Raw genomic sequence first — 134429 nt, 5'->3', positions numbered from 1 at the left:
AACAAATTTCAAGAATACTTACATTATAACTTTCGATAAATAGTGTATATTGCTCCTTCAAATATTTTTACAAACAATTTGAACGTTTCTTTCAATAATTAAAAATATTTGAACATGTACTTTCGTACTGTAAATATATGTAATTGCCAAAATTAGAGACAATAATAATTTTTTTTAATTACCAAGTCATTAATTACTGTAATACTTTGATCGGGTACAAACGCTGTACAAACGAGTATTACACCAGTTATTTCCCTTATCCGTAAAAAAGCCGTAAAAAAGGCTTATTTTGTGTGAAAAATTTCAATAAATGATTACTGATTAAATTTTATTGATATAACAAATATTATGAAAGTATAAAGGAAATATTCCACAACTACTCCACATCAAAATCAATAGATTGATAAATCAGTCGGCAATCTATTATGACACATCGATAGACGATCACTAAAGTTTTTAAATAATAAGAAGCGTTCGTTCTTTATAATAAAATTTTGATAAGACTCATTTGATTAAGGATAACCATTATTCTTCTATTAACAATCGCTCGAAAAAACTGTCATTAGATCATCCAGCGTTAATATATATATTGAAAATTTTCGATCATTTCGAACGTTTTAAACATTGAACGTGTTCACATGGAAAAACATATTTCCAAATTGGATATGCAAGCCCATCACTGCAAAGCCCCTAAAGCCCTAATAAAATAAATTATTGTTTTGATCACCAGATATTAGTATTACCGTATTTTGCGGTAAGTAAGCACCCCCGAAAGTAAGCACCCCTGGCCAGAATTATGGCGATTTTGGCCAAAATTATGAGGATCTTGGCCGGCATCAAGTGCAAAAAGGGGTGCTTATATACCGCAAAATACGGTATTTATTTCATGGGGAGTTGGAAATAAATGGGTAATCCCCTGGAGCGTGTTACTCATTAAATATTAAGTATTTTAACTATTTTAAACTAAAATTAGTAATTTCCCGGCTATCTATATGAGACCGGGAAATAACTAAACGAAGATTCCTGGTCATTTATAAACTCAGCTAATCACTCGCAATTTTAAAAATTAGTATGAAGGTGATCATGAGTGACACTTAGTGCGACAGGGGATTACAGTATAAACTAAATCCATTTTAAAGTTATTTCTTTTTTATTTTTTACATTTTATTTTTGTTTTAGGAACGTTACCAATGAACGTTACTAACATCATGTCATTTTTTTTAGGAACAGCCTCTTAAACTTTGAAATCGGGTGAAATGGAGGTATTTTCTTTATTTTTTTACATTTTATTTTTGTTTTAGAAACATTTCTAATGTTATTTTTTCTTTGTTTTTTAACGACCTCTATTTCGCCCATTAAAGTTCAAAAGGCTGTTTCTAATAAAATAAAGAAAAAGGAATATTCACCTAAAACGAAAAAATAAAAAAATAAAAAAAGAACATGACCACGTAAAACTTCAGATGTGCGTCAAGTTCACGTAAATTTTCATAAGAAAATTACAAAAATTTACACAAGGTTATGTATATTTACACATATTTACGTAAGTTTACACTCCCGTCGCCTAAAAAATTTCCTGACGTTCATCAGTGCTAGCTTTATTTCCTTTTTTATAAGATTTTTAATTATACTAATTTATTTTTTATTAAAAGATTCCTTCACCAAATCCCCTCCAATAAATAATGATTACTCTGATTGCTAAATTACATTTTAAAGTTTATTATATAAATTAATTCACAGCTTGAGCGAGCTACATCATCTATCATTAGTACGTTCTATTGTTGAGTTTTAATTACAGCAATAAATACTTTTAAGGTCGACTTAATTGCCCAAAATTACCAAGATTAACCATAGGTATTGGTTCTTATATTTTTATTATGCACAATCATGACTGTAAAGCTCCGCATGAGCCGAGCCAAAATTCGACTTAGCTCGATTATAATGGCCGAGCTTGGCTCGTATCAAGCCAACTCCAAGCCGAGCTGAGTCGAGCCTTAAAGTAACTTTGCTCGAGCCTACCTGCTCGAACCGGATGATTTTTTAGAGAATTTGCGAAATGGTTAGCTGATAATCACATGCGCAAGTATCATTTTTGCTTAGTTTCAGAGCTTGCGAGCTGGCTCATAGTAGCTCGTGAGCCAGCTCTAACGAGCTGCATTGAAGCTCGGCTCAATATACCTGGCTCGCGAGCTGGCACGAGCTGGCACGGCTCGTGCAGAGCACTAGTCGTTACCGATATATATTAATATATTTCCATGTAATCTGACCATAATTGTGACCCTACCAGTTAATTATTTTTTTTTTATTATTTGCCGCAAAACTTATAAGTAGCATTGATAATTTCACTTATTTCCTTAATATATATGTACTATACAATATATTCAGTTTACAAGAACAGCCACATTAGTAGAAACATGTCTGATTTATGTTTTATAATAAATATTTTATTTATATGTAACTAAAATTTACTTGCAACTAAGAAAAAAAAAATTTAACAAATTTTTGAATCGAAAAATACAATCGGCTCGCGTTATAATGAATTTCGATATAACGAATTATTTAGTATTACGGATTTTCATTGTGGTACTACTATACCGTATACCGTTTAACGAAGTAAAGTGTATAAACAGCATATACAAGATGACTCACATTGTAACAAATTTTATATATAATGACACACTATTTATAAAAATTTCAAAAATTTCATAAATTAAATGAATTTTAAATGCTACTAGTACTTGGGCCACGCAAACTAATATTTTCGGTTCACTTCACCCGGCCGGGTCACTTTTTCAAAATTTGACCAAAAAATTTTTATATGTAAAATTTTTTTTCACGTGATTTCAAGTGATTTTATTGGTTAAATCTTAATTATTATGAATAGTACTTTAAAATCTGCTTCCCAGAAATTAGATGACAAACATGAAATTGATATATCATTAGAAAAATCCTTCATTTTTGTCTCTTTTTCAACTGGTAAACCTTCCCAATCTTTTAAAGTTACAGAGTTGTAACTTATTCGTACATGTATGAATGTATGATAGGCATTTTTTATTTATTTTTAAAATCCACGTGAACAATGTATGATAGGCATTTATAGTAACGAAATTCATCTAATTATAAACTAGTAAGTCACGTGACTTACAATAAAAATTTTTTATTAATAAAAAATAAAACCCGGGTCCCCGGGTCAATTTTAAATTTTAATGTTACGTGAACCGAAAATATTAGTTTGCGTGGCCTTGTAGAAAAGTAACTATTTTAAGTTATATGTAATTTTCACCATGTGACATCATTCACGTTATATTGTAATGCGATATATAAATAATTATTGCTCGGTTCCATTCATCAGTCATCAGGAATTGTACTTTATATCTATAATACTATATATATCCAATGTAAATTTATTATATAAATATTTATAAATCTGTAATACATGAATAATTTATTTATTTTTTATATAATCGTAGAAATATTATAAATATTATTCTGTATAAAATTATAAAATTAGCATATATATATAATTATTTAAATATAAATTTATGAATAATTTATAGTTAAATAAGTTTTATATAAATATTTCATATAAAATTGCAATTAGTTAAATATGTAATTTACAGTTAAATATATATTATATGGATATTTTATATGTCATTTAATATATAAATTTTCATAATATTTATATTTTATTTAATAAAAATTTTTTACATTTGCTACTAGTTAAAAATATCTGTCCTCAAGAAGCTGGAGGTCAAGTACATTTTCTTTTTGCCTGTCTTGTCGCCTCTTTCTGGCATACCAAAAATTTTTCATGTCTCTTTTGGAACGTAGTATACCGAATTCGTTTACCATTTCCGACTGTAATTTCTTCCATGAGATGTTTTTATCATTTTCAGCGAGAAACTTCATAACCCAATTAATTATATAATTTTTCTCGTTATAATTGAAAGAAGTTTTACAAACTAAAGCAGATAAAAAGTTATTTCAATGATATTTTTATCAAAAGAATTAAAAAATATCATAATATACTTACGCTTAGGGTCTAATTTATCACACCAACTAAATTTTGTAGTTAAATTAAAATTATTATTATTATTATTATTATTTTTTAAAAAAAAATAAAATAAAAAATCGTTTATTAAACTTACTGCTGAAGTATTTGATTGGGACTGTAAGGAATCTTTCTACTTAACATTGCAAACGGACAGCTTTTTCTATTACTTCCTTTCAACTTCGTCATATAATTTATAATAATATTATCAACCTTAAAAATTGATTATAAAAAGAAATTAATATCTGAGTTTTTTAATACAAATTACTTTATTAACATACATCTTTGTTAAAGTTAATTTGTGGCATGTTAAAAAATTAACTTAAATATTTTGAAAATATAAACATTTTATTCTCGTTCTATTTATACTGATATCATAATCCGATAAAGTTACAAATTCTTTCGCAGATATCAATCAAACAATCATACAATATTTGTAATACTATAAAATACACAGATGGTTGCGCATGATAGAACTCAAATCAGGTATAGAAGTTAAAAAGCTTGTGTATGTGAAAATTTTTTGTGAATGATGGATAAAAGTCATATTTTGGAACTTACTTTGTATGAGATCTAGATTGTATATTAAAACTGTAAGAAAATATGTAGTTCAATTTAAATGTTATCATCTGTATATTCGAAATTTAGAATTGTTTGCTTCATATTTTGATATAATTTTCCGGAATGATCCGTTGTTTGAAATAATTCAACATAAAAGGGTTATCAATAACTTGTTTATAACTACATCATCTATCATGCACAACGAATCAGTTGATCAATTGAATAGAACATAAAATGAATTCTTTCCTATATATTATGTTTGCAGATGTAGAGATTTAGATCCGATATGCCCCTAAATCCGAATTATTGTTTATGTCCAAATTATCATACCGTTCTTTATTGTGATAAAATGGATAAAATGCTAATCATTAAAAAATAAAATAGGATAGCCGATATTTACATTCTACAGTGCATGTATCCTTTTAGATATTTTAACAATATTATTATTTAAAAAAAAAAAGAAGGACCAATTATTGAATTATTTATCATTCAGAAAAATACAAACTTATCTGATATAACCAAATTGATCGTAAATAAATGTCTTGATCGTCATCAAATGTACTTGGGAGAATAAATACAGTAAATACTTATAAATTACATTTATTTTATTCTGTACATATCATTTATTCATATATACAGTTTATTAGATATTTATTTATTCTGCACGACGATATCACGATAAGCCAAAATTGTAACACGTTGTAACACCAGAAATGCTTGTGGTAAATAAACCAAGCAATTTCTTTGTTTCTTTTTCTTTTTTTTTTTAAAAAAAAATAAATAAAAGTGCCCATGATTTATTGATTGTGATGTAAATATTTTTACTCATTTCATTAATTGTTCTCTTTTAAGTAAAATTGTTGTTAAAAGCTGGTACTATTTTATATTAACGATTGACAATCAATGATTTTATGGCTTTTTTTTTTAAAAAAAAAAGTCATATGGTACAAATAAACAAGAATAACAGCAAATTTCAGTCCATTTTAAGCAATAAAATGATTAAAGTATATTATTGATTAAATATAATTCTTAAATATTAAAATATTGTCTCTTCTTTTCGTTTTAAACTTAAAGACAAAGATAAAGAGTCCATTTAATATCTTGTGCGCACTTTAAAAATCACAATACATTTATTATGAAACTAAGAAACTAATATATTGATTACAATACAGTTATAATTATATTACTCTTTCAAACCAAAATATGTGGATGATCAATAAACAGATGGAACAAAACATTAGATTATTGGAATTATACAAATTCCTAGGAAATTTTATTTTAGTTGAAATAAATAAAACCTGATTCGTGTAATATAAATTTTTGTTGTCAATGGTACCACGAACTGAACGTAGGCCAACTTTATATATTTATAATGTACTACTGTATGTAAAAACAGCCGGTTAATCTGTGGCACTTTATCATATATCATATGATTCATAATTTCATATGATTTCTTGTTGGAAACAAGTTATTTGAAATTATCAATACTAGGCAATATCAGACATTAAAATTTACGCGAAATTAATTGTTATGTCTTAAATTATATATCATCCATTTATAATACATCAAATCTATCGATATCACGAACAGCTGTCGCTTGAATCACAGTCTTTAGGACCGGAAACATATTTGTTCATTTTTTTTTTTCATCGTTTTATATTAGTTATTATCTCATTCGTTATCGTATAATCTTATTATATAATGATTAGCTTATATTTACTTAACTAAATTTGATTAATTAAAATTTTAAGTTGAGGGTGTTTCAAAGTATGGCTGCAAATTTTGTGAATTCTGTTATCCAAATTAATACTCTTTTTAACCAAATTCTATGCAATTAAACAACGAAAACACAAAGCTTTATAGAGTTCACATATTTAAATTATGCAAAAATAGTGATACACAACACCAATAAATATTTATCGGGATGAGAAAGTCATTTATAAAAAAGTTAAGCAGGTTTTCTTTGGCGTTTTGAAAGTGGTCCCTATTTTCAAAACTTTTTACACCAAAGTTGAAATTTTGTAATCTCAAAATCTAAAACATTCATTCATGTTATCGATTTGGTGTTACAACGATATATCAACGAGATAAAATAATGCATATACTGTATACAGTATGATGCGTAATCTTTATTTATTATATTACGTATGCTCTTATTACTATATATTTTTTGAGCATAAATCTTGGAAAAATTAACGCGCTTATGTTAATCATGCCATTATTAGATGGAAATTTCCTAATAAATTTTTTTTTTTTTTGTATTCTTCTCCTTTATTGACGCGAAAATGGTTGACATCGATCATTGCCATTATCGCCATTACGAAATTGATTCAGATGCACAGCTCATTTACCTTTCTTAAAGAGATCATGCAACTTATAATCTCATATGAAAGAGAAGAAAAAAACCCGTTAAATTCGCTAAAATTTATTTCAATCATTTCGAACGTTTGATTTATATTTAACTAATCGTGAATTTATCACAATTATATATGATTTTAAAATCACAAAAATTTCAAATCGAAATTTTTTTCAATATTGTTAATTAAATATTGTTATTTTTAAGATGAAAAATGCTGTCAATTAATTAATGAATGAAATTGGAATGAATGGAAATTCTCGCCAGAGAACCACAATAAACAACAATAAACATAATAAATTTAATTTAATTATAACAAGAATAGAAAGATAAAAATAAAAAAATTCTATTGTTTTTTTTTATTTTTATGCTGCGTAAATTTCTTTTTGTTTTAAAACATTAAAGAACAATGGACTTAAATTATTATTACCTCATACTATAAGGGTGGTTTGTTTACAAATGTTTGTGTTATATGAAACTATTTTTGTCAATCCATTTTAAAAATCTATGCTGTGTGACATTTCTTTGTCAAAGAATTTGATGCGATCTACCGTAATTGCGCCATCTTAGATTTACGGATTTTGATTAAAGTTAATAAAATTAGCTCAACTAGTAGAAACTTAACACAATTCCTATTTTGTTAAATTAATTTTCATTATTGTTTTCTATATTTAGGCAACACGAAGAAAGTGATTAATAATTATATTACCAAAACATTAAGAGTTATTAATATTATTTTATATAAAATCCAACTAGTAGGTTTAACATATTAACCTAATTTATTAATTGATATGCTATTAAATTTTTTAATCTTAATCTTTTCATAGAATTTCTATTACGGAAAAGAATTTTTATCTTTTTTTTCGATAAAACTATTATATTTAGAAAGTTCATATAATATTTTTTTTTTCAATAAATCTTAACTTTTTCCTTAACTTTTATAAGTGTCAAACGAAAAAAAAGAAAATGTTCTGACATAGCTCAGATAATATTCTTATCGTTGCTTATTAATTATTCATAAAAACTTGAACTTTTTTCTTTAAATTTTATAAGCGTCAAACGAAAAAAAGTAAATGTTCCGACAATAGTTCGTATAATATTCTTATCGTTGCTTATGAATTATTCATAAAAACTTGAAAGATTGCATAACTATATGGAAAAAAAATATAATTCGTTGGAAAATTTTTAAACTGGTATTATCTTTTTTTTTTTGTAAAAAAAATAAGAAAAGTAAGAAATATGTGTTTTAGTATTAATTATTGTTTGTTTTATTAAAGAAACGATTACTCTCCCGTTGAAGATGACTTTTTTTCTCATATATAGGACAATAATATCAGAGAATATATGAAAGAACACAACAATTGTTTAATCAGTTTTGTTTAATCCGTATCGAAACATACGCAAAGACAGAATTCCTTGAACAATATTCGTTATTGTCTTTTTTTGAAAATATGAACTTCAAGACTAAAAGTGGGTATTAAAACTTTAATAATTCATTGAGGTATTATTTGAAATTTTATAATTATACTCCTTTTATTCTTTTTTTTAGTTTAACGATATTGATATCTTATAATTTTCACTGAATGCGAAATAGTATTACAAAATTTGATATCTGTTAATAAACATCATCATTCCGCCTATAGTAACAAGGTGAGTGAAACCCTATTCGTCTTATTTTATTCCTTTATCCTTTTATACTTTATTGCTATTAATATTTATTAATCTATAATTGTGTCATCACGATACTAGCTTATCACCAGTTCCTAATATACTTTTAAATCCTTTTTTTATAATTTCTTTTAGGAGAAATGAACAATTAACAGCAACTTTTATCGAGGATGAAGAAAATTCTTCCAGTTCCCTTTCGAATATATCTCGTGCTCCTAAGATAAAACGGTAAATCAAATAATATTCTTGATTCGTTCGTTATTAAAAGTAACGGTCGGTCTGTAACCACATTAATTTTTGGTTCAATAAGTCGTTAGAATAGTCTTTAATGTTCCCAAGCTCAGAATATACTATCGATTCTAGAACCAACTCGGAACCAGTCTGTTTAGGATCTCACTATCCTTCTACTCGCCTTATGATATTTTATTCTTCTTTTTGGTTTGGAAATTGGAATTTCTAAATGATAATTATATTCTTTTATTTCCTCTTCTTTTTGTGGAGACGCCAGATTCTACCTTTTAATACGATGTTCACTACATTCCATTATTCAAAAAGTTATTATTAGTAAAGGAATAATGCAAGGTATATATCTATTTATTAGTAATATGTTTTTTTACTTACCGATTTCCATTTCCTTTTCATTATTGAAACGGCATAATGTAATTTATTCAATACACGTGGCGGTGCATTCAGAATAATTGGAATCATAAAAAGAAGCGATCCAAAGGTTAATACCGTATTTTTGTTCTAAATTCATCAATGTAATTATTTTTCGCTCACTATTTTTCCTTTTTTATCTTGGATCGTTATAATGATTTTGAAATTATCAGCTCTATCAGTTTAAAATAGATGGCGTCCATCCTTATTTGCAATCAACTAATTAATTCAATAAAAAATTCGCTCTTAACCCTGATTTAATCAATATATTTCACATGTTTGGCTTATATAAATTATTCTTTGATTTTGGTGAGTTAATATGAACAATTTTATTTCTTGAGATATTTAATTCTCAAAATGTCATACTTTATTCTTATCATTATTTAATTTAGTTTTCTGAATTGTCTAGTTACCAATCCTTTTTGTATGTGATTTAAACATTTTCAAATTTATGGTTATGGTTATTAACATATCTGGCAAGTCATTTTGATAATTACTCGTGAAAGTTATTCTTTTATTCATTATATAATTTACGGCTAATTTTTTTGATTTTTTTAGACCTTGCGAGCGTAAAATTGACAAGCGTCTATTTATGGATTCTAGAAAGCTTAAAGACAACAAGATTTTGACTTTATTAACAATGTCGCCTGAATTAATTCAATTATAAGAAAACAAAATTTTCGAAATTTCATTTTTATTTTTTAAAAAGAAATTAATATTTTCTCATTAATTTAGGTAAGAAAATTCATTTGTTTATTATTATTATTGAATTATTATTATTATTAATTCTTTTTTATAAAAACTTTATAGAGGAGATAGCATTACGAAAATTTTCAACAGCAATACTTATGATGACTGATGACTTGAAGTCTTATCACGTGCTTTTAGATAGTAAACGATACATTTGGGTTAAGTCGGAGGTTATTTTCATTCATTACAAATCACGTAAATGATTATCTGCCTGCACACTCGATCAGTGATTTGCAGAAGTAGATTCAATCTATTTTATTTAAGTTATTTAAGTAAAATTATTTGACATTTGATGATAGGAAACGGCAAATGTATTGGCGAATATAACAAAAAAATACAAACAATAACATAATAATAAATACAAACTTGTCTTAAAGGCAAAATATTTAAAAACCTACCAGTAAGTAATGATATATGATTATTCGAAATATATTTATACATTGTAACATTTACTTTTTTTTATATTAAGATCGTATTTTCGCCTGATATACAATTTAAATCACGTGATATCGGATGAATGAGTTACATTATCAGTAAGACTAGACGAATTAAAAATATCTTACACAAGAGTGACGATGTTGAACATACTTACGATGCATCTTTTACAGTTATTTGAACGACACTACATGGTTTGCGTCGTCAAAAGAACAGATCAACCAATCGCGAACTTTCACAAAAATTAATCAGAAATTAAATTCACATACCATAGAATTAATTATCAACGACAAACCTGTTAATGCAGAGATATCTTCAAACAAAAAAGGAGAATGAATACTCGACCTGTATATAAACGCCAAAAATATAGTATACTCACACTATCAACAATGAAAACACATCAAATATTCTTAATTATACACAATTCAAATTCTATTGGCTCCTCTCAAAAAATTTTTTAAAGCTAGATTTCACATTCCTGTTAATACAGCAGATAATATAATTTACACCAATTTACGTCCATCAACAATTTTTTTGATATTCAAATTAAATCACAATTAAACATACTTTCAGCACTATTCAACACCCCTTTATTACGTCCTATCGCATTACAAAAATTAGATATTCTCCAACGTGAGACATGGTATCCTACTATCCACAAACATTAACAACTACTCTTCTACCATTATCAAACCTTCATATTTAACAAAAAGTCTCGCGTTAATAAAATAGATGGAAATACTCCCATACGCGATTATTTAGAACATTTATCTAACGAAGACCTAAAATCTTTAAAGAAGAAAAACATTATGTTTATGGATCAAATTACCACGCCGGATGGCCAATATTTATTGACATGGGAAGAAGCAAAACGCAACAACTTAATTTAGACTACCGACGTTTATCATACCCGATTAAAGATTCAATCTCAATAATTAATCGTACACACAAAGCACCTAAAATTGTGACAGTACTCCCAAATCGGAAATGGACATTACACTGGAACAATCAACTGAAGACGGTGATTTTTGGAAAAAAGTTATCGCAAGATTCATAATTCTGTAACTAATTTAGAACATTATATACCCACGGCACTTCTGACACCTCACTACACGATCCTTCTTTAACACTGCGGCGACAGCCCTTAATACTTATACCTTGCGAAGGTTATTCTCTAACTGTAAACTCCCTATTCATGTTCAACCCACTAACTTATCCCACACCGATGTCTCACGCAACCTTTAACTTACCATTCAATAAATCAATCACGCTCTTATCTGCAAAGATTCTATCAATATTAAATTAATTACCCTAGCACAGAAATTTAATGACTACTCTAACTTCCATTTTTACACGGATGGTTCAGTCAAACAAATAGGAACACAACAATGTACAAGTGGTTACGGTTGGATCCAAACTCACCCTAATACACCTAAACTTGCTTTGAAGGATCAACTGTTTCCTTTCCATCATCAACGAAAAGTGAAGCTATAGGAATCTTGACAGATATTATTACACTTCCTTTTAATAGCAATTGCACCATTTTCACCGATTCAATGAACTGCATCTTTACCAACGAGAAAAGATTAAAATCGCCTGTGATTAATTCCCCCAAAAAAAACAAACAACAAAAATTTTTTAATTTAGGACTTAATTTTTTGGCTTCTCGAATGTAGCCATATATACTACATAACGTTGAAAAAAGTTAAAGCCCACTCTAATATCAAATATAACGAGGGAGCAGATAAATTAGCATCAGCAGGTGCTTTACTCGAAGACATCATGGTAAACTTCAAATTAATCAACGCTACTTCACTAGGTTCATACAATGGAACAATATATACATACAGTAATCGATCAGAATATCCGACAATGGAGTATAAGAGCATGTATATATATTTAACTCTCTAATTAATAATTCGACTCTCAAACCTATGGAACAACATACTGTATATTAGATGGACAAGTGGATTGGACATATACTAAACAACTGAATGACTCAACTACATTCCTACAGATTCTCCTACTGGCGACAAATTATCACGCATTCAAGGAACTAAAACCAAAAAATCAAACTTTATCTACCCGACGGCGGACATTTTACAAAAAAATTATCCTAAACTTTATCCAACGGGACCCATACCATGTGTGGAATGCAAACTAGCCAACGATTCAAACCTTCACGTGGGTTTATGCCTCAACACTACAACAACATCAAAGCAGTACTACAAAGACATCAAGACACTAATAACACTATTAACGGACAACGCTACAGGATTTACTCACGACATCGCTGATCGCGTCAATATATCACCGCTTTTCAATGTTAAGAAGGACACCAATTCCCCTAATGGTCTCCCTATCACTCACCTTTGTATGCTCCTCTTCCACAATTTAATACCGCCAGAATTAACTAGCTATTCTATAACTTATATATAGGAAAACGATCAATACGAGATCCTTTACTCATAGAATACATCAAACAATTTATTCACGATCTTACACAAATAAATAACTTGAGTGGACGTACCAAGCATTCAAATCATGGGAATTACCCTGAATTACCACACAACACAAAACCTACACATTGAGATATAAATAAATTAGTCTTTTTACACGGTGCGTGCAAATGCTAATATATAGAAGTATGGTTTCGAAAATAATTAAGACATGAATATCTATCAAATAAAAAAAAAATTAGGTTAATGTAATTAAAAATAATATTAGTTATTTTAAAGGTAAAAAATTTAAAATTGTTAAAATTTGGTTAATTAATTTATAATTAATAACTGAAATTGCAAAATCCATGAAATTTTTTAACCATTATAGACATTATTGAGCGACTATAACCCATGTAATTTTCCACCAGACTACCCTGCTTATTTCCTTTTATATCTTTTGTAATTTGTATTTACTTGTAACATGTGATTTATAATTACGAGTTTCCGTTTAAGCAAATACTTTTTAGATTTATAATAACGAAGATGTAATACTTTAGTAATAAGTACTAAATAAATTGCCAAATAATAGATCAATTAATGTAAATAAAAATTTTTATTAAAAAAATTAACCCAAAACAAATGGCAAAAATAAGTAATTTCTTGCTTTTTTCCAACGAAATTAAATAACGTTTCAAATTTGCTGATTTATTATAAATATTATAATTCCTACATAGAAAAAGGGCCTAACGTAATCTTCTCATCTCGTTTAATTTTCAGTTGCTATTGTACCATTATGGTAACAATGACAATAAAATATTTCTGAAGAATCTTGCTTATAATAAACTTGAAAGGGGAACTACTAGTCTGGTTCATTTCACATAAAAAATAAATATTGAATAGTATGAGATATTTATTATAAAAACTTTTTATTTAGATATCTAGTTTAGATCTAATAAGTACTTACAGTACTTTCAGTACTTTCATCTTAGACGGGTTAGTAGATAGAATAACATATAGTTATATCTATTGTATTTGTTTTTTTTATTTTTTTTATATGTAATTTATTATAAATTTCGCGCGTTACATTAATACATTAATTAAAAAAAATAAATTATCGTGAAAAGTACTTTTAGAATTAAGCTAAAATGATAGATTATGTGCTATTCCTAAGGAAATCAACAACTTCTCTATAGTAGTAGTTTTTTTATATTTTATTAAATCTAACAAAAAAATATGTGTTACTAACAAAAAAAAATTCCCCCATTTCAGATAAAGATATATGTAAAAATATTTATAAAATTTTTATATTTAATTTTTTATATATATGCCGGTGAAACGTTTGTCGATGAAATGATTGTCGGTGAAGTAATTGTCGGAGAGTTAAACGCCTTAATAATGGTGGTTCTATAAGCTTTAATTTTTAATTACGTTTATGATAATCTTTGATATAAGTTCAAAAGAATTATGCTTAGAAGATTTTACAATTTACAGTAATACAAGATGCGGAGATTGAGAATTTTTACCTACATAAAAAACGTACAATATCATGATGAATGTTCGGAACGGGGTCGATTTTCCGAACAAAAAACCGAACAGTGTTTGGACAATATTTTTTATAGGGTCCCTTAAAAAGTATTTTCCTGGCCATAATTTATTGCTTGCTATATGTTCGAGTTCATTATTTAAATTTCCCCTTCATCTCAAATTTTAAGGAGTTAAACATAACGTTGCACCGGATATCTTATCTCAATGTGCTACTTCCTTTTCTATTTCATTTCAGAACTTTGGATTTTTGTTAATTTATAAAACACGTACAAAAAAAAAAATGTTCAAATTAAATTAAATATATAATTATTTTTAATAACAATAGAATTTATTGTCATCCAAATTCATCCATATTTTTTCAAACCGGATAAAGAATATCCGAATCGTAAACATTATGAATAATTTTTTAATCTCTATATTATTAATCAAAAAGATGATTATAAATCAAAAATATAGATAATATTTAAACAATACAATAAAAAGTAATAATAAAACCAAATTTGTATTTCATTTAACAAGGTAATTTTACAATAGATAATTATAGAAATGTTGAACATAATCTTTATCGTGATATTAAACATGAAACCAATCGTTTCAGAAATATGGTTAAATTAAAATTTTTATTTTCTCACGGAAGAACAATACCTAATTTAAACTGGAATATTTTAATAAACAATGAAATTCTATATACCGAAACCTCGATATAATGTATTATAAGTAAAATCTTGATATATATCGGAAGTCTGGAACGGATTATCATAACTATATCCTCGATATAACGGAATTCTTGATATAACGGATTTTTGACAAATTTTATTAATGGAACAGATGGTACAATTATATCGAATTTTACTGTGTATACAGTATAAATAATATTATTATTTGTGTTATTCGGGTAACTTCCTAAAATCCATAAATATTTAATAATTAATTGCTAAATTGAATTTGGTCTAAAAAAAGATTTGTTTATTGTTTGTGTAATTTGTAATTTTGAGTTTTTCCGACATCAAATAAAAATTGTGAAAAGTTATGATCATATTACTTTTTATTTGTAAATAATTAAATAACGGTAACACGCTCTCCTTTTAAAAAAGTAAACTCCGCTAAGCTACAACCTCGAACCAATTGCATGATAAAATAAACACAAAAGTACTGGTCTAATAATTCAAAAATTTGAGACACAGATATTAAGCTGTTAAATATCTTTAGGAAAAGCGTATACACAATTTTTATGATGTAATATATTACGCAATTGTAAGAATTGTTATAAAAAGTATTCAAATTTTTTAATTTTTCTAAATTTTAAATACAAAAAAATAAAAAAAATAAAAAAAAATTTAATGATTTAATGACTTATTTGATTCTCCCGATTTCTAACTATATAAAAAAAAAAAATTTATGATAAATTTAATGACATTTTAAATTCTCCCGATTTCTAACTATAAAAAAAAAAAAATTTTTTAATGATAAATTTAATGACTTTTTTAATTCTCCCGATTTCTAACTATAAAAAAAAAAAAATTTTATGATAAATTTAATGACATTTTAAATTCTCCCGATTTCTAACTATAAAAAAAAAAAAATTTTTAATGATAAATTTAATGACTTTTTTAATTCTCCCGATTTCTAATTATATACAAAAAAAAAAAAAATGACAAAACACTCTTTCATGACACACTCTTTTCATGACACATACTCTTTTCATAACATTTAATGACACACTTTTCATTTACATTTACAAAACCGCTCGTGCCGCCTGCGCCGAAAATCAAAAATTTAAAGCAAGAAACCATTAACTTCTACCGTCCAATTAAGATTAAGATTTTATTGCTTGGCAGCAGCGTATAAAATCTACTGGAATATATTCACTGAACCGGATTTTTTCCGGTATTTTCTTACCCCGCCTAACGAATTATAAACATTACGAAAGGTCCCGGAATCATTATAATAAAGGTCAATATACAGTTTATATATCGGAAGACTAGTTTCTGGCTCTTCTAACGGGGCAAGTTCAGAAGGATGGCGATAGGAATATGCAACATCCCTTATCTTCCAGTGACCGAGATTTTTTACACTGCTTGGCGTTATTTTTTTTTATTATAAGAATTTTCTTTTAAAAAAAAACCTTTTTATATTTGTATATGAAAAAAAAAAAAATTTCTAAGTGTGAATTGTGAAAATCGATATTTTAGAACTTTTAAGTTTATAAAAGTTATTAATTCGTTTATTAATTATTTACATTATCGTATTTTTTTATCACTCGTATCTATCTACTTATCGAAAAATTTCTATCGACTAAATAATATCTCGTTTTCCCTTTTATATAAAATTCTTGTTCTCTTTAATTGTGCTGTGTGTAACATCGTAATATTAGTTCGTTCGTGAATTTTGCCAGATTAAATAAAACAAATTAATGCCAATTTGACGTAATTTTAAAGAGAAATATTTATTTTTCTCTCATAAAAATTGATACGAATATCCAATCAAATAAAGCTACTCCAAATAAAAAAAAATTTGTGATTTCGACAACTTTTTTTGTATCATTTCATCATCATCGAGGCTTACTCTCAAGTCTCTCACAGTAGGTTTTAAACGTATAATTTATATCGGACGTTTTTTTGATACATGATGTGGCGTTACCTTAGATTAGATTTTATGACGTACATATGTTGCAATCGTTGCATGATTAAAGTCAAGTGTTACAAAGGCTGCTGTGCAAAGCCACTTTAAAAGCCACATCAGCATTCCTTCTCAATTAAGAAACTGCGACCCATTACCCGTTTACCCGGATACAATCCGGGTATACTCGAGTATTTATGAGTATCTGGGTCATGGAATAGCAAATGGGTAAAAATGGGTAATACCAGTTTTGTATCCTTTTTGTGTTGATGCACATATACTCGAGTATTACCCGGGGCAATTACTCCAATCGAAATTAAAATTTGCCAGAGTTAAGATGTTAACTCTGGCCATAATTTAATGCCGGTCAGAATTAAGGGTTCATTTGGATTTTTGCTTGGCCGAATGAAATTCTTAAAAATTTCATACGCAGTCATAAACACAAAGTAAACTGTTAGAATTATTGTGATATAACTTAAAAAAATGAGTTTGACGGTCCGGGCAGGTATTACCATGCGTATGACTGCGTATGAATACGCAGTCAAAAGATGAATTAGATGGCCGACTGGTCCGTTATTTTCGCAAATAGCTGTAAATCTGGCCAAAATTATTATATTCGGCCAGAATTAAGTGGTGTGTTGACCACTACTGGCGACTTTAACAACACTTATTTGATAATTTTTTATTTTTCAAGTTTAAACAATATCAAAGTTTTTTAAATTCAATAAATATCTTTGATTTGTGAAAAAGAATTGATATTTATCCGGGTAATACCCGAATATTACTCGAGTCATATCTGATAAAGAGGTAAATGGGTAATACCCGTTATGAAGTCGGGTAATACTTTTTTTGATTGGGGTATCCGGATCCAGAAATTCTGACGGGTCGCAGCTCTACTTCTCATGTTTGTTCAAATTGAATTTGTCCAAATTTTTTTTAAAATTTTGTGGTAAACACAGCCCACATTAATAATAAGCCCACAAGGAAATTAGAGCTAATTTATAGAAGAACTTATATTAAGTTTATAAAATATTATAACTTATTGACCAAGGTAAATTTTACCCGAAGCTGAAATGCTTGTATCAAAATTACGAAAGATAAAAGTAATTTAATAAATGTTATGGCATACATATTTCTCTTGTAGAAAATGTCAAAAATCACGGTGTGGTGATCATCACCGCACCAGCATTAGTGCGGGCGGAGTTTCATGACATTTTTAATTCCGCCCAAAATTCTGCAAATCAATATTTGGCAATAAGTCCTGTTCAAAAAAAAACCGCAGATCAACCGTGAATACCAAGCAACTGAACTTGGATAATTTCACGTTTTGAGGCTGGAATATGATTGATATATTTACGGAAGTAACATGGAGCGATAAAACACGGAATAAATTAGTAAATTGCTTTTCTATTGACAGGCCTTCACAAAATGCTTGTTATGAAGAGCCTTTTTGGATTAATCTAAAAATTCCAAAGAAAAAAAAAATGTCTCAAATAACTCCAAGATTAATTTATCAAGTAAATTTACCTAAATCTCTTGAAATAGAAGAAGATTATTATAGCCCTATTTTTGGTATAAATAATATGTTTTGGCAAATATTTATACTTAGAAATGATAATCAAATCACTGAACTTTATAGTAGAAGCTTTGTTATACCTCCTGGTACTCATATTGATAATGGTATTTCTATTTCACACTTAGTTTTCTTTTTCTAATCGTTAAATTTATGTCTTGATAACATTAAATATAATGAAAGCGACATTTCTAAAACATATTATCCTGAACCTATTCCAAAGGATCTTACAGACGAATTAACAATCTCAAATGTATCAGAAATTATGTTAAAAAAACCAATTTTAAATTTTATGGCAATAAATTTTGAAGATTTGAAGAGAATTTAGATGATGAAAATCTTAGTACAACTTTATTAGAAATTTTTATTGAATATTTAAGAATTAGAACTTTATATAAGGTCTTTTTTTAATTTTGATAGTTTTTTTTTTAAATTTTAAAAAGTACAGTTTTTAGTTTTTTTTATAAATCATAGATTCTATTTCTTCATTTCGCTGCCGATTTTTTCTTATTAAAATTTTACGTGTATAGGCAAATTAAATATTAACTTGAAATTTTTTCTTATATTGAAACTTAATACTTAGTTCTCATTAGTATGTATCATAAAATATCACAAATTTTTTTAATCAGTTAATACCGTTTATTTTTTTTATGACTATATTAAGCCTTACTACTGAAGACTCTCTTTTATCGCTATAAGCGGAGGGAGCAACAATGGCTCTCCCCCTATAGATATTACTTTTTTGTAAGGTTAATACTATATATACGGTGCCTGGAAAAAGGGTATCTGGACTTTTTGCTGAAGTCCATTTCACCGAAACCAATTTTGCCGAAGCCATTTCGCCAAAGGGATATTTCATCGAAGGGATATTTCGCCGAAAGGACATTTCGCCGAAATACCATTTTATCGAAACCCCATTTCACCGAACCAAATCCATTTTATCGAATGGACACTTCGCCGAAAAAATATTTATTCCATTTGGCTAGTTTATTGTTTTTATACTAAATACATAAAGAAATGTTTTCTAGAAAAATTTTTGAATTAGCTGATTTTTATTAAATTTATCTCATTGTTTACAATATATTGCTGTAATAGTCTTTTTTTACTTTTCGTGAATAAATGTTTTCAGGAAAATAAAGTTATTTATTTATTTCTTAACAATTAATATCAGTTACTTGAATGTTAAAGTGATAATATCCTGAAAAAAAAAAATCTAAAACTAATTTAATTTTATTTTTATTGCGCGATGAATATTTTTATTGTTGCTATCATTTTTGGCGAAATGTCCATTTGACGAAATGGACGATCCGGTGAAATGGATTTGATAAAATGCACTTTTGGCGAAACGTCCCTTCGGTGAAATAGGTGAAATGGCTTTGGCGAAATTTACCGTAACCCTATTTCGCCCATTAAAGTTCAAGAAGCTGTTTCCAATAAAATAAAGAAAAAGGAACGTTAACAATGTTCCTAAAACGAAAAAAAAATAAAAAAAAAGAACACGATCACGTAAACTGTGCCACAAATTTCAGTAAGTTGCCTACTGATGTTCATACCTTTTTATAAGATTATCAAAAGGTTCCTTTACCTCCAATAAGTAATTGGATAACTACCCCAAGAGCACCCAAAAAATTCTGCGTAAATTATAGTTGCGGGCTAAACTAGTTTTTGAATTTGGCAAAACGTCTAAACCTCAGTTTCAACAATTTTTTTATAAGAATTTATTATAGTTTTGCCATTACATATAATTTTTATAGTTAGGTTTTACCAATTTATTATTAAGTTTTTAATATAGTTTTACCAAGTTTCGCATTTATTATGGAGTTTCGCCTGCAACCTTAGCGCAAATCATGTGATCATCACATATCACATGATTGAGATTATGTAATTTATATAAAAAAAATTCTGATATTCAAAAAAATCAAAGTATTTTATTATGAAACTTTTAAAGAAAAACTTTATTACTCTATTACTTTTAAAAAAGAAAATATTTCATAAATTTATTAATTTACTGCCTATCTACAAAATAAATCACTTCTGTTTATTATGATCTTTCCAAGTGCGTGGATTTGTAATCTGTCTTTCATACTTATTATTAATTTCTTTTTTTTGCAAATTATTCCATTCCCTTTTAAATCTTTTCACCATGAAAGTTTTTCCCAACCACATAAATATTTATTATATTGTTGTTGATGATGTGGAATTAAACGAGTAAGAAGAATATAAATTACCAAATCAAGACGTGGTCGAATAAATTTTTGAAACATTGCAATTAAAATCTACTCTACTAGTTAAATCATTTTCTAAATATTCATTAGTGTTGATTTCTAAAATTCTTTCAAATAGTTGTTGACATTTCTTCTAGAGTTAAAAGTCCTACCTCTGTGTTAGATTGATTAGATTGTTTATATTGCAAAGTAGCTTTATGACGACATATATTACAAGTTTTAATTTGCTGAGTATTTTCATTAATGAAAGCTTCTAGAGGTAAATTTTTTTGACATTTTTTACATTTTTGTAAATTACCAGTAGTTACAATATCCATATTGAAAGTGGAAAAGCGAAACTTTAATAAAAGTTTAATTTATGTAAATTACGTAACTCTTTAATCTCAATCATGTGATATGCGATGATCACATGATTTACGCCGAATTTTTTTGGGGTGCTCTTGGGGTAGTTATTTAATTGGATCAGATAGCGCGTGCTGAATTGTTTTTTTACGATAGATATTAAATTTTACTATAAAGACGAAGGAAGGGCTTTTTAAATTTATTAAATGAAATCGAATATAATTTAAGTCGGTGAATTAGGTTTTTTTATAATATGTATTAAATTTTCCTAATGATACGGAGAAAGATTTTATATTAACGTTTTTTATTAAGATAGAGGTATAGTGTTTTAACATGATTAACATTTCTCATGATTAGTATTGAATTTTCTTTCATGAATTTAAATGTATATTTGGAGGAAAATATAAAAGAAGGTTTTCTTAGGATTAATATTGAAGAGTTGGGTAATCACCAATTTATATTGATCAAATGAGCACGTTTGGTCTATTTCTCGAATGATGTTACAGATCTTAAAATATTTTAAGAATAAGTTAAAAAAGGACTAGATGGAATTGATGGAACAAATTAATCATATTATACAGTTAGATCAAATCGTCAAAAATATCAATTATATTGTTTTATTGTATGAAAAGACGTGATCCGCTACTTTTTGATAATAACTGATAAATTTTTTACCGACTTAAATAATTAATGCATCGCGTGAAACATATGTTAAAATATAACTAAAATTTCATAAAATTTTATTTATACGATAAATAGGAAAACCGGATTAAATAAAATATATTATACATAGAATTGCTATCGTTTTTGGTTAAACGATCTTGAGTATGATATAACCTCCGAGGTTGTATAATATAATTGATGAAATCTATACAGTATAGTAGCTAGTAGTATAGTTGCAAATTAACTATACTCTGAATATAGAAATTTGTAATGCTATACTGCTCTACTTTGTACATACTATGAGCTTATGAAGTTGCTGTTCAATAAAAAAAAATTTTTAAATTAAAAAAATTTTTCCTAATCAGCATTTTTAAGTAAAAAAAAAAAATCAAAATTCAAAAAATAATCTATATAATAAAATAACAAATTCAGCTTAAAATAGAAACATGAGTGTTAAAATTTTCGATTAATTTCGTAATTTACCATTTAATAATCCTGGAAGAAAATATATATTGAACGCTCTACAAAAAGAAAAAAAAAATGAAATGTTAGTTAAAACGTCTCTTTAAATAAAATTCCTACAAAATCTTCTATTGCAACATCCAAGTCCTCCAAGCAATGTTGCTTTTAACTTGTACCTTTCAAGGTGTTCAGTAGGAGGTATCTACGGTTAGAGAAACGGTAGTAAATGTCCTACTAACTTCCCCCTACTTATTCCGATTCTATTTTTCCTTAGTCCGGTAGTACTTAAAACTTTTCTTTGAAAAAAAAATTGTTTAAAAAAATAAAAATAAAAAAATTGTTTTTAAATAAAATAAATAAAAATAAATAAAATTTTTTTTTTTCACCTTCTTTTCCGCCGGTTTAAAAAAAAAAAATGATCGATAAAATTTACGGGATTAAGTTTTTATATCCACCGTCAACTCATTAGATGAATAAATATCACCTACTGTTTCTTATATAAATCTACAGTATATATATTAATAAATAAATTAATATGATATATATATTTAAGAAAAGACGAGTGTATGACCTACTTAGATTATGTATCAAGTAATTACACGGGAAGCGGTAAGATCTTTAAAATTTGCGAGGAGGTACAAGATATACCAAAAAGAAAAACAAACCGAATTGATCCTCCATAACAATTGCCAAACGGGTGGGAGTAAATGTTGCTTTGCTCGTACGAGATTTTTCAGCATTTACTGGTAATTTTGGTATGGCATCTCTTAATTTTAACTTAGTATTATTTGATTTAAGCTTCCTATTAATATGATCCTAAATATGTCACAAATTATTAATAAGAATTTAATACCAACACGTACTGATGAATGCAATTACTCATGAATAATAATCAGGCGAGTACTTAAACATCCAACTTATTCATCACGTTCAACTCCAACCCAAGTACGAACTACTCATCCAATAAGTATTATTCTACTTCCAGTCCGATACCACCCTTATCATGATAACAGATCCATATCATCGATTTCAACCATCAAGATAAGCATTTCTTTCTTGTAACTCATTTGCATGCTCTTTACTGGAAGCTTTATCGTTGGAAAAAATCAGTAATCGACTTATTTTTGTTGCTACTTTGATAATGGACTCCAATTATTTTGTTGCTTTAGTATCACTAGCATTAAGATCACCCACTTGTGCCCTGAGTATTTGTAATAAGATGAACAGAAGATATTATTTTAAATTCTGGAGTAATTGATCGTGGATTTTAATATCTTTTTTTGCTCATGTTTCGTTTTCTTGGAAGACTCTGATTTAAAATCGTTGTTGTCATTAATCCCCGTTTTTGAACGTTTTTGGTTATTGCATGGTAAACACTTGGAATTTCTTCGAGATGATATTTAATCGTCAATATCCTACTCCTATCTCATGAACATCATCAGCTGCTAGTTCATCGTAAAATCATTTTCATATAAAATCTTTAATGCGTCTGCAATATAAATTTAATTACAGTATATTCCCGTTATCATCACTTGTCCAATATATTGTTTCATTAGTATTTTGAATAGTTCATCAGCGATTTTACTAAGTGCTTCTAACTGCAAGTAATAAATGTTTTTAAACCCTATAAAATCTGTATCATATATTATACAATTTGGTGTACTTGAAGTTAAGCTTCTTTGTTTTTACACAATCTAACATTAATCTTTTCTTTAAAAAATGATGCCCAACAATTAATATTTTATTTTTAGAATAACGACCATATTTCATATTGCAGTTATATGTTTTTCTGTTAAACGCTTCCATTTCGTTGTTATCCTGCTTATTATAATTTCTAAACTAAAATCTTAATATCTATTACCATAAATTTTAGTAATTAATTGTTTTTTATATATAAGTCCTCATTATTATTATTAATTTTGTACTTTTTAATATTGATAAATAATGAGAGTCAATTTTCAAAAGTTCGTAAATTAGAACGTTTTTTTTTATTTAACTTGTGACGATAGTCAAAAAAGGATTGGATTCTCAAATAGATTTAGATTAGTGGATAATCTATTACATTACATATTACATATGCAAGGAGTTCTAAAATAGAATCCGTCATGCAAAACAAGTTTCAAATTTGGAGATTTGGAGCTAAAACTGTTGTACAGAATTTTTTATTGATATATATACATCTTTAGCCACTAGTTCTTTTGGTAAAAAAAAAAAGACGAAATAATGGTAAATATTTCTAATAGTTTGTAGTTTAATAATAATAATTTTAACTATTTTAACTAATGTAATTTCTTTTTTTTTAGATATGTTGTTTATGAAATTTGAGCCAGAATGCATATATATATATATAAATAAAAATTATGGATAAGCCTTAATTTATGAAAAAGCATACAATAGCAACATATTTGGAAAATATGCAAATTTTTCTTCAAACTAAAACACTTGGGTGGCGTAACTGGTAAAGTGGCAGTAAGAATTCCTAATACTCTATAGGAGGCGTTATGCTTTAGTTTTCTGCGATGGATATGATATGTTTATACTGAAGAAATTACATAAAGCAATGAAACCATGTATCTGGTTTATGGTATGGATATAACAACCATTATGTTATTTTCTTCTAATTAATTAATAGAACATTTTGAGCTCATCCTATTTGTTGATTTTAGTTTCTACAATAATGATTCTCTAAGAGTTAATGATGTACTTTTACCGAAAGATATTTGGACAAATTTCTGCAATTTAATATGTGAGTGACTCTTTTTTACGTAAAAAGATCTGTATATTTTTTCTTATTTCCTTGTAAATTCACAAAAATAATATTTAAGGTTCGCTCATTTCTTTTTTTTTTATTTGTAGTAAACAATTGAATGAATAATGACATTTGGCTATTTGTTTATAGTATTTTATCGATGTAAAATTGTTGCTCATTTACATATAAATATTAACAATAAATTATTTGATATTGTAAATTATTGAGATTAGGATCTTTTATTATTTATTATTTGAAACTCCATGATTATAGATCGGTCGGTTGCTGTGTGAGACGGACATAGAGATGCATCCATGCATAAGAGTTCCTTGTACCATTAGATTAAAATTAATATAATTAATATTCCTGTGAGTATTAAAGGGAAAAAAACATATTCAAATAAATTTACATTATGATATTATTATTGAATAAGGATATATCCTTTCAGCGGAAAATTTTTTGAATTGGAGTTTGAATTTTTAAAATTTTTAAAAATTTAAATTTTGTAATCATTAGACGTACAATAACAACAAACCAAAATTCATTCATGTGATCAAGTTTAACGCAAAAATATACAAAATATGCTCATTAAAAAAAAAAAAAATATTTTTTTTTTAATCATGTGAATAGTATTGGAAATTTGAAATTTGTCATATTTATCGTGTGATCAATTGATATTGTTTCTTATTGTTACAAAAAAAAAAATTTTTTTTGGAAATGATTTTATAAATCTGGAACAATCAAAATAAATTTCCCAGATGCTATTATTTGTTTTTTTTGTACTAAACTCTATCTAGAATTTCTTTTATTTATTAAAATGAAAAAAAAAATTCTGTTTACCAGACCAAATTATTTATTATTTTATTTTATTTTATTTTATTTATTTTTTTAAAACATTACACACTATAAGCCCTCTTTCTTGGTTTTCACGAGGAATTTCTAAAAAAAATTTTTTTTTTTTGAATAATGAAACTGACAATATTATTGGTTTCTTTCTAAAATGGATTCATTCAAACTTTAAGCAGTTACAGCAGATATTTTTTATTATCGGATCTAATTATTCAAAAAAAGAAAATTCTACCGAATGCACGGGCGGGCGGATCTAAATTCCGAATTCCGAATAGTTCCTTGTTTTTTAATAGTCACTTGTCACTTGAAAAACTTGTCACCAAAATTCATTTTTTTTTCAATGATGGATTGATTGATTATAAGATAGCAGAATAATCAATAATAAATATTAGGAATTTATTGATATGTTTTTTATCATTGTATTAATATAAACTGATAGCAATTGGATTAACCTTTATTTTTTTCGGTTTTATCAAAATTCCGCAATTCAAACGCATAAATGATTCATTAAGATAAAATTTTTGAAAACAAATTCAAATTCGTTGGTAATAGCGATAAATAACTTTATTAGATTAAATAACAAAGAAAAAATATTAACAAAAGAGTGAGAAATCGAAAATATTCTCAATTCTCATAAAAATTTCGTAAAATTCGATTAATTCGTATTAATTCGTATTCGACAAAGGATTAAATTGAGTACACCGTAACGCCGACCGCCGAAGTTTTAACAATTTTTTTTTATAGTTTCATTTTATTATTAAAATATTTATTCGTTTGTATTGCTGGTAAAGAAATGCGAGGCTAAAATAAGAATTTCGATATCATAATTATTACGATCACATTAAATCAATACTTACCCCAAGTCTCGGTATTAAAGCGAATCCAAATATTCCTTTAATACGATCCATTAATCTTTGAATAATTTATACGATATGTTTCATTAAACCGCATAATATTATACAAAGTATTTTAGGGCTGTCTGTAAATTAAAAAAAAAAAATTTAAGAAATCTTGGTAAATTATTATCATTATTATTTATTGCTTGCTTTACCTGTGGTTTAGGATATTTGGATATTTCATTATTAATACACAATTAAAATGAAGGAATATAAGATGAAACGTCTTTATGTATCCCAAAGTCCCAGAATAATGATGGTGCGAACGATTGAACGGAGTAGCTCTTATATATATATTAAAAAAAAAAAATTTAATCACTCTGTTTACGTTGATGTGATAATTAAGTGCATGCGTTTTAATAACTGTATATACTTTTAATATATTATCTTGTCTTCCGAAATATTTCTATCATTCATGTAAGTATTGTTTTCGTATTTATTTATACAGTAGAGATTATATATTGTTACATATTACAATTATTACATGTATTATATAATTTACAATATACATTTTTTTAATAGAATTCAAATCTTGATGAAATTTTCAACGTACAGTACATAAACATGTCTAACGTCCTCAGTTAAACGAATTGTTCTTGTTTTTAACGTTATATAATATAAAATTCAAAGTTACACTAAACTATCTCAAGTTCGAATGGATTAAATTAAAATCCAAGTTCCAAGTTATCGGAAATAAATAAAACGAAAAAAACAAAAAAAAAACGAAAAGAACGCCCTCTGGCATGTCACAAAAATCCTCCGGAATGTCACAAATGCACAAAAATAATCTCATTTTTTCGCATGACATAATTTTAATCACATTTATTAGTTTTACTCTATAAAAAAAAAACGCCATCCTACCTGTTTTTATATAGTATAATAATTAATTATTAGACGCGAATTGACTTTTTTGATCATTAACTTTCTTATCATGTGTAAAGATCATATCAGATATGTAAAAAGTAAGTCTTATTATTAAAATTATTAATTAAAGTTTTTACTCTGATACGTGTCTTTCCTTTATTAATCTAGAAAAAATGAGTTTTAATAGAAAGGGGAAAGAGAACTCACAGCGGAAAACCAAAATAAGTTAATTCATTGAGAAAAAAATTTTCATTTAAACAATCCTGATAAGCAAAAGTAGATTATATCAGTTTCATGCATACTCATAACTCATATACTGTATCAATTAACAAGAGACAATGAGATAATCTGATATGTACAATACAAAGATATCATATAATTATTAGAAAGGAGAAAACGGCAACGACGGAAATACCAAATTAAGTTAATTCATTGAGAAAATAATAAAGAATTTCGATTCCCGATGAGTCACTATTAAAGAGATTATTCTGAATGTAACCAATTATACTAGAAACGAACGTCATATCAACGAATTGGATGGGAGAGTAAAAATATCGGTCAATAATCCATTGTCCCACTATTGACTGTTTATGTTACCCTCCCATTTAATAACTGTCGGTATTATTATGCATGCCGCTCAAGATCATGTCTAATTTTAACAGTTTTTTATATATAAATGTTTTAGTTTTTTAAATAATTAACCAATATTTTAATCCAACCTTCTAATAGGCTGCATAATAAATATTTATGTTTAAGTTTTACTATATGAATTATTCAGCATATTTCTATTTTTAAATTTACCCATCATGTTGAATTACCGACAAATAGGAACGATTTCACAGTATAAATTTAGACAAAACATGATAAATCATAAGAAGAAAAGAAAATATTATAACTTTTTTTAAAAAAATGAACACATTTTTTTTATTTGATTAATATTTAATACTGTCTTTAAACATTCTTTAATGATAAATATTCCACTTATAAACTCATTGTATCTAAAAATACATAGCTCCCAAATCTCTTGATCGGGTGATGAAGTTTTAACGTTTCGATTCTAACATGTTGCGATAAAAAAATTTTTCGTCGATCATAAGGTATCTTCAAATATTTTGAATTTTTAAATCTCGCATTTTTTTAACGTACCCATATTCACTAAGCACAAATTCCTTCTTATACAGTATTAAAGTGCCATGATTTATTTAATACATGGTTGAATCAAAAAAGTGATATTTTAGAATTATTGGAAGCTATTTGTTGTTGTTTTTTATAATTGTTTTTCTATCGATTTTTTATTTTATTTAATATTTTTATGGTTCTTTTATTATTATCGTATTATTATTAATAAAATTATATATAAGATTCGTTAAAATTAACAAAATTAAAAAAAAATATCTTCCGATTTCTCACCAAGAAAAATCTTCGATTTCCTACTGAATTACTGAATTCACACATTCATACAGTCATACTTGTCTAAAAATAAAAGAAAGAACGAAATGTTAGAAACATTTCGTTAAAGAAAAAATTAAAAAACATATTCTTTTCCCACCGAAATCCACATTCTAAACCGTCTGAAAAAGAAAATTTCCGAATTTTATAAGTTCAGACCTATTTAAAAAAAAAAGAATAAAATTTTGAATGTTAAAATGCGTTTCGGTAGAATGAATAGGAAAGAAACTTACCGAAAGTGAAGTTCCGTGCATCCAAAGAACTTGCTGTCTAAGAAAAAAAGAAAAGAGCAAAACGTTAGTAAGCGTTTCATTAAAGAAATTTTTAAAGAAAATTTCTGGAATCCCTACCGAAATTCTGCGCGTCCAAGGACTTGATTGCTTATAAAAAAAGAGAGAAAATCGAAACGTTAGCAAAATGTTTCGCTAAAAGAAGAAATTACATTTTTTTTCAGAAGCCCTTACCAAAAAAAAGAAAAAAATTGAAACGCTAGAAACATTTCGTTTAAGATTTTTTCAACGAGAGAAGCGGGAAAATGAAGGGAAAGAAAAGAGAAGGGAAATGTAAAAGTAAAGAGAAAAGGGAAGGAAAAGGAAAGAATGAGGGAGAGATGAAGGAAGGTACAAATGGAAGTGAAAGGGCAAACGAAAGAAAAGGGAAGAATGAAAAAAAAGTTAGTTAATCAACCTGCGGATTATATCACGTGAAACACGTGATACATACTTTTCCAAGGTCAAGCGTAGGAGATAATAAACGCATTTATTGTGATAGGTGATGAATAAGTAAAATAATTAAATTATTTATAAAAAAAATCTTTTATTAATAAAATTTTGAAACAGATTTATTTTACATCCAAATCGAATCGTATGGTTATTAAATATCAAAAAAACTCTGAAAAATTCCTAGCGAAATTAAAAAAATTTTCACTTTTTTTTATCTTACAAAAAAGCAATCAACATTTAATTTAATGATATTGAATTCAATTTATTTTAACATTAAATTTATAATTCTTTTCATTAAATGATCCTTGAACGAATATCGCACATACTTGCTCAATAGTTGATACACTAAAGTTTTCAAAAATGAAAATGAGAATTTAACATCTGGGATTTCTACTAATTAATGATTATTTTAGCTTAAAAAAATTTTGTACAAATTTTATTCTGTGAATAGATATATATTCTTTTCTGTTAATATCGTGTGATAAAGAAGTAATAAATTAAAGTCAAATTATATGTTGAGCGAGGAATCTGAAAATGTTGTGGTTGCAAGATTATTAAAATTTCTTAAAAATCAATTTAATTTAATAGACGTTCTAACATGAAACTTCAGATTGTTCAGAATTTATAGAAATATATTAAACAATTTAGAATGACAAGTGAAAAGTTTCTTAATGTAAGATCGCTCCATTTTTGCAATGGGAAAGAATTTTTCTTATACAAATTAAACATATGATGATTGATGATAGCCATTACTATTAGTCGTAGTGCTGAAGAATTAGAATTTAAAATGATCATAACTTTCACACTGATATATGAACATATTTGGATATCTTTGTTTCTTTTATCCGTCTATCCGAAAATCAATCTTATAAAAAAAAGTTCCCTAGGTCCACTGCTCAAGTTGTCAAGCTGATGTTTGCTAATTCGAATTATTAATCTATTAATTTTAGAAAATCATATAATTCGGAGAAAGTAATTCTAAAATAATTTATTATATTTTATATAAGATGTTCAACTATTAGAATAAATTACGAAAAAGTACTTTACCACGTCGGCGCGTCCTCCTCTTTATAATCAAAACCAGTCTTCTGCATTACTTACGTTATATTTCAATAAATCTAAAAATAAGTTGGATATAAAATATTGGGCCGAAAAAATATTACGCATCATGCATTAATGAATATCTAATTAATAATATTATAAATTAATTTATAAAATAAATAATATATTACATACTTACACTATTTACATTTACGGAAGTAAGTATTCAAAAAAATTTACACACGGAGAAATATTTATGATGTGAGTAATCTTATGCTGAGCTAACAAGTCACCATTAGCGCCTGTAACCGCATCTGAGATATATATAATTTTTGTAAATATTTGAAATAGAAAGTACTATAATATAGATAATGTAATAATATGCGAGCCGGGAAATTCGTTTATTACATCGTTCGTTATGATTTTATCATTTTTTTTTTTCACTAATTCGACTTCGAAATTCCGTAAGAAAGAATTAAGTTCTTTCTTTTTCTTTTTATTTCGAAAATTTTGATTACATGGATACGGCAACGATCAAAAAAATAAGATTTTAATATATCTTTGGTATTGGTAAGCATAAGGCATTAGGTAATCTACTGTAGGTAATAAAAAACTATTAAATTTTTTTGTCAGCTTTCCCTTATTAGTTCTATCATGAACCGAAGTTTCAATTTATTATAGGAAAATTTTCCATTATTTAATGATTTATTCGATAGTGTCTTTTCTTCTCATTGAAAAAAAAAATATTATAAATTAAGGCTGATTTGATCGCAATTGTAAAAAATATATTATTGAAATCTTATCGAATTTGTAAATAAATTGTAAAATTGTGTTTTTGAATTCATAAATAAATAATAAAGTATTTCAAAGTAAATAATAAAATATTATTAAGTAAATTGATCTTTTGAAATTGTAAAGTTTTAGGAAATAATATATATGACTTTTAAAAAAATACATATTTAGGATTCTTAAAAATATTATTATTATTACCATTTGGTAAAAGAATAGGAGCTTTATTTATCAGGGAAATAGTAGTAACTAGTAAGTTTATTTAGACGATTTCTTTACGGAAAAAAAGTGAGGTTGGAACCGGTCCAAAAAAGCTAATAACCGGTTAACCAAACCTTTACCCGGTTAATTAACACCCCATTCGACCGATCGACAAAAGATATAACTAACCTAGACACCTTGAGACATGAAATGTAAGGTTAGAACCTTTGTCGATCGGTCGAATGGGGTGCAATTTAACCGATTAAAAATTGTTTTTTACAGTAACCGGTTAACAAATGTTTTAACCGGTTAAGCTTAACCTCTAATCTATTGCGCCATATATTTAATCGGTAGTGATGAACTGTGAAAGTTACACAGCGGAATATCCGACGTTACTACTTAACTAGAATTGAACAAACCTGTTCTGCATTTTTGGTCAAATTAAATGAAAAGTAAATATGATACTATAAATTAAAGTTTAATATTTTTAAAAAACAAATATTTTTTTTTAAAAAAATATTGATAAAAAATTTTATATACGATAATGGCATCAAAATTTTGGCCGGAACTTATGAAAGGTTACGAAAAACTTTTTGAAAGTAAAGAGTATTATGACGTTATTATACAGGCGGGAGAAGAGCCAAATGTACAAGAAATTTATGCTCATTCCTTAATTCTTCGTCGATCAGATTATTTTCGTTCTAATTTAAGGGAAAAGAGGGGGGATGGAAAGTTCATTTTTAAGATATCTAATATTCCACCAAAAACTTTAGAAAATATTTTCAGGTAATTTATTTCAAAATAATTTTTAAACTTGATAACTTAAAATTATGTAAAAAAACTAAGCTAAATAAACTAATTTAATAATAGATTTTTATATTGTGGAAAGATTGATTTAAGTGTTGAAGCTGTAGATATTTTGACCTTATTGACAACAGCAAATGAATTTGAATTGGAATCACTTGTTGTGCATATTCAAGAATTTTTAATTGATAATCAAAAAGATTTTATTAAAAATAATGTCACTAAATTTCTTGATGATAATATTTTTGAAAGTAATAATTTTAAACTTATAAGAAATTATTGTTTAGAAATAATTCCCGATACTCCAAATGATTGAATTCATTCTCAAACAAGAAATATTACATTAGATGAAATTGAAATTTGGAATAACTTGATGAAATGTTCATGCGCTCAAAATCCTAATGTTAATCAAGATCTTTCAGAATGGACCTTATTTCTTTTTTTTAAAATTATTTCTTTTTTTTTAAAAAATTATTATTCATTTTTTATTATTCGTAATTCATAGTTATATTTTTTTTAATATTAAAAAATGTATTAAATAAATGTAACAAAATTGAATAAAGCGATACTTTTTTCTAAATGTGATAAAAATCAAATAAAATATAATTAAATACGAAAAAATTCAAACGTGAATTTTAATAAAAAATATCATGTACATAGTATGAATTATTGTAGGGATAAGTATTTGTCATACAAATTTGTTAATGTTTGAGAACATGATTTTTTTAAAACATATATATGAACAGCTTCAAGCGACAAATAATACATTATTACGGGATCTTTATAGTACTTCATGCTGATAGGTTAAAATAATTTTTGTAATCTGGATACATACAATAAAACATTACTAACCTTCAATTGGAATTATTGTTTTTCATTTATTTCTTCATTTATTTTAAGATTTGAAGGCCGCACTTCAATTTTATCGAGTTTCATTAATTTATTAGATCATTTTTTTTAAAAAATTTTGTACCAGTGAAAAAATATAAACCTGAGAAGATACAATACCATACTATTCAACTATCAAATTAATTTATTAAGCGTTCATATAATCATTATAATAATACCTATAGATATTATAATTTGAAAAATTTTATGTCGGTACTGTTTAATTCGGATTGTAATATTATTCTTTTTCAGATTTAAAATCTCCTTTCCAAAATGAAGTTCCGATTTGTAGGACCTCTGTTTTTATTATAAAATCAAAATCCACAGTATTCTAGTATTACTAATAATGTTGCGCGAAATAATTGTATGTGATGGTGTAATAGACTTTTTTTTACAGAGAACAATTTAATTGAACTTTTTTAATAATCGATGGACGATTATAAGTTTTACACTTAGAAGCTTTCAAAGTCAGAAAAATTTGAAATTTTACGCGCTCGAAGTAACATTTAGAACACCAAGAAAAAAAAATGGACAGAATCTTATTCATATTGAAAATCATATTAAATTTTATTTAGAAAGTATTTATCAATCGTATTTCTTTTTTTTTCAATCAATATCACACCTTGAAACAGCAGCTGTAACAACAAATGATATGGACAATTATTTTAGATTTGGATAAAAAAATTTTTCTTCTAAAGTAGATAAATTGCTGAATTATCTATTAGACTAATTCTTGGTTTGAATTAGAAAGTAATCTACACATAAAAATGATTTAAAAAACTCTTTATTGATTTTATATTATAAAAAATTTCATAAAATAGGTAATTTCGAAATTTACATCTTCAAATAATTTTTTAAATATGATTTTAAGTAATCTACGCATAAAAACAATTTAAAAACTTATCACGTTATATTACAGCTGTTTTCATAAGATCTGGGACAAACTAAATTTTTGAACCCGATCCGCCGATCCGCCGATCCGGTATTTTTAGCTGGGCACGTGATCCTGATTTGATAGTTTGATTTGTAAAATAAATAACAACTGAGCTGGATCGGTGGGTCGGCGGTCGGGTTCAAAAATTTATTTGTCCCAGGTCTTATGAAAACAGCTGTAAAATAGTTTCGATATACCGGAATTTACTAGTAAAAGCTCGATATTCGCTATAACGGATCAATTTTCTAACCAGCTATAGTAAAAATGATTCGATAAACCGGATCGCGTGATAATTGACCAATAAAATTTAAGTAACGTGATACGGTAAAACTTAATTTTGGCCAGAATTATAAAATTCTTAATTCCGGCTGAAGTTATGTATTGCTCATATCTTCAATTAATATTCATTTTCATGAATTCTATGACTTAAAACTAAGATGAAAAAATTAAATTATAGCGTGTATTAGTTCTATTAGCATGAAATTTTTTTGAAAATTCAGAATAATAGATTTTCAGTATATCGAAATTTTTTCGCTATACCGGATATCCCGATAAACCGGATATTTTTAGTGGAACCGATAGATCCGGTTTATCGAATTTCACTGTGTATAATATGTAAAGAAAGAGAATAAGGATTTCATTATTTTAATTCGAATAAAAAAGTCAATTTCAACTTAACTGTTTTTACAAAGTCTCATAACGGTACTTATATATGATTCATCTTAGTGACCATTATCCTTCAAAAATGTCGGTGAAATGATCAGAAATATCAGTCGCGTGATATAAAAATAAAATTAAGTCTTGATTTTAAATCGTAAATGGAATACGTAAGATTTATAATAGGAGAACTGAAGTAGAAAAACAGAACCTGTGATTGATATGATTTTTGATAATTGCATGTGTTTTACGAAAATTATATTTTTATTGTCCGATTTAAAAATGATCCAAAAGGAAAAAAAAAATTAATTGAGCCTCATTATTACTCTTTATATCATAATAGTTTACTTTAGTAATTATCTAACAAAATCAAATAAAAGATAATTCACCCAGTTTACAAATTGTATAATGCTGTGTTAAAACTTTCACAGTAATTTTTACGATATGAATGATAAGTAATTTAGAAAACAATATATAAAGGATTAAGAGAAATTTAAGCGAGAAGAAATTTTTATTAGAAATAAGATACTTCTGCCTGCAGAAGCATTTTTAGTATACAATCAATATAAAATTTGATATAATAATATAATAATAAAACTTAATGTTCGATTTTACTTAATTACACTTTCATATATTTTTCCACCATCTTATCATGATCATCCGTCCACGAATAAACCAATTCATCCCAATTATGGTTAAATTTAATTGGTGGTCTATTTTTAGATTTCCAAGTTTCAAAAAATGATTCCAACCCTTTCAATGAAAAATTCCATTTGTCTCCAAATTTAAATTCTTGTAAAACCATAGGTGACGCTTCGCTCATTACTCTTAATAATTCATCTCCATTTGGTAATATATTAACATTTGTTGTAAGAAATAATTTCTCCAACTGCTTGCAACTTGAAAAAATCTTGCTCATTTCTCCCAAGTTTTTATAGTCAACATTCACAGTTAATTTTATTAGTTTTGGGCAATATATTGATATCACCTCAATTAACTTTCTATTGTCAGATTCAGATTCAAGTGGAGAATGTATATTAATTTCTAAAATGTTTCTCCCAGATTTTTCAATTATTAAACATGTAATACTGCTTGGTAAACATGTTGTCTCAAGATATTGAAGATCTGGAAAAGATGCCATGTTTAAGTAGCGTTTCCATTCACACAACTCAACATTTTCATATAATTCACCATATTCATTACTAAGAGCTAAATATTGTATATTTTTTAATGATAGAACAAATATAGGTGAAATTAATGTGATAATGGGTTGTATTATAACTTTTTTTAATGTTGCAGCCTTTTTTTCAATAATGTTGCCTAGTAATATGTATTGTTCTTCTACCTCATCATTCTCTTCATCAAATTCTAGACATAATGACTGCAATTTTTTTTGTATTTTGATGAATGAGGCTAAACCTGGAGTATCCTCATCACACATATGTATCTCCAAGTTTGTTAAATTTTGGCAAATCTTGCCAAGTTTGATTAGTGTTTTTGAGGTTATACCTCTAGGGGATATTTCGAGGGAACGTAATTTTGAAAAAAAAATTTTTGCATTTGGATACCGATATAGTCTCTTTTTGGTATACCAATGGAAATTCTTTGCATTATTACATCTATTAAAAATTAATTTGTAAATTTCAAATTCTAATATTCTTTCTTTGTATTTAGACCCAACTTCGTCATTTATTAATAGTTTTGCCATATCTTCAATCCATACTGTCGAGAGACTAGTGAGAAAATCCATGTATTTGAACATTGGTTCTTTTGGAAATTTATTTAAAGGTAATAAAATATTATTTTGTGGCAAAAGATCTTTTGGATTATTTGGTAGAAAGTGGGCGATAACATTGTAAAATTTTTTACGTGATTCTCGTTTATAATTGTAAGGATTTTCGTAAGTATCTGAAAAAGATTTCCATAGCAAAGGTACAGCCACTTGACACCAGTTTTTATTTACTAAACTACATGAATGCAAAGAATCAAGATCATTTAATTCAGTAAAAATTAATAAGAGAACATCTCTTACGAGTGATGCCATATTGTTAAAAGTGGTAAATGTAATGATGAAAATTTTAAGTTATTAGAAAACGTCTCTCTGCGAGAAGGAAATTTGAAAATTGTAAAGAAAAAGAAAAAATTTAAAAAAAACTGGATGATTATATCAAAGAATAATTAAACTGAATGGTATAAATGATAAAATAGTTTAAAGATATGAATGCATATTTATATAAAAATTTGTCAAGCCAAATCATAAATTAAAATATTTTTTGATTAATCATATTATATATTAATATATATGTTTAGTTTAGTTAATAATGTTCTGATGCAATAGGGGCTTACATGTTTTCAATATGAGAATTTTCAATTCTTGAAAGAGAAATATTGATTTATTCGATTGTTTGAATCAATAAAACAATCATTAAAAATTTAGAAAAATAAAACATTTAATGATTGATAATTGTTCTTGATTTTCAAATTAGGGAGTTCTGCTGTGTCCCAACAACATTTGTTTTTTCTTCCATTTAAGAAATTATTGAAAGCGCGGCATTTTTTGTCGTTGAAACTTAATTTTGGTACACAAGAATGCCCTAATTAGATACAATTAATTGACTTATTAAAAAGCAATAAGTTTTATTTTGGAAATAAAATAAACATTGAAAATCGTTGTTTTATTTCGGGATAAAAAAAAACAAATGTTTCAAAATACAAAAATTAAAAATTAACGTTAATATTTATTTTTGTGGCTAAAACAACGATTATTTTAAAGTTTCTCATGTAACATTTACATTAAACAATCATGAAAATTGATACACAAAAACCCCTTATAATCTTTTAGTAAAAGATTTTCCATATGTGGTTTAATTTGTAATTATTGAATACAATGAAAATGATTTATTAATTTGCTTATTCGTTTTATTTGTTCAAATACATGAGAACGATTCGGACTTTTTTCCGCAGAATTTTCATGTTGAAAATTTATAATAAAATCGTAAGATATATTCAATTAATTCTTAATTTTCCACATTAGGAAATATTGCTATGATCTGACAACGACTTTTTCTTTCCTGTCATCCCTATCATCGTTAATACCGTAGTAATAAATCATTTTTCGTTTAAAAATAATTAATGTTATTAAATGTTATTAATATAAAATATTTTATATCGTGAAACGCTATGCATCGAATAGACATTGAAGACGAAGTAATAAAATTATTCAACCTCTTTTAAGAAATGAAATCATGATACAGGGTACGAAAAATTAATGTAATGCTCCGTTTGTACCGACCCCAGTGTATTAGAGTAACAAAATAAGTAATTTCATGAATTTTCATTTTCATTGTTTCCAAATCTAGACGTAAAATGTGTTTCATATACAATATAACAATACGTATCACATGATCTACGTTTTACGTAGCTTTGACTGCGGCTTATAATCTGACAAAAATATATGAAATTTATAATATATCATTACGATGAAACGGATTGTTACCTGATTATAGTAATATAATTTTTGTGACGTATTTATTTATTCAATAAAATTTTTTCTTGTACAAACCTTTCTTTTATTTTGTGTTATGTAACTGGAACATGATACTTCTTTAATGCTTTTTCTAGTGGACTGTACAAATAATTCTTTATATAATTACTAAAGAATAAAACAAATAAAGTAAAACATTATATTTGAAAAATTAAACAATTGTTCTTATAGACCTAGTACAAATAAGATCTTATTTATTTAAATTACAAAATTGCGTAATGATAAGATATTTATTTCTCTTATACAATAAAATTAATACGTTACTTTCTGATATTTTATTCTTATTTTATATTTTTGTCACCCTTGTCACCCTATAAAAACTTCTCTGATTTAGCAACTTTAACGCTGCTGGCATGTGACTAACACGTGACTATAAGGACAACTGCTAGTGGCATTTTTTTCGTTTGACTGTCTAGTTTCTATCTCTTAGTTAATATGAAACCTTAATTGTTTTTTAATTTTGGAAAATATGATTATTTTTTTTAAAAAAAACATGGAATTATAGATTTTATCATTTCACTTCATACTATCTGCTTTATAGAGGCGATAAGGAACATTAATACGACAATTTACTTTGCTAACAACCTAAAATTTTTGTATACAAACTATAATAAGATGCTCTCAACATACGATCACCCTATAAAAAATGTTTGTCTGATAAATATTCGGAATACTGACTTTACGTTTTGTTTCTTACTCATTTTTTTTATTTTTTTTTATTTTGTTTCTGTTTCATATTTCGTTTTCACTAATTTTATTTCATTTTTTTTATATAATTAATAAAGGTATATTTTTTATTATTTATTTTGTTTTTTTTTTTTACTTCATGTTTTATTTTTACTTGGTTTCCTATCTTTTGCTACCCAACCTCCTATCATGATCATTTTTTTATTTTTTGTCTCTCATCATTTTTCACCTCCTATTACTTTCATTATTCTATACTTTTCATCTCCCATTATTTTCTATTACATCTTTTCATTTTTTGTTATCTCTTTTCTCTCCTGTTTAATTACCATCATTTCTTTTTGTCTCCCATCGCTCCTTTTCGTCTCCCATCACTCCTCTTCATCTTCCCATCACTTCTTTTTGTCTCCCATCACTCCTCTTCAACTTCTCATCACTTCTTTTCGTCTCCCATCACTCCTCTTCATCTTCTCATTACTTCTTTTCGTCTCCCATCAATCCTTTTTGTCTCCCATTATTCCTCTTCATCTTCTCATCACTCCTTTTCGTCTCCCATTGCTCCTCTTCATCTTCTCATCACTCCTTTTCGTCTCCCATTACTCCTATTCATCTTTCCATCACGCTTCTTTATCTTCTCATTATTCCTTTTCGTCTCCCATCACTCCTCTTTCCATCACGCCTCTTTATCTTCTCATCACTCCTCTTCATCTTCCTATTACTTCTTTTCGTCTCTTATCATTCCTCTTCATCTTCTCATTACTTCTTTTCGTCTCCCATCAAACCTTTTTGTCTCCCATTACTCCTCTTCATCTTCTTTCGTCTCCCATCACTCCTCTTCATCTTTCCATCACGCCTCTTTATCTTCTCATCACTCCTTTTTCGTCTCCCATCACTTCTCTTCATCTTCCCATCACTTCTTTTCGTCTCCCATCACTCCTCTTCTTTCCATCACGCTTCTTTATCTTCTCATCACTCCTCTTCATCTTTCCATCATTCCTCTTTATCTTTCCATCATTCCTTTTCGTTTCCCATTAATCCTTTTTGTCTCCCATTATTCCTCTTCATCTTCTCATTACTCCTTTTCGTCTCCCATCACTCCTCTTCATCTTTCCATCACGCTTCTTTAGCTTCTCATCACTCCTTTTCGTATCCCATCACTCCTCTTCATCTTTCCATCATTCCTCTTTATCTTTCCATCACTCCTTTTCGTCTCCCACCATTCCTTTTCGTCCCTCATCACTCCTCATCATCTTCTCATTACTTCTTTTCGTCTCCCATCTATCCCTTTTGTCTCCCGTTACTCCTCTTCATCTTCTCATCATTCCTCTTCACCTTCCCATTACTCCTCTTCATCTTCTCATCACTCCTTTTCGTCTCCCATCACTCCTCTTCATCTACCATCATGCCATATTTCTCCTTTTTTGTTTCCTATCATTTCTCATTACTCTTTTTTACTCCCTTTCATCTTCTACTACTTTCCATTACTTCATTGTTATTTCATTTTTTATTAGCATCTTCTTGATCATTGTAATTTACTTATCTTTTATTTATTGCTATTGTTTCTTTTATTTGTATCACTTCATTAAAAATACGGTGATTCTTTTCTTTAAAATCATAAATGTGTAACTTAAAATTTAATATTTGCAAATAAAATTTCATTAGATAAGATTATTTTGAATAAATATGTTTGCAAAAATTTTTTTTTTAAAATATCTTGCGATAAAATTTTAAGTTTAGCTGATCAAAAATTAGCTAAGTTAAAAAAATCAGCCGTCAGCCAATTAATAAATTTACTTTATATATTGTACATCATGTAAAATATTTGGAAAAAAATCCCCAGGCGACAATTTCCCAGGCCACGTTTAGCAATTCCCTTAAATTTTTACTATTTTACTATTTTAACTTATAATAAACCGAAATCTGCCATTTCTCTATACTTAATTTACTCATTATAAATAGAAAAAATCATTTGTTTATTCATTTTATTTAAGAAAAAGCTGGATTTAAAAAATTTATTTATTTTTAACGAAGCTTATTTATAAAAGGAGAGATCAACAATTTGTATATTTATAAATTGAAGTCATTTTTTTTACAATAACTTTCACTTAAAAGACCCCGACCTCCTGTTAAGGCAATGTTACATGTCACGATTGTCACATGGGAATTGTTGACATCTTACAATTAATGTTATAATAGATTTTTTATACACACCTTTTTTTATTTTATAATGTAAGCTATCACAAACTAGTAGATTCAAACTAATCTAACAGTTTAATAGTTTAATGTAACATTGTGATTAGAGATTTACATAAATATATTAAGAAAATTATATATCATTCCTATCAGTTTCTTGATCTCTAACATTATTTCTTTTAGTCAATACCAATAATATATATTCTAGTTTTAGATTTATTATATCAATTGTTATTTATGTATAATCCTTGGTTATGTGTAACTTTAAAATATCAAAATTATGTGATGACTTGAATCACAAGCTATAAGTAAGTTCTAATGACTAAATATTTAAAAATATATAAATTTTTAATCATTTGGAAAACACAAATAAAATGTGTAACTATAAAATTAATTGTGTAATATCAAATATGTATTTGGAACTTTTCGGATGTACTGCAACAATTGTAGCATCAATTTTGATCACATTGCAACACATGATCTAAACTTATACTGATCAACAAATATTTTGTTACACAATAATGAATCAACTAATACAGTTAACTCCGGAGTCCGGCTTTTTTTAAATCGTATTTTAATAATATTTTCTTTCTTTCGGATGTTTAAAATATAAATTATTTTATTAATCGCCCGATGTAGCAAAGTTCATAATATTTTTTCTTAATACAAATAAAATGGCATGTCAACTTCCAGCTGATTGTTTAAATGAGATTTTTGAATATTTAGAGATAGATAAATTCACTTTACACTCATGTTTGTTAGTTAATCGTCTTTGGTGTGAAATTTCTGTTAGAATTTTGTGGAGGAATCCTTTTGATTTCAAATTTGATCGTAAAAGATCGTTCAAAATATATTCGTCAATTCTTAGTACATTAATTGCTTGTCTTCCAGATGAGTCAAAAAATTTCTTGTATAATAATGGAATTTTCATTTTAACACCTACTTCAAAACCATTGTTATTTAATTATGCATCATTTTTCAAAGCTCTTTCAATTTATAGGATTAATACGATGATTGTTAATGTCCTTAAAAATAGACCATATTCAATTTCAGTAGATAAAAATAGTTTAGTTGCAAATGAAATTATCAAAATGTTTGCAAACCAAATTTCTTCTTTGAAAAAATTGACTTATTACCATAGTTATTTTTATTATAAGCGTCACTTTAATATTTCTTTCCCTCATTTTCCTGGAGCGAGAGATCTTTCAGAATTATGTTGTGGTTCAGATCTTCCTTCGGATTTTTTTTATCAATTGTCCCAAATATGCCATAATTTACAATCTATTTCTATAGATTTTCGTAGTAGTGTTACAGATGAGTTAAAAGGTTTAATATCTTCTCAGAATAATTTAAAAGATTTAAATTTATCAGCTTTTGATGATGGAAGTTGGACAGATATTATACCTGCTATAACAAAACATTCTCATACAATAACAAAATTAAAATTTCATAGTGATGATGATATTTCATCATTCTCATTTATCAGTTCATTCTCAAATTTACAAGAATTGTTATTTTCATTCCTTGGTGGAGTACTTGAAGATTTTATAAAATTACAATATGTTAATTTTTTAAAATTACAAGTTTTAAAAATTCCTTATGAATGTCCAAAACCTGAGTATGTAATGAAATTTTTAGAAAATAATGGAAAGAACCTTAAAAAGTTTTATACAGGTGAAAATAACAAAGATTTAAGTTTATCTATTGCTAAATTTTGTCCAAATCTTAAAAGCCTTTTCGTAATATTTAATGATGATGAGATAGATGTACTAAAAACTATACTTATCAATTGTCAATACTTAGAAAGTATTAAAATTTGGTGTGGTACAGATTATTTATCAGAGAAAGAAGTATTAGAAACTGTTGCAAAATATTCACCAAATAATTTTTGTGAATTAAAAATACACCACATTACAAATTCAGATGTATCTCCAGATGATTTAGAATCATTCTTTATATGCTGGGAAAGGAGGACACTAAAAAAACTTTCATTTACAATTATTGTAGAATATCAATTATATTGTGGTTATAATAATTTAGAAACTTTAGAAGTAATAAAAAAATATGAAAATTTAGGTACTATTAAATATGTAACTAAAAGTGAAGAGGAAGAAAGCGAAGAAGAGGAGGAGAAATTTTAGTTAACTTTTTATTTTTAGAATAAGCTTACTTTTTTTTTTAGGAAATATAGGATTTTAGTGTTCATTTTAAATGATCGAGATTTATTGTCAGTATTATTTATTACAATGTTAAGATTGATTTAAATGTTTTTTAGATTTCTTATTCTTTTTTTTTTTGTTTTTTTCATTATAAAATGTTTAAATAAAAATTTTATAATTCTCTACCTTTATTTTTTTAAATCCCAACTTACGTACAGTATATACCGATTTAGTATAAAAAAAAAGTCCCTTTTATCATTTTAAAATCTTAAGATTTAATTTATTTGACCTTCCAATATTCGACCTTCCATGCGTTTGGTATATAACGTTAAATTGCTTTCGCCGTCGATATTGCTAATATATAGATTCTTTGTTGAGCATATTAATAAAAGCTGTATGACAAATGAATTTCCAGCATAACCATTTTATTTTTCGCCAATAATTATATTTTTCTTGTCTTCAATTATTAATTTTACAAGAAAATCAAGAAAATCTGTAATGTTTGCGAATCATTTACTACTGCAGTCAATAATGCATTAAGAGGTTGTAATATTTATATAAATGGTAAACATAAATGCATGAATTTCAAAAACAATACATACTTGATGTATAGTAATTGTTATTTGTGATATTTGTAACAACAATTTGAATACTTAGAATCTAAGATTTATTTCATACAACTTTTAAACTCGAGAAATAATATTTAGACTATTAAAAATTCTCTAATACGGAAGTTTATCACTTATTATAAACAGTTTATTATTGGAAAAATATTTAAAATTTATGTAACTTAGTCACACCATTTTATTTATTTCATTAACAATTCTAATGCGTTCATTATTATCATCATGTAATTGTTATTATATGTTTATTTATTCAGTTATTTGCAAATATGTTTTATATCTAACTATCAGATGATTTATCAATCGACGTAAAATCATACTAATCGAACTTTACTAGACTCACGACAGTTTCCAGAACGATATCTTAGATAATAATTAATAACTAGACTAAATTATCAACAGTTTAGCTCCAATGATTTTCAATTTAAAGCAGGTTAAACTACAGTATTTTGAAAAGTTTAAATTTAGCTTGATGTATAAAGCTGTATATGAAAAAGTTGTTCCTAGAATTAAATCTTCAGTCATTAAAAATAATAGTAAAAAGAAAGAAAATAAATAAACATCATTTTATTTATGAGTATATTTACTAAATTCTAAATTTTATAACTTTGTTTTTTATATTTCAATTGTTTGATAATACCCTATTTAAATTATAAATAATGAATTCAATAGACTTTGTAACAAATCTCTTTTTTCAAACCATTATGTTACATAAAGTCATAACAAAATAATAATTGCTACATTTTAAATATTAAATTTTTATTATAAATTAACTCATTAGCATAATTGCCAAGTGCCAAGTAATTTCGCTTATTTATATAATAAATAAGAAATACTGAATGTTTGAATTTTATTTCTATTTTTTAATTATTTGAAATACTTCATAATAATCTACTGAAAAATTGGATTACCAATAGCTTACATGGCAGCCTGATTTAATAATAGTAAATGAAATTTTGAAGGTATAGTAATCAAAATCCATCATTAAACCCATAAATTTACGGTGGCCTAAAATATTTAACAATTAATTTATTTTATTATGTTTTTCTTGTTTTCTTTCCTAGTATATTGCTTTCTCTTATTCAAATTATAAAACATCTTAAACCACCAAACGAAACTACCAACAGAAAAAGCTAACTGGGTGCTTATTTTCGGGACTATATGGTGCTTATTATCTAGTGGCAGTTCTGGTAACTGATTAGGGCCTGGAGCTAATTAATGAATAGACGAGTTAGGTACTAAACATATATCATCTTTAATGCAAGAAGAAACTGCACAATGTATTCAGGACAAAATTTTCTACTAAAACAGGAAAAACCTAGTTGACCATAACTATTTACAGTGTTCAGCAAATGACTTGAAATGAACAAATGACTCAAATGACAAGTCATTTGTCATTTGTCATTTGCAACTCAAATGACCTGTCATTTAAGTCATTTGAAAAATATTAAATATTCTGAGAATTTTTATTAATTATTTTGTTTATTTTAATTAAGAAAACAAAAATATTAAAACAAAATTGGTTTAATATATATAATCAAAAAAGTTCCAATAGTAGTAAAGATTTTTTAATCACGTGATTTTGTTATTATTTTACAGGTTATTATTTGTTAATAATATTATTATAGACAGGATTATTTCACTTATAATTATTTCACTAATGATCATTTTATCCACACAGATAAAAGTTAATTGATTTTGCAATAAAATATTTAATTGTAACACATGTAGTGGATCCCATTTTTCACCATTTTTATATATAATTGTTGTCTTTATTTAATCATAAGATGGCCATAATATTTATTTATGCATATAATTATATAATAAAATTATATATAATAAATAACATATCAGATATTATCACTTTAATAATTATGGTTGTGTTATTTATTATTTTCAGATTACAGTAAAAAATAAATAATTTGGTAAAATTGATTCTGTTTGTGATTATTTCGATTACGTCCTTCCTTTTTGTACATCACGTGATTATAAATTGTCCAATAATCTTTAAATATTTTAATGACAAATGACCAAATGACAAAGGACGCAAATGACAGTCAAATGATACCCAATCATTTGGCATTTGTCATTTCGCGAATAATTCAAATGCCAAATGCCAAATGATGGGGTGTCATTTGACCAAATGACTCCTAATCCGAAAAATGGTCAAATGACCAGGTCATTTCCGAACACTGACTATTTACGCAACTAATAGTATGGCATGTAACTTAAGTTAGGTAAATTATCATTATGTTAGATGGGTTAAAACTTATATTTTTTATTTTTTCTTTATTTTTAACATTAATAAATTGATCTGCGAATTCACCTGATATGAAAATCCCGTGTATGTCATTTTTACCGCAGTCAATGAAGTCACTGTGCATGTCGATCAAACATAAAATTACATTTAAGGTTAATTTTCATATCCGATCGTATGACAAACACTTTTTTCTCTTTACAAGTTTTTACAATGTCTTCAAATTTTTTGGTAGAGTTATCCAATGATTATGAAAAACTTTTTGAAACTGAAATAGGATATGACGTTGTTATTTATGCTGGAGAAGAACCGAATGTTAAAGAAATCCATGCTCATTCAAATATTTTATGCATTAGGTCTTTATATTTTCGTGCAGCATTTTCTAATGAATGGGCTGAAAAAAAGGATGGAAAATTTATTTTAAGGAAACCAAATATTTCGCCTTATTTATTTAATATTATTCTCAGGTAACAACGTACTATGTTATAAAGTTTTAATAACTGTCTAAAAATATCAAATTAATAATTATTGAATTATATTTTATAGGTTTATTTATTGCGGAAACATTGAATTAAAAAATTTGCAAGGACCAGATGTATTGAAATTGTTGATAGCTGTAGATGAACTCAATATCCAACAATTAGTTTCTCATATTCAAGAATTTTTAATTGAACATCAAACTGAATTTTTATATCAAAACCCAACTTGCATTCTTGAAACTGTTTATCAGCATGAGACATTTACAGATTTATGGAATTTTTGTCTTGAAAAAATTTGTAAAGAACCTAAAATTTTATTTGATTCTGATAAATTTATTAGTTTAAAAGCACCTTTATTAGAATTATTATTAAAAAGAGATGATTTAAATATGAATGAAATCGAAGTTTGGGAACGTTTACTGAGATGGTGCTTGTTTCAACAAAATATGGAAAGTGATCCAACCAAATGGAGTACTGATGACATTATAAAGATTGAGAGATCATTACATAATTTTATTCCATTAATTGGATTTTATGATATTGAACCTACAGATTTCTTTTACAAAGTTTATATTTACAAAGAAATCTTACCAAAAGATTTAATTCATGATCTTTTGGAATTTCATATTGTTCCTAATATTAAACCTAAAACCAATACAGCATCTTCAAGAAGGCCTAATCTTAATTCAACTTTAATTCAGTCAGATCACATTCCTTTATTTGCTTCATGGATTGACAGAAAAGATTCCTCCTATAACAAAAATGAAATTCCTTATGAATTTAAATTATTATATCGCTCAAATCGGGATGGATTTAGTGCTGAATCATTTCATCAAAATTGTGATAATAAAGGAGCCACTATTTGGGTAGCAAAAATTCAAGGTTCAACACAATTAATTGGAGGTTATAATCCACTTGATTGGAATGGAGATGATGAATGGAAACCTACTATAGATAGTTTTATGTTTAGTTTCACAGATGGAAAAGATATTTCTACTGCAAATTTAGGTTATGTAACAAAACCAGATTGTGCTATTTATTGTGCTAATAGTCAAGGTCCACATATGGGTTATTTTTATTGTAAAGGCCATAATATATGGAATACTTATGGTGATAATATTACTTTTTATCCTAATATAGGTATCCCAACTTCTGATTTTTTAGTAGATTGCTATGAAGTATTTCAAGTAATTGAAAAATAGAGAAAATTTATGATTATTTTGTACTGTATATAAACTGAACGATATGTTTATATTATTATAAATTCATTAATTAAAATGTTAAATTGGTGTATTATCAAAAAATTGTAATATAAAATCAAATTATATGTACAACCATTTAGTAAATTGTATTTTTTCTTGCTTAACTGTTTTTAGTTTTTTAGAGAATAAATCATTGGAGCTTCTATTTGCCAATTTTGTTCAATGCGGTCGGCGCAGTAGAACGGACTTTTTTAATTTTTTCTTTCTATTTTTCCTTTAAACCTTTATTTAATTATTTTTTTTCGTTTCTTAAATTTTTTATAAATTCTAGTTTTTTTAAAATTGTATTTTTTTATAATATTTTCTTTCTTTCTTTCTTTTGACTTTTATTTATGATTATTTTTTTTTCGAACTCTTTTTTCAAACTAAATAAATTTTTCTTTTTTATTTTTTGGTTTTTTATTCAATACCGAAAATCTTTTTTAATTATTTTTTTTTATTTTCAGATTTTAATTCAATTCAATACTGAAAAATAAAAGTTTTTTATTACCGAAAATAAATTTTTTTTTTTAATCATTTCTTCTTTTTTTTTAGTTTTTAGTTCAGTAATTTTTTTAATAGTTTTTTTTTAGCCCTTTTTCATTTTTATAAACTAGATTATTTAAATAGTCATATCTATATTTTCTAAGATTTTAATCCTGCAATAAAAATATATTAACTTGTTAGAGTTTTAAGTTAAAAGCTTGATAATATGATTTTTAAGAAGGAAAAAACTTTATTATTATTCAAAGATGCGAGAATCGGAAATCCTCTAATATCTGGCTATTAATAATTTTTTTTTGAAAATTGTTAATGTTAATAATGCTTTTGTATGCGAATTTCTCATATATAGTTCGTATAGTGATTATAATAACGTCACAATCGTCACATCATCAAACATCGTATTGATGATCTACTCATCGAATACTATCTTTTCGTTTCATTTTCTCATTTTCTCTTTCTGAGTGCCCGCACCTTGTCATGACTTTTTTAAATAAGCATTTAAATACTAAATGGTTATAAATAGAAGTTGTATGAATAAAAATTTTCATGACATTACTATTTTAAAAATTAATTCCGGTTATAAACTAGTTATCTTAGAAATTATTATTGTCACGCGCCACGTTCGTTTATAAATGAAATGAACTTTATTACTTTATTTGTTTTTTGACTTTATGACTTTCAGTAAAAAGAAAAATGGAAAAATATTCAATCCAAGTGAGAAAAATTCATATAAAAATTAGAAATATATGCGAGTTTTTAATTTATTTTACATTATAACTATACATATGTAGAACCGCGGAAGTTCTTCACTTAGTAAATATAAATATTTTAGTAAAACCATTCTATACTATAAAAATACCGTCAATATGAATGATATTTATTCGGAACTAATGATTCTATGCACTAAAGAATTCTAATATGTAAAGGTATAAGTTTTTGGGGATATGTTACATTTCGAATTTCTGCTTAACATCTAAAAATAGAATTAGCACAATCAAGGTAGTCCAATGTGTATTAGCATATTGCTTTAAACCACCTCCTTTAATACTTTTCTCTTAAAATTCACCCGCCTATAGCATGTAACTTTTTTAAAAAAGTTTATTGATGTCCATACGGTTTGTTAGATCACTAATTGGCATTTGTAAGTTCATGGAGAATTATTATCATAAGTTGTATTTTGGATTAATACTGTTTTAATAGTTTTGTAATATCATCAATTGTTGTATAAAGAGATATATATATTTTGACAATTATTTTACTTGTATCATTATCATTTCTAATTTTAGAAATATATAAATGGTGTGGTGAATTATTTAAGCTTATAAAAGAGGTAATTGGTAATATGATTAAAAATATTATTTCCAGCAATCTGTAAATCTTTTGTATATGTAAATTAGAAAGTTAAATTGTATATTAAAAATATAATGGTAATCCTTGAAATCCATGTTACTTGCAACTTATTGTGTATAATGTGTGAAAAATATTTAATTGTAATGAAAATGAAATTTTACTAACATTACTAATAGTAAATCTTGTATCTTTCTGTACAAATTACAGTTATATGTACCTTTAAATTATTTTCATAAATCTTTATATCTATATAATGTTCATATCCTTGATTATATCTTTTTTTTGGTTTTTTTTTGGATGGATGACTTAAAGAGTTATTTTAGAGTAATTACTCAATAATATGAAATAATTTATCACTTGTTGAATAATTTATCACCTGTTACATCCATGGCTCGATTGGCTTGTGTGAGTTTTCCATCCAGCTGTACATATTTAGTCATAAATGGTTGGTCAATTTACATATTTTATCATCAGATTGACCTTTGAATAAATTATGTATTTTAACATTCTTAAAATTATTTTTCTTTCATCAAAATTTGTATGTCAACTATCAGATTTCCCTCTCCAATATCAGTAAAATAAGCTCCTATTCTGAAATAATTAAACATATGGATAGTTAGAGTAATTTTATGCCTATATTCCATTAGTTCACTCTTAAACTATACTAAAATTTGTTTCTTCTAATAGTATTTCTCTCTAAGTATTAAATAGTAAAATGCAATAAATTATTAATCCATCTTCTTTGAGTAATATACCAATCCAATGTTTGAATATATTAATTATTTAAATATTCTGTTATATTTTCTTTTTTTGTAAACTTTTGTTTAATCTGTTTATATAAGTAGCATTGCTTCAAGAGTCAACAACGTAAAATGACTCATTCATTTTGTTCACTAGTCATAAAATATCGGGGTGTTTGATATGCCATTTACAATTTTGCATGAGATTGGCGTAATGTTGTTATGCCTCTGCTAGATCAATTCTTTGGGAAAAATCACCATTAATCCAATAATCCTCGTTATTTATTTTCATATAAAGTCCATAGTATATCATAATAAAAGGAAAACTTTCTTTATTATTGTTGCATGTTTGAGGACAAAATACTTTAATATATTTAAAGAATTATCTTTAAAGATTCTGGGTTGTTTAGAAACTTTAATAATCACAAAGTTTGTTAAAATTAATGTAATTAAGTAGATTCTCATGAGATTAAGGATGCAAATTGATTTTATTAACAATTTTCTTTGAGCTGGCAATAGGAAGGTTTTATTATTTTGAATACTTTGTCTGATACTCTAATTCCATTTTATCAGTCAGATAAGATTTCTTAAGAAATTTATTCTATAATAAAAAGTTCTATTAGTTTTAAAGGAATCGAGTAATAATACTGTATCTCTTGTGTAGGTGAAACATTATTTGGTTACAAAAAATGCTTTCAAATGTGATTCTTTTTTATTTTTCTTTGAATTTAACTTGTTCCCTAAACTACAACTTCTAATTTTATATCGTTGGTAATAAATTTAATAAGTTATATACTATACTAATTGACCAGACTGTGTTATTATTATAGATTGTAATTATGAAAGAAGTTGTGTAAAATTTAAAATATAATGCTTTTAATGAATAATATTTAATAAGGTCTAGTAGTTTAATCATTTGTTACTATATTTGTATATTTGGGAATGATACTTGTGCGGGAATAAAGCAAATGTCTATAATAAAACATGTGTGTAATGAAAAGGTTTTGCAATGAAAGGGTTTTAAATTATTTTTTTTTAATTTGGTTGACTCCTTAAAAATTTCTCCAACACAGAAATTTAACTTGATGTAATTGTTGATAGCAGGTGTATGTGACAATTACAACATTATGAAATGCACATTCCGCTCAATATATTAATATTATCAAATATCGATGATATTGTCTTGAATACACTTCAAATCATAGTAATTGAACCAAATATCATTAAATTATATGTATCATAGTAATGTTCATGAACAATTCTAGAGTTATTATAAAAGTTTATGTATGTAATAAATAATGATATAGTATGTTTAGAAAATATGATAGAATAAATTGTATTGATGTTGTTAGAATAAAAGAGGAATTAAACATTATAAAATTTTATTTTTAAATAAATAGAAAGAAATATATAATTTTTAAAAGAATTGAATGATGATGCATCCAAATAGCATATCTCGCTTGTTTGAAGAAAATTTTTTCATGAATAATTTTTCAAAATAAAATTTTTTTTAATAATTTATTAAATCTCAAAAGTTGAATATTAAATATTTAGGAAAAAAGGGGGGAATCATATTGAAAAAAAAAATTTTATAAATGTATTTACATGTACTAATAATAATTAAAGCCCCATTTAGTGTTCAAATGAGGCTTTTTATTCATGTGAAATCAAATGTTGAGATTATCTTCTTTATAAAATTAGTTCAACTACACAATAAGCCATAAATGTGGCCTTTTACAATAAACCATAAATATGGCTTTTTAATAATTTTAATTTCTGCATATTTATTTAAAAAAATTTAAAATAATCAAACATATATAATAAAATATCTCAGCCACATTAGAGGTCTGCAAACGGGACCCCGCACATGATTTTTCGTTAAACCCGGATTTTCGTAATTCTTAATTCCGGCCGAAATTAAACTGGCCGAATTTTTTTGTTTTTACAGCAAAATGATATAATAATAGTCCGGGTCCGGTCCGGGCTGGGTTTTTAATATATTAAGCCGGGCCGGGCACTTTAAGTTAATTTCCAAGCCTGGTTGTAAAATAGGAGTCAATGCAGACCTCTAAGCACATACTGAAATAAGAGCACAATACTCTATGAAAAGGCTTTGAACATGTTTGTATGGTATAAAATTTGTCAAATTGTGCTACAAAATTATTAAAAATATTGTAATATAAATTACTAAGTAAAAATTGTTAGTTACTTTTATTGAATAACAATATTTATTGTAATTAAGTCGTTCCCATTATTGTCAGTAAATTCATACAAAAGTGATGTAGTATGCACTATATTTGATTTTAAATAGCATGAATTTCATCATTGAGGTCATATTTTTCTTAATGACAAGACTAATGCAAAATTAGGGGTTATAATTGAAAGTAACATCATTACTACTAAGAATTTTTGTTTTGTACTCATGAGAATTTATTGCAACATCTAAAAAAAGACATTTGGCAATAATTGTTTATTAAATCTATTTATAAATTAATTATTCACTGTTTGCAGAAAATAATTACAGATCTATTGATAAGATAATTTCTTTAATAATATGATTTACTGATATACAAAATTAATCTTTGGTTTCTTGACAAGTTAATACTAAATTATTACATGACTTAATATAATTTTCAATATTTAAACTATTCTTTGTAATTTCATAAAAAATCGTCAATTGGATAATACTCAAGAAATATTGCGATATAATATTGATTATAGTTAATTTTAAACTCGCGAAGAATTGATTAATTCTACGTGAAATATTTAAATACGTAATAATTTCAAATCCCCATTTAAAAACACTTTCCTAAACTTTAAATTTCATTTTAAAGATTGTCATTTTGGCAAGAAAGACCAAAATTTTATTCGGAATAGAGGCTCTCCGAAATTTTAGATATTAAATTAGTGAGGTACCTTAGAGAGGATCTATTTCTGAAATTGTAAATAATCAAAATAATCAAATAGTTTGCTTTGTTTTTAGTCAAGGTTATAAATTGATAACAAATTTTTGCAGACATAGTTCATTGGAAAGCAATCTAATTCATAATGATTTCTAATAAATAACTTTTTATTATAAATAAAATCAAAATAAATATTTATAACTGATAATTTCTTTTATCTTAAGAACGACGATTTAGATAAACCACGTGAAAGGATCACTATAATAATCGTCAATAGTTTTTTAAGATTTTCGAAAAAAAAAAAATAAATAAAAATTTTGAAATAATCAAACAAATAAGAAAAGGTAGAACGAAATGTTTCTAGCGTTTCAATTTTTTTCTTTTTTTTCGGTAAGGGCTTCTGAAAAAAAAATGTAATTTCTTTCTTTTAGCGAAACATTTTGCTAACTTTTTGATTTTCTCTCTTTTTTTATAAGCAGTCAAGTACTTGGACGCGCAGGATTTCGGTAGGGATTCCAGAAATTTTCTTTAAAAATTTCTTTAATGAAACGCTTACTAACGTTTTGCTCTTTTCTTTTTTTCTTAGACAGCAAGATCTTTGGATGTACGGAACTTCACTTTCGGTATTAAAGTTTCTTTCTCTGTTTTGGTCTATTTATTCTACCGAAATGCATTTTAATATTCAAAATTTTATTCTTTTTTTTTTTAAATAGGCCTGAACTTATAAAATTCGGAAATTTTCTTTTTTTCAGACGGTTTAGAATGTGGATTTCGGTGGGAAAACGGGAAAAACGAATAAATTTTTTAATTTTTTTATTTAACGAAATGTTTCTAACGTTTCATTCATTCTTTTTTTTTTAGACGAGTAAGAAATCGAAGATTTTTCTTGGTGAGAAACCGGAAGATATTTTTTTTAATCTTTTAATTTAACGAATCTAATATTTCATCTTTTTCATTTTAGTCAGATCTGGGACGTGAATTTCAGTGGAAATTCAGAAATTTTTCTTTTGTTTGGATCTAGGACTTTTGTAGGAACACAGCAATTTTAATATATTTTTAACTAAATAGTCCCTAACGTTTCCGTCGTTCTTTCTTTAGACGTTACGTTAAACATCCAACACCTGATGAAAAGATCGGAAATAAACGTAATGAGTAATATGAGTAATAATAATTAATAACTTGTAATTAGATAATTAAATAATATTTATTTGTAATAATGTGATATATATGATATAATATACATATAAGTAATACTGTATAACATGTATTAACTGATTATGATGATGGTACGATAATCAATTTCTAAAATAAACTCAAGTTTACGCCGTTAACGATATGCAAGTCATTGCAGACGGTAAAACAATGAAACACATAATAATAAAGTACTTCAATTAGTAAAAGATATAGTTAAACAAAATATAGATACAATTCCGTTAAAAGACCTATTACAAAATATTTAAAAGAAATGTTTGATCAATGGTACTAAGATTTGGGATTCAAGTGATAAAGATGAAAAAATCTTTGAACGAATTAATGAAGAAGATAAATTTAATAAGAAAATCATCTTTTACAAAATCGTCAATCAATACTGATTTCGGAACTTTGGCACACGTTAATATATCAAGCGTGGAGTGAGGTTATATCAATAATAAACGGTTTATGCTAAAAGATCAAGAAATTTGAATTTCAATTTTTTTAGTTGATCGGTTCCCCGGTTTCAAAAAATGCATCATTAAATTTATCATAAATATTAAATAGTACGCTATAAAATTAAATTCGTGATCATAGTTTGTGCTGCGTTGCAAATTTTCGATTATATTTCATTATTTAAGGATCTCTAGAACTAGATTTGAAGTTTAATTTTGCATTATCATTTATGTTGCGAGTAAGATTTATAAAATCATTAAAATAGAACAATTTATTAGATTAATAAAATACATGAAATATGAAATAAATAATAAACTATTTATAAAAACAATTTTTTTTTTTTTTGAAAATTACCACCAGCGATTATTCTATCACCGAATCAATTTATAGAAACCGAAATAAGAAAAATAAGAAAGATAAATCTTTTAAACAACCTAAACCTTAACAAACAACAAATAAAAAAAATTGCTTTTATAGTATTATATTAATCTAAGGTTTCTCAATTAAAAATAAAAAATTATAAGAATTATTAATAAAAATGTAAAATTAAGGATAAGTAAAACCATCACACTTATTTGTAATTTAAATAAAAAATTTATAAATGCACATTTTATACGTATATATATATATATATATAAAATAAATAATAAAAACGTAAAATTATTAATTTTTTAAAGCTCTTCTAGTTGTACCGATGGATCTTCTTCTCTTTGAATCCCAGCAATCAGGATATTTCTTAATTCTAACATTGACGCAATACAAGTAATTGTTTCCAGCGTCATCATCCCATCTGAATCTCATTACACAATCTTCGTTATCGCATTCATCGTATGGTACTTCAACAAATGCAGTGAATAAGCCTTTTTCCATACCACATGGGCCTAAGTTCTCGAAAGTCTTGAAATCTTTATCATATTTATCACCATATCGAGATATTTGCATTAAACAATCTCCACCATGAGTAATAGTTCTATTATAGGCGATTAAAATTTTCTCACCAGGCTTGTATGTTGTAACTGGACCTGGACTATCACCGGCAATACCACAGGGAAATTCCTTGGTTGGGTTGGAAACCTTAGCGATTACATCGGTAGCATTTTGACCATATAGAAGTCTGGGGGTAGGGCTAAGAAGAATACCATGAGCTGAAACTCGTCCAAAGAGTCCAATCAAAAGCGTGAAGACAAGAACGAAGTTGATAGCACCAGAGATTTTGGATTGAACCATTATAAGATTAGTAACAAATATTTTTCGTTGAAAGTTTTTTTTATCGTATTAGATATTGAATTCTTTATTTTTTATTTTTAAGATAGAGATCAGTGAATCTTCAAAGTCAGAAATTTTTAGGGATTTAAATATCTTTTCAGAAGACAATCTGTTAGCCAATTCGATTTGTTTGCATTGTGTAGTGCTCAAGAATTTCTTTCTTTCTAAGTTCCGGCGCGTATTTAGTATGTAGAACCCTAAATTTTCCCCTTCAAAGTTTCAGCGCGTTATTTTTGATTAATTTGTATAATTTAAACAATTAAAAAATTTTTTCATTCTAGAAAAGTTATAATACAAATATAAAAACTTTGTTTTTTTTTATTTATATTCTTTTTTAATTATTATTTGTGTTATGCAGATAATCGGTATCACATATATGAAACGATCGAAATCGAAAATTTTTAACTTAAAAAAAAAACAAACATATATGAAACGGAATAATAGTTGCATTTCTAGAATTCCGACAATTGTTGTCGATCCAATTTTAAAAATAGATTTTGTTGTGATAATTATCACGGGACTTTTAATTTCGTAACGGATTGATTGACAAAATATTTATTCTTTTCTTTAGCAATGGAAATAAATTAACAAAACGTTTTAATTATAAAATTTTCTTTGTAGGTACTAATTTTAGAGTTATAAAAATTGAACTTTGTTTTTTATCATTTCCATAAAAGTTGTATATTCAATCTCTAATTATGGAAATAATTATACGGATAAAATTTAAAAATAATTTATAAATATTATCAGAACTAAACGTCCATCTAATTTATAGTCATGAAACAGTTAGGAAAAAATGTTAGCCTTTATGTTCGATGAATGCAAGATTAATTAAAGTATATGTGATTTTTAATTATTGTTAAAAGGACGGTTACACGAAAAAAGAATTTTAAAGAAAAAACATATAATATATTTTATAATATTTTTATTTCAAAACTATACCTAACATATCAATTGATTGATTTTTATTAGGGAAATTTTTATTTAATTGCCGATCCGTCTATAACGGCACTATCATTTGTATAAAATACATATAGCGAGTGAAATCTGATGCGCGTACAATGTACAGTCATTTTTTTTTTCATAGTAAAGTTATAATTATTTTAACATATTTTTTTTCCTTGGTTTTTTTTACATATATTATTAAAAATATTGAGTTATCACAGTTTTAGTATTAGTGAATTTATTGTCAACTATGCAATTTTCGTTAAATTTCGCCCCGAACACATAATGCTAAAAAAGTAAAAATTGTGCCAATCTTAAACGAATTGACAATTAAATAATTAATAAATATTTTTTTTTAGTAATTTGGAGTTGGTTGATTATTACTATGTTGATATTTAAATATAATAATATAATAAGAAGTTATCAAAATTCGCATGAAAAGTGGACACTGACGCGCGTGAAATGTAAAGTTGTTTTTTCAATAATAAAAGTATAATTATTTTAGCATATTATTTTCCTTGGGTTTTTTTACATATATCGTATGATTTTTATTATATATAATGAGTTATTCCCTTCTCTAGTATTATGTAGTTTTCTCACAATTGTGCTAAATTTAACCTTTAATTAACCCCCAAAAAACAGTGCCGATTTAGACGGATCGGCAACTAAACATGTGACTAAAAAGGATAATTTATTGTATAATCTTCGATTATTATTAAAACAATACTTCTCAGAAAATCGAAAAAAAAACTCTTTCCCCTTTCCATTTTTTCACATAGAAATCCGCAGTTAAATACTGTTTTCTTATTTACACGCCTTTTACGTTTTCAACGTTCGAGAAGAAAGAAGACCACTGGGTGGCTTCTTATGGAAAGGTTCTTCTCCTTATTACCCGACCTCTGAAAGAAGTTTTTATTATACTTTACCTTATTTTTACAAAACATATTAAAATATGGTTTTTACTTTTCAAAAACCTATCCCCTTGGGAAAATTTTCTTTCGACGTCTCATTCCATAAATTTCACGTGACTAGACCCAATCGGGCTGGATGTAACAAGATTTACGAAATCAGAAGATCAAAAAGTTTCTTTTTTGAGTTAGCTGATTTTTCAACAAACACCAATGATATTCATCTTAAAATACACACAAATGATTATCACATGAACTCAACCCCTATTAGCTACTCTTCCACCTGTGGCTTTCCTAATCTGAAATATCAGATTAGTAAGATGTTACAACATTTTTTTTCTCATCAAAAAGTCATCCCACGCTCCATTCAAAAGAGATATTTTAATCTTATTCGTTCTAAATTACTCGATAGATACTTCGTTATCAAATCACGTGCTGACAGTGTCACACAAAGAAATTCCCGCACAAAAACTTTCTTTAATTTCTCCTATAAACGTTATCGTTTTCACTTTGGTATTTTTATACCATGTAATTTTTTTACCACTTATAATTTTGGAACTGAACACACACAGTTGTGTTGTGTCCCCTCCCCTTACATCATGTCTCATAATAGACGAGCTTGTGTTTCTCATCATAAAAATTTAGATATTTTTCATAATATCAAGAAACACACGCCGATATCGAATAATAACACTATCAACAACAAACGTTTCCATGCAACCCTTATTCATAATCAATGGCAACGTCGTATCAAAAAACACATTTATTCAAATCGCCTTGGAATTTCCTACGATGTTTCATATTTAGCTAATAGACATAAATATCCTTCCACATACGACGATCGTCGTATGTACCGAAAACGATTGGATAATTTCCGCTCACACCACTCCGATAGTAGTAAAAGGAGTAAAAAACAAAATCCCGCTTTCAACGGGCATGTAGATCTGTTTTCTACAATCGTGGTAACAACCAAAAAACTCATAGACGCGTGAATACTCTTGACGAAAAGCTTCACCGTGCTAGACAACACCGTTTCTTATTTTTACCTTCACAATATATTAATAAACCTATACAACATTTAAAACATCATAAAAGACTAGTGCTCAGAGATGAGGAACATTACAATTTTCCTATACCCCCTGCATCACTCAGACCTTTAGGCGCAATAGCCGCTCTGAACCTCGCTTTTGACCAAGCGCTTCGATCATATCGAGGGAATGATTCAATTAGTACTTCAAATACTCATTCACCTGCCACCACCTCACAACCCATTCTCCTCAAAGAAGAGAATACGTGGCATGAGACGTTGGGCATCTGGATTCCTAACGACCTCTTCCCTTACGTAACCGATGAACCTGTCTATATATCTAAAAGACAGGCAACTCTCAAAGGTCAACAACATGCTCCAGGCAGTACGGAGTGGTTAAAAGTTATTAGAAACCGTAAAAAGGCTCATGAATCAGCCGAATGACAAGAAAAAGAACATCTCCTTCGTGAAGAAGAACTTTCTACTAGAGCTAAGCTCTGGGGTACCTCCTTCAACCGTATAGAATATCGTGAAGATATGACCAAAGATCTTACTAAATTTCAAGATCATTTTCACAAGAAAATCACCCCTTTAACTGACCGCCGTTCCGTTCTACAGAACAGAATTACACAAGGAAAAAATGTTTACAAAACTAACAAACAGTTGCTCCAATTGGAGCGTGAATTAGGTTTTTTCAAAATCGACTACTTTTCAGTCATAGATGACAATGGACCCCATTACCGTTACAAAGGACACACATCAGATGATACAAAACAACTTGAGCTCAGACTACACAAACGTCCTCCTATCCCAACTACAAATACAGATAGGCACAACACTGAGGTCAATAAATTGAGACTAGATATTCCGTCTCCTGAAGACTCTAAAGTCTTCGCTTCACCTTAACCCCATTCGGTTACCACTATCAGCTTATTTTTTTGTTTTAGTGGCACGCTGATAGTTATAGATTTACATTATTTCTGCCACATTCTTACTATTGACTTGTAATTTATTACATCTTTTTTTTGGGTAACCCACACGTACAAAATTTTATACCAACGTACAACAATTAGAATAGTGTGAACCATTCCACCTATTACAGTATTTACAGGTGGCGGTCTTTAATGACTGAAAGAAAAATACGGATCGTTTCTTTTTTTTGTTTCGATTGTTCAAAAGCCTTTACTTTGGTTATTAGGGATGTGATGTCGTGTTAGGGACTCCCCCGGATTTGTCAAAAGTACCAGAGTGGCGCTGTCCTCGGGCGGTTTGATTATAGCTTAGTATCAGATAGCGTTCGACATTTGTTTCATCTTTTGTTCTTGTCTATCTTTCTGTAATCTAGTTCACGTGGTTTTAAAAATAAAAATAAAATAAAATTAAAACAATACTTCTTTATTATTAGTACTTCCTTTTACTATTTTAATTACTCTAAATTGAATATCTAAAAATGGATTTGTCTTTTAATCCTAACAATTAATTTCATTTTTCATTCATTTTTTATTCCTTTAATTTTTTTTTTAAATTATATTTTTTTTCATGATAAAAAAATTCGTGTAAGATTAGCCTTAATTTACCCGTATTCTTTATAGTTAAGACCCGCTTGATCGGCAAGCCTAATCCAATTCCGGTTAATGAAATTTAATCGGAATTTTCAAATATTCTGTTTTTTTTCTAAATTTTTTCAGTTCTCTTTTTTTTTTAATTTTCATTTTTTTTTCTTGAACCGATCTTTTACTTTCGGTTTTTTCTTTTTTTCGATTCCTCTTTTCTCCATATATAATCCCATTGTTTCGGTCTTTTAAGACTGATTTTTTTTTATATTATTTTTTCGGTCTTTTTTTTGGACCGTATTAATGTATTATTAATTGAAAATTGCTAAAGCTCACCAGCGGTGATTGTCACCATACCAGCATTAAGATGCACTTCTGGCCTGAATTAAAATTTAATAAAACACTGACTGGCATTACATCATAAATCCACCACTGGTGACCGTCACCACTGGTGATACCCTTATTAATTTATTTTTTTGAATTTTTTTTTTTTTTTTGGTCTTTTGGATCGAATTATTGTCTTTTTTTCGGTACTTATTTTTTTTTCGGGTTCATTTTTTTTTGAAAATTTCCCTTTTTTAAACCGATTTCTTTCTTTATCCTTTTCTTTTCCCTAAATTTTTATTTATTTTTTTTTTATTTTTACTTTCGGTTTCTTTTTTCAATCCGACTTTTCTCTTTGTCCCTACCCCAAATTTTTTTTTTCGTCTTTATTTTTCGAATTTTTTTATTTTTATTTTTTTTTGGTTTTTTTTCGGTTGGCTTTTTCTCCAATACGAAAAATTTTTCCCCTTTTCCTTTTTTGGTTTGGCTTTTTTTCAAACCGAATTTTTTTTTCCCAAATGCATTCTTTCACCATTTAGTAGGTTTGGATCGACACTGCGGCGCCATGGCAATTGCCTTTTTTCCCGATTCTTATTATTAATAATAATAATATTTTTTAGGTTGTATCAAGGCTAACATAATTAGTGAGTAATTAATTACTTATTTATTTATTTTTTGTAACAATAGATCTTTGTAATTAATTTTTTTGGGGAATTTTTTTTATGACAATAGATCATTATAATTAGAAAATTTTTTTTTCATATTAATTAAAAAGATATTTTTTTTCTATAACTATAGATTTCTATAATGAATTTCTTTGAGATATTATGGTAACAACATATTATTATTAAATGCAAATTTTATTATCACACAAAACAAATGTTGCAGTACTGTGAAATTTGTAGTTTATTGTTACATTGTTACAAAAAAATCTTTTTTTTTATCTTAAAAAAATTCCATTGTAGCATTAAAAAAATTACATCCTCTGCTGTTGAAAAAAAAATACTTATATTTTATATACTGTACAGTATAACACTTGCACACAATTCATTGTTATTTGTATAATCATATAAATTGTGTAATTTATTACATTTTATTTCCTACTAATGCCATCATAATAATAGTAAAAAACTAGACCCATTCACACTCATGCCAAATAAATATAAGTGAATATTTTACAGTATTTTTATTAGTGAATAGTCAAATATATATAAGTTCTAAAAAATTTTTTTGTACCCTAAATCTTGTGTCTAACCAATTTTCCCATTATCTAACCAATTTTCCAATGTGTTAAAGGCGCGTCATTATTTGACGTTTTTTAGGAAAAAAGCTAAGTCAATTTTAATTCGCAACTATCCGTTCCAGTAAAAAATATCTGGTAATAAGAACTTTTGAGATTTTTTATGCTCATCATCATCATAGTAGTCTTTTATTTGATATATATTAAAAAGTATTTCTTTAAAGTATTAAATCGATCAGAAATGCTGTACATGTACTGTACAAAGCTCGTCAGACAAATACTTCGAATATACTAAAAATTATTTTTCAATTTTGCTTAAATTTGCGTTCGGGAGCAAATTTCGGTCTTTATTTGACACTAAAAATAGCTACGTACACTCAATGTGATGCTCTTCTGGGAACTATAATAGTTGGAAATATTATAAGGAGATTATCATTATCAGTGTTCTTGATATGGCTTTTAGGACAAATACGTAATGATGGGTCAGATAAATGGATAAGTATTATATTATTTTCAATTAAAGTTGCGCTTTCGGTAAGTTTTTTATTAATAATTTATAAAAAAAAAAATTGATAATCCAATATTATTTTCAGATTCCATGATTTAGTTTGTTGTTTTGTTGACTCTTTTACTCCTATATCTTATAGCGCTAGTGGAATTGCTGTGGAATTTCTTATCGATATATTTGTAACTTTTCGCTTAGTTAGTTCAAATAATAGTCAACGCTAATAAGAACGCTGCTCAAGTTACAACAAATATTAAAAGCAAACGATCGTTATTCACAGCCGTTATATATTGGAATTTCTTACGACTATTCGTTTCTTTGTCTTTCATTTCCTAGCTATTTTGGACATTGATATACGTTCTGCTCGAAGTAGAATCAATTACTATAAAAAACATGGCATATATTGAATTATCTCATGTAATTACTGCTGATACTGAGATTGTACGAGTCATTGAGGGAAAAGATAAAAAAGGGATCAAGTAGTGGTTCAACAGGAACCGAGAAACCACTCAGTTCAACTCACAGTCAAATTGAAAATGACAAAATAGCAATTGCGTCAATGAAAATATAATCGTTCAATGAGTGGGCAAAAGCTGTAGTAGGGAAACGTCTTCGCAGAAATGATGATGGAGAAGAAGAATATGAAGAAGTTAACGATCGAATATGATTATGAGAATATGGAAGAAATAATAGATGATACTCAAAAATCATCTAAAGAAAATAATCTAGAAAAAGATCTTTCGCGGGATCGAAGTAGTAATTTAGTGGCAACTTCAGTGACGGAAATGTCAAAATCCAGACATTGTTATTCATTAGTTTGTAATTTTACAACTCATAATTGCATTCCACGAACAAATTTTTTTTAAACATATTTCTAAATCTGTTTTTATATTATTATTGATTAATTTACTCTTTTCCGCATTTATTTATTTATTGGCTATATAGTAATTATGCTTATAATCTTTGCAGAATGAATAATTTTGCCTTGAATTTGCTAATTTTTTAAATCATATATATTTAGAAAACGTTGTTATTATAAGGCATTTATTTTTAAGTATTAAATTAAATTTTCTTGTAAATATTACTTTAAATTGCTATAATTTTAAAGTTAAAAGAAGTAGCCTTAACAATTATTGAATAATAATATAGATATTCCATGCTTCTTTAAAAAAAAATTTAGAAGTTACAATATTTTGAAACTTTAATCCTAATTTATATTTATATACAATATTAAAAAATTTATTTTTTACCTGAAAGTCTTCAAAGTACTGTATTTGTTGATCTTAATAATATAATTTTTTTGTTAGATATCAAGTTTAAGCTTTTTTAAAAAAAATTTTAAAATTTAAATTTGAGCTACTGCTAGTTGTATAAAAAAGTATATCTTTATAGTATAGTGCCCCCAGGCGTCAGTGTTGCTGTTTTAAGGCTTGAATTGACGATTGTTGAAAGTGTTGTTAAATTTTTATATTTTACTAGGTAACGGGATCCGTTGTAATGTCCGAAGCACTCGTTTAAAATCACGCGTCAGGCGCGTCACCGAAAATCTGATCACGTGATAATAATCAATAATACATCTTATTGGTTAATCACGCGTGCGGACAGACATACCTTGCATTACAATGTGTCTAACCGTTAATGTCCTCCGCTACGCTTCGGACAATTATTTAAGAACATCTTTTTTTTCGTAGATTTCCAGTTCAGAGTCTTGAAATTAAGAATTATTGGAAGATATAATATTTGAATTAATGTTCAGAACTTTTTAGACAAGATATTTTGAGTGTTGAATCTAATTTTTTATTGTAAGACAACCTTTTGATTTATATTTATTGTATAATATTTAGTTAAAAATAAAGTTTTATTAAAACAAGAACCAGAAATATTGTTTGACAATGAACGAGAAATTATTTTTATACAAGAATTTATATTTGGGATATAGTTAATCGGTCGGTTTAATTTATTCGAGCTGATACCCGAAATGTTTTTTTTCCACTATGTAAAAATATAGTAAATCGGATCCTTGAATATAATGTGAGCGATTATATACCTATTTAATAAAATGTGGCAATTTACATTGACTTTTGTAGCAAAATATATTCCCATGCTCTACTAATTAAATCGATTTAATAAGTGGCATATTTAAATAATTATTTTAGCTGATATTTAACTGACAATGGTATGAAACCGACAAATGCAACTCATAAAATAAATATTCCTAATTTAATAAGATTATATTTTAAGTATAATATATCATTATAATAACATTTAATCATCACCGTTGGCCAGAATTATCAATTTTTACCGGCACTATATTTTTTTAATGCTAGTCGATTGTCATAATTTTAGTCACCACCACCCGGTGGAATTCTTAAAACTATTTCTGTAATAACTGATAAATAGAGTTCAATCAAAAAATTCTTTAGACTTTTTATTAAGCTTTACTGATACAGTAAATTAGACTTTTATAATAAAATTGTAAGTTTAAAATTACTGACATCATTTATCAATCAATTGATTTAATATTTAATATTTCAACTTTTTACAGAATGATATATGATAAAATAATGTAAAAAATATTTTCTAAATAAATTAATACATCACTGTGATATTCTGACTTCATCTAAATTAATATAGAAATAATAAAAAATAAAATTTATTAATGGAGCAGTTTAAAAATGAATTTCTTAGAAGTCATTTTTGTTATTCATTTAATAAGTGCAAAAGTAAAAGTCTAATTGCATTTTATTTTGTGTTCCCAATGATGTATTTTGGAAAGTATAAATAAAGAGATTATGAATATCCTGATAAATAATATTGCGTGATTTCAATAACAATCATAGTCTTGTGGCTTAGTTGGTTCAAAGTGTAACGAAGGATTACCCGCTGGTCCGTCCGGCACGTAACGTCGTAACGATGTACAGTAATAAACATCTAAGCAACACTTCGAGGCTTATAACAAATATTTAAACGCACTTTTCAGCCATGAAGAAAATAAAAATAAAAATAAAAATAAATAAAAAATCAATGCTGCGGCAAATGAAGATAGTCTTTTCAGATGATGACGTCGTTAATGAGGAGGATTATGACGGCGACGACGAAGTTTGGGATGGTGATGAAGATTACGTTAATGAAGAGGATTATGATGGCGACGACGAAGTTTGGGATGGTGATGTAGATTACGTTAATGAAGAGGATGATGACGGCGAAGACGATTGGGATGGTGATGAAGATTACGTTAATGAAGAGGATGATGACGGCGAAGACGAAGTTTGGGATGGTGATGAAGATGACTTTGATGATGATTATGATATTTCAGGCATCGTAGATGGACACGATTTCATGGCTTGTTATGGTAGAGATGCTTGGGATAAACTTTTTCAAGACCGGTTGGATCGTCATCGTAATATCCTTCTTAGGTTATTATCCCAGCGCCTTCCTAATTTATCTGAACAAGAAAAAAATGGATTTTTTCACGCCTTTTCTCATTCAGAAGCATTCGGCGTATTAGAGCACAATGCTCTATTGGACGCACTAGCACATCCTGTGGAGGGTTTAAGTCTTTTCAAATATGATCAATTGTAAGACTTACTTTATTAATACATAAAAAATGAATACAAAAATTTTGGACTCTACCCACTATACATGACGTCTATACTAATATATACACGATTTTTTTTCGAAGATATTCCTCTACATTCGCCCTCTTCTTCCCACCATTACGCGACTTACGCAACGTTGCGGACTTCTTGGACAGCCAGATTTCAATTAAAAACTTTTCAACTAACTCTTGAAGAAAGCGTTTATTAAGAATGTCTGTCAACTCTATAAATTATAATAAAATGATTTAAAAAATCGTTGGTTTATTTGATTTTAATAAATATTAAACTATATATACACTATATAAACTTTAGTAATAAACTTAGCCTATTGATACAATATACCGAGTTTAAGTTCATTGCATAAATACTGTATAAATCATATTCTAAAATCTAATACTTCATGATCATCTATTAGATCCTTTATCTTTTTTTCACAAGAATCATTTATAAATAGGATATGATATAATAAAATTCTCATCTCGAAATTATCATCTGTGAAAAAGAGTTGGATTTTGCGCCTCATTTTAATACATGCTTTCATAATTCAACTTTTTTTTTGTTTCATTTAGCCATTAAGTCTGTACAAAATTTTTGAATTATAATAAATTATTAGATTGAAAGCTTATTCGGTGAGTAAATTTATCGCAATCATGACATTTATATAACCTTTAATGACACTAGCGTCGAGCTAATACAATCTTCATCAACTAAATTGTGAAGTCGTAGGAACTTCCTTGATTTTTTTGTGGAAATTAAATAACAATCAAATTTGAATTATGAAAAGCTACAATACTTCTCGTTGTATTTTCTATGCGTAAGTACTGTCAGGCCAAATAATTTCATTATTTTAACCTTTTCTTCCTGTTCGCAAAGTGTATTATCTTTTATCTGTCGGTGATGAAGCTGAATATTGTGTTGTAATCCATTTGATATCCTTTTGTTCCAATTGAACTTTTTTCTGTTGGTTTTATTTCTAATCCGTTCGAAGATTAATTTGTTATTTAGTTGTTTATCCGGAGGCTGAATCAATTGTACAATTTACAGTGGGTAATTCATGATTATTATTGGATTCAGGCGTCATACCATACATAAATTTGTTGCTGCGTAAATTGTTCACAATTTGATTCCTGGCTTGAAATTTGTCATTAGTAGAATTAAGTGTATTATTTGAAAAGTATCAAGAAACGGTTGTTTATAATTTACATACATCATTTCCTTAAACCAAGATCAAGTTTAAAAGATTGTTAAAGATTTTTTTGCGTTCTAAAATTACCTATTCATAATTTTAGTCAAGAAAGAAAATGAAAAACGTTTGAAAACGTGAAAAAATTGCATAATTCTGCTATTAATCACTCAAAGCTTAATTTCGCAACTTGAAAAAAACGTCAATTACAGAATTCCGTTAAAAAATCGCAATGGATAAAACTGGTAGTATTACAAATTATATTATCTACGAGTAAGTTCAACTTCTATTCTCATTATATGTAATAATTATAAAAAAATTAGTTAATATATAAATAAACATAGGTAAATTTAAATTGATAAGATTTGTTGCACTACATAATAATTATAAGATGTACTGTATATTAGTAATATTACTAATTATCTTGAAATGTAATAATTATTAATAATACTTTTTTTTTTACAAAAAAAAATAAGTTGAAATTGAATGACATATAACAATAATTATAATTTGCGTAAATAAATACAGAAAATACTATTTTAATTTTTTTTTCTTCGTTTCACATGTCCGTCAGTGGAAAAAAAAAAACAAAAAAAAAGGAACATAAACTTTATAAATTCCCACGCACTTTTTTACACTTTGACATTACAAACATGATTCCATTACCTTCAGATAAAAAGTTCATCCAAGATATAAGCCAAATACGTAAAAATAATATTGATTATGATGTTGTTTTTATTGTAGGCCGGAAACCTTTTAAAAGAATGATCGTTCATTCTTTTGAAAGTTAGATCAGTTTACCTTCATAATAAATTACATTCTATGGATAAAAAATGAAAAACTTGATAATTGTTATCAATTTAAATTTCCCGAATATACTTTTGAAGTATTTGACAGAATCTTAGGGTAGCTATTAATACTAATTAGCTCTCATTATTTATTTAACATCTAGATAAAACTAGGATAAAAAAAGAAATAATAATTATAATTTAATCTATAGTAACGAAATTAATGTTTTGACCATGAATTCATTATCTTTGTTGAACTTGATGAAAGCTGCTAAACGTTTCCAACTAACTGACGTGGTCGAATATCTTCAATCGTACCTTATCGAAAATCGATCAAGTTGGATCTATGAAAACATTTTTACTGAAGCATTTGATAATGAAAACTATTATCGTTAGTTATCGATTTGAACGAAATGGTTTCTTAATTTGGATCATTTCAATAAATTTTCTGAAGAGCAATTGATCAAAAAGTTTTACAAATAGATGATCTATCAATTGAAGAATTTCGTGTTTGGAATGCTGTACTCGATTAGTGGAGTGGAAGTAATATTTGGAAAAGCACTACAGATAGTTTCTATTTTATATTACGGATGAAAAAATTATTTCTACTGCAAAACTAAGTTATGTTAACAATAACAATGCAAGTTATGCTATTTATTTCTCGAGTACTAATCAAGGACCACACATGAGTAATTTCTTTTGTAGTGGTACCAATAATTGGACATTTTATCATTCTAGCTTATCCTAAAATAGGAATTACAGCAGAATTTAAGGTGGAGAATTATGAAGTATTTCAAGTCCTGTTTGTTAAATCTTTACAAGATAAAATTCAGTTACAAATACCAGAAAAGATTATTTGATATGAATTCATGTTAAAAATTTTCTACAGTGATGATTATTAGAAGAGAGTGACTATTTATTTTTGATTTTTACAATACTATTAAAAAAATTTTTGTTACATGAGAAAATTATTTCCTATAAATAAAAAATGGTAATAAGATCTAAATAAATGTATGTAATTAAAATTGAAAAAAAAAGTAAATAGTATTAACTGTAATTCATGTGATTCCTCTCAGATAAATATTTATCAGAAAAGATGAAGAATTTATATTAAAAAAATTATCAGATAAAATATTTCTATTTATCTTACTTGTCACTTTTTAGTCGTATACGGTATTTTTCAATTAACCCATTTTCTTTCATTCTTCAAAAGGTATTGCGTGTTGATGGTTACTATTATCCGAAAATCTCACATTTTTTACTCTTTTTTCTGTCTTTTCTTCGATTTCTTTGATTTCTTTGTGGTTGGATGGCTGACTAGTTTTGGTTCTAAACGGGTACAATATTTACTAAGCGATTAAGGCTGTGCGCCAGAATTTTCAATTGTGACGGGTATTACCCAATTGTCATTTCTGTAGCTATTAAAATTATTATACTTACTAAAATAACAGTTAAATGCAGCTAGTTTCCGGGCTCAGACTCCAAATAGTGTAAAATAAAATTATAAATATAAGGCATTTTTTATTATTTAATTCTCACAAAAGTATTACTAGTACATATTAGAGGAATGTTTAAATTTAGACAAATCACGATATATTTGTAATAATTTTAAATGGGTTGGATGTATTTAATCCCTCTTTTCCTGACTGTACCACATGATAAACCTATTGTTATAGGTCAGTTCTTATATGCTTAAAAATAAGCGGTATATTTAGTGTAAGCAGTAGGGTCGGAAATTAACGGGATCGGCGTAAAATAAAGTGTATATATATGAGTTTTATTAATTAATTTTATTAATGATTTTTATAAGGACTGTTCTAAAACTACTTTTTCTAATGCTATATAAAAAAAAATATCTAATTTATGCTACATATGCTATATATGCTATATATGCTATATATGTTATATATACTATTTATGCTATATATACTATTTACTCTATATACTATATGTTCTATATATACTACATAACATATCAAACATGTCGATATCTCCTACATTGATCGGCATCACGGATCCAGTTATATCACGTGATTACTGCGTGACATTTTACTGCGTAACACTATTCATTGCGCCACGCAAAAAAACCTTGCAAACATACTTTTATAATAAAATTTAAAGAAAAAATATATAAGAAAAATAAAAAAAAAGATTAACTAACTTTTTACTACTTTCTTGCGAAATATAGTATATTTGTTTATTGTATATTATATAGTTCTGGTTAATAAAGTTGTAAAATCTGGAAAGTTAATGTATTGTATGTTAAACCCGTTTGTGATGCTTTGCCTTTTACATAATTGCAATTTCATTCAAAAAAAGCCATAAACAAAAATCTGTGAATTGGATTTTTCTGCGGATAAATTTTTTTTTTGTAAACCTTATTTTGCGCAAGTCAGAATTTTTAATTGTGACGGGTACTGACTATTACCCAATTGTCATTCTGTAGCTATTAAAATTATTATACCTACTAAAATCAATTAAATGCAGCGGGTTGCCGCTTTAATTCTTTGATCGAGATCGACTGCGGAGGAGATCAAGAAGTACTATCTAATGAATCCAAAGTAATATGAGTTGAATCACTGGTTGCTAAATATATACATCGATCTATTATTCAATCTGGTTGGAAATATGAAACAAAATCTTCAGGTAGTACATTTAATTATAGCCAAGTATCAAATAATACTATTATATCATCATATTACAAAATTTAGGATAAGCCCCTTCCTTTTAAATTAAAATGTTTAATTTTAGGCTTCACATTAAAACAAGTGATTTTGAAGTATTCTTAAAAAATTCTTTTTGATCATTAATATCCCTGTTACCCTGTATATAATGGTTTAATATGAATAATCCTGGTACATACAGTATTACAGTAATATAATTTTTTATAATAGAAAATCCAGCTTCACTAAAAGGTTTCATAATTTTAGTTAAATTTGAAACTCCTATAGATTCACTTTTAGCCTAATAGTCTTTCATATATATATTTAGTAAACAGCGATAAACTGCTGATTTTTAATTTAAAGCAACCTATTTCCTTTCAAATTATTTATTTAGAATACATATATTTTGAGAAATTAATGATTATGCAACATCGTAATTAGAATATCACATATTTATTATTATTATTAATAATCACTCAATTATTTGAATTTTGTACAATGTCTGTTGGGTCTAAGAGACATTCAATTGATACTTTTCCAGAAATTATTTTTGTTCATTTATTTGAAAATGAACCTACTTTTCGATATAGCGAAAATATTACTGCAAATTTCAAGGGAAGAATGGAGAAGAAAGACTCAAATTCTTAATTATCATGAACATTAGAATTTTTGGCAGGATCCCATGACAAAGACCAAAGGATATGTTTTATTTATTAATTATGAGAGGACATATAAAGTTAATTTTGTTGGTATATAAGCCCCTGTGAAAAATACTTTTTGATTAAATGTAACATCAAATAACCATTTTAAATAAACATAATTTGACCATATTATGTATATAGTTTAAACGTAAGATATATATAACATAGACGTAAAATATATGCCAATTTGAACAATTTATGGAAAGAATTCTAACTCTTTCAAACGTATTTCTTATATTCATTTGTATTTATATTTACAACATCTTCAAATTTATAATACAATTTTAATGCCTAAAAATACTACTTGTCGATGAATTATAAACTAAACTCAATAAGTTAATATTAGAACAGCAAAAAATGAAATTCTATTTATATCATCTAAAATCTAACTTGCAAATTAATATACGTAGATTATTACAAAACTGTAAATAGTATTAAACTGTTATTTATTTAATCAATTGTATACTTTTATAGACAGAAATTGCTATTACATTACATAGTAATCTACATACTCTAAAATGCTTTATATCCAATTAAAATTTCCTTTGAACTTAAATATTCGTATGGTAGTAAATAATAAACCAGTATTCATTTGACGCTGCAATATTTGGTAATTTTCGTGAGATTTAAGATTTGGACATTAGTTAACTAAAATATCAGTAGTATATTGGTATATACAGTAATTGGTTTTTAATAAAAATCAGATTAATTTCAATATGGCAAAAATCTATAATATTGTAATACTGTTCAAATTATAAATTTATTCATATTCTATATATTGTATACTAGTCATAAATAAATAAAATGAACTATTTAAATTACAAACTAAGAAAATTTGCAAATTTTGCTACTCTAGTCTTAGTGTTTAAATAATTCTAAATAAAATAATACAAAAATAATAATGATAACGCTCTAATTTAATAAATAGTTAAGATCCATCTTACTCGTAGCATAATTTCTTTACGTATATTGGTATCCAATTTCATGATATTGTATTTCTAAAATTTAATATTAATACATTAATAATAATAAAAATAAAATATGAGAGTTTCAGTAATAATTACCTTCGTTATTATTTGAATTGACTTTTTTATTAGAGTTATAAGCTAAATCTTTATCATCATCTATTTTATAGTAATAAAGAAGAAAATTGATTATTTGATTTACAGCATTGTAAAAAATTTTTACAAAAAACTATCTATTACCATCAAAATAACATCTTTTATTAGATTTCTCTTCTACTTTATTTAAATTAAATGGATATAAATTAGAATTATAAATCGAAATTTTTAACAAAAATATATTAATTGCTAATCTTACCAATAATCAAACCATCTTGTAAATCATAATCAAATTGTATACTATGATAAGCTATAAAAATAAAGTTAACATAGTAAAAAAATAACAATATTAATAAGTTAAATATATTTTAATAATTACCATCTTGTTCTTCTATTAAATAAATAAAATGAAATATTATAATGTAAAAAGTAAAACTTGTACAATAAAAAATTCTTACCTTTTGTTGCATTTTTTGGTTCAGGTAAATTTTCAAAATTATAAACTCTACTACTAATATTCCAATTACTAGAACTTGTACTAAAATTCCCAAAAAAGGAACTATTAGTAGAACTAGAATTTAAATTATATCTTGTATTTAATTGAGAGTTATTAGTACTCGTAATTTTACTAATTATTCTTTGTTCATTTTCATTTTGACAATACCATCTATAAATATCCCTTATTTTATTAAAAAGAGTGAAAATATCAGGTCTTTTCGTAGGATTAGCATCCCAACATTGTTCCATTAATTCTTTATATTCTAAAGGAGTGTCTGGTATTGTTTTTGGTCTCATTCCATTTATTATTCTTATTGCAAGATCATAATCATGTTTATTAATAAAAGGTGGTTGTCCAGATGAGATTTCCCACATAAGTATGCCAATACTATAAATATCAGATGCAAAAGTATATTTCTTATTAACAATGACCTCAGGTGCTATGTATGGAAGATTTCCATATATACTATTTAATGGTTTATTAGCTGGTCCACAAAATCCAAAATCACTGATGAAAAAATTTTGATTACTTTGACCAAATAATATATTTCCAGAATGTAAATCTCTGTGAATTGAACTCTCGCTGTGAATATCATAAACTGCGCCAATTATACTATCAATAATTTGAATTCTTTCTTTCCATGTGATTTTATTGAGATTTTGTTGCAAATATTCTCTTAGATTTATATTCATATGATTCATTACAATCATATAATTTCCATTAAATGGATTTTGAGTTAAACCGTAACATTGCACTATAAGGGAAGTTTTGCTACTTATGTGTAGATGAGATATACCCTACAAAAATTAAAAAAATTGCAATTAAATTTTAAAAAAAAATTTCAAATACTTTTAATTACTTGTATATACCTCATCAAACCAACTTTTATTGGCACTTTCAACATTTTCTAATTTTTTGAGCACTACAATCATACTTCCATATCTTTTTAATTGTTTTTCTTTTAAATCCCATTCTTCATAACATCCACCAATCCAAACTGCTGTATAAATTTCAGAACTTCCACCTTTAGTTAAGTATTTAATATTTTGTAAATTATTATAAGGAATCCATTCTACTATCAAATTTGGTATAAGTGCTTTTATTTGACATTGTTATATTAAATTATCAATATCATTATTTATTTGAAAAATTTTCTTTTAAATAATTTCGAATACAATGTTCACAATATAATGTAGCTAAACATTCATCATGACAATTTTCACAAATTCTTTTTGTTCCTTCATTATAAAGGATTTTATAATGGTCAAATACTTTATTTAATTCTTTTACTGCATATGATTTTTCATCCTTCGTAAGAGATTTGTCAGCAAGAACTGTTTGTATTCTAAATACATGTCGTTTTTCTAAATTATTTTGAATATTAGGGTCTACTAATGCAGCTGCTCTATTAATTGTAGCTCTAACTATTTCTTGACGAATGATAGCCATAATACTGTTGATAAAATTTAAAATACAATTTTAAACATGAAATGATAAATGGAAAAAAGGTCTATTAAATTCTGGAGTGAGTTTCATAAAATTCACGTAAACAGCAGTCTGAATTCAATTAAAATTGAGTAAAGGGAAAATAATTTTCAATTTTTAAAGTATAACTTATTTTATGAAAAAATTTTTTTATGAATAAACAAAAAAAACATTAATAGGTGTATAAAATAAATTATATTCGTTGTATTTCTCGATTTTGGTACAAGTCACTAATTTTGTTTATTATTATTTGTCAAAAAAAAAAAGAAAATATTGTTTATGGGTAGTATTCGAGGCCAACTAAACTTTTATGTCGTTTTTTTCCGATAATTCCATTAGATATCCGTTGGCGTAGGTTCGCATAAATTTAACAATATAAAATATTTTCTATCAACTTCTTTTTAAAGAATTGTATACAATGAAAAAAGGATTTTCACATCCAAAAGAGGAATTTTTATTTTGTGCGGTCTGCCGTCTACGTGATGCATAAAATAATAAATATGTAAATAAAATAATGAAAATTATTTGGCTACAAAATTTTACGCAAACAGTCGATCCAATCGATCCATATGAATTCTTAATCACGTGAGGCAAAATTGAAATTAATTAAGGGAAAAATAAAATTTACAATAAAGAATTTTTTTTAAAGTATACTAACTTATTTATTTTATGAAAAATCTTTTATGCGTAAAACAAAAAAAAAGCATTAATAGATGTATATAATAAATTGAAATGGTATATTTACTTTCCAATTCGTTCTTGTATACTAGTATTATACTCGTATTCCTCGATTTTGGTACAAGTCATTAATTTTCGTTTATTAATACAGTATTTGTCTTAAAAAGAAAAATGTTGTTTATGAGTACTATTCGAAAATCAACTGAATTTTTATGTCCACTTTTTTCCGATAATTAATCACATATCCATTGATGTAGATTTTTTAAAAAATTCGCATAAATTTAACATTATACATTGGCATAAAATATTTTTCTTTCAACTTTTTTCTAACCCGAATTTTTAGTTTGTTTAAATTTAAAAAATTGTATATAATTAACTAATCTTCTGTACGACTTAAAAATTTCAGCCTAATGATTTTATTTACGTATTTATTATTTTATGAATCCGGGAGCCAATACCTCCTGAACGATCAAAAAGCGAAATACATATTGTTGCCCTGCATATCGTAAACCCCAAAGCAAACCTTCTAGTTGGTTGATTTCACGAACATATCCCGCCAGTTCTAGATCCGTATTTACGTTGTCATTTTTGGAGACGATTACTTATGAACTTGAAATAAAAGTGTAAAATTACATTGGAAAAGAACGAAATTGACAAAAAATTACAACTCCAGATATTGAGAAATTAGGGTAAAATCGACTTACAAGAATAAAAGGATTTATTGATTTACAGGATTATTCATCTTAATAAACTAATCAGGCGTTATACATAATTAAATAATACTTATATGAAATATGTTTGAATTTTAAATAAAAAACCTATATAGACATATTTTACAAATTTACATTAAAATTATATAAAATAGTGTATGTAAATTTTATATAGAACATTTCATATAATTTACATAAAAAACATCACTGCCGCACAAAAATAACAATTCTGAAGGTATGATAAAATTAAGATTACTAAAAAATTTGCATAATTAACTCAATTATGGTTAAAAAATATTTATTACAAATTCGAATGTCATGATTTTATTAGAAATGAATAAGTTCAAAATAAATCACATTTCACATATTTTACATTTTATAGTCCTAACTCCCCTTTAAAATGAACTCTTGTTCATTATATAAAACCTTATCATCTTATAGAACATAATAGTTTACAATAATAATACTGTAATTTAAAGCTCTCTTAAATCCATTCAAAGTCTTCATTAATCTATAGCAAAAATTTTAATGTTTTTTTTTTTCTTATATTTATCTATTAAATTATCATATTCTATATTTAGTATACCAAAAATACCAAATAGATTAAACTGTAATAACAATGTTTGTTAAGTTGGGTAGGGTAAAGCTATTTTGACACGGGGTGTCAATTATTTGTGTTGTCGTTTATTGTTTTCCGATTGTGTAATCATCATCCTGTGTTACATTCAATTTCCCTCATAGTTTAGTTTAATTCTAAACAACTATCCATCACCGCGAATTATTATAGTTCTAAAATGTTATTATTTTTACAGATATTTGAGGTTTCCCAATATGCCCAAAATCTGTGATTGAATTTTTTACCATATCAACCACTTTACCCACATGGATTCCTTTTTAGTCCTTGGTAAATAAGTGTGGCTGCCATAATATGTTCAGTTTTAAGGATAAGATACTAAGATACTTTGGAAATTTCATATGAATAGCCTGAATAGCTTTTTTTTATCCAAAATCGGTATGATCTATATTAATATTTCTCAGTAAGATATCCGATTACTTGTATCTTCAATCAATACGAAAGTCGATAGGCGCAATATTTTCGTGTCCATGATGAAAATTGATAAGCGTAATATTTAAACGTCATCTATAGCCGCAGTCTTCTCTTATTAACTCATTCCAGCCTAAGACGGCCAAGAAATTTAACCGTGTTGCATCACGTTTTTCCTGAAAAATCATTATCCAAGGTTGCCCAAATGTTTTGATACTGAAAAATAATGACTTGGCTTTTTAATTTATTTCTTGGTTCACTTGATAAATGCAGAACGATTAAATCTCGAAATTTCCTCTTTCGGTATATTAAGGATTTAATCATAGAATTGGAAAAATAAGTTTTATTAACTAAAGGCAAGAATGAAGAGTTTTTTTTATTATTATATTTCTCTTCAAATATTAAATTTGGACATCATTTTAATTCTTTAATTATTTTTTTTATTTTTTTTATTTTTTATTTTTATTTTCTTCATAGTTGCAAAGTGCGTTTAAATATTGTTAAAAGCCTAGAATGATGTTTATTGTACATCATTACGTGCCGGACGGATCAGCGGGTAGTCCTTCGTTACGCTTTGGACCAACTAGTTTACTATAACAAGCCACATAAGCCCACAAGACTACATATAATGTAAACGATCAGAATATTCATCAATAGTCAAAATCGGAAAAGTTGGAAATAAAGAATTATTAAATGTCAAAATTAAATACATATCGGTTAATATTGTATTAAGGGAAGCTTATGTTGGGTTGTTTTACATGAAATACCATAAGACATTTCGATAATATGACGTTCTATAATAAGTTATTTCTCACTTTTAGTTTTTTCTTAATACTTAATTAATCTCTTCCGGAGTAATCCACAATATTCGCACACCTATAAAAAAAAAAATTAATATTCGTTATGTAATATGATAGTATGATATTTCATTTTTTACCTTTTTTTGTTCACGAAATTAATTGTTTGTGCAGACATGAATTTCCACAATTCCATTGTAAAATAATCTTTTTTTTACGAATTTTTTTATTATATGGTATAGTTTAGCTGAAAAACGGAGCCGAATTCCTGATTGCCGATCATCCGGACCCGGCAGAAAATCCCCCTGGAATTCCACAACGATCTACGCCTGAGCCGGGTCCCGGATCACGTTGCGGCTAATTATTTTTCGGCGATTTCCCCTGCGTACCCTTCAAAAATGTCACGAAAATTCACGTGACTTTGTTTTTGTCACATCCGTCACACCCTTCCTTGTTTCCATTTTTCATAAGTATCTGAGGGACTTAGTTTTTTTCGAGTAAGTAAAAACCTATTCGTCACACCCTTATTCGTCACTGTTTATTTTCACGTGTTAGTGCATAACGCCGTAATGCCGGCCGTTTCGTGACATTTTTGAAGGGTACGCAGGGGTAGTCTTTTTCGGCTAACTACGCCATTATCAATTTTATTATCTATAACTTATGAATATTTTATGGTATTATAAAAATAAATTGTTTACGTTATAATATATTAAACTATTTTTTAATGAAAATTTATTGTAAGAATAAAAATCTTCAAATAGTATATTATATACTAAGCCTCAAAAAAGTATTTTACTCAGCCACTACAAAAGAATAAAAGGATATTGAAATTATTTTTATTAAGAACATTCGTAAAATCGATTTGATAGTGGATTCGTCGAATAGTTGGATGACAAATAAATTATTTATCTTGTACGGAAAAAAAATATTCCGAGTTTTTATTTGGTTCTCATGATGTATGCATGAAAACGGTAATCACAGTTTTTTCATTCACCAATAATCATAATAATTAGCTTATTATAGAACAAAAGCATTTTTAATTATTGATTTTTTGGTCATTTATGCCTATAAATAGTCTATTGTAAATGAATCATTACTGTTTCATTCTTATACAATAAAAAATTGTATAATGCAAATAATAACATTGTCTTAATTTGTTATTGGATCATGCATTAAAAGATTTTCCTTGATTCTAAAAATCGTTCTCAATAAAAATCAAACTTCCATCTTATTATTATTTAGTCATCGAATCGGGATTAACAGATTTGTTCCATTTTTACATATGATTAATTTATCTAACAAGCTTTGTTTTGAGAGTATTGTTTTGTACTGCACCTCATTTAATTAGCGTTCAAACAATAATTAAAAATATTATTCCGATATATAATTAAAAACATTATTCCGATATATAATTAGAAACAATGTTCCGATATATAATTAGAAACATTGTTCCGATATATGTGCTCTTATGCGTCATTCAGAGCTAATCATGTCATACCTTTAAAACTTTGAATAGTACTGCGTACGAGTCCAGATTAAATATAAAAGCAGCATAGATTGCGAGTTATGTTCACTTCATAAGATTTATTAAGCAATTAAGATTTAAAATTAAGATATTAAGATCCGCCACTCGTTAAGAATTACTGTGAGTTTTTAAATTAAAATATGATTTAATTTGTGAGTTTCGTATGTTAAATAATTTCTTTTCTTACTAAATTTTCTAGATTTAAGTTTTTAATCACATATGTGGTTCCTAACGCTCAAGGTACTCGCCTGAGTATTTACGTATAAGTTCCTAATTTGGATATGGTACACATTTATTTATATTGTATATCGTTGTTTTTTTTTGAAAAGTTATGCTGATTTTGTTTTGTTTCATTTCCAGTTCTTTGTTTCATATTTGTATATAATTATTTTTTTTGTAAATAATTTTACTAGAATTTTGAGTTGTACATAATTTTTGTAAATATTTTAATAATGTGCGATCCGGGAAATATGCTTATTTCATCGTTCGTTATATTCTTATCGTATTTTTTTTCGCTAATTCGACTTCGTTTTGATTACATGGATACGGCAACGATCAAAAAAATATATCTTTGGTATTTGTAGGCATGAGGCATTAGGTAATCTACCATATAATAACTTTATTAAATTTTTTTATTGGCATTCCCTTAGTTCTATCATGAAGTTTCAATTTATTATTTTGTTCATGAGTGTACTTCACGTATGGTACCAATTTCATTGGTAATGATAATATAGTTTATCATTTAAAATTTCTAGTAAAATTTGTAACAAATTTGTCAAAAGTTTATTTTCCGTCATTCTCATGAAAGTAGACTAATAAACAACTGATGGACTGCAGTTTTGTTAATTCTTTATAGTATAACAATTTATTAAGTAAATTAAAACAATAAAAAAAAATCTTATTCATATTAATAGGAAAATTTTCATAGTGTCTTTTCCTCTCATTGAAAAAAAAAAATATTTTATTGTACCATAATTAAGGCGATCGTAATCGAAATTGTAAAAATGTATTATCGAAATCTTATCGAATTTGTAAATAAATTAATAAATTGTAAAATTGTGTTTTTGAATTCATAAATAAATAATAAAGTATTTCAAAATAAATAATAAAATATTATTAAATATTTAGTAAATTGTTCTTTTTGAAATTGCAAAGTTTTAGAAAATAAATATATATGACTTTGAAAAAAATACATATTTAGGATTCTTAAAATTATTATTACCATTTGTAAAAGAATAGCAGAAGCTTTATTTGTCAGGAGAACAGTAGTAAGTTTATTTAGACGATTTCTTTAGTGTTTCGCCGAAAGGACATTTCACCAAAAGTGCATTTTATCGAATCCATTGCTCTGAATCATCTATTTCTTCAAGTTCCATTCCCCCAAAAATGGTAGCGATTAATATTTTTATAAAACTTATAACATTCAAGCAAGCAAGCAAGAAATAATAAATAACTTTATTTACCTAAAAACATTTATTCACGAAGAAGTAAAAAAAAAAGATTAATGTATTATAATAGACAATGAGATAAATTTAATGAAAATCATCTAATTCAAAAATTTTTCTAGATTAGATTTCTTTATATATTTAATATAAAGCTTTGGTGAAATGGAATTCAGTGAAATGGGTTTCAACGCCCCTTTGGCAAAATATCCCTTCGGCAAAACATCCTTTCGGCAAAATGGCTTCGGCGAAATGGGTTTCGCAAAAAGTCCAGATGCCTTTACTTGATGTTCAGAGGGTTCCATAATGGTATTAGATTTTTCATTCTTGCCTTTTGCTAATTAATAGAACTTGGTGAGATTATTATTTCAATTTTGTGGAAAGATCTCGATTGATAGTTATGTAAAAAGTGAATTTTCTGAGATGTAGTCATTCACATTTATCAGGCGGTTCTATTAAATAATATAAAGAGTTAAGCTATATGCAAAACCCGTGCAAAAAATTTATTTAATTTTTTTAATTTAATTGCAATCAACGAGTTAGTTATGTGGTATATTGGATCGAATATAAGTGATAGTAGTGATAGTGATTTAACTGGATTGATAGAAACGTACAGATTAATCAAAGAATTGGGACTTATTATTGGGTATATATTATAATGATGGGTAAAGGAATATAAATTTATTTATAATGATAAATACAAAAAAAAAATAGTTTATTAGCTCAAAACTCTAACTAGCAACAATACCATCTAAATTATTGACTAATATCGATTTGTTTAAAGCAATTACTTTCAAGAAGACTACATTAAAAATTCATGACCGTTGTTAAAAATTGAGAATATTGAAGTCTTTAATATTGTATCCTCCACAGAATGTCGTTAATGTTCCGGAATAATTTTTTGATCGACTTTAGTGCTAACCGAAACAAATATTTGCAATGTAACCAATAAAATCTACATAAGCCAAATTTTCAAACTTTTCGATTACTCCTTCTCTTTTATATTCATTAATTAATTTTGTACAATCATCATCTATATCATTTCCAGTAGTAAACATAGAAAGTGCATGTCTGCCTTTCCATTCTTCCAAGAATTCCTCCAAGTTTTCTAAAGAAAATTTAAATTTACGACAGAACCTAATTTCTTTTAAATTGGTTGGCATTGACCTAATTAATACTCTTAATAATTCTTCTCCATTGTTCAAAGAGTAAGTACCATCATCATCTAATATAACTATTAATAATGACTTTAAATTTTTACAACCTTCTAGTAGTTTTTCAAGTTCAACAAAATGCGCCTTTGTTGGCGAAAACGCAATTGATAAATATTCAATCAAAGGACAATTTTCATAAATTTTATGAATAAAATATAGAGAATTTTCATTAAATTCATCATATTCATATTCAATATTATAGGGTTCGAACAAAATTTTCTTGAGATTTGCTCCGCTATTTTCAATTATACTAGAAATCACATCTAACCTATTACCCTCTATATTAAGAATTTCAAGTTCGTGATAAGCTTGCATTTTTAAAGTTTCCAATTTTTCTTCATTAAAAAAATGATAGCCATCAATTATTAATATTTTTATATTATAAAATTTTGGAAGTACTTCTTGCAGTAAAGTGTGCTCATAATTTTCCACATATTGGGCAAATAGTCTTAAACAATTGAGACTTTCAGCTTTTTTTTCTAGCGCGAGAAGAACTTTTTCGTAAGGATCATTATCCGTAAAATACCCATCATCAAAATCATCATCCCATTGAAAATACTTTAAGTTCTTCTGAACCTCAATTAACTTAATAATCCCATGATTAGGTTTTATGTCAACATTAACAATGGTAAGTCTCTGTAAATATTGACAGAATTGTGATAATCCGTAAAAATAGAAAGGATCAATGGATGTATCACATTTTAATTCACAAAGTAATTCAAATCGAACCATGGCTTCTGGAAATTGAAATATTTGGTGTTTAATCGATCTCATATCAAAATACTTCAATTCTAAACATTTTTTCATAAAGAGAGAGTAAAATTTTTGTTGCATATTAAATTGATTATAATTTAAATCTGAACCAATAGAAATTATTTCCTTTATAATATTTATATTGATACTTCTACAGTAAGAAAAATAATCAAACAAGAGTGATAGATTTGAAGGTAATTGGATTTCTTGATTTGTTATGAATTCTTTGATATCGTCAAATAAATATTGAGAAATGATTATGAATAAAGAGATTTTGTTACTGTAATTAATACCATTGTAGCACCAGGGATTCCTCCATAAAATTGGTATCGCAGTTTCGCACCAAAGTCTATTAACCATTAGACATGAAAAGAGAGATTTCGAATCTTCTCGTAATTCCTCAAATATTAAGAAAAGAATATCTTTGTTGAGTTTTGACATTTTAATAAAAATGGTTTAAAATAAAATAAACTCTATATAACCGAAGTATTTTCAAGGATAATTTTCCAAAGTATTAATACAAAAGAAAATTAATACAAAAAAAAAAACCAAAATGATAAAAAAATCGGACTATTTATAGAATACAGAAACTCCGGCTAATTTGTTAAATTTGATTGTTTTGTACCAACCATAAGCTTGATCAAATGATACAAATAATGTAAATAATGTTTCACAAAACAAAATTAAATAAATAAATAAATATCACGACAAATGTCACGTGATTGCTTTTGTCGTCGGGTTTGGCATAATCCGCAAATTAATATAAATCACGTGCTGATGGCCATATTTCATTTCATCATTAAACTATATATAATATCCACTGGTCGAAGTTGGCACATGTACTATTTCCAGTAAATTTATCACAAATTTCAAATAATGTAATAATGAAATTCTTTATTATTAAAAAGCCAAAATTCTCGATACCCTTATTAAAAAAACTATTAAGACTTCTAAACAAAATCTCCATCAAAAAATAAAAAAAACTTTTCAACCAACAATTCTCTAATGAAATTCTCAATCAAAAAAATATCCCCGATTAAAGAAAAATTTCTAACGAAAATCTTCCGTCAAAAAACATATTTTCCCTATTAAAAAAAATTCTCAAAAGAATTTCTATATCAAAAAAAACTTCCTCCTATTAAAAAAAAATCTTTACCGAAATTCTCTATCAAAAAAAAATATTCCCTGTTAAAAAAATTTACTAACGAAATGATCATTGGTTGCCAATGTTGTGTAATAGATTATTTGGATTGGACGATATAATTAAGCAATATTTGACACCCATTAAATTTTACGATGATTGATATATATCGGTTTAAATATACTGTGATTTTACTAATCTATTTTAAATATATATATATATATTAATAGATACGAATTCTATCCTCGCAATATAATAGATCCTCTGACAAATTGAAAACTATATAATTTCTAAATATAAATTTTCTTTTTTTGCAAATAAAAAGTCTCATTATACTCATTAATTTCATGAGATTTAATATGATTTATAAGCAATTTCTTTCTGAAAAAATCATTTTGGATAATTTGGACATTGATAGCGATTTAAGTACCGATTTTTATTCATATTTATTTATTAGAAATTCTATATTAGTCTTTTATAAAAAAATAGTCAATAATAATTATTAATAGAAATAAAAAGGTTGTTAATTGCTAATTGTCCGAAGCGGGGCGGAGACTTTTACATTCTACGCAAAAGCATGCAATAATGAAAATTTATTGTAATAATAAAAATCTTCAAATAGTATATTATATACAAAGCCTCAAAAAGTATTTTACGCAGCCACTACAAAAAAATAAAAGGATATTGAAATTATTTTTATTAAGAACATTCGTAAAATCGAATTGATAGTAGATTCGTCGAATAGTTGGATGACAAATAAATTATTTATCTTGTACGGAAAAAAAATATTCCGAATTCTTATTTTGTTCTCATGATACATTGAAACGGTCATAACAGTTTTTTCATTCACCAATAATCATGATAATTAACTTAATTTATTGATTATTTTTTATTAAAACGACGATCATTTATGCCTATAAATAGTCTATTGTAAATGAATCATTACTGTTTCATTCTTGATACAATAAAAAATTGAATAATAACATTGTCTTAATTTGTTATTAGGTCATGCATTAAAGATTTTTCTTGATTCTAAAAATCGTTCTCAATAAAAATCAAACTTCCATCTCATTATTGTTTAGTCATCGGATCAGGATTAACAGATTTGTTCCATTTTTACATATGATTAATTTATCTAACAACTTTACAGAAACTTCAAGATCGTAGCGATGGCTTAATGCGCAGTAACTGCGTTATAAATACATAGTAAAGAAATTACATATATGCAGTTACTGCGCATTAAGCCATCGCTACGATCTTGAAGTTTCTGTAAAAAAGTTTTTAAATTAAAATATGATTTAATTTGTGAGTTTCGTATGTTAAATAATTTCTTTTCTTACTAAATTTTTCTAGATTTAAATCATATATATGGTGCCTAACGCTCAAGGTACTCGCTTAAGTATTTACGTATAAGTTCCTAATTTGGATATGGTACACATTTGTTTATATTGTATATCGTTGTTTTTTTTGAAAAGTTATGCTGATTTTGTTTTGTTTCATTTCCAGTTATTTTTTTGAGTTGTATATAATTTTTGTAAATATTTGAAATAGAAAAATAAATTAATATAGATAATTTAATAATATGGTATCCGGGGAATTAGTTTATTACATCGTTCGTTATATTCTTATCGTATTTTTTTTTCGCTAATTCGACTTCGTTTTGATTACATGGATATGGCAACGATCAAAAAAATAAGATTTTAATATATCTTTGGTACAGTATTGGTAGGCATAAGGCATTAGGTAATCTACTGTAGGTAATAAAAAACTTTATTAAATTTTTTTTATCGGCATTCCCTTATTAGTTCTATCATGAACCGAAGTTTCAATTTACTTTTTATTTTTGCTTATGAGTGTACTTTACGTATGGACGTATGGTACCAATTAAAGTTTATTTTATATCGTTCTCATAAAAGTAGACTAATAAACAACTGATGGACTGCAGTTTTGTTAATTCTTTAATTAAAACAATAAAATAAAAAATCTTATTCATATTAATAGGAAAATTTTCCATATTTAATGATTTATTCTTTTCCTCTCATTGAAAAAAAAAATATTATAAATTAAGGCGATCGTCGGCTGATTTTGTCCGACATCGAAAAAATATATTATCGAATTTGTAAATTAATTGTAAAATTGTGTTTTTGAATTCATAAATAAATAATAAAGTATTTCAAAGTAAATAATAAAATATTATTAAGTATTTAGAAAATTGTTCTTTTTAAAATTGTAAAGTTTTAGGAAATAAATATATATGACTTTGAAAAAAATACATATTTAGGATTCTTAAAATTATTATTACCATTTGGTAAAAGAATAGCAGAAGCTTTTATTTATCAGGGGAATAGTAGTAAGTTTATTTAGACGATTTCTTTACAGAAAAAAAGTGAATCTATTAGAGGTTAGAACCGGTCCAAAAAGCCTTAACCGGCTAATAGCCGGTTAATTAACACCCCATTCGACCGATCGACAAAAAATATAACTAACCTAGACACTTGAGACATGAAATGTAAGGTTAGAACCTTTGTCAATCGGTCAAATGGGGTGCAATTTAACCGGTTCCAACCTCTAATTCTATTGCGCCATATATTTAATCGGTAGTGATGAACTCTGAAAATTACACAGCGGAATATCCGACGTTACTACTTACTAGAATTGAACAAACCTGTTCTGCATTTTTGGTCAAATTAAATGAAAAGTAATTACTATATAAATTAAAGTTTATTTATTATTTTTTTTTTAAAAAAAAAAAATTTTTAAAAACACTTTTTTAAAAAAACAAATTTTTAAAAACACTTTTTTTATAAAAAAAAATTTTAAATCCAAATTTATAGGATAATGGCATCAAAATTAGAACTTACGAAAAATTATGAACAACTTTTTAAAAGTAAAGAGAATTATGACGTTATTATACAAGTGGGAGAAGAACCAAATGTACAAGAAATTTACGCTCATTCCATAATTCTCTGCCGTCAATCAAATTATTTTCGTTCTAATTTAAAGGAAAAGAAGGACGGAAAGTTCATTTTTAATATATCTAATATTTCACCCAAAATTTTAGAAAATATCTTCAGGTAATTTATTTCAAAATAATTTTTAAACTTGATAACTTAAATTATGTAAAAAACTAAGCTAAATAAAATAATTTAATAATAGATTTTTATATTGTGGTAAGATTGATTTAAGTGTTGAATCTTTAGATATTTTGACATTATTATTAACGGCAGCAAATGAATTTGAATTGGAATCACTTGTTAAGCATATTCAAGAATTTTTAATCATTAAATTTCTTGATAATACTTTTAATTGTGAGAATTTTGAGCCTATACAAAATTATTGTTTACAAATAATTTGTGAAACTCCAGAATTATTGTTTGGAAAAAATACCTTTTTAAGATTATCATCCCAAATGATTGAACTCATTCTCAAAGAAAAAATTAAATTAGATGAAAGTGAAATTTGGAGTAACTTTATTAGATGGTCATGCGCTCAAAATCCTAATGTTAATCAAGATCCTGAGAAATGGACCAATGATGATATTGAAGTAATGAAACAAACTACACATAGATTAATTCCATTGATTAGATTTCAAGATATTTCTTCTGTTGATTACTATTTCAAAGTATATCCTTATCAGGATTTACTACCAATAAAATTAATGAAGGAAATCATGCAATTTTATTTAGTACCTGGCACAAAAATTATTAGTTCATTACCATCAAGGGGATATAAAAAATCGAAATAATATGATTCAATTATAGTTAGTCTCAACATTTTGTTATTTTTGCTAGCTGGGTCGAAAAGAAAAGTGATTCTTATTTGCTTTATCATGCTAGTAGAGATGGTGATACAGCTGCAGCATTTCATAATCTATGTATCTTAAAATTCTTAAAATGACGCAGTAGAAAATTTTTTATATTACGAAATAGACTTTTATTACTAGCTATCGTCAAACTTTAAAACACAAACAACTCGCGAATATTTAACACTTCATTCCATATTTTTAGTATATACATATTGTAAAAATTTTTACTTTTAATAAAATTATACATCCATCAAGATAACGTCTTCATATCGACCCTCAACGTAATATTTCAACAAACTTTTGTATTGAACGAGTTTTTTTTTATTTCTACTTGCTCCCCTACATTGCCATACACTTTACATTTATAAAAATATAACTTTTATACTTTCCTTTACACTAAAACACTTGAACATGTCACTACTAAACCCTTCACCTACAAAATTTTTTCGAAAAACTCCTTTCAGGTCTCCCTGAATAAATTCCTCGTGATCAAACCAAACCGAGCCGGTTATAACAAGATATATGAAATTTTGCCGATCAAGAAGTTACTTCTTTGAGCTTGCTGGTCGATCAGGATTCCGATGAACTCTTTCTGAACAACAAATACCAAATCAGCTGTATGCTCTGTATGCTCACATCCTTACAAAGAGTCATCCCTCGACGTATTCAGCAAAATATTTTAAGATGATCAGAGACAAATTATTGGATCGATTATAGTATCACGTGCTCGTAAGAACGACCAACAAAATATTATCACAAGAACTTTTTTTTAATTTCACCTACAAAAGATACCGTTTTTATTTCGGAATTTATATTCCTTGCTTGGATAAACAACAAGATTATATCCCTCCCCATTACAACAATATAGTAAAATCTTCATTATGTCACATAAACGACACGGCTGCATCCATCATCAACGAAACTTATTAAAGTTCAAAGCCTTCAAAGATATTAAACCTAAAAATGACAAGAAGACTAAAGATACCACAGATTTGTCAACGATAAATGTCAATCTCTTATATCGCCGATGGCGGTCCGTACTAAAAGCATTTTCTCCAACAGGTTGGGTACAACCTATAGTGAAACACTTCACGCTCGGGATGCCAATTCGATCTTAAGATTAGGTAATAGACATATGTACCGGAAGAGACTTTTCAACTTCAAATATGCTCTTAGTGCTAATACTCGTACAAGGAAAAACGATTTCAACGTTCATGTAGACGTATCTTCAACATAACAAAACCGCAGCCAGAACGTACACGTACAATGGCGGATAATCTTGCCATTGCGAGTATCGTTTTTTATTTCTCAAATCACAGTTCATCAACAAACCCATCAAATATTTAAAATTTAAAATACAAACAAGCACATACAATATCTGACGCGAACGATTACCGATTTTTGGTTCCATACTTTGTACACAATCGTCCGATACCAGTTGCTCCTCCTGAAATTGAAGTTGATTCGATAGAAGAATCTACCACGCCAATCAACCCTACATTTTCGACGTCTATTCTGTATACTGTAGAACCGTATAACCCTATCCCAGATATGTTTATCCCCACAAATACTGTAATATTATACCGCCAGATCCAATATACGCCAAGAATGGAACTTTTATCATACCAGGAATCCAAGAATGGTTCACCTATATGTCAGAACTGGAGAAGAAACTCGCCCGATAGGCGGAGGCAAGAAATACTACAAATTGACCATTGTCAACAGCAAGACAACATTGAACGCGATACGATTGCTAAAGCTAGAAAGGAAGAGGCTGCCCTCTTAGGAACAAGTGTTAAACGTCTTGACACCCGCTGTGTAGCAATAGATTGCCTAACTTCTACGGCTGATATTTTTCATGAGAACATGGTGAAATTTACAGAAAAGAAAGCAATTAACGCTGGTAACATCAAACGTCAAAAGAAATAACGTAATGAAATGAACAAATTTCTCGACTCATTCAAAAGATCCATCAGACAATGAGATGATCCGAACACCTCCGATGATACAAAAGAACTTGAACTTCGACCCAACAAACGTGATGTTACTTACAATTTTAATCTCTCTTCACATAATAGCTCGATCAAACCCAAACGGCTCCGTCCTGCTCCAGCACTTGCCGATTATTCCCTGGAAGCAGGACCTTTAAACAGTTCATATTAATTATCCGTTTTTATATATTAGTATTTGTACACTAGGAGTCAATTACCTTTTTTCGAGTAGTTTTTCTACATCTTATTATTGTATTTTTTATATACCTCACGTTATTATACTACTTTTTAACAATTTAGAATAGTGTGAATCATTCCACTTACGACAGTATTACGGGTGGCGACTTTTGTCGAAAGAAAAATACGGATCATTAATTTTATTTTTTGACTGAACTGTCACAGGATTATTATAGTATTTTTTTTATTATTTTTATTTGTTACGATGATTTATTGGGTCTATATTTTTTATTCGGCTTTAGTTGTTCCTTATCGGACGGGTTAAGGTCCAAATTGGTTTCTTTTTAAACACAAGTGAGGCCTGACTTCGGTCTTTGATCGACCTTGGGTGATAATTTCCTTTTATAGTGCTTCTTTCTTTTCTTTGGAATTGTAATAGCCTTAGTAGGCGATTTCCTGCTTGACATTAATTAAATAAATAAATAAAGATCTACTATAATTTTAGTAAAAATTGAAAATTCGAAACAAATAGTTGGAGGATATAATCCATTGGATTGGGAACTGACGAATGGTTATAAATCAACAAAAGATAGTTTTATTTTCTCATTTGCAGATTGAAATAACCTCCAAACTGCAGTTATGGGCCAACATTTGGTGGTGGCCATGACTTAGTGTGTTATAATAATGATACTAACTGGGTATGTAAACCACATACTTATTCAATTTCAATGCGAATGATTATGAAGTATTTCAAGTTATTAAAAATAAGTTGATATACTATATAATAATTAAGTGTTTTAAATATTTTAGTTATTTATGGAAAATGAAACAACATTTAATAATAAATACTATCCAGGATTACTATTAAATAAATTAAAAGATACTAAATTACGCAATTAACATTTTATAATTTTATAATAAGATAAATAAATGATTTACTTTTCATAATAATAAAATTTGACATTATTTAATGTGATATGAATTTTAAGCTCATGAAGAACCTCATTAAAAAGAATTATCAATTAATGAAATTACGTAGATATTAATTCATTATTTAACACACAAATTTTATTCCCTTAATTGCCGATCTGCCTAAAAACGGCACTGCATTACTAATAAAATTCGGGGATAATAGCGATAATAAAAAAAAGAATTTTTTGCATCTCACGCGCGAAATAAGTTTCACCCATTTTACAAACAGAAATATCATAAAAACAATATTTTCTTTCATTTTATGACAAGTCATATTTGCCAAAAAATTTTATAATTATATTTCTGTAACTGGTTTTCTTCAACTTTCACTTGTTTTTAATAATAAAAATATTTCAAAAAAGCTTTTAAAAACAACTTTAGAAGCTAAAAATTATAGGTTTTTATTGTAAATAATGCAATATAGTAAAATGAAATATTGAAATTTCGTATATTTTAAAGTGTAAATCTGACGTGCGCGCATAGTAAACTCATTATTTTGCATACGAATGTATAACTTTTTTTTTGCAAATTCGTTTTTTTCAAGTATTTTTTCAGTATATCATATGATTTTTTTTTATAGTCAATATGTCATCTATGAGATATCCTTTTTTGAAGTTTGTGTTCTAGCACAAAATTGGCAAATTTAACCCCGAATTTTATTAGTAACGCAGTGCCGATTTTAGGCGGATCGGCAATTAAGGAAATAATTATTATAATTATAAAGGATATAATACAAAAATATGCTCATGAATATCCAAATTTCCAATAAAGTAACTAATTTCCTCATTTTGCAACAGGCATTTACTAATTGGTGATTTATGTTAGTACAACCAGTTACTAAGTTGTATAAAAAATACCTATTACGTAAGCCTGATAAACAGTTACTTGGCACAACGTAATTGCAATAAATAATATTAACATAGTAAAAGTCCAAAATTTTTATATGAAATATATGCTGAAATTTTGCACTGATACTCATTTTGTTTCGAATTTAATGATTCACAAAAAAAATTTGACATGAAAATATTAAAAATTCGCGTAAAAATGTGATTCACTTTATTTTTATATATAAATGACTATAATAAATGATATCTGCATAGTAAAAGTCCAAAATTTTTATATTAAATATATACTGAAATTTTACGTTGATACACATTTTATCTTGAATTTGATGATTTACAAAAAAAATTTGACATGAAAATATTAAAAATTCGCGTAAAAATGTGATTTACTTTTGTTATACGAAAAATCATATATCAAACCTCGCAAATCAAAATTTGTCAGTAATTTTGAAAACGGCAATAATGATTTGATGTTTGAGTGTAGAATGAAATTCGGAAGATTATAACAGTCACTGGAAATGTCGTATGCAGATCATTTTCATATTAAACGAATTTTGTGTAACATTAATCAGATTACTTTATTTAATAGTTAGACATGAATTTTAAGTGTACTATACTTATTTCTATCCTTACTTTCGGATTTTTAATAATAAATTTTTTTTTTATATCCCACAAAAAACTCACTTAAAAAACACACTTTTTTCAAGATCTAAGTTGAAATATAAAGAAATATTCATATTTAAAAGCAAAAATATATGTAATTTTACGGGTAGAAAAAGATTTTCTAAGCTTATAATGGTGGTTATTCAGATAGTTTTTGCATAAAATAAAAAAATACAAATTTGTAATATCTTTAGAAATATATACAAATTTTATGGCGTAATTTTAGTACTTTGGCTATAAGTAAATCAATTTTATGTATTAAGTGATAATTGTTCAGCAAGGTCGAAACTACTGGAAACTCAAATTTTGTAAGTTTTTAATTAATACTTGCATAGCTATTTTAATTTTTGTAATAAAACTAATTTTAAATTTCGTTTAGCAACTTCAGAGCATATTTTCAGCATTTTAGTCCTAAGTAAATCGACTTTGTAAAATAAGTGAAAATTGTTCAGCAAGGACGAGACTACATGTTTATCAATTTTCATGAATTTTTATTTTACACTCATGGCGCAATTGGCATTTATTGTAACGATACTAATTTTCGATCTTTGAATTTTTTACACCCGATCAATAACCTTAGGGCGCAATTTTGGCACTTTGGTCTTAAGTGAATCGCTATTGTAAATTAAGTAAATATTGTTCAGCAAGGTCGAAACTACTTATATCTCGATTTTCGCGAATTTTTAATCAACACATATGGAGCAATTATTGTTTATGTTTTATACACCCAATCTGTAACTTCAGGGCGTAAATTTAACACTTTGGTTCTAAGTAATTCGCCCTTGTGAATTAAGTGAAAGATGTTCGGCAAGGTCGAATCTACTTATATATTAATTTTAACAAATTTTTGATTTATACTCATGGAGAAATTGGCATTATTCGTAATAGTACTGATTTCCGATCCTTTATTTTTTTTTATTTTTAATATAAACAATACATTAACTTTAAGCAAAGATCCAAGTTGAATAATAAAGAGTATATGAATATTTTTTTTAATAAGATTGTAGAAGTGGTCAATAAGTTTAATTTTTTTAAAAAATTTAAACCGACGAATTATTGATTTGCAAACATATGGGCTAATCCGACTCACCAACCAAATGTCACATGAGAATAAGTGTGACAATATTGAACCAATTGAATTTAGTGTAACAAGCGAAAAAAAAATCAAAAAAATATTTTGAACGCTTCTTTTATGTAATAAAACCATTATAAAATACCATCAAAAATAAAGAATAACCCTTAAAAATATGCTGTTTATTATATAAATACATATAATATACAATAATTACAATAATTATTAAACAATAATGCCTAAAAAATAAAAATAAACCTATTAATATATTTAAAAAAAGTTTTACAGCGTAAACTGCTGTTTAAAATGCCTTAATAAACGTAATAATGTGCAAATAATGTTATAAAAATAGAGCACATTATACTAACTTTAATATGTCACATATTTACAACATCCAATAGGAAAACGATTCCCGACGATTCCCCACCATATTGTTTTTTTGTAGAAAGCTTATCTAAGTTTATTTTATTTGCAGATCTTCACAAATTTCATATATATTCCTCAATTATATCACCTGATTATTAATTAATGAAATGAGTCGGATCGGCCCATATGATTAAATCCAATTTAATTAATTTTGGCCAACTTTAATTATATACATATACTATATATTTAATGAGAGTATTATATTGCAAAATTTTTTTTGTCAACATTAATGAATAAAATTTGCCTTCTTTTTTTGAGACATTTCCAGTGACTGATAACTAATTTTCACCTTGGGCGATTTAACAATTTTTCACCTAACCTATATGATATCACCTCATTATTTATTTTTTTTTTTAAACTTTTTAAACGTACTTGGATAATCTTTTTTTCTTTAGGTCCTTTTCACTCCTTTGTACGGCACTCAAGATACGTTTTCTTTCTTTTTTTTCATTTTTGCTTCTTGCAATTTTGTTCTTACTAACTTTATCTCATTTTTTTTAGGTCCTTTGGCTCTTTCAATTTTGCAATTAAGATATGACCAGCACTATATGGTCGTTTCTTTTTCTTAGTTATTTTTCATTCAATTCTTAATATTTCATTTATTACATTTTGTATTTCATTCTTTTTAGGTCTTTCGGTTCTTCTTTGCAACTACTAAGGTATGTTTTTTATTTTTTTATTTTTGTTTATTTATTACATGTAATTTCCGTTCCCTACTAACTTTTTCTTCTTTTATTTTCCTCCCTCACTCCCCTTCATTTCTTTTATTTCCTTTACTCTCCCTATTTTTCATTCACCCTCATTTATTTGATTAATTTTTTAGAAGTATTTTTGAAAAACCTTAATATTATGAAAATACTACAAATACCTTTATAAATTGATTATAAATTTATAATTATTTCTTATTTTATATTACGTCAATCTTTAACTTATAACCAACTTAGGAAAAATATTTGATCATTTCATTTATTATTATTCTTTTGATACTACTCATTTTACTCAATAAATTATTAATTTAACTAAACCATTAGAATTAAAATATTTATTCAAAAATCTGGTGATTATTTAGAGAATTTCAGATATGAATTTGGTTATAATAATTTATTATTAAATCAACAATTTCTTCAATTAATTATAAAGTATGTAAAAATATCAATTTTTTTTTATATTTTTATGAATTTGAAAATCAAACTATTTATCCAATTTAATTGAAAAAATCTTACTCATCTATCTACCAACATCGGTCAATTTTCCTATATGTTATATTGATTTTTTTTTAAAAAAATAATACTTTTGTAAATATATAAATATATTTAATATAATATTTTATTTTTTATTTAATAATAAAAGAAAAATTGAAAGAAAAAGAAAAAAAAATTTAAAAAAAATTTGGGGGAAGAAAAAGGATAAAGAAAGAAATCAGTGTAAAAAAAAGGGAAATTTTTTAAAAAAAAGGAATCCGAAAATAAAAAATAAGTACGAAAAAAAATTCTGAAAAAAAAGGACAATAATTCGATCTAAAAAAAAATTTTTTTTTAAAGAAAAATAACAATATGGTCTAAAAAAAAAAGATCGAAAAAAAATAATAGGGATTGTTTAATAAAAAAAAATATTTTTCAGCTTGGGAAAAAAATTAAACCTAAACGGGAAAAGAATGAGAAAAAACAAATTTTTCGGTTAAAAAAAAACTAAACTGAAAGAAGAAAAAGGAAAGAAAAAATCAGACAAAAAATTTATTAATCAAAAAAAAAAAATTCCGATTAAGGTAAAATTTTATTAACTGAAATTGGATTAGTTGATTGGCATGTATACGGATCGTTGGATCGAATAGTTTTTGTGGAGGCATGTCACAGGTTTTAATTATATGGATTTCAAGTTACACAATTTAAATTATTTATACGGAGATTAATCCAAACGTCAGACAATTTTTTTTAGTTATATAGTCCATCATTTCTCTAACTTTCATAAAAATTCTGTGAAAATGATACATTCACGGAAAAATCATGGAAATATGAACATGGATCACATTTTTTACAGGGACTAAATCTGATAATAGAACATATAGAAAATTGGTATCAGGACATTTCGCTGAAAGCCATTTCGCTGAAAAATAATCTCTGGCCTGAGTTATTTATATTCTGCATAATGTTGGCCCTATTTTTTGGCAAAACGTCCTTTCGGCAAAATGTACCGTAACCCTGAGTTAATAAAATTGTTAAATTACACGGATTTCCTATTTTCCTAATTTACTCAAAATTATTCGGTTAAATAAATTTTCTTAATGATTTAATATACATATGAATGAGAATTGCTAATTTTTTTTTAATTTCAATTAACTATAATATTTTGCAATGTATTTACTATATTCACATAATTCATGTTTTAGACTCCTATTAATAAAACCGAAATCAACACAATCAATTAATAAAAAGATAATTTCATTAATTCCTTAAATTATGATTCAATGAAAACCCACTCTAGCATTGGCCTCCAAAAAGTGATTAGAAATCTTGTAAGTTGTTATAATGAAATATTATATGGAAAAGAAAGATTATGGTGAATAACAAAGGATCACCATACACCATCTTTGTGTGACCAATTATTAATAAGCCCATAATTAAAAATTAGAAATTTCATTATGAAATCATTTTCCTTTGACTTGCATATAACTCAATATTAGATATCAAATTTATTTTTTTTATTAATCACATGCTTCTGGCCAGCATTATAATGTATATTAAGGGATTTGCGCAGATAGATGGTATGGCTGAAAATTTTTGAAGAATAGATCCGAAATTAAGCCTCAAAATAGGCTTATCTAGATGAGTCCTAAATAATTTTATCATAAACAGCAGGAAAAAAAATATCTAAAACCTAGATGCTGTACTAAGGATCTTAATGAACAAATAACCCTTGTAAAGAATCAGCTTATTAAGGAATGCTATTGGAATGCTATGCAAACCTAAATAATGGATTTATATTATTTTTGGATAACTAGAAGTTATATAATCAATAATGAGCAAACTATTGGCTTTAATACTAGTTATTTATAAAAATTATACTAACATTTTATATTAAAACATGAAAAATTTACAAACTAATGTTTCAATCTAAATCTAAGCTAGCCCAAAACATGAATATCTTGCAATCACATTATATAACCATCCTTTTCTTAAAATTTTTAAAAATTATTTATAATGATAGTTATTTTAAAAGTCATATTTCTATTAAGGAAAATAAACATAATCCAAAAAAATAAAATCAAATAAGAACGAACAAAAATCAATAGTTTGAGTACATCAAAATAGATTATAATTTCAGTGTTAATCCTTTGTTTAAAATAGTTTAACTATAAAATATTGTATAAATACATTACTTAATTTATAATTTATAATATTAAATAATACTTATATAAAACTATAAAATTTGTTTGAAATGTATATAAATTTTTATATAAAATTTTTCATATAATTTACATAAAAACATCCCCTAATAAATTTAAATTTCACTGCTGCACAAAATAACAATTCTGAGGATATGATAAAATTAAAAAATTTTTATAAATTTAGATGCCATGATTTTATTAGAAATGAATAGTTCAAAATCACATTCCATATATTTTACATTTTATAATACTAATCTCCTCTTTTAAATAACTTTGAACTTAATATTCACAATATAATGTAGCTAAACATTTTTAGTTACAATTTTCACAAAATTTTCTTATTCCTGAATTATAAAAAAATTTATTTTGCATTGGTCATAAGCCTTATTACTTAATCTATTGCTTCAGTTTTTTCTCCCTCTGTAAGAAATGATCAGTAATAATTGATTGTTGTATAAATTCATATTGTTTATGAACATCTTTAATATCTTTGTGAATATTAAAATCAATTGTTGTATATGCTTTATTAACTGCTTGAATTATTTCTCTTAAATAGTTGACATAATTTTCAAAAGTGTTTTTATAATTTACTAGGAAACGGAAACCATTATGGGTCCGGAGTGATAAAATTTTGCACCATCTATTTATCTTATTTATCCAGGTATCACGAATTTTATTCTATTTTTATCTTATTTATTTTTTTTTATTGTTTATAAATGTAGCACCAGTCTTTACTGGATAGTATAATTGCTGTTGGTTGCTGTGCTTGAAGGAGCTTAGAAGGATAGGTAGCTTTGATTTTTGATTTTGATTTATATTAAAATAGCACTATTACATGATTATTTGATTATTTTTACTGAAATAAAGTTAATATGATTATTAATTAAAGCTCAATTTATAAGGCTTTAACAAATCTTTTTTTTTTTTTAGTAACATAAATTATAAAATAATTTTGATTACAATTGATAGAAAAAATTTAATTGTAATTTGTGGCTATGGTTTTATTTTACATTAATTCTTTGGTGCAAAATTCTTTTAGTCACTGGTGTCACCGAATGATTAAAAATATGTGACGCAAACAAATACTAATTTAAGCTTTTTTTTTAGCAACATAAATTATAAAATAAAAATTGAATTTGTGGCTATGGTTTATTTAAGAATAATTCTTTGGCTTTGATGTTGTTATATGTGGCAAAATTCTAAAATATGTAACACAACCCAATACTAATTTAAGCTTTTTTTTAGCAACATAAATTATAAAATAAAAATTGAATTGTGATTTTGTGGCTATGACTTTATTTTACAATAATTCTTTGGCTTTAATGTTGTTATATGTAGCAAAATTCTTTTGATGTCACTGGTGTCACTGAATGATTAAAAATACATGACACAAACCAATACTAATTTTGATATAAATTGGACATTCTTTTCTTCCTAAGTATTTTATTTCTATCCACATTTTTCATCCTTAACTATAAAATCACATGATCTACTATTATAATCTGATAACACAATGATAATAATTCTTAAATAATTAGTAGTGTTGTTTTTATTGTACACCTGATATCTGTATCAATAAATAGATAAACAAAACAATACATACATAGTTTAAATTCAATATTTAATTTATAAACCAAACATTTAGTGTTCAACACAAAACTTCCTGTATATCAATCTATTTAATATTCTTTGAGATTAATAAATTACAATCCACAAGTATACTCATACTGTATGTTTAAAATTGTAAAATAATTAACAATGAAAATAACGAAATTATTTGCTAAAGTCTTTTATGAACACATACAATATATGAAAACATGAAATGAAAATCAGTTCATTATGTGTTTAGTTAATATACAAGAACCCTACTGGTTATAATATCCTCATACCATATTTAAATGAGTGCAAAAAAATCCTTATGGTACACACTTACTACGAATCCTAGCAAGATCTCAGTAAATTTACAATAAATGAACAGTACAAAATACATTAGATAGAACTTAGAAATTTTATAACCTAATAATTGGGCAGGCATCATGGGACAATTGACTCTTGAACAAAGCATATGATCATGTCAATATTTCCATTTTCAAAAAGATCTTTTCCTTCATTAATCAACATACCACAATGTAATTATCATGCAATCATTATTAACTAGAACAAAAAGCTTGTATTATAATGAACTATCATTTAGCAATATGCATAAGAATATTGCAGAAGTACATTCAGAATCCAATGGATAATTTTTTATGAAAAAAATATATATCAACTTGTAAATTATATGCAATATTTGAAGATTAGAATACAGATGAAGCTGTATATTATTGTATTCACAAACGATTATAATAACTTTAATATCTAAATGATATAATGCGAAACAAATCAATTTGAATCATAGTATCAAATATTTCAGCCCTAAATCTACATATTTCAATATCAACAAATTCAAATAGTAGAAATTAAAAAAAATCATAAAGAAATTCTATATAATATGTTCAAATTCTCAAACATCCAAATCTCAAACAGATATATTAATGCCAAAGTGCTAACTCCATTTAATATTGACATTAATGAACATACATTATTAATTCAAACATACCTTTTATTAATGTTTAAATGAATGACAGTATGATAATAAGCATGTTCTTCTTCTAACTATGAAGGCATATAGTAAATATGTTAATTTAAACATGATTTTTATTGTTATTAACATGAAGAAGAATCATTGAGTAAAGACTAAAAATGTGGTTTTAATATAACATTAACTACATCAACAGATTTCACAATTCAGCAAAATCAAATTATACAAAGTTAATATTAGAATTTGATTATAGATTTAAACCTCTAAATATTTTTATTAATAAAACAAATAAAAACAATGAGGACAACTCTTTTATTCAACAACATGGTTGATTGGATGAAAGGATCTGACTGGACATAGAATCAAATCACACTATAGCCCTATAAAAAATTTTTTGGAAAATTGATCAAAACTAAAAAAATGATCCTTTTCACAGAAAAATTTTTATGGGGTAGCAAAGCTTTATTATTACCATTTAGGATAAGAGCTCATAGAACTTTCAGAAATTGAAGAAATTCTAATTGCACAAGTGGTTGCAATAATTTAATAACTGAACTATATATCAATTTTGAGAATAAAACATATATCAGGAAAACATCATAAATTCTCTCAAGATGTAAGCCCATAAGATGGTAATCATTAAGGATATCAAAGCCCTATAAAAATTTTTTTTGAAAATTGATTAAAACAAAAAATGATCATTTGCCAAAATTTTTCTTGGAATATTTTTTATAGGTAAGAAATACATGAAATAACTAAACTTACCTGCTGGAAATTTTGGAGAACAAGACTTTGCAGCAAGAAAAGAGAATTGGAAGAGTGATTGATAGCAAGGCAGAAAAATAGTTGATGTTATATTTGAAGTTAAAATGGCTTTTGAAGATGAAGATCCAGCATGCATTTTACGCTATTTCCATCTATGGGTGATAAATAAAATAACAGGACAAATTAATTATATGGATCTTAATAACACTCTTCAAGCTCTTCTCACCAAAGCAGTTTGCCCATTAATATTGATTTTTCACCTTTAGCTGATATAAAGGAAAAGTATAATCTCTTATATGTTATTAAGTGCTCATATTAATCTGCACATTACAAAAAGGTTATATAATAAAATTGTGATAAGAAGCAAATAATGGATTATATTGAACTTATAAAAGATGTAAACTGGAGAAAGCTTAATAATTTAGTATTTAGTATTTAGTATTTATTGGAGTTTGTGCTCTAAAAATAGAGAAATAAATCTTACATATTACATGAAATCAGTTAAACTTATCCAAAAACATGTTTAGAAAGCCAGCCTCACTGGTGAATCCAGAAAGAAAAAATTAATCACATTGAGGCAAAAAAAATCTTCTTTAGAAACTCATTATATAATATATCCTTCATTAGAAAATATAAATATCTTTATTGAAGATGTACCCAATTCATTATTCAGAGGCTACTATATTATTAATATTGTTATAACATATGATCTTATTCATCTCTTGCACTTTGCATCTGATGGATTAGTTAAAGGAAATAAGTTAATTTTAAGATCATATCATTCATGTGTTAGTAAGATGAAATCAGACATGTTTTTTATTTATCAACATTGAAAAAAATAATGAATAGTATATGCCTTTCATTAACAAAAATTATAAAAAGTTGTTATATAATGAGACTAGTAAACCACTTTTTAAAGATTTATTCATTTTCTCTATTAATTATAGCCATTATGATATTTCAAAAAGTATTCAAAGATTCCAATACAATTATACAACCACTCTTATTTATGCAAAGTTTCAATATTTTTATATTATATTTTATTAGTAAAAAGGAATTTATAGTAATCTTCATAAGATAATTATATAAGTTTATATATTGGCCATAACTCCCCTGTATTTTCTCCAGTGCATTAACTTTAATTGAAGATACTCTATCTATATATAATTTATCCTTATTTGGTCTAGACATCTTTTTTTTCTTGTAAAGTGAGGGAGAGATTTCAATGCTAATTATCAATTTTATTTTTAAAATATCACACAAGTATTTCCCTTATAAAATCTCATTTATAAATACCATTTAGTTAGTAAATTTTACTTCAAATTTTTTTTACAACTTAAATAAATATGTTCACAAATTAATTTAAGATCTAATGACGAACAAGACATTGTATATAAAGAATGATTAGTGGCAGATAGTAGAATTATATAGAATCACACTTCTGAAAAAAGAAGTCAACCCATTTTTAACATTCCTCATCAATTCCATTCATCTTAGTCTTTATATCCATGATAAAAATCTGAAATTTGAGCTAGATAATAAGAAACCAGCCCCATCTTGCCATACCTGTTTTTATTATAGACATGGGTTCAGGATCTGTCCAAATATACCACTTGAATATAGGGTCACTGGCTTTTTTATCAAAAATCTGGCAATCTTTTGCTTTGGGACCAAGATGAACTCCTCCTAATGGGAAAATTTTCAGAATACTTTCCAAGTTTACTTCCAAACTAAAAAGCATATCCACATTGATTTTTAAAAAGAATAAGAATTTTATTTTTTTGGAAATCTGTATAAATAGAAATGTATTTCATCTACAGTAGATATTTATTAATCAAATGCATTTATTTCTTCTTTTCCTTCATTTTATTCTTTATTCATATATTAGTTATTTTATATTCTTTAATTATTCTTATTTTTTAGTATGGGCTTCTGATTTTCTGAGAATTCCTTTAGCTATTTTTCTTTTTACTGGCCTGTGAGTAGTAATATATTATTATACAATATAAAATTTAATCCAAAGAATTATTGGGAAAAAATCCATTAAAGACAATATACAATGCTTTACTATTTACCAAACAATTTTTTGATTTTTTGACTTAAATTTTTTATTTTATTCTACAAACTGAAGTTATATATATATATAGAATGGAAATCTTCATGATAGTACTAATCCCTAAGCCACACAATTTCAACTATGATTGTATGGAAAATGTTTCCTTGGAAACTACTTAATAATGATTCTGAAAATCGATCAGATAATCCTTGCTGATAATGCTTTAAAATGATTATAATCATAAGGAACATAAAATATTAAAATTTTATTTATGATTTATATAGATTTAAGAATTAAATACTTGATATTGCAGAATCATATTCTAATAGAAACAATCTTAAGTTCTTAACCACATGGTCAAAAACTCAATAAACTTTATTCCGAAAGATATAATGAAACATTGGAGCCTAAACATAAATAAGGAATAAAAGACTTGTAAGAGCAATATGCTATTTCCAAGGCTTACAGTTTAGCTTCAGAAATATTGGACTATTATGTACCCTGATATACCACAAAAGTATAAAGTGTATAGCTATCTTTTTCTTATTTTTTTCTTTTAACCTTTTGCTTGGTCTTAATTTTATTACTTTATTATTTTAATTAGCCTATATTTTTTTCACTATTATATTATGGCTAAAGAGACAATTGAAGTCCTTACAGAAAAATTAAAAGTTTATCAGAAACTTTTTAAATAATTAAGCAATAGTGATGATGAACTTTGCAAATGCTAAAGATGGAGTTTAAACTTTTAGAATTCAAGGTGCTTTATATCATCAGATTGGTAATTTAATGCCAAGAGATAAAAATCAAACCCATCATTTGACAAACTGCTGGACAGGTTATTAAATAAAAAACCACTGATAAGGTCTTTTATTTAATCTGTACTCAATGCACAATCAATTAACAATCAGTCATACTACTTTTACATATTGATTAAGCTGTAGATGAAAATGATATCTAAATAGTATTTAAATCTGCTATAATATGTCCATCAAAATCTGCTATCATAGGATTTTTATGGGAATAACTATCTCTTTTTAAAATATATGATTGGAAAGATTATTAATTATTTTTCTTATAAAACTATATAAATCAAAATAGTTTAATGAGATTACATGTTATTAAAACATGACAATTAAACTTTAAATTTAAATAGTTTTATAATTCATTTTATTTCTAATGCTTATAAAACTATTCAAATTAAAATAGTTTAACAAAAATTATGCTTTATTAAATATTTATATTAAAAATTTGTATGCAAGTAGTTTAGATCAACTGAACAATTTTATCTAAATACCTAGAGGTTCAATATATTTTAGAAAAGTATATACACATTCACTAAAAGACTTATTCTCTCAAAGGGATTAAATTTATAAAATTGCTATAGATGCTATAAAAAATACAAAAATGTTTGTAAAAGACACTAAAATGTCAGAAATTCCTGAAAAAGTCACTGGTTCTTTCATGTTATTAGACAGTTCAAATAGCAAAAGTTTTAATGTTTACAGAGAAACATAAGTAAAATAGTCAATATAAAAATAGGATGGAAGAGAATCTTTAATTCATTATGATCTTAAATATATACAGCAAAATATTTTATGATAATGACATAAAAGATTTTGGTTATCATATTTTTTTTTTTTTTTTAAATGTTGAATCATGTATCATTTTTTGTTTATCATATTTAAAAATGATTTTTCCTTTATATATTATACATTTCTGCTGATAAGACCAAGATTTAACAACTGTACAAAACTTACCAAAATGATCAGAAAAGTTAAGATTCATTTTTTAAAGAGTTGATCAAAGCTTTGGGAACTGGAATATATAAAATATCACTACATTGAAATTTTTAAATCATGTGAATTATTTTACAAATTGCATGGTGAAGAAATAGATATAGGAAGGAATAAATAAATCATTAATATTGGAATAATTATTGCTTTGTTTATATAATAGAATTTTAAAAAATGTCCCATGCATATATTCTAATTAAATCATTAGAAAGATTATGGTCATATTTTAGAAGATACGCAAGACCATGTTCATCAACACAAAAGATCTACCAAAAAAATCAATTCAACATAATGATAGGCCTTGATCTACAATACATGATGTCTTATATTAATATGAAATCTGTCTGCTATACTTATTTTAGTAATTGTTTTGATTTCTATACCAAGTAGTATTTTTGAAGATGTGAATAATCAATTATTAAAGTTCATTGCAAAAATAGAATAAAAGTGCAAAAAATTGCTTAAAGTCCATTTTCAAAATAATAAGAAAATAAAATTTAGAATTAATTTTTTTAAAACAAAAATATCAATAAGAAAATTTTAACTGGCAATTAGTTAGATAATCAACCAAGTTCTTATGTTTATAGATTGATTTAATGCAATTTAAAATTGAACCAAAAACACTACTTTATAAAAAAAAATTTTCTTTACATCTTTTTTTCTCTTGTATTTCTTGTTTCCTATTCTTCTCTGCTATTTGAAAGTAAGGCTAACTCATTTATTTTTATTATTTTACTTTTTTTTTTTTTTTTAAGATTGTAGTTTATTTACAATAATATTTTATATACTGTAATTAGATGTCTGAAAAACTAGACATTATTGAAAAAAAGATTGAAGGAATTTTAAACGCATTACGAATCACTACACAAGTAATTGCTGACTTACACATAAATAACACGTCAAAGAAACAAAACATATGTTACTTTTGTAATACTCCAGGTCACTGGATCCAAAAGTGTCCTGAAATCCCAACTGAATTTCAAGAGTATTGTATTAGGTGTTGGAGGAGAGGACACTTTTCAAAGAAATGTAAGTACAAGGGAAAAATGCCAGTTTCACCTTGGATGAATGAGCAAGAATATCAATTATTTTTAGAAAAATGTCTTAAAAATGAATCTCAGCAGTAAGTGAATATTATACAATAAATTATTTATTATAATAACTATGGTTCAATTGTAACTATCTTTTTATAGGAACCTGCCGCAAGAAGATTAGATTTTTTTTTCCATTTTTTTTTTTAAAAAAAAAATGTTTTTTTCTTCATACTTTCAGAAGGCTGAAAGTAATGGGACTGTTTTTTTTTTCAGAAGGCTGAAAAAATAAATATTAAAATATAAATAAATGAAATAAAATTGAAACTTATAAAAAAAATTTTATGGCGTAATTTTAGTACTTTGGCTATAATTTATTTTTTAATGATACTAGTCAATTTCTTAGTGAATATTTTAACCATTCATCATCAGGAAGTTTTAAACAGGAGTATAAAGTGTTGAAAAATGCCATGTATTACTCAACGCCAAAAAGTATAGAGATACGAACCCTTTGTCAATCAACACCATTTAATACAAGCAAATAATTTCAAAATTTATTAATCTTTTCTGATCTCAAATATATTTTTAATTTTAATCATGCTATGTTATCAAGCTTCATCCTGAATTCGTCCTGCCGTACACTGGTCAAAATCATTTATTTTGTCAATAAGACCTTTCGGCAACAATTTGGCAAATCAATCATATGATTCATCATACATTCGGCTAATTACAAAAATCAAAAAAAATTTGGCATAAATAAACTGGTTGATTTTTGGTTGATTTTTGGTTGAGTTGTAATATAAAAAAAACCATAAATCGACCAATACTTTTTTTTATTGATTTACAATTAACTTAAAAACTTTTTTGACAATTTTTAAACAATTTTTTAATTAATTAATATCAATAATGGCAAAAGTTTAGCAAATCAGTGATACACTTCAACTTATGATCATATGATGTATTAAGCTGCAGTCACAGTAATTAGTTGATCTATTACCAAATTTAGACTATTAATAATAGTTTAAACTATTTCAACTATTTTGAAAAAAAATCTTTTTCTCAAAGCATTTTTTTTGTTTAATCGGTTCTGGCGTGGATAACGATATTTCAGGTAAGTTTTGAAAGATTTTTGGAACTTCCTTTAATAAAACGTTTTTTAGTAAAAAAAATGTTTTTTATTTTGATTTTTTTATATAGGAATTTGGCTCCAACGTGAACACTGATATTCCAGGTAAGTTTCAAAACAAAATGTTTCAAAACTTTAAAAACATTTTTTAATAAAAAAAAATGTTTTTTTTTTTCGATTTTTTTATATAGGAATTCAGCTCCAACATGAGACGCCGATATTCCAGTTAAGTTTCAAAACAAAATGTTTCAAAACTTTAAAAACGTTTTTTTTATTTTTCTATATAGGAATTCAACTCCAACGTAAACACCGATATTTCAGGTAAGTTTTGAAACTTCTTTAAAAATGTTTTTTAATAAAAAAATGTTTTTTTTTTGATTTTTTTATATAGGAATTCAGCTCCAATGTGGATGCCGATATTCCAGATAAGTTTTAAAACAAATGTTTTGAAACTTTTTTAAAAATGTTTTTTAATAAAAAACATTTTTTTTTGATTTTTCTATATAGGAATTCAGCTCAAATGTGGACGCCAATATTCCAGGTAAGTTTCAAAATAAAATATTTCAAAACTTTTTTAAAAACATTTTTTTTTGATTTTTTCTATATAGGAATTCAGTTCTGGCATGGATACTGAATTCCAAGATAAGTTTCCAGAATTTTCAAAACTTTAATAAAAAAATGTTAATTTCTAACATTTTTTTTTATATTATTGTAAGGATATCAGTTTCGGCATGGATACTGAATCCCAAAGGTAAGTTTTGAAGAATCTCTTCAAAACTATTAAAAAAAATGTTAAAATAAACATTTTTTTTTATATTTAATTATAGGGATATTGGCTCCTACTTGGATACTGAAATCCCAAAGGTTAGTTTCAAAATTTTTTTTTTTGAAACTATTAATGTCATAAAAAACGTTTTTTTAATGTTTTTTTATCTTTTTCTTGTAGGAAAATCGGTTCCTACTTGGATACTGAATCCCAAAGGTAAGTTTTGAAGAATCTCTTCAAAACTATCTTTTTTTTAAAGAACGATTTACTTATCATAAGTATATATGAATCTTGGTTTTATTTTTATTATTTTTTTTTTAATATTAATGAACAGTTACTAATAACCGTTCTTTTCATTTTTTTTAGATTTGAATAGGCTTCCAAAGATCAGAAAACCAAAATTCGTAAGTATATACAAATCTTAGTTTTGTTTTTTTTTATTTTTAATATTACGAATAGTTACTAATAACCGTTTTTCTCTTTTTTTTATAGGTTGGATGGATTTCTGATGAATAGATAAACCAAAATTTGTAAATACAAATACGAATCTTATTTTTTTTATTTTTATTATATTTTTTTTGATTTTTTTTTCTTCTATTTTGTAGGTTTCAGCTTCACATTAGATATATAGATGAGTTTTGAAGCGAAGAAATTAAAACTCTTTAAAATAAAATTATTTTTTTTTAAATTTTTTTTATTTTTTTCTTCTATTTTGTAGGTTTCAGCTTTTGGTTCTTAAGCGTTAGATATATGGATAAGTTTCAAAGTAAAACTTCAAAACTTTTTTTGAAAAAAATTATTTTAATTTTTTTTTTTCATTTTGTAGGTTCAGCCTTCAGTTTTTGAGCATTGGATATACGGAAAACTTTGAAACTTTTTTTTAAAAAAAAATATTTTTTTTTAATTTTATTTTAATTTTTTTTTCTTTTTTATAGGTTTTGACTTTTGGTTCTTGGGCTTTGGATATATGGGTAAGTTTTGAAGTGAAACTTTGAAACTTATTTAAAAAAAAGATTTTTTTTTTATTTTATTTTAATCTTTTTTTCTTTTTTGTAGGTTTTGACTTTTGGTTCTTGGGCTTTGGATATATGGGTAAGTTTTGAAGTAAAACTTTGAAACTTATTTTAAAAAAAGATTTTTTTTTAATTTTATTTTAATCTTTTTTTTCTATTTTGTAGGTTTCGACTTTTGGTTGGACTTTGGATATATGGGTAAGTTTTGAAGTTAAAACTTTAAAACTATTTAAAAAAAAGATTTTTTTAATTTTATTTTAATTTTTTTTTCTATTTTGTAGGTTTCAGCTTTCAGTTATTAGGCTTTGAATATATGGGTGAGTTTGGAATAATAACTTCAAAACTTTTTTTAAAAAAAATTACTTTTTTAATTTTATTTTAATCTTTTTTTCATTTTTGTAGGTTTTGACTTTTGGTTCTTGGATTTTGGATAGGTGAGTTTCAAAGCTTTGTTTCTTTTCAAAACTTTAAAAATAAATTTTTAATTTTATTTATTTATTTTTTTATTTTGTAGGTATCAGTTGTGATATCCTTGGGCTTTGAATAGGTGAGTTTCAAAATTTCACTTTCTTTTTCAAAACTTTTTTAATAAAAAACTAATCATTTCTTTCCTTTTTTTGTAAGTTTCCACTTTATATTGAATAAATCAGGTAAATTTCATATTTTGAAATTATTTTTTTTTTAAAGAAACTTTAACTAATCGTTTCTTCTTTTTTTTATAGGTTTCACTTTGAATTTTTCGTTAGGTAAATTTCAAAATATTTCAAAACTAAAATTTTTTTTATTAAAGAATCAGTTTACTACCCGTTTATTTATTTTTTTTTGTAGGTTTTTCTTTCGGACTTCTATTGAATGGGTAGGTTTTGAATCTTCAAAACTTTGACATTTTTTTATTGAAATAATAACAGTTTACTAACCATTTCTTTATTTTTTTTGTAGGTTTCTCTTTCGGACTTTTGTCAGATAAAGTAAGTTGTAGATAATTTTGGATGAGTGGATGATAGTAGATAATGGTGGACGATAGATGGTGAATGATGAATAGTAGATGATGGATGTGGATGATAGTTGACAATGGTTGATAATGGTTGACAATGGATGGTGAATGGTAAATGGTAAATAGTGGATGGTGGATGGTAAATGGTGAATGGTAGGTGTAAATAGACAGATACTGTAGATATTTGATATTTAATATAATAATTTTTAATGTGTAATTTTAATAAAGTGAAAAAATAAAATATAATTAATTGATTGTTATTGCAAAATTAAAATAAACTAAATACATAAAAATCATTAACAATTAGACAAAATTAGACTCAATTTCACAATTTAAAATTTAGACGAATGACTAGCAAAAGGTTGACGAATAGTTTATTTCTGATTTTTAATGAATTTTGCCGATTTGTGATTGCTAAGTGGCAGACAAACTGTGCAAATTGTCCATAATAATTTTGACGATTTTTTTGGCAATGATCGGCCAAAATTAGACCAACTTTCATCCAACATTCATCAATTTGAAATTTGGACAAAATGGACTATTCTGACCAGTAGTATGGCACCGTTCACAAAAAATGCATAATATTACAGTTTATATGGGACAAGCCGCCAAGAATTTTGATCTGTAATTGCATGAAGGTTCATATTATCATGTGTACAATATTTTATTTTATAGAAATTGAGAAAAATCTTTAAATTAACTAATCCATTTAATTGAATTAGAATAAATGACAGATTTGATACGCACTTCACCGGACAACAATGCAGCCAGAAGTGGCAAAATCTCCTTAGGGATTATCATGTAAATGAAAGAATAAATAAAAAATATAAATTGAATATTAAATTTTATATTTGTCATATAATTAAATATTATTCATTTTATTAATGTTAATTTTTTTGATATTTAGAATTTTTGTTTATATCATAATAGTATTCCCAGATGAAGACTATATACGCGTACTGGCAAAAGGTATTTTAGGCTATTCTGAACTAGGTTTTGGCCTTTTGGGAGAGGCTGAGTAATTATAATATTATATTGTAATGAAAATTTGTATAAATAATATTTACTAAATCTGTAAATTTCTTAGAAATGAACCATGATCGTAGGAGGAGAAGAAACCTACTTACGTATCATAGAAGAAGATAATTTTACTTTTAAATTTATATTTACACATGAATGAGTAATGTAAGGTTACCTGCCTAAACCTCTCCAAAATTCTACGATTAGTTTCTTCAAGATTTTACTATAGTTTTACTATAGTTTTGGCAAGATTTTGGCAGTTTCAGCATTTATAATAAGTTTTGTTAGGTTTCACTTTTCTCCAAAGTTTTGCCAACTTTTTAATAAGACTTTCATATAGTTTTGGCAAAGTTTTGCTATTTCAACATTTTGCTAACTTGCCAAAACTCCTTAGTTTCTCCAGTATCCTTAGAGTAGCGAAGGCCAGTCCATACCAAATAAAGGGTAAAGACTCACATTTTTTTTGGGCTGCAACTGATACTGACATTCATGTTATATAGCCTGGGTACTATTTTATAAAATAGTAGCAAACAAGTATCAAATGTGTATTTTTTTTATAAGTTATAATAAAAATAGAATTTGCTTTTAATTTTTAATTGATTAACATAAAAATTGTAAATAATAAAAAATTTTAAATAAAAATAGAATTTGCTTTTAATTTTTAATCAAAATTAACATAAAAATTTGTAAATAAAAAAAATAAAAATAAAATAAAATTTGCAATAGTATTACATGTAGTGTTTTGATCTGGATAAAATCTTAAATATTTTAAATGAGATTATTGCCGAAAAAAGATTGTAAATCTCAGTTCTGAATAGACTATAATTTCGACCAGAATATTTAATATATTATGAATCAAAAAATTGGTAATTCTGATAGTTCCATCCTGAATTAACCGAAACGGATACCGGATAAACCCCGGATAAAACCGCTTCAGATCCAAACACTAATTACATGCCCTTGTATACATTCTACTGCATACTGCAAGTTTATCTGAATAGTAATATTATGCAGGTTTATGGTCACATAAATTTTCAAAATATTTCAACTGTAATATTACGCAGGTTTATGGTCTCGTAAATTTTCAAAATATTTCAACTGTAATATTACGCAGGTTTACAGTCTCGTAAATTTTCAAAATATTTCAACTGTAATATTATGCAGGTTCACAAAACCGTAAATTTTCAAAATATTTCAACTGTAATATTGCGTGAATCTTTTGATATTAAAAACTTGTGTAATATTTTGACCGTAATATCACATAAATCTTACAAAATTATAAACTTATATAATATTTTGAAATTTTTTGAAATATTATGCCATAAACTTTTGTAAACTTACAAAATTGTAAACTTATGCAATTTTTTGCACTATAAAATTTCCTGATGATGTATCTAAACTATATATAGGGATACAGGAAAATGCACAATTCCACATCACAAAAATGCATCATTTGCATGATTAACCATAATTTATACTGAATTTATATAAAGAAATTACATAATTTGAATATAGAATTTACATGAATTGGTCAATGAATTTACTGCTTAAATTATAATTATTAATATTAGTTGCATTTATATGAATATAATTTTAAATAATAACATTCTATTAAATTATTAAATCAAATGGGATCATGTGATTATAATCAGCCAATAATATAAATTAATTTTTATAATTTACATAAGCTGTAATAAGTGTTCTAAAGTTATTACAGCTACAAAAAAATGAAATCTTATGAAAACTAATATTCAAGTATTTCAACCTGCCTGAACAACTTTCAATTAATAAATAAAGTGTATTTCATTTGCCCAAATGGAAATATTACACTCTAAATTTAAAAACAGAAAAGAGAGTTAATATCATCAAGAAAAATGCAATTTTCTTTAAACACTACACCTACATTTATGAAAATTAATATTCAAGTGGTTTCAACCTGCCTGAACAACTTTCAATTAATAAATGAAGTTGATTTCATTTGCCCAAAGTGGAAATATTACACTCTAAATTAAAAAACAGAAAAGAGAGTTAATATCATCAAGAAAAATGCAATTTCTCTAAGCACTATACCTACATTCATATCAAGTGGTTTCAACTAGAGGTCTGCATTGACTACTATTTTACAACCCAGCCTGGCCCGCACTTGGAAATTAACATAAAGTGCCCAGCCTGGCCTGGCCCAGACTTAAAATATTAAAAACCTGGCCTGGACCAGATTCAGACTTTTATTATATCATTTTGTTGTAAAAACAAAAAAATTGGCTAACTTAATTTTGGCCAGATTAATTTTGGCCGGAATTAAGACGATTTTGGCCAGAATTATGAAAATCCAGGTTCAACGAAAATTCATGTGTTGGCCCAGACCCGGCCTGGGTGAATTTTGAAGAAAGTTTGCCAGCCAAAATCCAGATCTGGGTCCGGGCTGGGTTAGGGTTTCCGGGTTCCAGGTCCCGTTTGCAGACCTCTAGTTTCAACACATCTAAACAATTTTCAATTAATAAATAAAGTTGATTTCATTTGGCCAAAGTGGAGATTATAGTGTATTTGGTAAAAGAAGTTTAATTTAAAAAAATTTTATATAAAAAATAAAAATATGAAAATTAAGAACTGAGATGATAAAAATTTGAAAATAACTTGACATGGATTTTAAATTAATTCTTTCATTAATTATAAATTCAAGTAGTTTAAAAATAAAAATAGTAAGAAAAATATTTTTTATGAAATATCACAATAACACTCAGATTAGTATTCCGAACGGGTCGGGTCAGGTCGGGTAATCCATCTTACCCGACCCGACAAAAAAAATCGGGTCGGGTTGGGTCAGGTAATCTGTCTTACCTGATCCGACCCGTTTGACCCGTTTGACCTGTGTATCAAAAATGATTAAAAAATTAAAAAAACCCGGGTTTTTTAATTGAAAACGTCAACCCGACGTTTTTTAGTTAAAAAAAACAAAAAAATGCCAAACTTGACATTTTTCTGTTAAAAAGTAACGTTTCGGCGTTTTTTTAATATTTATTATATGAAAAAACGCTGAAACGTTTTTTCTTAATAATTAATACAAAAAAAAAATGTTTCGACATTTTTTTTTATAATTTTATATGAAAAAACGCCGAAACGTTTTTTCTTAACAACTAATACAAAAAAAAACGTTTTCGGCATTTTTTTAATATAATTTACATGAAAAAACGCCAAAACGTTTTTTCTTAATAATAATGACAAAAAAAAAACGTTTCGGCGTTTTTTTTAATAATTTTATATGAAAAAACGCCAAAACATTTTTTCTATAATAATTAATACAAAAAAAAACGTTTCAGCGTTTTTTTTCTAATAATCTATATAATATAATAAAAAAATACATGTCGATCTTCTAACGTTTAGATTAGCCTGTATAAATAATCTTTGAATTGTATCGCATGATTCACATGATTCATTTGCGCCTAACAGTACTAATTATTTTATATATATACTAGCAGTTACCTGTTGCTTTGCACTGGACCTAATGAGTTGGTTTAAATAGAACAATTTGGTATTATAATGTAAATTAAAAATGGTTACAGTTTTTTGTTTATTAATTAAAACTTGATATATAGTTAATAATTAGTTAACAAAAAAATATTAAAATAAGATATATTAAATCATATTAACAATTAGTAAAATGATATTTACAGTATTAGAATAATATAAATTATATTTAGAAATGATATGAATTATATTTACAATAATGTAGCTATATATTAGAATGATATAATTATAGTGCATTAAAGTAATTTAAATTATATTTACAATAAATGAGTGTTAAATATTTTGAAAAATTTCATTATATACAATGTTTTTTGTCTGACAGTTCTCTTGATGTAATATGAGAATTTTAATTCACTGATATCTATGAGATTTATGCATGTCTGTACAGGTTTGACTTTCATTATTTAATCTTTTTTTACATTGTTCAGGCATTTTATCTTCAAATGTTTCCTGAAGTGAAGCCATATTAATTTAGTATTAACAAAATATTACATATTATGTTGATGGAAAATTGATGTTTTATATATATTATCACAAAAATAAAATATATGTTGATGATTTATGATTTATCAAAGAACATTTTGATAAAAATAATGTATTTGTGGAATTTATTGTTATCGAAAAATTTTAATATTGAATGAATAATATTAAAAGTTATCATTATTAATATCAAAAAAAATTACATTGTATCCTATTGTTATTGACGAAAAAAATATTGTTATTATGAAAAAAATATTGTTATTGACGAAATAAATATAATTTTTAAAAAAAATAATTGTGTCCCATTGTTATAAGAAAAAAAATCAAAAAAACATTTAATTGCATTTTATTTTAAAAAAATTGGAATCTAATTAGTGAATATCCGACACGAATACTTTGGATCACACTTTCAGGACCTTCAATCTAATCATGAAAAGAGTACATAGTTATAATAATAAGTATTTGTAATCAATAAACGGGCTAATTAATTTTTTTTTTAATTTCAGCAATAAAATAGCAATGATTAGCAATTTGGTATTAATGCTATAATTTACTGATTAATGGATTTTAACCATAATAATATAGATCAAATATTTCGGGAGCAGACAAACCACCCATTACACAATTCAAATTATTTATACAGGGTAATCTAAATACTATAGAATTTTTTTATTTAACTTACTTTAATATGTGCTATATAATGAAAAAATTAATTTATAATATGTTATGTAGATGTATCATATGAAACAGGGATCAAAAATATATTTTATGTTAAATCATACGAAATTATAATATTATAGATAATTTTAATTTTATAATAGCTTTTTTTAAAATATCTAAATTTTGGTAATTTGGTAATAAAGCTATGATAATTTCAGTCAACAGAAATGATCGGTGTTCATAGTATGATTTATTATATAAAATGATCAGCATTTGTAATGATAAAATGATGATATAAATGATCAGATTGATCGGTATTCATGATATTGATTTACCGATCCAAAAATTTAACTAAAAAATAACAGATAATAAATCAATAATACAGATAAATACACATTATATCATTATACAATTTTATATGACTTTTTTGTTATATAGATATGTAGATATAAATAATAGATAAAAGGGTTTAAAATTTAAACGCACCTGGCGTTCAAATGCACCCTATCACGTGATGTGATTTTAAAATTTTATTGGTTGTGTATTTAGATAATCAATCTATTTTTTATTTTTTATTTTTATTTTTACTTCATTTAGGAACATTTTATAATGTTTTTTTTTCATTACCCTTTTTTTGTAGGAATACCCTGAAGACAAAATGGACTCCTAAAAATAAAAGGTGTTTTTTTCATTTTTTCCCATTCATTTCGTTCAAGAACGTTCCTAACGTTCTTTCAGTAATTTTTTTTATAGGAACACCTCCTGGTGACTCTTGGAGATGAAAGGTAATGTTTCTTTTTTGTTTTCTTTTAATGTCATTTAAGAACGTTTCCTAACGTTCTTTCAATAATTTTTTTGTAGGAACGCCTCCTGGCGACTCTGGAGATGAAGGTAATGTTTCTTTTTTGTTTCTTTTGTTAATGTCATTTAAGAACATTTCCTAACGTTCTTCAATAATTTTTTTTATAGGAACACCTCCTGGTGACTCTTGGAGATGAAAGGTAATGTTTCTTTTTTGTTTTCTTTTGTTAATTTCATTTAAGAACGTTTCCTAACATTCTTTCAATAATTTTTTTGTAGAAACGCCTCCTGGTGACTCTGGAGATGAAAGGTAATGTTTCTTTTTTGTTTCTTTTGCTAATGTCGTTTAAGAACATTTCCTAACATTCTTCCAATAATTTTTTTTATAGAACGCCTCCTGGTGACTCTTGGAGATGAAAGGTAAGTTTTTTATGTTTTCTTTTGTTAATTTCATTTAAGAATGTTCCCTAACATTCTTTGAATAATTTTTTTATAGGAACGCCTCCCAGAGACTCTTGGAGACAAAAGGATTTCATTTTCTTTTGCTAATTTTGTTTAAGAACATTTCCTAATGTTCTTTCGATAATTTTTTTTGTAAAAACACCCTAGACGAAAGGTAAGTTTTCTTTTTCGTCTCTTTTCTTAATTCTGTTTAAGAATGTTTCTAACGTTCTTTCAATAATTTTTTTTATAGGAATGCCCCCTGGAGACTCTTGGAGATAAAAAGTAAGTTTTCTTTTATTTCTTTTGTTAATTTTGTTCAAGAATGTTCCTAATGTTCTTTTAATAATTTTTTTTATAGGAACGACTTTCAGAGACTCTTGGAGACAAAGGTTTTCTTTTGCTAATTTTGTTTAAGAACATTTCCTAACATTTTATTGATAGTTTTATAGGAACACCACCTGGAGGCAAAATGGACTTCTGGAAAGAATTAATTCGTGATCCACCAGTGAACCATAAAATTTGACTATTAAAAGGCGGTGATAAGTTCATATGTATTTTATCAATAATTTAGAATCTGCGATTCTGAAGAAAAAATATGGAATAACTCGCCTTCTATTGGTCATAGAGACATAAAATTATTTACATTTTTTTGCCTTATACTAATACAATTGTAATGATATGATAACAATAAAAATCTGCATTGCAAATCGGGTATGCTACAAATATATTGCTATATTACTCTCTTGCTTTAATCATTATGCACCCTCCATTCCCCGGCGCAGCGCGACAGGCTACAACTAGTTTTATATGAAAAAACGCCAAAACGTTTTTTCTTAATAATCATGCAAAAAAAAAACGTTTCGCGTTTTTTTCTAATAATTTTATATGAAAAAACGCCGAAACGTTTTTTCTATAATAATTAATATAAAAAAAAACGTTTCGGCATTTTTTTTTAATAATTTTATATGAAAAAATGCTGAAACGTTTTTTCTTAACAACTAATACAAAAAAAAACGTTTCGCGTTTTTTTCTAATAATTTTATATGAAAAAATGCCGAAATGTTTTTTCTTAACAACTAATACAAAAAAAAAACGGTTTCGGCATTTTTTTTAAATATAATTTACATGAAAAAACGCCGAAACGTTTTTTCTTAATAAGTAATATAAAAAAAAACGTTTTGGCGTTTTTTTTAAATTTTATATGAAAAAACGCCGAAACGTTTTTTCTTAATAATAATGCAAAAAAAAAACGTTTCGGCATTTTTTTTCTAATAATTTTATATGAAAAAATGCCGAAACATTTTTTCTTAATAATCATGCAAAAAAAACGTTTCGGCATTTTTTTCTAATAATTTTATATGAAAAAATGCCGAAACGTTTTTTATATAATAATTAATATAAAAAAAAACGTTTCTGCATTTTTTTTAATAATTTTATATGAAAAAACGCCAAAACATTTTTTCTTAATAATAATACAAAAAAAAACGTTTTGGCGTTTTTTTTTACATATTTGACACATCTGACCAGAAATATTATGTCGGGTCAAACGGGTCAACGAATCAGGTCAAACTGTGACCCGACCCGAGGTCGGGTCATAAATTTGATGACCCGACCCGAAATTTTCGGGTCAACCCGACGGGTCACCCGAATTGACCTGATCCGTTCAGAACACTAACTCAGATAATCATTTGTTGAGCATTTTTTGCAAAAATGAAGAATTTTTCAAATTTTAAGAAATTTTCTATTGTCAATCATTTCCTAATTTATTATTGATCTAGCCATTGAATTCAAAAAGATTTCCTTTTTGGTAAAAAAAGGTCCATTTTAATCTTTAATATACTTAGTATTTAGTACTTAGTATATAAGACTTAATTAGTAATCCATGTACCAATCGGACCACCCCTTAAATCTGCATTTCCAATATAGGAATATCCACCAATTTTTAATCGAATAGATTGAAATTTTTAATGAAAAAACTTTGACATTTGCTTTATTTTATTAAAGTATCAAAAATAGCTCTTAAAAAAGTCAAACTTTCACCAATAAACTTTAAATTTCTTCAATTCGTAATTTGTGTAACCATCGACACAAAACTGAAAAATTTTTTCACTTAATAATTTGAAAATAAATGCTTTAAATATGTTCAGAACTTATATTTTAAGATAAAATTACCATTTTTAAATTCCTAAAGATTGATTTATAAAAGTTTCATATAAGCATTAAAAATGGGAAAATGGATTATTGTTAGTTAACCTTAAAGTAGGAAATATTTTTACATTTATTATATCATTTTTTTTTAAATATTCTATTAATATATGTCCAAAGTATATATGTGTGAATTTTGAGACTTCTTGCTAGTATTTTTATTAGAAAAAAAAATGATAAATAATTTTTACTAAAATTTCGCTAATTGATGATATTTAAAAGCAATTCGCAAAATTTTGAGTTTTGAAATACTTAAATTTATATTTTTACAAAATAGATTTAATCTCTAAGTTTTTTTAAAAAAAAAATTTAATTGGTTTGGCTAAAAATTGACCGACTTTACTTTTTTTGGAAGTGGAGATTTGATTTTGCCGATCACTAGGTCCGATTCATTCGTGGATCGGCAATTAAGACATAAGACTTAAGACATAAGATTTAAGACTTAAGACACTAAGATTTAAACAATCATTATAGAAACTTTTGCACTGAATTTTTCTGTGCTACTAAAAATGATTATTGACTTGATAGATTATGAAGAAATTTACATTTCTTACTTTTGTGTTGATCATCAAAAATCAAAAAATATACTGATTTTTTTAATAAAAATCAGCTTTTTTAATTAAAAAAAAAATATAACAATATACTGATTTTTTTAATAAAAATCAGTTCATTTTTATTAAAAAAAAATTGGTAGTCTGATTTTTTAGTTTATTTTAGCGTAGAAGGTGATCAGATCATTTCCAAATTTATCCATTTTTTCGCTTAATTTGGATAGTGTTGTAGGTGATCATCAAGAATTAATATGTTTTTTGATCAATTTTAGAAAAGCTCAAATAAAAATTTGAGTTGCATTTTATAATAATACTTAAAGCATTATGCTTTATAATTAGAATATGAGTATGACAATTTATACTCATAATCATAATGCATATACTTATGCTTTTTTGACATCAAAAAAATAAATTGCGATTTAGGGTCTCCTGTGCCTAAGGATGTTAATGGTCCGGTCTGGTCAGTCCTGATCCGGTCTTCATCAGTCCGCAGTTCAGGATCGGACTGTGGACCAGGACCGATCGGTCCTATGAAAAAAAATTTGTACCAAATTTTTTTTTTGATAATTTTTTATTTTAATTTTAATTAACTAGTTTAGAAACATTTTTCTTAAAAAAAAACTTTAGGGGTGCTGAACTCTTTGGACTTTCTTAAAGGCAAATTGGCGTTTTTTTTAAAAAAATTTCTTTAGAAACATCTCCAATATTTCTTTATTTTAGGAACGCTAAATACAATGTAATTAGACGTTTTTTTTTATAAAAAATTCTTTTAGAAATGTCTCTAACATTTCTTTCTTTTATTTCAGGAACACCAGATACCTTAGACTATTTCTTAAAGGTAATGACATTTTTTTTTAAAAAAATTCTTTAGAAATGTCTAACGTTTTTTATTTTTAGAAATATCTGATTTCTTTGATTTTATTGGATGCAATTAATTTTTTTTAAAAAAAATTATTTAGAAACTTTAAAGACTTCTTTATTATTTTTATGAATGCTGAACTCTTTTCTTGGAAGTAAATGACATTTGTTAAAATTCTTTTTTAACACCAAAACCATTAGAACTCTTTTAAATATACATTTTTTTAAAAGTTTTCTTTATTTTAGGAATATTGAATTTGGACTTTATTGAAAGTTTTTTTTGAAAATTCCTTTATGTAAAAACATAATTAATGAATAATTAAAATAAAAAAACATTAACTTTCACTTTCACTATCACTATCTTCACTATTACTGTCATCATTATCACTGTCTTCACTGCTAATAATACTAGTACTATCACAATAATCACTATCACTACTATTACTACTAGTTTCTTTATCATCTTCATTAGTTATATTAATTCCCAACTTATTCTCAATCCAACTTTTAAGACATAAAGTTGCACGTGCTGTTTCAGGATCCAGCCTATTTCTTGTTTGTGTAATAGTATTACCTGCCACTGAAAAGGCTTGCTCTGATGATACACTTGTGGCTTGTATAATTAAATAATCCTTTGCTATTAGTGAAAGTGTAGGATAATTTTTTTGGTGAACATTCCACCACACTAACGGATCTGCATTAATATCACATGGTGTACTCAAATAATTATTAATTTCATCATATTCCGAATTTTCTGCATAATTTTGACTATTATTAATCATATTTAAAAATAAGTTCTTGAATCTTGCGAAGTTACACTACCTTCCCAAAAGTATCCGGCCAAGCTCAACTTGATTTTCTCAAGATTGAATATATAAAGTATTATTTTTTAAAAAAAAAACAATTCCCCTGGTTCTAACGATTAAAATGAATGTATTTTTATTGTATTACGATGCTTGTACCAGATTTGGCAATAAAACAAATAATAACACCTCAATTTTGCCAATGCTGATCTTTGCTTTTTTTGTTACTGTGCCATTCGGCTACTTTTAAAATGTGAAAAACTCGTGAATTGAGTGAGCGTGAGAAAATTATTAGCCTTTGGAAAGGATAAAAACTTATGAAGCAATCAGTCATATCCTAAAATTTCCAAAAAGTACTGTTACAGACATAATTGTTCGATACAAAAATTTTAATACTGGATTAATGGCTAAAAAAAAAGTGAGAAAGAATTCCATCCAAAACTTACATTAAAATTTAATTGAGAGCATGCCACGCCAAATTGAAGCATGCATGGATGGCCAACTAAATATTAATTATTATTAATAAAATATGATCTTTATTGGTTGACCGGATACTTTTGGGAGGGTAGTGTACATCTGTTGTATTTGATGTAATTTGGGAATTTGATATGTACGAAGAAAATAAAGTTTGTAAATGATTAATATAATTTTTGCGTTCTTCTTGATTATGAAAAGTTGTAAGTTTGTAACGTGGATCAAGAATTGCAGAAATAGCTAATGATTTAGATAAATGTCTGTTCCAATAGGTCCAAAGTTTGTCATATATGGCATTTGCTAGATCTGATTGTCGCTGACGTCGCAAAGAAGCTAGCATTCCCAAAAAAGCTAGACGCAAATCTCCTTGCGTTGGTGTTGATGTTGATGAAAGTAAAATAGTAGCTTTATACATAGGTTTTAATACATCAACTAATTCCTAATAGTATATAAAAAAATTAATTTAATTAATTTTCAAATTAATTCAATAAAAAAATTTAATTTAAATTAAAAATTAAAAAAAATTTGAAAATATACCAATATTTTTCTCCATTCAATATCTGTTGGATATAAATCTTTTAATATATTGTTATGAGAATTCACTAAGATTTCTATTACATCTCGTGTAGAAATTTGTCTTTCAATCATTTGGTAAGTTGCATTCCACCTTGTGTCAACATCTTGTATTGGCATTAGAAATTTTACATTTTTAATTTTACAAATACTTTTAAGATCATCAATTAATAATTGAGAATTTTTTATTTTATTAACAAATTTTCGCAATTTGACAATAGAAGAGTCCAAATATTTCATTCCAGCCTTAACTGCCAAATTGATTATATGTGCTACACATCTATTATGAGAAAATGTAAAATTAAAAAATCCTGCCTCTAATTCATTAGCAAGTTCTCTTCCACATGCTAACATGTTGCTACCATTGTCAGTTGTAAGAGATATGATTCTATTACTTATATTAAATTCTTGTAAAACATCAGTTAGTTTAGTTAAAATTAGTGCTGCTGAATGGGATTCCTCTATGGAAATAAAATCCAATAAACATTTTTTCATTGTCCAGTTATTGGTAATGTAATGCATTGTAATTCCTAAAAAGGCTGTATTATTATATGTAGAAGACCAAATATCAGTTGTTAAAGAAATTTTTGATGTAAGATTATCAATTTCGGATTTGACATTTGCTCTTCTTTGTAAAAATAATGAATTTACTTCTTCTTTCAAAGTTTGCCTGCATGGTAAAATGTAACGTGGATCTAAAGTATAAATTAACTCCTGAAACTGTTCTTGTTCAACAACAGTAAAAGGTTGTAAATCAACAGTAACCCATTGTGTAAGCTTTGTTGTTATATGTTTTTGTTCAGCAGAAGTATAAGAAGAGTTTTGTGATAAAAGGTTTGGTCCATATACATACGTAGAAGCATGAATACTTCTTAAGTGTCGACGAAGTGTTGTTGTAGAAGTTAATACTCCATATTCTGTTTCACATAATTGGCAGTTTAATGATATAATGACATTATTGTCATTTCTAATTTTTTGGAAATATTCCCAAACTTCTGACATTTTTATATAAAAAATGAAAATAGATAGAAGAAAAAGGATGTTTAGTTTTCGCTAATTATTTATTTACTTTTTAAATAAAAAAAAAATTTATCATACTTTTTTGTAAAAAACAAAATTTCGTCATAAGTTTCACTAGTTGTTTATTTTTTCGTCATAAATTTTACTAGTTTGTTTATTTTAAACAAAAAAAATGGTTTGTTTATATATGCCATTTTTAGTTAAATAGGTTACTTTTTTGTAAAAAAAAAATTTCGTAATAAGTTGTTTTTTCGTCTAGATAAACAAAAAATTTTTTTTTCATTGCTATTTTTTTATTTTAAAGGTTTGTTTATATGAGCCATTTTTGGTTAATTAGGTTACATTGTTGACAAATCAGTAAATAATTTGCCGATCATATATTTAACAAATTGGTCAATAAATTGGCTGATTCTGTAAATTATTATAAAACTGCTAATTAAAATCAAATAGGCGCAAATTCTTTTACCAAGAGAGTTCAAGAAAGTCCAAGATTTCTAGAAAGGCTAGTAAAGTTTTCAAAGAAATTTTTTAATAATAGATAGGAGTTTTTTTTAAAAGAATTGTCCATTTACCTTCTAGGTCGTATTCATAAAATAAAAAAAAAAATTTTTTGAACCTGGTTTTATTTTAAAAAAACAACATTGAGCTTCAAGAAAAATCAGTATTCCTAAAAATTAAAAAGAAACGTTAACGAAATTTCAATAATAATTTTTTTTTCAAAAAAAACACCCATTTACCTTTAATGTGTCCAGTGTTTTCAAAAATAAAAGAAAAAGAGTGTTAGATACTCCAAAAGAAATCTTTTTAAAAAACAAGATATCTGATATCCCTAAAAATAAAAAAAGAAATGTTAAGGTGTTGCTGAAAGATTTTTTTAAAAAAATTATTTACCTCTAAAAAAATTGAGTTTGGCGTTGAGGTCCCCCGATTCCCTCTGTCATCAATTTACAGAGTTGCCACATCGAACGGGCATTCCCATGGTCAAACGAACGAATAAACGAACGAACGAACAAATATTCAACCGCATAATTATCAAACAACATAATCAACGAACAACATACAACAACATTCTTGGTTCATAACATAAATAGCGTTAGTAATATAAAACATTAAGCGATATAAAATAAAAATTAACTTCTCTAAATTTTCCCCAAATTATATCCACTTTTTACCTTTAATTTCAAACTTCGATAGCTCTCGCTACGATTTATTACTTTTCAAAAGTGTATATTTAATTCATCTTAAATTTTCATTTTATTCAATTAAAATTAATTAAGCAAACATTAATCAAAGTTTAGGGCGAACCTATTACCTTTAATTAATATTAAACTTTACTAACAAATAATTAAATGAAACTTATATTTTTATTGAGTTCTGTGGATGAGAACTGTGGAATTACTTTGAATTCTGCTCTCTATTTATACAAATTTTATGCTACTTCCTATTCTATCTATATACTATCTTTTACGTTCTTTTTACATATTATCTTTGAACTATCTTTCTAATATGCTATCTATATTTTAAATACGCTATCTTTTAATATGCTATCTTTATATATTATCTTTTATAATATCTTTGTATTATCTTTTTATATTATCTTTTATAATATCTTTGTATTATCTTTTTATATTATCTTTTATGTTATTTTATGTTCTTTAATCTTTCTGACATTATTTTATATGTTCTCTTAATTCGCTTTATGTGTTTTACTTATAATCTATCTTTTGTGGCTTATAATTATTCTTTCTAATTGTTCTTATTGTTAAAGATTGCTAAGCCGCAATTGATCGACTCTAATTATCCTATTGGTTCTTTGTCAATCATTCAACAAATATTACATCATGTAGATCATTACTCTTCCTAAATGTTTATCCTTTTCGGCTAATTATTTATCCATCTACGCCAATTCATAATTAATTTGTTCATTCTTAATATTTAGTAATTACATTTGGTGGTTGAATTTTATCATATTTTCATGCTTGATATTTGACCGTTTACATTATCCCCTCCTTCGCTATTTGTGACCTCACAAATAACTTTAATAGAATCGAACTCGTGTCTTATTCATAATAATTCTAATCGAATCGAACTCGGGTCTTATCGAATACCTCTTTTCCTTTAATTACTATTTTTGGGGTAAATCTCCCTCAATCATAAAATTTCTTTAGCCATTCTCCATTTTGTGGTGTTTTTAGTATTCTTCCATCCAATTCTTTGAGTTTATAAGCTCCATTTCCAAATTCTTCATGAATTAAATATGGTCCTTTCCATTTGTTCTGTAATTTTCCAGACCATTGTTTCTCTCTCCATGCTTCATATAATAATACTTTTTCTCCTATTTCAAATTTAGGTTTTCTAATTCCTCTTTTGTCGTGTTGTTGTTTTTGTTTCTCTTGAACTTCTTTCACATTTTCTTTTATTTTTCTTCTTATTACCGGTAGCTTCTCAATTAATATTTTTATTCTGTCAGCTAATGTTATCTTATTTTCATCTTTGTCTAATGGTAGTTTTGCTCTTCTTCCATATGTTGCATAAAAAGGTTTAATTTTTGTTGACGACTGCTTCTTCGTTCTATATGCAAATAATACGGATGGTATATGCTTATCCCAATTTTCTTCTCCTAATTTGGCTAATCCCTCGCATAAAGTTTTATTGAATCTTTCGACCAAACCATTTGTTTGTGGCCTATATGGTGTACTTAATCTATGATTTATCCCACATTTTTCTACTAATTCTTCCATCATTTTATTGTTAAAGTGAGTCCCTCTATCGCTAATTATTTTCTTTGGACACCCATGTCTACAAATTATGTCCCTCCAAATAAATTCTACTACCTCTTTCGCCGTAGCTTCTTTTAGTGGTGCGGCCTCGGGCCATTTTGTAAAATAATCCATTGCTACTACAATGTACTTATTTCCCTTTTCTGTCTTTTTTAATGGTCCAACTATATCTATCCCAATCATCTCGAATGGTTCATTTATCTTTATTGACGTTAATTCGTTCTTTCCTCTTGGTTTTCCTCTCATCTGACAATTCCAACATGTCTTTACATATTCTTCTACATCTTCCTTCATATTTTTCCACCAATAATTTTCTTTTATTCTATCTAATGTCGCTTCTATCCCAAAATGCCCTGATAATTCATTATCATGCATCATGTACATCAATCCTTCGTATTCATAATCCCTGATTACTCTAAATTTGTTTTGTCCTTTCACTCTATATAAAATTCCCTCTTTCAATTCATACTTATTCTCTTTTTCGATATTGTCTATTATTCTCTTATAATTATTTTCTTCCATAATATTTCCTTAATTGATTCTACTTCTGAATTTGTTATTTTCGTTATGTGTTCTATATTTTTAGTCCTGTGCTCTTCTCCATTTCTCCACTTCTTTAAATACTTTTCTCTAGCTACTATTGTCGTTTTTAACTTTTACTCGACTGTATCTTTTGGTATCTTTGTACACACTCTGATTTTCTTCAAACATTTTAACCATGTCCAAATATTCATCCTTTTTTAATGTTGGATATGATGATTTTTCCATTTTCTTTGTTTCTCTTCCGATGTAATTCTTCCAACATACATCGCCATCTTTTTCTAAAAATATCACTATTGATTTATCTATTATTTCTTTCAATCTGAATATTTCTTTTTCCATCTCATGATTTCCATGTGGAGTAATTAATCCTCTGTCAAAACTTTTCGTCTTTTGATAATAATATTCACAATATGGTGATTTGTCTAAAATTATTATATCTGTATTTTCATCATATTCTAACATTCTTCTATTTATTTGTTCTACTACTTCTTTTCTGAATTTCCATTCTGTCTCCATCTTTGATTCATAAAATTTATCTTTATCTTTTCTTCTTCTTTTATAAGTATTGAATCTTACTTTTAATCCTTGCTTTTCCCATTCTTTAATTAAATTTTGTACTATACTTGTTTTTCCTAATCCATCTACTCCATCGATTATTACTATTTCTGGTTGATCCTCTGCTATCTTTAATAACCTACTCAATGCGTCAGCATTCGTGTTTTCTTTTCCTGATCTATGTATTACTTCAAAATTATATTGCTGTAATTCCATTACCCATCTCGCTCTTTTTCCTTTCGGTATCTTTGCATTCATTAATCCCTTTAATGCACTGTGATCTGTTATTACTTTAAATTTTCTATCGATTAAATATTTATGAAAATGTTGAATTCCCCAAACTATTCCTAAACATTCCAATTCTGTTATCGGATAATTTTCTTCTGCTGGTAATAAACTTCTACTTGCGTATGCTATTACTACTTCTTTTCCTTTTTCATCTTTTTGACTTAATACTGCACCTAATCCTTTTCCTGATGCATCTGTTATTAATAAAAATTCTTTCTTCCAATCTGGATGTCGTAATATTGGATATTGTATTAACTTTTCTTTCAATTTTTCAAACGCTTCTTGTTGTTCTCTTCCCCAAATGAAAGGTATTCCCTTCTTTCTCAAATCACTTATTGGTCTTGCTATCTTTGAAAAATTCTTCACAAATTTTCTGTAATATGAACAAAGTCCTAAAAATGATCTTACTTCTTTTACTGTGGTTGGTGCCTTCATTTCTTTTATCTTTTCTATCTTTTTATCGTCTGGCCTTAATCCATCATTTCCTACAATATGTTTCAAAAATTCTATGTTTCTTTCCAAAAATCTACATTTCTTCAATTTTATTATTAAATTATTCTCCTGTAACTTCTTTAATACTTTTTCCACATGTTCCATATGGTCTTTCAAATTTTCTGAATATATCATAATATCATTGATATATACTACTACAAAATCGTTTATGTATTCTTCCAATATTTCGTCCATTAATCTTTGAAATGTTGCTGGTGCATTCGTTAAACCGAATGGCATTACATTATATTCAAACAATCCTTTCGAACATACAAATGCTGTTTTTTCTTTGTCTTCTTCTTTCATTTCTACCTGATTAAATCCTGCCGCTAGATCTATACTTGAAAACCATTTTGCTTTTCTGTATTTGTCTAACAATTCATCCATTCTTGGCAAAGGAAAACTATCCATTATAGTTATCTTGTTTAACTTTCTGTAATCAATACAGAACCTATATTTTCCTGTTTTCTTTCCTGCTAATGTAACAGGTGAACTCCATGGACTTTTTGATTTCCTTATCCTTCCCTGTTTTAACAATTTATCCACTTCTTCGCTTATAAATTTTGCCTTTTCATCTGTTTCTTTGTATCTTCTTTGCTTTATTGGTTCTACCCCTTCTTTTATCTTTATCTCATGTTGCGCTGCTTTTGTTATTCCTTCTATTTCCTCGTCGTATTCTAAAATATCTTGGTATTCTAATAGTAATTTTACCATATTTTCCCAAATTGGTTCTTCTACTTCTCCTATACTTAGTTTTTGCATAAATTTTTCACTTAGTTCGAGCATCTTTTCCGTCTCTCTCTCTTCAGAGCCAAGACTCTCTATTTAAAATTCTGGTGCATTTTGAATACCTCTCCTTCATCGTTACTTTCATATTCTTCATCGTCCTCACTCTCCTCACTTTCATATGCTACTTCTCTTTCATATCCTACTGGAATCGTTATTATTTCTCCCTGTTCTTCTATTCTTAAGGTATGATCTTCAAAATTTATTTTTGCATTATACAACTTCCATATGTCATTTCCCAAAATTAGATCCTCTTCTTCTGAATTGATCACTTCAACTTCTTTCAGTATCTCTAATTCATCTTTGTACCTCAAAGTTATATTTGCCTTTCCTAACGCCGCTATCTTTTGCCCATTTGCTATTGTACATCTAAATTTACTTTTTCCAAATATAGGTATATTCAATCTTCTTCTTAATTTATCTGTTATCACACTTACTGCTGCTCCAGTATCTATTATTACATTTACTAATTGATCTTCAACTTCTAATTCTGTTCTCATTGCTGTAGTTCTTTTTTCTTCATTTTTCATAGTTCCCACCGAGTGTAGTCAATTTTTCTTGTTCATACTTCTTGGTCTATATGTTCCTTCCCTCAATTGCTTATAATACTTAGTATTCTCATTTATTAATTGTCCATATGTTATATTCACTCTACAATTTTTCACGTCTCCCACAATGTCGTAAGGTGGTATTTCGTCAGTTAATCTCGGTCCATATACCCTAGGTTTTGTTGGTCCCCCTGCTTCTCTCCATTTTCTTAGTCCTTCTGTTGGGTCGTAAAAATCTTGCCTTTTATTACTCCATTTCATTTTTCTTGGTCCTATCGGTTTATCCCAATTCTGTTCAGTTCGTTCAGGTGTATAACTTGGTGCCATTGTACCACTTGGTATTTTTCTATCATCCATTCTATTTCCCGCTTCTCTTAATTCTTCTTGTAAATTTCCTTCTTCATTATTATTTTTATATCCCACTGTTGGATTCGTCCTTCTTGTTTGTCTTCTTGTTTTTATTGCGTTATCTTTTGCGTACAATTCATTATAATAATTTAATTCCCTATCTTCATAATCATATTAATATCCTTGTGTATAATATACTCCATCGTATTGTGGTTTCTCATATTCATATCCATCATAATCATATTCCTCTTGGTCATCATATTCGTCCATCATATTTACTCTTGCATTCCTTCCTTCAGGACAATTATTCTTATAATGCCCCACTTTATTACATCTGAAACATGTTGGTACCCTATTCTGATTTGATTGATAACCATTCCTATTACCATTATTTAATCTCCTTCCTACATCTGGTCAATACCTATTCCTATTATCATTATTTAATCTTCTCTCTATATTTGATACCAGTCCTTCTAATTTACTAATTCTTGCCTTTTCTTCAAACGCTTTAACTAATTCGTCCTCATAGTTTTCATTCAATGGTTTTGCGAACATATTTTGTCTATTATTATCTCTTTTGATGTCTATACTCGTACTAACTGGTGTACCTATTGCTTTCCTAATAAATTCGTCCTTTACACCTTCTTCTCTTACTGCTATTTCTATTGCCCCATTTAAGTTCCCTGGATTCTGTCTTCTAACTTGATACCCTATTGTTGGTTCTAATCCTTCGATATAAAAATCTACTTGATATTCATCTGCTAAGGCATGTCCCCTAGTTGCTATTCTTAATATTTGTCTAAATCTTCTTGTGTATTCTTCAACACTTTCATTTACTTCCTGTCGAGTTTTCTTAATTCTAGCATTTTCTTTCTTCTAACATCCTCTCTGGTAAATCTCCTCTTTATTCTATGTTTTAAATCATTATCATTATCTACATCTGCCCAATTCACTAAGTGACCTACATTTACTTCTTTCATTTCATTATACCATTGTGCTGCTGCCCTCTTAAATGTGCTGCTGCGTATGCTGCTTGTCTTGTACCATTAGCTCCAGCTGCTTTTCCGACTGCTGTAAATGCTACCTCAAATTGTCTAACCCAATCGTTAACGTCTTCATCTTCTTTTCCATAAAAGAGTGGTACACTAATTACTCCCCCTGCTTCATTCCCTGCATTTTCAATCCTTTCTATCAAACTTGCTCCCGCTCCTACTGCTGCATTCAAAGTATTAACTGGATAACCTAAAGCATTCTCTATCAATCTTTTTATTTGATTCTCAGTTGCCATATTTAATATATCCTCTTGAAATAAATCTTGTAAATTGTAATCAGATAATTCACTTTCGTTGTCAGAATTTTTAATATTTAATAAACTATTCGTATCTGAGTTTTGACTTAAGTCGATATCTCCTCTATTTATAACATTTTCAATTTTATCTTCAAACTCATCTTCGTTAAAATTTTCAATATTTTCATCCCATATTTCATCTGGGTTTAATATTTCTCCAGTTTTTTTTGAATCATCTGTATTATCTTCTGATTCTTCATTATCACTCTTTTCACCACTTTCTTCACTATCTATTATTCCTGCTTGTTCTTTCAACAACTTATCTAACTTTTTCTTCAATTCTTTCTCTGACTCATTTTTATTTTCTTGAAAGATTCCAATGAATTCTTTATCTAAAATTTCTCCATCTGTATATCCCATACTAGTTAATCTTAACAATTCTTCTTCAATTATTATTGTTCCAATATCTTCAAAAATCTTCTGAAATCTTTTTACCCGATCATCAATTTTATCGATATCTTCTTCCTCACAATCTTTGCATACAGTTCCTCCTAATCTAAACATATCATTCATCCATCTTATTTCGCATCTTTCGCACCAGGTTGTATTCTCATTTAACCATCTGTGCACCTCTTTTCTTAACTCTCTATCTTCTAATTCTATTATTTTCATATACCTTTCTATGAATTCTTCTGTCACTATTATTCGATTATTAACTCCAAAATTCTTTATTCTTTGAATTTCTGACACATCTATTTCGTATCCTAGCTTTTCTAAGTTGTTTTTTAATTCTATTAACTCATCTTGTTCATCTTCCCGTATTTCCTGATTACACTCTTCACATCTGCCATTTTCTTTTGATATCATATAATCTAATTTCTGTTTACTGCATCTATTACATATTATCGTACTCGAATCCATCCATTCCTTTATTTCTTCAGACTTATCAAATCTCCCTTTCAGAAAAATATAATATCTTATAAAATCACACGTTAACAGTATTCCTGTTTCTATCTTTTCTTTTATTCCAAATTTCATTATTTCCCTGATAAGCTTTTCTTTTGGGTTTACTATTAGTTGTCTTAATCCTATTCTTATTTCACCTAACTTCCACATTTTATCTTCTACTATTATTTCTATTTCTTCCTCAGAATCATATATTTCATCACCTTCTTCTTGCTCTATCTCCACTAACTTAAATTTTTGCGTTCTTTCCATCGCTTCTTTTAAATCTGTTACAATCCATTCTATTACTCCATCATCTATTCTCAATATAATAGGATCTTTTTCATACATATCTTCGCTATCCTTAAATGTCATACTATCCGTCAGCTTCCTTACAGTATCTTCTTGCAAATTCTCTCCCTCAGATAACATCTTTTCGAACCATTCTAATGAATCATTTTCATGATATGTATGTATTCGTTTACCTTCATATTTGTCATTCCACCAGTACCTGAATCTTTCAAATCTAAGATATAAACTCATGTTAAAATTCTTCTTCATTTCGTAACTTTCTAAGCTATCTTCACTTTCTGAATCTTCTGGTTCTTTTGTAAAGCCCCTAGTATCTATAAATATTCTTATTATCTTTTGTACCATATTCCTGTGATATTCGTGAACATTCTCTATGTTTATGTTCCCATATTCCATATTGGACATTAATTCTTTTACTTTCTCCTCATTCATAGCTATTCCTTCTTCTTCATATAGTAATTCCCTGAATGTCTTTATTGCTCCCATCTTTACTCGTAATGGTTCAACTTCTTTCGATATGATTTTGTACCATTGCCAAAATTTCTCAAACCTTCTTTCAACATCCCAATCTTCTAAAATATATTTGTGTTCCACTAGTTCAGGGTTTCCAATTAATCTATCAAATACTTCATTCTCTAAATCTCCTTCAATACAGTCTCTTACAATTACTAATATAATTGTTCGTAATCCTTTTTCTTTCATTTTTGGTTGTATCCTATACCTTATCGATTCCGTTATTCTATCCATTATATTCCTACATTTTCCTTTATGTATTGTATCTTCTCTTTCTGAATTATTTATACTTAATAAATCTAATACTCCATTAATTGTTACATTGTTATATATTATTATTGCATCTTTAAATTTAAATAATGCATCCCAAAATTTCTTGAATACTATTGGTTCATTTACTATTGGATGACATAATTCACAATTTAAACATTCGTCCAATTCTTCCGTTCCTAATTCGTGTTCCTCTTTATGTGTTCTATATTCACTTTCCCATTGATGGTACCATTCCATTGTATGCTTTAGTTAAGTTGCTATGAATATCCATCCAGAATCTCAATCGGATTCCTATCTCTCTATATATATACATTTCACTCTTATCGTTTATTCGTTTCTATTTTTGATCTTCTAAACATTCTTTTATCTTTAAATAGATTACTTCTTTCAATCTTTAGATTCCATCTTTCAGTTTTATATATTTGCTACGCCATATTTTACTATTAATTTTTACTGCGCCTCAAAATTTCAAAAATTATCCTAAGTCCACGATCTCCTCAGACTGCGGAGGTTTTTACTGCGCCACAAAATTTATCTTTTATCTCCGATATTCATAATTTCACATATCACATTCTAAAATTTTATCTCCTATCACCGTGATCCATAATTTCACATATCACATTCTAAAATTTATCTTCTATCACCGAGATTTATAATTTCACATATCACATATCACAAACTCCAAAATTTTCATAACTTTTAAAGTTTGTGAATTTTCAATCTTTCTTATCGTCCACATAAATCCTTCTTATTATATATTCTATATTATATAAATTAATTTATAGCACACAAAATGTCCTTCTTTTCAAATAAATGTTCTTCTTTTCAAATACATAAAATGTTTCTTCAACGTTTTTATTCATATCCTCTTTTTGGACTTTACTCTATTATTAAATACTGCACGTAATATTCATTATACAGCTCGTTAATGTGTAAATATCCTTCTATTTTATCTTCTTTTAACAGAACATTGTAATGAGAACGTGACCTAGCACACTACACCAGGAACCCTCATCTGAAATGTAGCCTAGGACCTGTAACAATACAACGTATCTGTCTTTTCTTCTTTCGTTAGTCGACTTGTCTTTTAACGGGTGAATCTAACCTTTTGAAATCCAGTTTCAAAAGTCATCTGCTATCCATAAAACTCGTCTAAACTAACTTATCTTTTCTCAAGTTGGTGGACCTATACTGGGCTTATCTCTATCTTTTTCCCATTGGGTAAAAGCATGATAGTTTACAGGTTTGTCCCATTTTATTCTTTCAATGTTTCTTGATAGTAGGTGTCTTTACAATTTTCATTCCCCGTCCCCAAAGCA

General features: G+C 26.5%; 17 protein-coding genes across 17 annotated transcripts; 10 read left to right on the top strand and 7 right to left on the bottom strand.

Annotated features, from left to right (window-relative positions):
- Positions 1-3717: 3717 nt before the first annotated feature.
- On the bottom strand, positions 3718-4356 carry OCT59_001424 (uncharacterized protein; the record flags this gene model as incomplete). The annotated part of the gene is made up of 4 exons (XM_025325247.1): positions 3718-3959; positions 4031-4056; positions 4146-4261; positions 4330-4356. The coding sequence occupies 4 exons, from the start codon at positions 4354-4356 to the stop codon at positions 3718-3720; spliced, it is 411 nt and encodes a 136-aa protein (XP_025182098.1).
- Positions 4357-18420: 14064 nt separating this feature from the next.
- Positions 18421-18895, top strand: OCT59_001423 (uncharacterized protein; the record flags this gene model as incomplete). The annotated part of the gene is made up of 2 exons (XM_066139555.1): positions 18421-18760; positions 18837-18895. The coding sequence occupies 2 exons, from the start codon at positions 18421-18423 to the stop codon at positions 18893-18895; spliced, it is 399 nt and encodes a 132-aa protein (XP_065988951.1).
- A 2093-nt stretch (positions 18896-20988) lies between these two features.
- OCT59_001422 (uncharacterized protein) lies at positions 20989-21195 on the bottom strand (the record flags this gene model as incomplete). Its single annotated transcript, XM_025325248.2, has 1 exon — positions 20989-21195. One exon carries the CDS (start codon positions 21193-21195, stop codon positions 20989-20991), a length of 207 nt encoding a protein of 68 aa, XP_025182099.2.
- Positions 21196-32350: 11155 nt separating this feature from the next.
- OCT59_001421 (uncharacterized protein) lies at positions 32351-33025 on the top strand (the record flags this gene model as incomplete). Its single annotated transcript, XM_025325249.2, has 3 exons — positions 32351-32357; positions 32679-32691; positions 32776-33025. 3 exons carry the CDS (start codon positions 32351-32353, stop codon positions 33023-33025), a joined length of 270 nt encoding a protein of 89 aa, XP_025182101.2.
- Positions 33026-35807: 2782 nt separating this feature from the next.
- OCT59_001420 (uncharacterized protein) lies at positions 35808-37232 on the bottom strand (the record flags this gene model as incomplete). The annotated part of the gene is made up of 1 exon (XM_025325250.1): positions 35808-37232. One exon carries the CDS (start codon positions 37230-37232, stop codon positions 35808-35810), a length of 1425 nt encoding a protein of 474 aa, XP_025182102.1.
- Positions 37233-42283: 5051 nt separating this feature from the next.
- On the top strand, positions 42284-43750 carry OCT59_001419 (uncharacterized protein; the record flags this gene model as incomplete). Its single annotated transcript, XM_066139554.1, has 1 exon — positions 42284-43750. The coding sequence occupies one exon, from the start codon at positions 42284-42286 to the stop codon at positions 43748-43750; it is 1467 nt and encodes a 488-aa protein (XP_065988950.1).
- Positions 43751-56175: 12425 nt separating this feature from the next.
- On the bottom strand, positions 56176-56739 carry OCT59_001418 (uncharacterized protein; the record flags this gene model as incomplete). The annotated part of the gene is made up of 1 exon (XM_025315771.2): positions 56176-56739. One exon carries the CDS (start codon positions 56737-56739, stop codon positions 56176-56178), a length of 564 nt encoding a protein of 187 aa, XP_025182104.1.
- A 3456-nt stretch (positions 56740-60195) lies between these two features.
- Positions 60196-60564, top strand: OCT59_001417 (uncharacterized protein; the record flags this gene model as incomplete). Its single annotated transcript, XM_025310476.1, has 1 exon — positions 60196-60564. One exon carries the CDS (start codon positions 60196-60198, stop codon positions 60562-60564), a length of 369 nt encoding a protein of 122 aa, XP_025182106.1.
- A 3336-nt stretch (positions 60565-63900) lies between these two features.
- Positions 63901-64146, top strand: OCT59_001416 (uncharacterized protein; the record flags this gene model as incomplete). Its single annotated transcript, XM_025331806.2, has 1 exon — positions 63901-64146. One exon carries the CDS (start codon positions 63901-63903, stop codon positions 64144-64146), a length of 246 nt encoding a protein of 81 aa, XP_025182107.1.
- A 2158-nt stretch (positions 64147-66304) lies between these two features.
- OCT59_001415 (uncharacterized protein) lies at positions 66305-67152 on the top strand (the record flags this gene model as incomplete). Its single annotated transcript, XM_066139553.1, has 1 exon — positions 66305-67152. The coding sequence occupies one exon, from the start codon at positions 66305-66307 to the stop codon at positions 66860-66862; it is 558 nt and encodes a 185-aa protein (XP_065988949.1). The 3' UTR covers positions 66863-67152.
- A 6022-nt stretch (positions 67153-73174) lies between these two features.
- OCT59_001414 (uncharacterized protein) lies at positions 73175-74022 on the bottom strand (the record flags this gene model as incomplete). Its single annotated transcript, XM_025325252.2, has 6 exons — positions 73175-73212; positions 73279-73338; positions 73420-73455; positions 73535-73585; positions 73655-73666; positions 73734-74022. The coding sequence occupies 6 exons, from the start codon at positions 74020-74022 to the stop codon at positions 73175-73177; spliced, it is 486 nt and encodes a 161-aa protein (XP_025182108.2).
- Positions 74023-82373: 8351 nt separating this feature from the next.
- Positions 82374-83864, bottom strand: OCT59_001413 (uncharacterized protein; the record flags this gene model as incomplete). The annotated part of the gene is made up of 1 exon (XM_066139551.1): positions 82374-83864. One exon carries the CDS (start codon positions 83862-83864, stop codon positions 82374-82376), a length of 1491 nt encoding a protein of 496 aa, XP_065988948.1.
- A 5386-nt stretch (positions 83865-89250) lies between these two features.
- OCT59_001412 (uncharacterized protein) lies at positions 89251-90298 on the top strand (the record flags this gene model as incomplete). The annotated part of the gene is made up of 2 exons (XM_066139550.1): positions 89251-89431; positions 89808-90298. The coding sequence occupies 2 exons, from the start codon at positions 89251-89253 to the stop codon at positions 90296-90298; spliced, it is 672 nt and encodes a 223-aa protein (XP_065988947.1).
- A 12476-nt stretch (positions 90299-102774) lies between these two features.
- Positions 102775-102984, bottom strand: OCT59_001411 (uncharacterized protein; the record flags this gene model as incomplete). Its single annotated transcript, XM_066139549.1, has 1 exon — positions 102775-102984. The coding sequence occupies one exon, from the start codon at positions 102982-102984 to the stop codon at positions 102775-102777; it is 210 nt and encodes a 69-aa protein (XP_065988946.1).
- Positions 102985-105892: 2908 nt separating this feature from the next.
- OCT59_001410 (uncharacterized protein) lies at positions 105893-106477 on the top strand (the record flags this gene model as incomplete). Its single annotated transcript, XM_066139548.1, has 2 exons — positions 105893-106218; positions 106289-106477. 2 exons carry the CDS (start codon positions 105893-105895, stop codon positions 106308-106310), a joined length of 348 nt encoding a protein of 115 aa, XP_065988945.1. The 3' UTR covers positions 106311-106477.
- A 1295-nt stretch (positions 106478-107772) lies between these two features.
- Positions 107773-109998, top strand: OCT59_001409 (uncharacterized protein; the record flags this gene model as incomplete). The annotated part of the gene is made up of 15 exons (XM_066139547.1): positions 107773-107793; positions 107861-107898; positions 107969-108003; positions 108080-108116; positions 108199-108234; positions 108737-108759; positions 108954-108989; positions 109075-109110; positions 109197-109229; positions 109313-109348; positions 109434-109446; positions 109656-109681; positions 109754-109777; positions 109860-109887; positions 109971-109998. 15 exons carry the CDS (start codon positions 107773-107775, stop codon positions 109996-109998), a joined length of 450 nt encoding a protein of 149 aa, XP_065988944.1.
- Positions 109999-116704: 6706 nt separating this feature from the next.
- Positions 116705-117478, top strand: OCT59_001408 (uncharacterized protein; the record flags this gene model as incomplete). Its single annotated transcript, XM_066139546.1, has 7 exons — positions 116705-116711; positions 116791-116821; positions 116901-116911; positions 117121-117127; positions 117206-117237; positions 117314-117344; positions 117397-117478. The coding sequence occupies 7 exons, from the start codon at positions 116705-116707 to the stop codon at positions 117476-117478; spliced, it is 201 nt and encodes a 66-aa protein (XP_065988943.1).
- Between the last annotated feature and the right edge of the window lie 16951 nt (positions 117479-134429).

The sequence above is a fragment of the Rhizophagus irregularis genome, chromosome 1, assembly GCF_026210795.1.
Source record: "Rhizophagus irregularis chromosome 1, complete sequence".
Classification (NCBI taxonomy): domain Eukaryota; kingdom Fungi; phylum Glomeromycota; class Glomeromycetes; order Glomerales; family Glomeraceae; genus Rhizophagus; species Rhizophagus irregularis.
The sequence above is the reverse complement of the archived record's forward strand: the minus strand, read 5'-3'. Positions and strand labels throughout refer to the sequence as shown.